General features: G+C 29.0%; 1 protein-coding gene across 2 annotated transcripts; it reads left to right on the forward strand.

Annotated features, from left to right (window-relative positions):
• Positions 1-525: 525 nt before the first annotated feature.
• Positions 526-101090, forward strand: LOC107161886 (neurotrimin-like). Of its 2 annotated transcripts, XM_089220218.1 has the most exons (10): positions 527-834; positions 31792-31898; positions 37968-38175; positions 57720-57878; positions 59014-59142; positions 75228-75521; positions 82942-83016; positions 84467-84547; positions 85556-85633; positions 100742-101090. In XM_089220218.1, exons 1-10 carry the CDS (start codon positions 729-731, stop codon positions 100828-100830), a joined length of 1326 nt encoding a protein of 441 aa, XP_089076344.1. In that variant the 5' UTR covers positions 527-728; the 3' UTR covers positions 100831-101090. The 2 variants fall into 2 exon arrangements, with proteins under 2 accessions (XP_089076345.1, XP_089076344.1); XM_089220219.1 differs by lacking the exon at positions 82942-83016 and having other exon boundaries at positions 526-834.
• The last annotated feature ends 43089 nt before the right edge of the window (positions 101091-144179 follow it).

Genomic DNA, 144179 nt, shown 5'->3' on the forward strand with positions numbered 1-144179 from the left:
ACAATTATTATAATTTATAATAATAATAATAATAATAAATAAACACATTAATAAGCGTTCAAAAAACGAGACCCGGTTACGAAATATCGTCGAAGACTATATGACACGGGGGTTTGAAACCAGTGGCGTTTAAATTCTCTCTTTTTTATGTTTGTTTACCTCGATTTTTGCATTTTTTTTTCACCCACCGACCACCGTGCACAGTGTCAATTTGTCTTTTCACCGCACGTCCATGACATTCACGCACACACACACACACACACATACGCACGCACACACACATACACACACACACATACACACACATACACACACACAAACAAACGGACGGCTCGTTGTCCACCGGCATCCGTCGCGGCCGCAAGACGTAAGCCACGCCCACACGACGTTTGCGCACCGCGTTTGTCGCCTGTAATTGGTTTAGCCGTCGGTTGGGCGACACGCACGGCCCGCGGCGGTTTCTTCCAAGGCAGTGCGGAGAGGGGTGTGGAAGGGGAATCGCCCGAGGACCGCCACGGCCGCGCGGCAGGACTGTTAGTCGCGTGCCGCCGGTGGGACACTGTAGTTGACGATACACGCTGTCCCGTGGCCGACCGCCAGCCGCCGAAGCAGACGACGACAATCGTCACTTATTTGCGCGAGTTCATGACACGCGCACGTTGTTTACCGTCTGCAGCAAACGTTACGGTTATCAAAAAAAATTTTGTCCCGCGGACTGTGATGAGACGATGAATTTTAGCAAGCCACGTGGACGCCGCGCGCCGCCGATGTGGTGTAAAGCGTTCGTGACTGTCGGATTGCTCTGCGAGTTGGCACTGTCGGCCTCGCCACCAGGTCAGTGCCCGCGATTTTCTCGTCAGCTCTTATGACAATACCTTATTATGTTTACACCCCGAATTTTGAATTATTATTATTATTAAGGTACCTAGGCCAATATCCAAATACAGTGACAGCACACGTGACTTAGTGACTTGTATCTTTATTTCACATGATATAGGTACGAAATATCATATAGGTACATAAAATTATATCGCGTATCTATATTTTAATACTCAGTACTATGTATTATTATTATTAGAATAGGCGCTTATGTTTTTAACAGGCAAGGTTACTTGAATTGCTAAAAATTGAGAAATAGCATCTATATATAGTTAAATTAATAAATAATAACATAGTCCACGGAATAAAATAATCACATCTATATAATATTTACGATTCCGAGGTAAACAATATATAAGAATAGGTACCGATATATACCTACTTACAATTATTATAGATTAATACAATATACATGTTAAATTATGTATCATTGAATATATGTAGGTAATTTAATATTTTTTGATATCCTACTTATGCATTGTAATTTACAATAAAAAATGTATACCCACACTTTGCCTATTATTATAATAAATTTGTTTTTTTTATTTTGCCATAATAGGCTGTTTTTAAAAAAATGATGTAAAAAAAAATCTATTTAAAAAAAAAAATCGTTCTATTTAATATATTAAGATTATAAGGTGTCTTTAACTTTTTTCTTCAATTTATTTAAAATAAAAAATAAAGCTAATGTATGCGACATAACACATAAAACATATTTTATTGTAATCGACGATAATTATCAGAGTGTACCATCATATCAATATTATAACATACCGTGTTGATAACAATCAAATTTTCAATCAATTTATTTAATGAATTTAATACAGAATATGTTATTTGAAGTTTTTTAACATTCGTTAAAAAATTACTCTTAATTTATAATTGAATATTATATTAATTTTTAATCCTAAACTATAGGAAATACTTAAAAAAAAAATTAAATCTAAGCAAGAAAATGTGACAATATTGAGTAGTTAAATAATAAAGGTAGTAATAACTATCTGACAATATTTAAAACGTTTATACACTTTGTTAAGATATGCAGCCTATACCTATACCTATACGAAAAACGCTGTAACTTAATTTGACTAGAATCGTAATTTCGTTTAAGCGTATTATTATATTATGGTTAAAAGTGTGTTATGAAATTTGGAGTACCCATTTAATATTTATGTTCAACTATTAAATTAATTATTTATAAAATCATATAAGTATTAAGTTAAAAAACCGTTAATATTTAGAGTTCATAAGTATAATTGTTTTTGTTTTCATTAAGAAAAATTCCTTCAATATTTGACCATTGTATGCAGTGAGTTATTAATAATAATATTAATTATCTTGTTAAGCAAATTCTATTTAAATTATAAATAATTATAGCTAAAAATGTGATTTAAGCCTTTTAAAACTATACAAGTCTTAAGGAAATGCAACTGTTTAAATAATTAAATATAGGATTTTATTATTATATGTATAACATCTGTAATATACATAATATGACTGTATTTAAATTTATTTAATTAATCAATTATAATTATAAAATATCTGAACAATTTTTATTTATATAATGATAATTGGTATGTTATTATTTGGTGAGAAAATAGTATGCGATGTCTTGAATAATGCGCTAATATTTTTTAAGCTAATTTTAGACAAGTGTTCTATTCATTATTTATACTTTTAAATATTCAGTGTATATTAAATATTCATTAAGTAATTTCCATTTACCCATTTTTATTTCTGAAAAATTCATACTAAAAAGGGTTGTAATTATTATGTTGTAGGTATCTAACCATACTAACCATACGTTGTCGATAGTTTTGATATAGCTCTAAGACTACCCTAAATATGACAACAAAATATTAATAATAAGTTTTTATTTTATGATTTTATTATCATGATTTATACGCACATCTATTTACATTCATTGTTATTATTTATATGTTAATATATATTTTGTTACTTTTGTCTAAAGTATCTTAAGATTCAATTTAATGTTTCATTTTAAATTTTGTATTAGTGTTTGCTTGCATGATTATTTATGCATAATAATAAATAATCAAGTTACAAATACTAAGTTTAACCCGGCAGTAATATGATTGAAATTCTTGGGCAGGACATTCATTGTTAATCGAGAGGCATATTGGTGAAAGGTAAACCTAAAAGATAAAAACTTAGTAAAAGTTTTAAAATATTCTTGACTCTAATATATATTCCAATATATATTATGATGTCAAATTTATTTTCATGTTTTCAAAAGTTGTTTTGTTAGATTTTTTTCTGAATTTTTAAATGTATGTACCTATTTTTGTAGATACATAACATTCTATACAATCTAACAAGCATTAACATTTTTTCTATGATATTTTCTTTTTAAAACTTAAAATTATGTTTGTTAAAATATTATTACATAGATTAGGGCCATCGCACAAAAGTTTAAAATGTATACCTAGATATACTTTATTTTTGACATAAATGGCCATGTCAATTATTTTTTAGTTAAAACAATTTATTTTTTTTTATTTTTATTTTTTTTATTAAACGAAATATACCCTCGGCGACATAGGCCATTAGTTAGATTCAACTTTAAAATACTTTAAATAATATTCCTTTATAATATATAATAATACTTATAATAGGTACTATTAATTGTTATTCACAGTTTTAATAATTATAAAAATGTAATTGAAAATGCATAGTTATATTTTAATTTGGAAAAAATATAAATATTTTTCCATAATATCACATTATATTATTAACTTTTTAAATATAATTACACTTGTAAAAAATATAAAACAAAAGTGAATGATAAAATATTACGTGTGACATAAATCAGTCTCAGGGTTTTTATAACACAAATATAATGTATAATACCTATATTAAATGTATATAATTCTAGTTGGGATACTACATCCTCTGCAAGGAAAATGGTAGGATTTTTAAAAAGGAATTAAGTCTGATTAGGCATGTCGAAACATCCCTTTAAGGATTAACGATAAGCAACACATGTTAAACATTGTTTTACCTCTTCTGGTCGAGTTTGTATATGGTTTTATTTAACGAATAAAAATATTTATATACATTATATAATATTATGATGACGATGGTATTCACGAGCGTTAGTCGGTTGGATAGTATATATAGCATGAATATTCATTCACCACCCGGTGTATAAATAACGTGCCCACTTTTGTGGTGGGTACTAGCTTTCCGGACGGAGCTCTTTTTAGAGGGGTTGATTTTTTTGTTTTGAATTTACAATTTTTTTTTACCTTTTCATCTTCAAACTGCTTTACCAACTATTTTGTAATTCAAGGGTGTAAACTTTATAGAAAACATGACTGATTTTTGTTTTACTTCTTCAAATTTAGTGCCATCAGATTTTTTTAAGGTTTTTAATTGAATGTATATAATATAGCTATTTAAATAATAATAATAATAATACGTTATTTATTATTTAATAAATTATTTTAAATTGTTGTTAACTGACTATAAATATTTCAATGTTATAGTTTAAAGACGTAGTTGTTGAGCGAATATTATTTCAAGACGTTAATGTACCTAAATTGCCTAATCGAACCGCCGTGTATACCTAGACTATTTTGTACTCTTAAAAAAACATTTATTGTTAAGAGAAAGAAAAGAAAAAGTAAAAAATTGTAATATTTAGACTCGAAATTCGAAGTCATACACATATAAATATAACTTTTGCCTACCTGCTCAGCCACTTTATAATAATACAATAATAACATGGATAGCCCAGGTCCGACGCATATATTCCCCTGTGGTCCAATTATTTATCTGTCAAATAATATGATTTCGCTTTTGTGATAATGTTGTTTAATGAAGTATGAAATAATGACGGATTATTTGGTATGTATAGTGTATACACACGAGATAATCGGCTTTAAGTGCAATACGCCAACGGCGTGTAATATAATGCCTTCCCAGCCAACCCGTTTCCTGCAGGATTAACTATGAAATTTACTAAATACGTCTGTTTTATCATGCACGATATGCGGTTACACCGAATATTAGAGGGTTAACAAGTAATGCGATGATTATAATTGTGCGTGAAATTATAAAAATAATAAATATAGTGAAAGATTTTTGTAAAATTAAGCTCAAACGGTGGATTTTTTTTAAATTTAAAAGTTGATGAACATAATATATTTATAAGTTGATTAATTTAGTAACATTGCCTATATAGTAACTCAAAATTATGTAATTCTATTATATAGCTAGAGTACATAATGTATATATGATTATTAATTAATAAATCGTTTGATTATGCTTCAATGATAAATTGAAATTATAATGTTTGTTATTGATATTAATTACAAATTATAATATATATTTAAAACTATTTAGTAAAGTAATTTATAAATTTACATTCAATATGATACCACACAATATAATTATGTAAGTTTTATTGTTTGGCCAATTAAAATTTGAAAATAATATGATCTATTTAGTTATTTGTGTCTTTATACTATGCATTTAACATGTTTTTATTAAAGAAAATCCAGAATTTAAATTATTTTAAGTATATAGTTTTGAATAATAATAATAATATTAATTTTGGTTTCCTAAAATATTAGGTCGAAATAAAACAAATTATGTATAAATGGTTTCGCTTTCTAAATCAATAAAGATTTTCAAAAAGTAAAATTTTACTTTTAAACTTTTGAAAGTTTTATTTTATTTCTTATACCTAGATACATGAAATAGGTATTAAATTATTATTACAAAAAAAAAAAAAATTGATCTAGTTACAAAATGTCTGAGTAAAATAAATTACAGCTACTTTTTCATTTTTGTTTTCACTTGGCGCCATATTATTGCGAGAATGTGGGATTTGTGTATTAAATCTGATTTTTAAATTATAAATATATGTAAATATATAAGTTAAGTGCAGTAAATTTATTTTTATATTTTTTAAACCTTTAGGGTACACAAGTCATAAAGTTAAATTCCCTCAAATGAAATAGATTTTTATTACAGAGGGGCTTTGTGGTTACTATAAAATATACACCAAAATGACACTGACAAGACATTTTCAAAATTGAGATGGCACATCGTCTCTGGTTTTATTTGTAATACAGTTATAAATTAAATATTGCAATGTTCTAATATAATGCATTGGTCAATATTTCGATATTATAGTTTTGTATTTTTATATCTATTAAAAACTACGTATGATACATACTTTTGTAAGTATAAGTATCAATACTGAATAATTGGAATATCTGAATAAATTATTTTATAACTTCCAAATTTGTGTTCAGATCGTATATAATAGTACTTACGAGTACAACGTGTTTATTATACTAATATATTAGAATATCAGTCAATAATTTTACATAGTCAACAGTAAATTTACTGCGTTCGACAATATTTTCTCCATTCCACTAGTTTAGGTAATATTTCTGGCTTTGGTCTAACTAATTTTAATACGAATTATCGGTTCGTCAGGCATTTCATTGTTAACGAGTTTAACAGTGGTGGCTAGTAACAATATGAACTTAGCCATCCTTCCCTAGGGATACGAATAGGCGTTAGTAGATATTCTGCATTTGGCCAGACGAAATTTACATTTCAAAGGCACATTCGTTCATCCTACGAGCCAATACTATTAATCAAAAATTGTAATATTCAGTGAAAGGGGTGGGGGGATCAAAAAGCTCTTTCAAACCTAGTCTCAAGGGATTTTTTTTATTTTGGTGATTTCAATTTTTTACTCTGAACTTTGTTTTATCCGATGGGTACTTATATGATAATTTTTACACGTCATATAGACATACATTTATTTTCTATTTTGTGCACAATATTGGAATACACTGGCAACAAATGCAGTTGTAAACAGAAAATTTATTTAATTTACACATATTTTAAAGTTAAATCTAATAATAAATCTAAATAAGTACATAATATTTTGATTAAAAATATCATTTAATAATTTCTATTCGGTTAATGGGCACAGATAAAGTTTTTTTTATCTTTTAATATTTTGAAGAAATATTAGCAAGTGTCAAAAATCTTTTTTTATTTAAAAAAAACTTTATATTGTGTTACATACTTTATATATAAGTTATTTGCATGTTCTTGGTGATTCTAAATTAATGCTTTGGTATTTTCTGTAGCAGAAATCTTTGTATTTTGGCTTAGTTTTATAAACCGAAACCTGAATCCGGCAGTCACCGATATTTGTTTCTATATGTTTATACTTCAATCATATCTATACTTTGGTGCTGTACAATATTTTGAATTAAGTATATACATGTTTATTTAACATTTATATGATTTTAATATTAATTAAGACAATTATTTAGTGTCATGATTTTAAAATTTATTTCTCAGGGAAAAAAATGTTGAAAACCCATTATTCATTCGTCATCAATCAAGACATTGCGTGCCCGTTAAACATCAAAACTATTCGTGTACTTAATGTGCCGTTCATATACCTATAGATATATATCGAAATCTACGTAACAACAGGTGGTTGGAAATTTTCGATCCAAAATGATTATTACTGTTGAATTGTGCTACTCGTGTTTTACTTCAAGACATTTGAATGAAATGTATTTTTAAACTCGTACAATATTCAGTTGCCATTTGTTGAGATCGCGTCATAAAGTAAATATTGAAAAAAATAATATACGCAAATATGTTATTCTGGCGAAAGGGTATATTTTCGATGTATTTACTTTACAAAGAGAATGCAAGTGCCGAAAGATTAAGCGCGTACGGTAGGTATAAAATGTTTGAAAAAATATGAAACATAATATATACATGTTTAAACTTCTTATTTTTTCCAAGTTTCAGCATAGTAAGTAAACAATGTGTTTTTCAAATTTGAATTTTCATAATGTAATATTTTTTCAAACGTTGTTTTTCCCCTTATTTCACATTCCACTGCAAATGCTAAATATTGTTTTACGGTCAAACAACAGAACGAAAAAAAAATAGAGGGTTTTATCGTTTTTTATTTTTGCTTTCTGGAGAATGTGAAGAGTATACAGCTGGATGAAGATCAAATAAAGATATAAAAGAAAAATAACATTTATCGTAAACATTCCATGAATTAGAAAAACCGTTATAAAAATAATTTAAATATTTCCAAAAATTTACTCTATGGCATGTACACATGGACATTTGTGGCATAAAAAAAAAAAAAAAAAATGTTTATAAATTAGGTACATTATCTAAAACTTACTTAAAATAAAAATTTTTTCAGATAAATACCACAATCGTAAAGATATTATTTTTTTAAATTTAATGTAGTTTTTAATACCACAACAATTCACCTCAAAGAAAAAAAACATAATAAGGAATTATTATAGTGGCTTACACCTAATACGTAAGTATCACGATGACTTAACATTTTTATAGAATTGTAGTATGCTGTATGCATATCTTATTTAATTATATCGGTTTAGTTTCTATTTCCCCATCAAAGGTTAAAAAGCTAAAGTTCTAATAATGGTTTTAGATATTGTAATATCTCAGACTCTAGATACAATATTTGTTTATTTGAATTCATATGATTAATATTTATTAATATTAATATATATGAATGTACTAATTTAGTGTAGGAACTTAACTATTGAAAATCGATCATAATTATATTAATTTTACTTCCTTATAATAATAATAATTCATAATTTATTTTACGCAATTTTATTTTTTTAGATAAGCTATTTTAACTAACTATATTTTTAAAGTATTTATTTAAAAAATAAATGTTCGTACTTTTTTATAACATGATTCAACTGATCGATCTGGTCGGATATTTATTTTATTTTACTTTTTTCTAACTTTTATTCGGTATAAAATAATATTAATTATGCATTGAAATATTATAACACCGAATAAAATATAAACTAGATGATATCTTCTACACAATTGTTTTATGAAACTTCCACTAGAAAAAGTGGTAATATAATTAAATGTATAGATAAAAATAAAAATATAAATTTGTAAAACAAAATATTTTTTGATTTGTCTAGATATTAATATAATATATTATGTTAAAAATGTTTGATTATGCTCTTTTAATGAATTATACGATATCTAAGTCAAATTGTTGTGTTGCACATATTTTATAATATATAATATCCTGGTAATTCAAATGTAGAACCCGACCTCCCTCTCCAATCGATAAAAATAAAAACCTGCCATTGCGAAATTGTGTTAAAATAAGTAGCCACCTACATCACATTAATTAAAATCAAATTGTGAATTGTTTAATTTTTAATATTTTTATATCGATAGTTATATTAGATACTATCAGATTGAATTAAGCACAAATTTCTAATTTCTAATTTCAAATACAACATCAGCGAACTATATTATAACAACAGCTTGATTTGGCTGTGTAAGTCTAAACGTCATTGGTATAATATTGCGTTCGAGTACCATACAGCATACATGATGAATGCCTTGCATAGCACTGTCTAAAAACGATCTATTTCCAAATGTCAAAAAAAAAAAATATATATATATTTATGAAAAAATAAAAATAATATCCTTCTTCGTGTTGTCACTACAGGTTGCAGTATTCTCGATATATATCGAGGTTTAAACGTGCAAAACCACGTCGTATTGTGCCGCGGTGGTGGTAAAGGTCGTTCTCATTAGGGGTGCACACGCACACGCACGCACGCACGCACACACACACACAACACACACACCGCACTCGCCGTATCTATACGTATATACGTGGACCGGAAATAACGCGGAGGAGAGTTGCCTAAAGGTGGTCGGCGGGTGAGGCATAACGGGTTCACGGGCAACAGATACATCATATTATTATTATACTCCCGGAGGGCGCGCGTGTGTGTGGGTGCATGTGTGGGTCCGTGTATGTGTGTGTAGGTTGTCCGGGATTGCGTTTTTCGCTTTGATGAATTGTACATTTGGGACGACTCAAGCGCGGGCACACATTCTACATTATATTATATCCCTCTACCGGTATTATAGGTACACGATGTGGGAACTCGTAGGTACTGCGGGACGATTGATATGCATAATACTATTTGACTCTCAATAATAACGTGCGGCTATGATATATATATATATATATATACCTATTATGTACGTACAATACAATAACAATGTTTGACCTCTAAAAAATGGTCGTAAATTTCGGTCAACGGGGTGTATTTGGTGTGATGTGTGCAGCGAGGGATAGACGGTAGAGTTGCTGTGCGTTGTTTTGAGGTACTCGCCGTATAGAGTCGGCCACAATTTCCGTTCTCTCCGAGAGTCAGGATACAGCCGCAAAAATAAATAAGCACACACATACACACACAACGCAACCCCGGACGTCTGGCGATGCGACACGATGCGTGGGTGGGAAGGAGTGTGTTGATGTATTGGCGCGACGCCGGGTCAACTGTTTTCCCTAACTGTATTACCGACCCTGGTTGTCGGCCGAAGTGCACCGTGAATTTCAATGATGGCAATTTTTCAGGGTGCACCTTAGAAAACGAACGAAAAGACCACAGAAATGCGACACGATCACTTTGTACCCATCCAAAAAAAGAAAATGATTGGTTTTTATCCTCGACGTTTAATATAATATAATAACAGTATAATTATAGTGCTATTTTACCCTTTTCGTGAGCATTTATTTTTATAACGGGGCGTAATATGTTGTTTTGGAAGTTACGGGTGGGTAAATCATTTTGAAAATTAAAACCAACGTGAAGAGATAACGACTTCTTAGTTACTTATTTTTATTTTTTTTTCATTAAAACTACTAAAATAATAATAATTATAATACTGAATTTATATAAGAATAATGATAAAAATTTCCATAACAAATACATATTATGATCCTTTAAATAATTTATTTTTTCTGTTTGTACATGACTTAAAATATAAGGTAAATCGATCTTCTGTGTACAAAATATTATGCAATACTATATATTTTCATTCAATTATAATCTTAAGTTATAGGAGTTTTATAATAGTGTATCATAAATTCTTCTTGAATTTCGTAGATAATTTGTTGTTCTGTAATTCTGTATAAGATACTATTACGTATTATGTTTCTTCTGCATGACTTGTGTGCCTACAAATTGATAGTATTTTTGTAAGAAATATTATTAATTATATTTAGAAATTCAAAAATATCTGAAATCATTTACTAGAGTTTTAAGTAGTTTACTGAATATATTTATTATATAGTATCTGAATAACTCGGTTTCACCCATGTTTAGATTTTTTGTGTTAAAACTGTATTTTTTATATCAGTTTTTCTATTACAAGTAGATATTGCTTTTAGATCATTACCATTATTAATGTTATGATTATTATAATCATTATTTATCAGATCACCTTGCTTTATTAAAATTAGTTGTTTCTGGTATACTTTTCTAAAAAAAATAATAAAGTACGACGTCAGATTTGACCACATCTGCCCAATGGCAACCATTTATAGACAAAAAAGTTTACAACTAGAATTTCAAAATCCTTGTTTGATAAACTCTTAGAATACGAATTTCGGAAAACTATTTCTTTTCCACATCATAAAATGAAACTGCTGACCACATTTCATATTCATAGCTTCAGCGGTTCCGGCTATAGGCAATGACGAATCAATCAGCCAAGACAAGTTCTTTTATACATAACTCACAAATTGCAATACAAGCATTTATAAATATGGAAGTGAGCTCTAAGATTTACCATAAAAACTAATAAACTTTATTATTTTCTTGATGATTTTTTCAAATAAATATAAATTTGAAGTTTTGTAGTTACACATTGTATTACGAATGTTGTAAAAATGTTAAATAAATGCGTATAAATATTTGTCATATAAAATAATAAAATATATAAGTTGAAAAAAATGTATTTAAAAATATTTCATATTTAACATATAAATTATTAACAGATTTACATGCCGCACAAGATTTTAGAAATGTACCAACATATTTAGCCATAATAATCTTATATCATAACCAACGTTATTCGCTAACATCACTGAAAAGGTCATTAAAATATTGTTTTCTTTTATATTTATAACTAGCTTTCGTTATTCGCGCAAAAAACATAATATCGAATTTTATCCATCATAATAAGTATTATATATTTCGTTCTCAGTATTGGGTTTGAGTAAATGGAAAAAGTTTAATGCAAGAATAATGATATATATATATACTTACCATTAAAATAATTCTCATCAGTATGATTAAAGCGTGTCCAAATGCTTCTTATCCCTGCCAAACCTGGTGGATTATCCACCACATCGAAGCAGCGGTGGTTGTTGCATCGGCATGCACGGCGTGCTCCCAAAAGATTGATGATCTCCGCCTCGCGTTGCTGCCAAAAATTATACCACTTTTCCATTCACTTCCGGTTGACGGACGTTTATTGAAGGATTTTTTTTCTTCGCACTTCCGGTGTATAATTTTGTTCTACTAAACATTTCTTGACACTGCCGTGACCGTTTTATTTATTCATTCGCTGAAAGTTGTTCGTTTGGAAAAATATGAAAGGCCCAAGAGGAGTATATATTTCAGACTCGTCCGGATGTCCGGCGTTGTGGCGGAATGCGTCGAAAACATTGCATTCTATACGCGCTTCTTCGGGACGCTAATGCTACATAATATTATCGTTTTAGGTGCACGAGGCAGGACGTCGTGGTTTTTAATCAAGACCTGTGCTGTTTTATTCCACATATTGCTATATGCCCTTACCACACGCGGATAGTGGAAACTTATACTGTATGTGCATGTCTGTCTGTACACGGCAAATATAAAAGTCTTCACGCAATAAACAACGTCTGCTCGCCGTGTAACAGTTTGCTAGACATATTATATTATATTATTATAGTAACCCGTTGTGCAGCTTCCGCATTGGAAAATAACAGCGGTGTGTTAAATCGTTCAAATTAGTTAGATTTTATATTAGGCGTAACGATTAACGACAGTAAAGTTGCAAAATTTACCAACTGTCATAAAAATTGTTTATTGTAACTATAGGTTAGAATGGCCAAAAAATACCAATTATATTTAAGTGGTACGTGATGTGTAGATTAAAATAATATATTCCTAATATTATGATATACCTACATAAAAACTTCTGAAATCAGCCACTAAAATAGTGTTAGTAATTTTTTGCATTTTAATTGAAAGACATAATGATATTATAATGATTTATATGATAAGTAGTATTATATACTCGAGGGGGGAGGATTATTGTGATAATATATTTTGAGTTTCTGACGTAAAATTACGAGAACATATTTTAGTTTTTTAAATTACTTAGTTTTTAATAATTTTTTTAGTTATTTACTATGTGTATAAGCTTCAGGAGTAAGCGTTTTTTCTTATAATATATTATAATATGTATATGTGGATTGGTTTATTAAGCTTCAATGAATTTACCTTTGAAAAAAGGTTATGAAGTATTATATTTCTTTATAAAATAAATGAGAAAACTAAACCGTATATTGTAATATACTGTGAAAGTATTACGCTAGGAAAAAATGTTTGGGAAAATTTTTGGAAGAAATTCGAATCGAGAACGAAAATAACCTGTGGAACCTAACGTACCCAAACCTGTGTGATTATGTTTTAGTGTTCATAATATTATTATTATGTTCACGTAAACCATATAGACGGTTTTAAATTAATATCATTTTAGTATCTTTCTTTATATCCTTTAAAGCCCTAGCAGCTTTTTGTATAATGCAGAACATGTATTTTACAACCGTTACGTAATTATCTTTTTTTTGAATTTCTAATTTGTGAACATAACAATATTATGTTGGGATTTATATAGTTTTTTTTTTTTTGTATATTTATAATTTCAATTAATTTTTGAAGTTTCCATGGTTTATTGGCGTGGAAGATATAGGTTTGAGCACCAATTAGAAATAACTCACAAGTGTACGCCATAACTAATAAGTAAATATAGATAAGTGGTAATAATAAAATAACGTAAGTTTGTTTATACGCTTGAATACACATACTCGTAATGCGTCTTTATACTTGAATTGATGGAAATATATAATTATTTTGTATACGGATCCATATTAATAATTCTGCCGTGTTTATGCCAAATAATAATTGGAAGATATTATTATATTAACAAAACATACTCAATGCACATATCTTCTCCATTGTCTATCAATACACGTAGTGTCGTAGGTATATAGTGATAAATGAACAGAAAATAATGTTGATAGAAGTAGCTTTGTGTTGAACTCGAAAAATTGTTTGGTCTCTTATTTTATTGTCTGGTTGTGTATTTTATCTTTATTGTTACCAACCGGGTTATACAAATTGTATATAGCACTTAGCATTATAATTTATCAAACATTCATAAATAAATGGCATTGAGACCATGACATTTTACAACTAAATTGTATTGTGCAGCCAGTTGTTAAAACAATTTGTTTAATAAACGATAATTGCAGGTAACACATTCACACAGATAATAATATAACTAAAAGACTCGACGTATAGCCAGAATAATTATTATAAAACATGTAAATTACTATTGATTTTATATTGCATTATTATGCTACTGACATTTCAAAAGCTTTAAAAAAATCATTTATGAACAAATCAATTGCGTTTTTAGTTAATACAATACAAACATACATTTAAAACACGTGAGTTTTGAGCAATATAAAATTGGCGAATAATTATGAAACTATATTATTTGTATCACGATGACAATGATAAATAAATCTTACAGCATTTCCATTAATTTCCTAGGTAATGAATAACGATATAATTATGCGAAAGAGAGCTTTAAAATATTTTGTATTACATAATCGTTTTAAAAGCCACTCAAAAACGTGCAAAGGTAATATTATTTTCGTTTTCTACGTTTTTTTGCACTTCGTTTTTCTTGGTATTATTATTTTATTTTTTTTTCCAAGGAGTTGTTGACACCATTAATTATGGTACACGACTAACACGGGGAAAGCTCGTCGTATGCCGTTTATGTTTTCGTCGAACAAATGACATCCTCCCCTCTTCCTGTTCTGACTCTTTTTTTTTGTCTCCCTTGTCATTGCACAATTACCCCACGTAGAGGGGTAAAACTATCCTTGTATTCATCCTCTCTTGTGTATTGTCGGCCTGAGATTTAAGCAGGATTTACCCGGTCCTGTGATTAACGAGATACCGTAGAAATTAGCGTTTCTGGCCGTCCAAGTAGAAAACGAACGCGTCTTTAAATTTTATAAGGAATGTTTATTTTTTTGTAATGTATATGGGAAGCAATGATTAATGTGGCACTAGTTCTTACGTGTTTTTTTTTTTGGACAAATTTATTTTAGAAGTTGACTGCTATAACACTATAATATCTATATATATACCATATTATAAACTCTTAACTCATTAAATTCTTTGTCTGCTTTTGATCGAGCTATACTTTAGTCATGACTCTTTGAAGAATAATCATCTATGAATTAGTGGTTTAACACGATGGTTATAGAAAAAATATTCACTGTCGCAAAAATTGATTAAATAACTTTGGTAGATTTTTATCAAGTTGGTATCTAAAGATTATTAGAAATTTAATGCACTATGCTGTATTGAACAGTTAGTTGTTAACATGACAAAATAAACAGGTATGACAGCAATATTTCATTCTGATGATTTTCTGCGCAAATATGGCGTACGTTATGCTCCACTTCTCATTGGTCGAGAATTGATCACAAGACTTATCAAATATGCATAATTCGTTTTGTGATAAAAGTGATATATTTTGAAAAATGAAAAGTGTCTTTCGAAATTAATCATTACTCTTCGAATTCTTATTTAATATTTTTACTAAAGACTTGTACCTAGTAATTTTATAAATTAGATTTCGCACTTATTTATAAAATGCCGATGAGTTCGTTCGAAGGGTTTTGTGAATTGTGAATGATAACAAACGTACTGATAAGGAGCAAAGCGTCAGCCATTTTGTGCGTAGCACAAAGTTGCTGTCATACCTGTTTATTTTGTCATGGTTGTTAATACTTAATGCCGATTGTTTAAGCCGTACGATTATCACTTATTTATATAATAATAAATAATAATATATACATTTCTCATACAAAATTAAATTACGTAATTTTCAAAAATGTATATTTCTTGTATCTTTTAAATACGTCTTATTGTGCTCATTTGCATTTTATTTACTTCATAAATATTATTAATACGGTGCCGGTCTCAAAGTTCTGTGATGTACAACGAGTCACGTATTTTGAAATCTGCTATTTTCTATAGTTATTATTCATCTCTACACGATGTGGACTATAATGATATTGTATTTTCGAAACTTTTTATGCGAACTAATGTCATTGCCTTTATAAACATAATATTAATATAAGCTATAGTATATATACGTCCCTCCTCTATAATACACCGAAGGGGATGTCACCGAGTCTCTCATCGTCTCGCACCGCTGCAATGTGTAATACTGTCAAATTTCGTGCCTCCCCTGCACGCCAGTACCAAAAATCGCTCGAGGGGTAAAGAAAGACATTTATAATAGAAAGCGATGGAAAGAGATGGTTGTTGGACAAAGGGAGGTGAAACAACGAGGGTTGGAAAGATATGGGACGAGCGCGTATACTACTACGACGGTGGTGTGTCGTCATCGCCACGTGCGTATATAACTCTCACACACACACACACCCAACAATTGCATCCATCGTGCAAAGTCCCGCGTACTACTTTAATTTGCATAATTGAAATCGCCTTCCTCTTTTTGCAGATACGCGATGTGTCGCATCCGCTGCAACAGTGACAACAGCGCGGCGCATATATATAGGGTCGATGCCTTAAAACTATACTATATTATTAAATACGAGCTCGAATCGTTAATAATATTATCCTCAAAGGGTTGACTGAGACCTCGATAGTGGTGCGTATATTATGCCTGACCGACCGACCATATCCTAACTTACGTCGATGACGACAACAACAACAACAACAACAACAACAACAACAACAACAACAGCAATAACATCATCGCAACATTAATGCACCGCCACGGCGACTGTGTGTGTATAATATATTATTATAATGATAATTATTGTTGTTATGTGCCGGTGTCAGGGAGATCTACCTCACCTTTAACGGGGGTGGCAGTGGGGGGAGGATGCATGTTAGGGGATTTCACATTTTCGTCGGTGTGTCAACAACGGAATTTATATGCGCTTCGGGGTGTGCAAACTTCCGGACTGGTGCTGCTGCTGCAGGAGCACAGTGTGTGTATACAGAGTACAACTGGTGTGTGTGCGTGTTGTGGCGTATTATACAATGTATTCGCATATTGTATATAATAATACGACTATACAGGCTCATTGTAATACTGAAGTTATACTGCTCAATATAATGTTACATTTGAGCTATCACCGCCGCGAAACCGATCGCGGCGGCGTGTACGTAGATCCCTTTGCTTATAATATTATATACTTCATACAAGTTAATATAAAATTATATATATATAATAAATGTGCACTATAGTCTTTATTAAATTTCTATACTTAACTTTGCAGAGAGACGGGCAACGACGAATTATCTTTATTATTTTCATCCCTCCAATTTCCGTTTGCAAACGCCGCCATTGTTTCGACAGTCTTAAAAAAAAAAAAAAAAAAACAACGAATAGTTAGTATGATCAGTATAATAATGACTATAGATTTATACACAAACGCACGCACAGTGCACACGTGGTCTCACCGTACATCGTTGTCGACTCACATCGTCGCCCACCCGTTAACCGTGAAGGATGCGCGTTTGAGGGAGCAGTTTTTTTTTCGACTGCGTTCTTGAAAATATTATGGTCACGTGTAATACCATACGTTCTAATCAGATTATAGTTTATCATATTACGATGACTACACAATATTAATTAAAAGTACTGATTATTGGAGTTCCGCAGTATACGCGATACGTATGCACCTAACATCCGTGTAAACGAAATACATTCACATTATATGTATATTATAATATAATAATAAATTAATTTAGTTTGGAAACGTATTGTCATCAAAATTCAAAATATTCATTACTATAAATGAGAATTGATTGGTTTATATATATATAATACATGTATGATATTAAGCCTCTTCTTGTTATATTTTTCTTTTATTCAATGTAAAAAAAAAAAACGAAAAAAGTTAAACAAGCTGTTACACAACTACATAATACATACATATACAGACAACAGATTCAAAGTATGTTGCATATGAAAGGGGAAAAACAGTGTCAGAGAAATGGATCGAACACAATTTATTTGTCGCTAAAATAATAAATTTATCTGATTTTTAACTATTCGATATTCGAAATGCTGTACAAAACTTTTTAATACTTCAAAATACTATATTTCATATTATTCTAATGAAAATAATTAAATAAAATTTATAAAAATTTCATATCTCTAGGAATGTTTAAATTAATTCAAATGTTTACAGCTTCATATTGTAGTTCAAAACTATTATTATAGAGACATTATATAGTTTTTGTAAAACTTAAAGCCGAACTCTTAGAACTTAAAAATTACGTCTTATAGTTAAATTTTAAATTTATACATATAAATATATACCTATGGAAATATTCTTACATAATTATCCTTTTGGAGTACTCGTCATATCTAGAAATACTAAGTACTTACATGAAAAAAAAAATTTACAATGTAAATACACCTATTTACGTCCTACATATTAGACTGGTATGTACAATATTATATTGGAAAATATGTACATTCATCAATGGTTGGCTATATACTCGGTGGTATCTGAGATTTAAATTAATAAAATATAAATAATTATGCATATTTTATTATATAAGTCGTTTTCTGTTATAGAATTTAAACAATTTCAATTGGATTCTTATAATGGTATCAAAGCTTGAATGTATAACCGAAGAGGGTAATTCTAAAACGTAATCCCTTTTTTAATAATGAATTCTTGTAAAATGTATATTTCCAACTATTTCAAATTATGAACTTCAAAATAACTATCTAATGATATAATGTCAACGGGGTATTTCTTACAGGATTTTAAAACTAAGAGATTTATGTATATATATAGATATGTGACAATAGTAATTATATATTATTATATTCATAATTTTGTACCTTGTATACACGATCGTCTAAAGCAATCGCAGACATTTATAAAATAACTATATAAATCAATAAAAATATTAGAAATAAAAATACCATAAACATTTTTCATATTACTTTTTTGAAAAATTTGTTTAGCAATTGGAATTTCGAAATTCTAATAAAAATAACAATACGCAATCAAATTATTACTTAACATAAATAATATAATATTATTCATTCTTTTATTAGTATTACCTACCTATGCCTACTCTTACGAATAAAATCGTAAAACTCGTATATTATATTAAATTAATACGGTATGTATCCATCTAATGTAAGGCATGTGTATAAAACCTACCTATAACCATACTACAATATAACTGCAGAATGAGTTTAGAATAAAGTGATTTTTTTTTTCGTTGTTTGAAATATTATATTAATTTTTTTTTCGTGCTTTCAATTTTGTCGCAAGGGGAAAACAAGTCGTTATCCGCGTTCGTATCGAGAACCGTACACGCCATTTATATGAATACGGTCCACTCGGATACATAAATGCATAGCAATACCACTGTTGTACACATTTACTATTACCCACCTCTATATAACGTATGCGGAATTATTTACTGACTGGATGAGTAATCGATTTTAATTTCCGGCGTTATATTGGATCTCCTAGGGCGATCGGCTGTACCATTATTTCGTGAAAACGGCGCAGACATATGAAATGAAATCATTTTTTTCTCCGTGTTCCCACCACATAATATATAAACAAAAAGAGTATGATATAGGTACTTTTGTCTTCTGTTTAAAATTATATTTTCACCGTGCTCAGATTTTAGTATACCTACCTATACGTGTACAATACATTAGTTACTATTATTATTACGACCTAGTCTCTATAGTGGTTATATCAATGACTCAAACCTAGATACCATCCTGCTTCCGATTACATGCATTTCATAAAACTAATAATACATAGTAACAGTAAGCTGTAATTAATAATCGAATATTGCGTAATTTCATATGATGACCCTACTTAAAACTTACTAATTTATTATATACCAGCTGATCTCCGTGCACTTCGTTGCTAGTTAAAAATACCGACTCTATATGATTCAAAATTATTGTTTAATTATTTGTTTATTCTCGGCTAGCCATGATCAAAATTTGCCGTGACAAACCCCTGTGGATCTTATCTTAATCTCCATAAAATATTTTTAACACTGTCATTTAACATACGGGACTAAAAGTATATTCAATCGTAATATTTTGCTGTATTTTTAGGTCATCGCCCCTTGTATATGTTAATAATTATGTTAAATTACTGCATTATTGTTGTGTGCTGTACTAAATAAGGAATTTTTATTCCATAAATTAATAAACAAATATTTTATCACATTTTTAGCTTTGTAAAGATGATACAATTTTTAAAACTGGTACATAAACAAATAATTAATTTCTAATTCACCCATACTAGATTGTAAAATAAATAGCAATAACTAGGACTGTTTGATTGTCATAAATTATAATCAATTGTCAAAAGTATTAAATAATCGAAATTTTCAATTAATCGAAGATTTTCATCAAGGAGTGCTCGATTGTTGAAATAGTCAAGGACCTATCGATTAATCGATTAATTTGATCGATTAATCTATTAAAACAATCGATTAATTTGATCGATTAATCTATTAAAACAATCGATTAATTTGATCGATTAATCTATTAAAACAATCGATTAACGGTTTAAGTATAGACAATATAGTATGGGCAGTATAGCTCAATTATATTTCCTGTCAGGTGCCCAGGAGGTTTAAGTTTTTAGGTTGTTGTTTTACTCACTTCAGAAAAATGCAATAATTTATGGTTTGATTAATATTTAATATACTAAGAACTAAGAAGTATAAAGGGTATTCTGTTTGATGATTAGAATGATGATGGTCGATGGATAACATTTTGAGTATTTTGACACTGTGTGTGCTGTACAAGGGTAGTGAAAACGGGTCACTTGACCAGGGCCTAAGGGTTAACAACCACATTGGTACCTATAGGCAGGGGCAGGCCGCATGCCCACAGGAATTTAAATTGGAAGCTAAGAATATGACGTAACTAAGGATCTGTACTCTGTAGTGACATAAATTTTAAGATCTAAAGTGGTGCCAAAAACTGAATTGGAATCTTGTATTCTTGTGTAGATAGGTTAACAATTTTGATGAAAGAGCTCTAATTTGTAGTTATTAGTGTTATTACTTATTACTAATGCTATTATTATAGGAAATTTATTTAAAATTTTAAAGATTAAAACTAAATAGTAAAACTCACAGCGCTCGTATTAAACGCGGCAGCGCAACGATCGTTTCGTTATTATAATCAATAAACATGGTAATATACCAATATGTTAAGAATATACGATGTATCGATTAATCGGTGTTGAATACTTTTAAAAATAATAATCGATTAATCAATTAATCGAAACAATCGAACAGCCCTAGCAATAACCATATACCTAATAAACAAAAATATATTTAATATTATTGCTGTTATTATATTTATTATTAATATAAAAAAATCTCAAATTTGCAATAAAAAAATTAAGGGAAACTTATCAAAATAAAATGTAGCCTATAGATTCAAAGTATTGTGTAGCTTTCTGCAGATGGTAAAAAATGTTTAAAATCACTTAAATAGTTCAAGAGATTAAACCGATCAAACGAACAATTTTTCTTCTTTATATTATATAACCCTATTAACCTATGAAGGGATTGAATTTTGAAAAATACTTTTTTAGGGGATTTTGCATTATAAAATTAACTTACTGACTAAATTTCATACTCATAGCTTCAGCGGTTCCGGTTAGGCAATGACGAATCACCCAGGACAATTCATTATATATATAATTATTATATATATATAATATATATTTCAAGAATATAATTATCAAAATGAAAAAACATATTGTACTATTATAGGAACTTTGTTTTAATAATAAGTTGCATAAAAAGTACTCTAGTGCATTATTTTATTTTAGATGTATTTTTGTCTGCAGAATTGACATTAATGTTATCAGATAATTAACATTTGAAAACTCAAACAAAATAATCGTACGAAACATAATATAATACGATAATATTATAAATAATGTATAACATCACCATAATAATATGATACAGCCGATACACGTTGTTAATAGTTCGTAAATTCATAAGCATTTCAATAATAAAATATGTTAAACAGATTTTTGCTGTTTTAATAAATTAGTAATCGTTAATCAAGATTACTATTTTTGTTTTTAATACTCAGTATATTTCTCTCTATGTTCAATCTTACGCAGTTCATTATTTAAGATCCTTTTTAAGATACTCATACTGGTTTGGCTGTAATGGAAAAAATAATGAAGAGGATTAGATTGCATCAAATGCGTGAATGGTATTAATTTTAAACTTACTGACTTACCTTTTAATATCCATAAAAAACCTCTAACGTTGAATATTTGACATTTGGTCTAATTTATAAAATAAACCTAACTTCAGAATACTTACAAACTAAGATTTTAATTTAATTTAATTTAGAAATTTATACTAAATTTATAGGTAGTTATTGCCATAGATAGTTGGAGATTATTTTGATTTTTTCTGTAGCATCTTGTAATGCAGAACCAGTTAGGACTTTTTTTTAAATCAATTATATTCGATCTTAGATTATAACAACGGATTTGTATATCCTGCGGAGAAAAATGGACGAGTGTGGATTCTTCAAGATTCATGAACTAGACATTTCAAGGTGTTAGTTATTATTATTTATTATGACCATACATCTATTATTTTAATCGTCTTTAGAATGGTTTGGTTTTTGCATGCGTGGCTGGGTCCGTTGTGCTAGTGGCAAACAGCGGCGAAAACCGCACCGTGTTAAATACGTTCGTTCTGACTTAAAGCGTCGGAAGGTTTGACGATATACATCATGAGGATGAGGTTACGATAAGAGACAACACTGTCTAGCTGCGTCGAAGTCGTTTATTATGTACAAAAAATAACTTTAAGCCTAGAAGCGCGCACAGAGGTTTGCCCAAGGGTATACGGTCGAGCGGGTCGACTATTTCGGATGTTGCTCGTTGAAAACGTGGACAAGGCGAATAAGTGCCCTGTCCAGCACTACGTCGAGAGACTCTGACCTGTGTTTGGGAGAGGCGCGCGTTCGGGCGAGAACGTCGTGAAGACCACCGAGGTCGATTACCAGGCCCGGCGTCGCCTATCCAGAAACGTGGTATCGAATGGTAACGGTATCAATGTATTGGTCGATCAGAGACGTGTGACTCGGCTGGTAGCAGTAAACATCGCAACGAATCGTTAACGTCGCGAGTGGGGACGCGATATCACAGAAGTCGAATACCTGCAACATAATTCAAAAAACGAATACAATATAAATCATAAAATAATAAACACGAATATAATATTTAAAAAGTGTGCGTTGCGCACGGAAATAAATTATAGGCGAGAGCCTGAGGTGACTAGCCCGTATCACCACAATCTCAACGTTCCACCAAATGATTATATAACCAGATGGTGCTCTTCCTATTCAAGCCATGTAAACAAAATCAAAACGTTTTTCAAATCAATTCACCATTTATGGAAAAAAATCTTTATGAGAAATTATTGATTATTAATTACGCATCACGGATACTTAACACTCGCGCCAAATTTCTAACCATCGTCATGTTATTTGATACAATAATTACACCAAAGGTGATGTACAATAAATTATTCCTCATATGTGGTTCTACTGTATCAATATAGTAAGTTTGAGATATCAATAAATGCAGAAGTGCAGCATCAGCTGATTTCTTGTGGTTTTATAATATAATCTATGGTCACACAAAAAAGAACTAGGTTATTTTGGACTAATGTTTTAGTTTTACCAATTGACTTGTCAATTTGATTGTTAACGGATTCAGAGATGAAAGTGATCTCTTCTGTTCTTCATCAGTTGGACGCTCAGACTAAAGTAGGTATCTTTTTTGTTGTTAATTTCAAGTGTTTTTATATTTTTGACATTTTGTTGAGACAGCGTATAACTACTTATAATTCGCATATTGGTGAATCTAAGTATAATATTTATACTATATATTATATACGAGTATATAATGTATTAAGTATGTATATTATGCGTAAAATACAAACAAAAAATATATATTTTTCAAATATAAATATTATATTACAATAAAATAATTTTCGATTAAATACACCGAAGTGTAATACAATATTATTTAATTAAATAAATTGACATAGGTACTTGACAAGTAAAATAAATATATAATCACGGAAAGGGTTATAAACTTATAAACGGAGGAACGTAATTCACAAATATTAAACAAAAATTAAATTTAATTAATGAAATTTACCTATGGAATATATCAGTACCGATAATATTATTGACGTTTGTTATAAATGTTATTTAATGTTATAAAGTCCACTTAAGCATTGAAGTGTTTGTATTGAATTACACGTTAATATAGATTATGTCATTTCAGGAATAGTCTTAGAATCATTGAACAGTTTTGTAGCTAGCCAATCTTTGACCAATTTCGAATAACTTACAAATACAACATTATTATTCTGAGAATAAAGAGTGGAAAAGACTTTTGATATTTTCTAGGAAATAAATATACTGCCTGCGATTACCAATCGGAACAGTTAAATAACTGCATGTTGGTAGCTTTAATATTATATTGAGTTCGAAAATTAGGATTATGAGAATTCATATTTATTTTATGTAGTTGGTAGGTAATGGTGCGGTGTTCAATAATAAAAATTCAATTACTTTGTGGTTTTTATTTAAGATTCTGATTGAAGAGATGATTTTATTGATTTTAAAATTATGGATATTTTTCGTTTCTCATGACACTTTTTCAAGTAAAAAAATGTTTGGGTTTTAAACTCTGACTACTCTAAGAATAGTTTCTGATTGAAAATTATAACTAATTGATACTTTGTGAGGGGTCAAAAGAAAATAATTCAATAAATAGTATATAATTTACTTAGTAACGTAGAATGGCCGATCGTCTTCGCTCAAAATCGTTTTTCATGTTCAATGATTAATCATCGAACATTTAAAATTAAAATTACAGTGATTTATTCAATGACAAGGTACATTCGATATTATCTACGGTATAGTGGTTATCTATTTTTCCCTTTTTTATTATTTATATTCGTTATTTCTATGTAAGTACTAATAATAATAATTATAAATGTTGTAGCTCTAATTATTCAACTTAATTCTATAGTTATATTAAACGACCGTATTTGTCTTTTGATTGTTTAAACGTTGGAACTGATTTATTTCGAACATTTTTTTGCAATGAAATAAATTGTAATTCGTCATATTTAAATTAGCATAATGTCTTAAAAATTATGATCATAATTTAAAAATAAATTTATTATGTTAAATACCTATGCTTTAAACAAAATGTTAATAAATAAGTTAATAGAAAAGATAATAATAAAAATAAAATTTATTTTATTAACTGAAGGTAACTACTAATTAGTTTAAATTAAATACTGATAGAATATATTATTAATGTAATGTATATAATATGTTATCATCTAAGATGATATTATGATGATTAAAGCTATTTTTAATATTTTTAATTAATATTTTTCTTATTTGTGCCTTTATTTAATTTTTTTTTTATGTCTATTTTTTCAAAAACCAGGAACGGGTGGGAACTGTTCATCACAATAGTACAATACTACCACCAAGTTCTAAAGTCAGGCCAGTAGAATATTATAGCCTCTAGAAAAACTTACTTGAAAGTCTCTGTGAGAGAAATTTGAAATTCATCAGTCATGTAATGTTCTTCAGCCATTATGTCGATACGTGTTATTAGTTACAACCGGATATCCGGTGACTGTTATTTTTCAATATATACTCCACTGTATATACACCACGACGAGAGATATTAAACAGCGGTTTTGCTCGTAATAACTACCGGGTTAATCATACCGGGGATTGTGCTCGGTGTTAATAATTGCCGGAGCGTCCGGAAGTCCTTTTTGGGTGCCCACAAAATCTCCCGCACGTACTGCTTCCACTCCATCTTTCTCTCTCACTCTCCCTCTTTATCTCACTCTGACCCTCACTCACTCACACTTACTATCAGTTCTCAACCCACCCTCCACCACTCACTCAGTCACTCCAGCCGATGATACCCAACCACCGCGGTACAACGTTGAATTCCGGCAGTGATAATATTAGTTTGCTCGGACAAAGTTTGAGGTGGATAAGGGTGCAGCGCTGGCCCGAACTCTCCTCCGGGGCGTCTTATTATTATAATAATATGTGCATAATGTATATATATATACATATAGAGTCAAGAGACAAACGTCTCGGCCAATATTAAATCGAACCTTGGGATAAACCGCGATTAAATCATGCACCCGACCGGCAATATTGTACCCGTTCGAAAACGCTATATTTTGCCGCCGATGGGTGGTGGTCGGCCGCCATATATTTATACACATATATTGTACAACAACCGGGCACGGTTATCGGTCAGATACACAAACACTCAATCCCCACACACATTATTATGCATACCGATAAATTGGATATGTGTGTTCGGCGTCTTTATAGTATACTTAAGGAACACCCGGTCTCGATCGTCACCGCGCTTGCAGGCAGCAGTTGCGCGAGAGTCCAGATTTTTTTGCGAAAAATACATGCCATAATATTTGTGTGTAATACTCGTATTATACGTAATAACTATTTTTCGATATTATGCTAAATAAAATATCTAATATAGTTTAATATACCAGACGTTCTTACTAGGGCTAAAAACAACGTAAATAATATTGTTATATGATATGTAAGTATTACATTATTCATTATATTTCGAGTAATTCATACCAAATTATCTGGTTTTTATTATTTATATTACAGTGTACCTACCTATCTATATAATATTATAATATATACCTATTACATATATATGTATATATGCAATAAAGCAAATATATTGTACTGTAGTACTATACCGCATGTACATATATAGTACTTATTATTTTTACATTTTTCTGGATAACGCACTCGTCTTACTAGCAAGCAGGGCCGGATTAAGATTTATAGTGCCCATAGGCTGTAAAAAATTTGGTGCCCCTATTTAAAAAAAATGTCTTTACACGATACTTGATTAAATAATAAAATATTATTTTAGGTTTATTAGCCACAATATGTACATGTATATAATATGTGAAAACAAGTAAAAACATAAAATTAAAATAAAATAAAATATATTTTAGATTTATAAAAATATAAAATAATCATATTATAAAAAATAACGAACCATTAATTTATACTTTTCTTTTTTTTATTATTGATTACATAGATAATAAATATTAATATTGTAATAATATTATCTATGATTGATTATTACTATTTCAAATTTCCGATATATTTAAATAAAAATTTAAAATAACATCAGGATAGTATGCGGTGCCCGTGCCCCTAAATCTGTGGTTGTGTAGGCTGAAGCCTACACTGCTTACGCCTTAATCCGGGCCTGCTAGCAAGACTAAAAAAAAAATCATAACAATCGTAGGTAACACAAATTATTTTTAAATTAATATTTTTTTCCTCGCAAATAAACGAGTTATAGAAATATTGATTTTAATATAATAGTAGTAAGATCGTATATTGAACACAATTGTTCCTGCAGGAACTTGGGATATAAAACCGAGCTATATTTAGTATATTATATTATATTATACGTATTTCTTAGGAAGAATAAGGAGTACCTATGCTTAAGAGACTATTATGTTACCTATTATGTTTAATACAAATAAAATAGTTTGTCTCACTCAATGGTGTAATCATAATAATCGTTGACAACTGAAACACAATATAACATATATAAGTATAATAAGTATATACGTATATGCCCGTATGTTGTATGTACGTATCTTTATGAGGCTTAATTTATAGCCGATATCAGAATGTAATCATCAACCGATAAGCGCAAAATGTGATCCTAGCTTCACTCTATCTTTTTAAAACGAAACGTACTACTACAACAAAAATATTTGCTAAAATATTGGAAAAAGATAGACATAACTTTAATCAAAAATAATGTGGAGGAAAATGGGAACCAACTTTTTTTTTGTGGAGGAAAACGGTATCTCGATTTTTGAGGAAAAGGAAACCGCCCTCCAATGAAAAAGGTTGGTCGAGGGTGATTCTTTCGTTGACATATAGTAGGCAATCTAGGACTATTATGTGTTTTATTTTGAAAGGTTTGTTGCATTGAATGTTTTATGTTGTATATGTAGGTAAGATTGTTATGTCCGATTCTTGTTCTTGTATTAATTATTTCAGAACGTCTAGAGGCATTGACTGAGTTACCATTTAGTAATTTTCTTTTTTATTGATTTTAATTTGTTAGAGGTTGGTATTCTTAGCCTGTATTATAATAATATTATATTATATTAAAAAATAATTAAATTCCTGGTTACGCTATTGATTATATTATATATATATAATAAGAGTACACACCATCGCCGCAACTAGACGTTTTATAAAGGGGGTTGGTTAAGCTCCTGGTTTTTTGTGAGTTAACGGAACCTAACTATTAAAATTGTAATAGGGGTGCTTAACGCCCAAATCAAATCCCCTCCCCCTAGTTGCACCTATAGTACATAAACACACATTAAATTTCGTCGGAAATGAAATGAAGACATACGAAAACCATACACGACGTTTGCACTGTTTGCAGGATCACTTGCGGTGTGACAAAATAACTCGTTGAGGTCGTTGGACACGTCGTATTTGCAGTATAAGTTCACGCGTTATTCTTTGGATTTCCGCAAGCGTCTCGCGGTACATCATCCTGTGTATGGGGAACAAATCACCTTTTATACATATAACAATGTGTGTATAATAATACTCGAACATAAAACAAATATAACAACGCGAACGTAAATCGATTAAGGCGCGCACGACTCTCCGCATTTTATACACATACAAGTACATACACATACACACACACGCACACATACACATCGGTATTATTATATACGACGTTATATTATACACTGTTGACGATTTATACGATTTAGGTCCGTATTTTTTGTTATTTATTCGTTATATTATTATTATTATTATTTGATGAATGCAATATTAAACCGCGAGAGGAATCAACAAGACGAAAAACGCACCGGGTGACGCTCTCGCTGTTGTGGTGCTCGGGTGGCGGAAGGGGAGGAAGAGACGTGGCTGAATAATACAACACAAATGTCGTTGTTTCGCGGCGTTTTTTCTCTCCGCGCGTTCTGCATAATGTGGCGGTGGCGTGTCTTCCTCGTTTCGCGCTCGTGCGAGATTGATGCATCTGTCGCACATGTGCTGCTGTTGCGTGACTGACACACGCGCCCGTACACGACATCACCCGCTCTGGCACTCGGTCGCCGCCACCTACGCGCGGTCGTTTTCTTTCGTCCGCGTTATTACTTATTATTAAAATAATATGTAAAGCATGTTTTATTTTTCCCTTCAGGTTTTTCACTTTGGTTTGTTGCCGTTTTCTGCTCGGGTCCTTCTTTACACGTCGACCCTCTCTTTCTGCCTCCGCGCCCGTCTCCCTTCCACCAGTTTAGGCGGAATCGTCTAATCGCTTTTTGATACAGGATTAGTGTCTACTTCGTCATCTCATTAGCGCGATAAATTCATTTAATATTCGTTCACAGAGCTTTCGTGTCTGATCACGTTGATGTCACCGTATAGTCATACGTTTCTCCGTTACCTATACTCTTCATGTACGCGATAGTGCGACACACCACCCATCGAATCGAGATTATCGTAATAATAATTGGTGTATAGGTACACTGTACGGTTATGAAGTGCAGTACCCAGATGTTTATAGACTATAATATATCGTTTATATATAACTATCCAGTACCTAGGTAGTTACTGTATTGCGGTGCCCAAATGAAAAAACGTATACCCATACCCAGGTATATTAATATATAGATTATGTAGACGTAACTATATTATTGGATTAAATTTGTGTGGAATTTCCATGATATAGCTACGTATTATAATATATTGTTATTACTTATTATATATAACTACGAAATATGCATATATTATGTTTTATTAAACGTAGCATAAATGCATTTCTATTTACCGTTTTCGGTCAAATTATATTCCTCTGTGATGCAAATAATGTGTGTAAAACTGTAATATCAGTGTAATACACCCCGAAACCATTATATATTGAAATGTATAACGTTGGATGCCTAAACTTTTTGTTATTTTTAAAAAATTGTAATTTTTTAATAATCGATATACATTTTGCCTGGGTAAAGTTTCATCAAAAATAATAATAAAAACCGCAGTTTTCGAAAGTAGTCCATAATTTTTTTCCAATTTCTGTAACAATGCATATTATAATAAGTACCTACTATTCAAATTATTTTTGTATTCTTAATTTTTAATTTTATATCCATATTATACATATGTTTAATGTTTATACTTTACAGCCAATTGGTATTATACATAATATGCCAAATAAGGTACCTACCGAATGTTTATTTAAAACTAGAAATTGCGAGTGTTATCCAAGGATACTTTTTTTCTTGATTGAAACTATGAAAACTAGCTGTTGTGTTGTGTAAAGTGAAACTTATAATAATATTTTTTGCTAAAGCAGGACTGAATACTGAAATACTAGTTGAAAGTTCCATATTATGCTTCAAACGCGTATGTGGTAAAAATGATTCTATCATACTACTAATAGTATGTTATTATTTTATTGAACATTATATAAATTACCATATAGGTAGCTCAAATATTATATTTAGTTATAGTTAAAGTTCAAATAATAGATTATTTAGTTGACGGTTAAAGTAAAATCATTATGAATTATATTTAAATATATTATGTAAAACTGTTTTTGACATTGATACGCGATTGTAAATGTATTTTTCTTTTAATATTGTAAATTTTTGTGCAACATATTTATACAATATTATAGGTAATTAAATATTTTGTTTAATGATTCAATTTGGATTCAAGTAATAGCTAGTTTGCCTGCTCCAAAATTGTGCTTGAAAATCTTTTAGGTTTTTATTTTAAGTTAAAATAAATAATTATTATTCTTTTCAGATTGAAGTATTTTTTTCATAACTTAATATTATTTTAAATTTGTTGTATTTTAACTCAATTTTCATAAAATTTTATTATTTTATTTTTTCTGTGTAGTATTTTAAAAAGAATTAATTTGTCTTTGTTATTATGTAGGTTAGGTTAGGTTATCATCAGGAATTCAAAGAACAGTGAAAATTATTTTTGGAAAAACTTTTCTTTACTTTAAGTTTATTTATTGTAAAGTATAAATAATTAGGACACATTTATTTCTAACACGTAATTCTATTGTATAATATACATAAGAAATATATATTCAGTTATTATTTTGTGAATAAGTTCATAATTTCGTCAAGTTTCACCGGTGTTAATTTAAGTAAAAATATATTTATTCGGATAGTAAAATACTAAACGTATGTTTATATTAAACTGATTAAAGTATGTTTTACATTTCATTACGTTTGAAATTTTATTTCATATTTCTACACATTATTTTTTCAGTAGTTAAATTAAAAAAATGATTATTATATCATTATGCCTCGTCTGAAATGTATACAAAACACCTTAGTACCTAAGTATTCAGATATTCTATTATGCTTGGGTATTTGCTAGACAAATTTTTTAAGAAACCCTCGCCCAATGTCAATAACCATTTTAATTTTATAACATTGGAAATACTTGTAATAAGTACGTAAAAATATTTTTTTGTTGTTTCAGTGATTGCGGAAGATCCGGAGTTTACGGAACCCATAACGAACGTGACAGTACCTGCAGGACGTAGTGTAAAGCTAGGATGCTCCGTCAGAAATCTGGGATCATACAAGGTTTTATATATATTTTTTTCCATCGGAAATCGAATACGTGCTTAATATTACAGATAGGTACATGTATATATATATTTATATGATTTTACCTCGCTCTCTGAAACCAAAATCCATTATTTTGATTGAAGCCGGCGAGGAAAAAACACTCTCTTCACACAGTGTCACATTATCTGGATTTGCCGAATCAACTATGAGTATATACCTATGTTATTTTTCGGATGGAAAGTAATATTATTTCAATCAAATTTGCCACGATGAAAATACGAATTTCGTCACAAAAATGAAATACGAACGAGTTACGACCATTTTTCGCTTCTGTAATATTATTAAACATTATTTATTTTTTATATTTTCATTTATGTAGGTAGGTGCCCACCTAAAAACGTGATTATTTGAAGTAGATTCTAATAAATGACGTGCAATCCATTAAATCCTCGATTCGTTTATTTTAAATAATATTATTGTTTATTATATAGTATCAGCTATCAACACCAACGCGTTTTTAGAATACTTTTACGCTTACCGCTTACGTTATTATATTTATATTATTTTATTTTACGGACCGATTATTTTAAAACATTAATAACATATCATATTTGTACAATTGTACGTAAACAGTTTTGTTGAAGTTTATACGTACAATTTAATCTCTGGCTAGTTTTATAGACGTTAGTTAGGTACTTAGCTAGTTCTTTATATTCCACACGATCGGTGAACTATGTTTAGATTTCTTATCGCACAATGAAAACAATAAATTACATTAGTCGTCGGTTCTTCCGCGGCTTTTTCAGTTGTTAGTATTATGGTAAGTTTAAATGTTTGTTTTAACATTAAGTTTAATTAGTTTTTGTATTTTCTCTCGACGCCCGTCTCGAACCAGAGAGGCCTTATTTATTAACATTGTAGACTGTTGTAGTTGTAGAGATGGGAAAAAATAACTATTTTCATTTTTTTATTGCAGTGAGTTTAACGTGAATTCATTATAATATACTTTGGTGACTTTAGTGATACCGACTAACTAGAAATCCTTAGTTTATTAATTTGGTACGTTATGAATGCAATAAAATATTATTGAAAATATTATATATTATATCAATTTAAGTTTTATTTCACACGAATATCGATGTAGCTTAAAATATTCGAATCCGAATGAATGAGAGTTTTGTTTTATTGATATTAACTTAACTTACATAGATCAAAGAAATGAGTATGCATAAAAAACAATTAATACAATATCTGTGCATAATTATAATTTGTAAAATTTCTAAATGAAATTTAGAATTTTTTCTGCGTTCCGGTTATATGTACGAGTATTTTATTATTTCTATCAAATTTTATATATTTTGATGTATCTATAATTTTATCTTATTGTTAAATTATTAAACTTCGCAGTTATAAATTATTTTTTTTACTATAGTCATCAAGTACGCTTGTTTAAATACAATGTTGATAGAAATTATGACGTATTTACATGTCCAAAAACATCGCATCGTATTTTGTAGAATTTCAATTCAACCTATCTGTGTTAGCTGGTTAGTGGTATAAAAGGTAAATGTTATTCACAATAAATTATATTAGTATAAAATCGTTTCTGATTGCGTTGTATGTTTAATGTTTATATTGTTTTAGCCTGCTGTATACAAACTAACTATGTTATAGACAATATTCCCCAGACAAAAAAGTACCTAAGAAAGTCAGAATGGTTATAAATTAGTTTTTTTTTTCTGAACAAGTTCTATTATTATTCGAGTGTCTATTCTACATTAAATTCATAAAAACAACTTCTTAAAATAATATTTCAAAACTATATTATCAAGTATCGTGTAGTATAATAGCATGTATACATTTTTTAATACTTTTTGGTTTTTGGAAATTTTTAGTATGTCCAACCTTTGTCCTATGTTGTATTATTATACTTCAACATCTAACCTTCTCGAGGCCTTTGATCCCTAACATAAACACACTCATATTTATGTATGTATGAAAATTTTTCTCAAGTGTCACGTTACGGATGTTTGCATTTGAAAAAACTAAAGTCGGTATTATGCACAGACATGGTGAACATTTGAGGCGTGTGCCAGAAAAAGGGCAATTGGAGCTGTATAAGGGTGAAAAAAATCCGTTCAAAAATGCCAGAGGTATTCATTCTGTTTTGCACAGCTGTATAATTCTCGTCTAGCATAACGCACGTGTGTCGAATTTAAAGTTTACGAATACACCCTTTTTTTTTATAGGTAATCTCTTTACCACACGACTCAAATAACTAAGCGAACTCATACTGTGGCCATCAATTTTGATTTGAAATTATTTTCATTTTCTTGTACATTGATAAAACCCACCTTATGTGATTTGTGTTCGTTATATTTAAAGGCAGGTTAGTCTATTTAGTTTTAAACGTGATGCAGTGTAGGTACTGAACATCAAAACGATCGTTGAACCCAAATATTACACGGTGTATATAGAATTTACGGGTATATTGCTATGATACTAAACAAAACTGAGAATGTATATTTTATTGAAAATATATATATTTAACTTTTATTTAACTATCTTCGATTAATGCTATCTATAGCTTGTATAGCTATACCAATGTTTGCTATTTCAAAGTTACTCGTTTTATGTAATGAAGGTTTTGTGTAAAAGTAGGTATATCATCATTCATCAGTCTGTTAATTTCAAATACTTCAATTATTTGATTAATTAGAAACAATATATGTTTGTTTAATGGTATAATTTTTAATTATATTATAAATAGAGTATATGAATTTTTTATTTTTTATTTATTAATTTAATTGTGTCAATATTCCAGGTATTTTTACAATGTTAGGTACTATAATATACGATTAATATGATAACAATATTAGGTTTACAACAATTCTTACAATGATTTTTTTAAATTTTGGTTAGCTTATAACTCTAGGTCAGAATCTGAGATTGACGTGCCTTCTTTAGGTTCTAGAAGGATATCCTGTGGTAGCCGAGTTTTAAGTCATAGATTGGTAGATCTTTTGCCGATTTTGAAGTGGAGTGCTCCGTCAACTTTGTGAAGTTTTTCACGGAAATCTTTAAATTGTTGTGTTAGCCTGCAGGTAGATATGTGTGGTAGGCCCGTATCATTGTGTAGTTGTTTGTATCTCATGAACCAAGGGGCTTTTAGTGCTATTCTTAAAAAATTATTTTGAAGTATTTGTAATTTTTTAATCTTTGTTTTTGAGTTAGCTGCCCAGCCAGGGCACGCGTAAGAATATGAATTAAAGTGCCCCAGTATGTACATGATGATACATGTAAACGGTTAAAATGTTAGTAAGTATAGGGTCATTTGCTTCCAGTTAAAAGTGCAATCTTAAGCCCATTTATAATATTACAAGTTTTATCAGAATATAATATATGATTTAATTTTTTGACGGTTAACCAAGGACTAAGGTTTTGTTGACAACATACTTTGTTTATCTAATTTATTTAACTATACTTTTCTTATGTTTGAATTTTTTAAGTTTTTTACTAGCGTTGGACAACTAACCGATTCAAAATCATAAAGGTTATGCAAAAGTTGCAATATTAAGGTAGAGAAGGGCACCACCTGAGAGTAATTGGCCAATTTCGCCGGTGTTGCCCCTCGTTTTTGATTATTATTTTTGGTAGCTGCAGGGCCGCGGGCGTTGAACATTAGTTTAACCAACCAATTTCTACCCTCTTTCACTTATTTTTATCTTAAGTACTACTCCTTTTACTCCATTGTAATAATGATAAGAGCCATAATAATAATAATAATAATTTATAGCAATAATAATTATAATGATGATAAAATAATAGTACTACAGACCAAATGTTTTTATCTTTATTTTTTCGGAATTGTAAAAGTTGAATCAACTTACTGAGTTTTACTTCTGGTCTGAGATGATTTATTAAAATACTATAGGGACTTAAAATAATAAAAAGTATCAGGAATACAATGGAAAAATACTAAATTTGACATCATGTGTACAATGTACAACAATCATGGTTTATATTTGTCAAAATATAAAATATTTCCGAAATAATTTTTGTATTTTGTATGGTATTATTTAGATTGATTTATTTTCGTCAATATGTGTCGTTAATTCGTTTCGTGAACATCTACTTGAGGGCTGCCTCAATAAATAATACATATGTGTCGGTAAAAAAAATCTTCCGTAAATCTCAATTCGTATATTTAAATCATATTTATTTAAATATTATATCGTTTGCCTTACAAAAATTACAATAATATGATTCGATACTTTAAAAATGAAAATAAGTGGACTATGCGGTGTAGTAAAGTAACTTTTTGATGAAAAATTTATGACTAATTCTTAATGTTCATAATATACAAATATATCAAAAAATGTATCCATTAAGTAGTACGTGTAAAAAAAATACAGATTGTTTTTAAAATTCATTTAACCAGATGATTGTTTTGAACTAATAGAGCTTATTCATATTGAAGTAAAAATTGATTAAATAAATATATACACTTTTTATAGCATTATATAGTTATAAAGTCACACATTTTCTTAGTAAAAAATAAAAATTGCTTTGAAAAAAAATACCAATTATTAACCATCTACTTTGTAGTAGGAGTCAAAATCCAAATATATACTACACTTTTTGATGTTAATAAAAAAAATAACAATAACTTATATGCCCTTTTTAATAAATGTATTAATTGTCTATATTTTATTTAAGCCAAATTAAATTTTGAAACATTTACGGTTTACTTATTTATTATATTCTAAATATATATTAAGTTAGTATAATAAGTATTGTAGACTATAGTTAGTTATTTTATTAAGTTTTGTATTAATATTAATATTCATTCTTCGTTATTTTTGAATACTTAACGTCGATATTTTTTTTAGTTTTTACTTTTGGAAAGTACTTTGTAGTAGAGTAAAATAGGTTAGAGAAGTTTTAGAGAAATTCTTGTTGTATGACAATCAGAAACAGTGATATGAGAAAGCACCATTTCGTTTTATCGAAACATGCATATCAATCTATAGGATCAACTATCAACTTAACAAAAAAAATGTTTCATGGCTATAGTTTTATCTAAATAAAATTACGAAAAATATGTGGGGACATCGATTTAATCTGCTTATGATGTATAAGGTCAGATTCTTCGATTGTTTTTTTTTTTATTTTCCAACATTTGATTTAAATAAATGTCTTGGTATACTTGCTAGTCTTGGTAGTATGTTCTAAGAAATTTTGTTTAGAAAAATAATATCTGATAATTATATCCTCGACATTTAATTTGATGTGGGTATTTATTTTCTTAATTTATAAAATATTTTCAATGTTTTCGTATAAAATACAGAAATATTACAAACATCCGAAAATTCAATTTTTTGAACTAAACACTATCCAATTAGAGACCAAGTAGGTAGCTTTTATGTATTAATGACAAAATTATATTATCTTTAATATAATTTTTACAAAATATAAATTTTTTAAGTGTTGATGGAAAAAATACGGATTTATTAATCTTGTAGAATATTACTGTTTAACCAAACCACAAAAGATGATTGGCACAAGTAATCGTGCTTCATCATAATATTATAGTTAGATATAATATTACGCCCTAATGATATGATATTATTATTTTTTTTTGAGCGACGCCTTTAAACTTTTGATTGTATACTTTCTGATGGACAATTATTTATCAGACAAATGTCATAACCTTATTAGATGAATGATATATCCTTTAAGGATAAAGAACAATTTTTTTTTGTATTAAAAGTGTCGCCGAAATGTTTTTGTCAAAAAAAACCTCTGCAATTACTAGCTGTAAAACGTCCACTTTTCAAAATCGGATTTCGATCAGTATCATACTGTCAATGTTACTTTTTCTTTTCTTAAAAGTAAAAAGATGCTGTATCATTCTTTTTTAAATGGCTGTTTACAAACGCTGCACTGAGACGGAAAATAATAATTACTTATGGTCGATGGCTTTGGAAGCGCATAATATACTATGCATAACACAACAACTATTTTAAACGTATCATAAAATATCGCTATAACTTATTTAAATTTAAATATTTTGATTTACAGGTAGCTTGGATGCACTTTGAACAGTCCGCCATATTGACTGTGAATAGCCACGTGATCACTAGAAATCCAAGAATTACCGTGTCTCACGATAAGCATCGTACGTGGTTTTTGCACATAAATAATGTACAGCAAGAAGATCGAGGCCGTTACATGTGTCAAATAAATACGATCACTGCTAAAACTCAAATAGGATATCTCAATGTTGTCGGTAAGTAATCGATAATGTAATAATTAATATTATTTTTATAATTTAATATTTAAAATATTTGAAATTAATATAAAATTGACTATGGCTACGATGTATAATTTTAAATCTTAAGTCTTAATACTGCTAATATTTAGTTACCTGTATTGTACTATGAAGATACTGGAACCAATATTTTTAGTATACTATTGCATTTTCATAAAATAATGTAGGTATGATGCTAATATTAATTATAACACGTATTTGTTACGCGGCCCATTCGCATAATAATAAAATATCAAGGAAAAAGTATTATTTATTAAGCTAGGTATTCAAATATTGGTAATCCTGTATAGTGCCGAATGAGAGCTGAATATTAAGCACTCAAATCCTAATTGATATATGAGTACACAGAAAACGAGTTTATGAGAGAAATAATTTTCCAAAGTTTGAAACATCATGGTCGTATATTATAATTGGATAAATATTGACTTGAGTTTTGTTGATTTGAAGGTCTTAATAACGAAGAAATATTAATATGAATATTAAATTCTTTGAGTACTAATGATATTTCATAAAATCTTCTTGTCTGATTCAAAATATATACTCGGATATACATACTATTGTTATACCTGCATAATATAATATAAATATATTATTTACTATAACATGTATTTTTTTTTAGCTCAAGACATTGTAAATACTCTTTATTTGTTTGTAACTATATGTATACATTATTTATGTAGATAGTAAATTTTGGTTCGATTGATGATGTCTCGATTATAACGTTGTGACTGACCAAATCATCAGATAAAATGCACCTACATAATATAAACATATGATTAGTCATGTTAACAGTTTAAATGACAAATGTAATTGAGACATCATCAATCGAACTGTTGACATGGCTAATCATATGTTTATATTATGTAGGTGCATTTTATCTGATGAATTGGTCAGTCACAAAGTTATATTAGTTGTAACTTATAATAATCCTACTAGCTATGAATTAAGTACCTACTGTGTGATTTATGATCGAGAATTCGAATATACTTTTATCATAATTATTGATTTGTGCTTACGAGTTTCATAATAGATATGGCACTAAAAAACATTAATTAATTAATACGATTAAATAATTGTAGCTTATAGGCTTATAAGAAACCATGGCTAGGTATATTTATTTTAATGTTACAAAAACACCCCTTAAAAATTTAATGTCACAGAAACAATAAAAAAAAATTAACTGTTCAAGATATAAATTATATTTTAATTAGGTTTATTTTTATTTGCGACTTTTACTTCACAATGATTCTATGGTGGTTAAACTGGTAGCTATGTATGAATCTTGGAAAGCATGTTATTTGCTATTAAAATCACGTCGTGGTCAAAATGGTTTGATTTCCAATTCCTTATATCCCTAGGTCAAACTTGACTCACGACAACGACGACCATGACAATATATTATAACAATACATATTTTACAATATAAATTATAATACGTCGTTATACATATGTAATTTATACTAAATGGTGCCTGGTATTCAGCATACGTAACACTTAAGTAGTTATACATTACTGTTGATTTTTTTTTATTCACTGTACACACGAAGACTGCAAATAAAAAATATAAAAAAATGTATACTTCATTTGTAAAATAATATACCAGTTGCATATGAATCATGATGATTATAGTAAAATCAAAAATATTTGGCACCCCTTATTGTCTGTACGATTGTAAGTAAGATTGCAATATCAATATATAATAACATGTAATACCTACGAAGTATTATTATATTATATAGCTATTATACAAATCGCCAACAGTCTGCCAGTGTATAAAACATGTGGTAGGTAAATTAATATTATTATCTATGCCGATTGTCAATGACGATGATGATGATGATAAAATAATAATAATGATTACTATTATTAATAAATAATGTCATCGTTGTTGGACGAAAACCCGGAACAAATGTACGACACCGTCACCGGGCTAGGGTAGTATAATTATGTGGGCTTCGTTCGTGACCGAAAATAAAAACCGTCGGTCACGTTGTCCCATAAATAACCCACCGCTCCTTCACGAGACCCCCTCTAATTGGCGTTGATATATATTGTTTTCGGCGCGGCGTAACGTATAATATTGTATGACGTAATATATATATAAAAGTCCCGTTTAAACTTGTAAATCCCCCGTGCGCCTATTAATTCATAATTCGCTTTCGGCCGCCACTACCGCGGGCGGAGTAGTAGCAGTCGGAACGGCGAAAGGATTGGAGCTGTGCGTGTGGGATGGGGGTGCGAAGATGACTGGCGACCGGTGCTGGTGGCGAAAAAGACTGCTGCTCCGGGAGGGGGGGGGGGTGCGACGGGATTCTATAACTTTGAATTGATTGCTTGTCACCATCCACGTGATATATCATATTTTGCAGCGTTGACAACCGTAGCATAGGTACCACCTGGGAACAGCCACCACCACGTCCTCTACTCGCAATCGTTTCCGGTCCGATCCATTGCTCATTTATATCTCTGTACGCACACGCATGTGGCCAATAAATATATATTATAATGTATATTATGACGTGCTCGTTTTCCACACAAATAAACGCACCGTCGTTGGTCTCTGCAGAGCCTCCAGAAATCGCGTTAGACCGCGAGTTTTTCTTTGAGTGTGCAGTCGTCAAGTGTGGTTACCGATTTATAACCTTACCTAACCGTGGTCGTGATTTGGTATGTAACGCATACAAAGTGTGTGATATTAATATAATATCTTCACAAAAATGACGTTTTTGAACGCGGATGTGCGAATAATAATATGTCACTCAGGCGTCACGACGATTGATTGGCAACTATGCGTCGTTTTTGACATTCATCCCGACCGCTATAATAATAATAATATGATTGGCCATTTATTGGATGTAGGTATAAGGATCCAGGAAGGTAACCACTATATATCGTCAAGCCACGCAATGGCCTCCGAGATTCGATGCGGCGATTTTTTTTCGTGATGTATTGTGCGGTGTACGATCGTTATTGTGGACATTCAAATTGTTATCGACGATCAGACTGATCAGAGCTGTGTGATATCATAATACGTTACAAAAAAAAACTAATAATACAATCAAAATAAATAAATAATACTATGCCGCGATGGTTAAATAGTTATATCCGTTTCTAGAATCAGCGAAATTCGCGCGGCAGTGTAGAGTAGAAGTAGAATACTGAATATTTAATAGGTTCACCGTTCACCGCACGTATATCTCCCAAATGGACATTTATTTTAATTACTAAAATGAAGTTTATATTTATTATAGTAATTTGATTTCCGTACCAGATAGTTAAATGTAATACATAGTACTTTTCAAACCATAATTATTGTATTGAATTGTAGGTAGTAGGTACCTTCTATTATAGTCAAATGCAATATTATATTTGCTTATATATGTAAATGTTATTGAAATATGTTATACCTATGTATATAATAAATATATTTTAAATAAAACCAATTTTACATGCATTATTTAACCGATTAACACATTGAAACCCTTAAAATATTTGAGTTACTATTTCTGGTGTAACTATTAAGCACTACCTAAATTTTTGAGTAACCTAACTTAATTATATAACTATAAATGAATTTTATGTTCAATCTTGTATTAAATTATCAAGATTGTTCTACAATCTTAAATAACATTTTTATAAGAATATTTTAATTCCCCATATTATATAACTTTCATTTAATTAAAATTTTTTAAAAACCATATAGAATTTAGACAGTATAGGAAATGATAATTTAAGTGATATACTGGAATGTCTCATGTTTTTACAAGTAATAATTTTTGAATTACAACAAAAACAATAAAATTCTTATTTATTGCACGTGAATATACAATTTAGTCAAAAATGAAATTTCAGTTGCTTTCAAAAAATATTTTAGGGGTTTATAATTCTTATAAGCAAACTTATATGGAATCTTGTTCCTATTATATTATATTATATTGTAAGTCCTAAAATAATTATAAAATATGAATATTGAAAATTGCACCTATTATTAACTACAGAATAATTTGTACATTTTCACGATTTCTTCTTTGCAAAGGAAAAATATATATTTCCTAGCATATAGACTTTTAATATATACGATTTTATGTCTGAAATGCATTATTTTTAAACTCATTTCATTTTAAAATTATATACCATTCTAAATTCTATAATAGATAGATATTTTAAAGTTCGAATCATAACTAGAAATCTCTAGATAACTGACACCTTTATTAATCTCAATTCTCAATAACGATTCGGGGACAACTAAACTAGATAAAATTATAACGACCTAGGTGTAAATAACTTTACACGAAAAAACAAAAATAAAAATAACACTCAAAACTACTCTTTGTAAAATATTATATTATATTATAGATTATTATCAATTGTACTTATGTTCACTGCCTGCTATGTATAATAATTTTTTTTTACTTTGCTTTCTGTTACGTGAAGCGATATAAAGGGTGTTTGTTATACTTTCAAACTGTATATCATGTATATATTATTTCATCAACATTTTCGAAGTACCTAGTTGGTATAACGGACGTGGTTAAAAAAAAATGTTTTCACCGGAAAACCTTAACGAAGTAAAATGTCCGTCAAATGGGTTAGGTGTGATTATATAACTACTAGACGGCACGGCAGCGCATGTTTGTGTCACAAATCATTGTGGACAAGTGAAATGTATCTCTAATTAAGGAAATCATAGTTAAATTTTAATGATTAATGTTTATTGTCAAACGTCAACTGTGTATTGAAGTATTGCCTACAACGTTTATATTTCAAGCTTGTATTTATTTAATTAAATCATATTAGTTTAATAATAAACAAATAATCGGTAACCCCTTGTTCTGAAAAATGTGAATGTATATTCCACAAAAAAAAAATTGATATTTCATCTATAAGTTGTTATTATTAATTTAATTTTTAAGATTATGACGTGTTATATCTTACCAATATTTTAATGTAATGTGCTTATTAATATCTGAATTATAGTTTAATCATGTATTGAACACAAATAAGTACCTACCTAGTAAAAAATCATCTTATGAATACGAATATAATATGTTAATGTTTTTAAATTTAAAAAAAAGTAATGCTAAAGGGTTATGAATTAAGCTCTTTTCGTATTAAACATTTATATTAATAGCGACAACCAATATTATAATCTAAGATAAAATGTTTCATTAAAAGAACAATAGCTCATTCATTGTTTCGTTTGATTTCTATAACTCATACTATCTAAATTGTTATTAAACTTTATTAATGTTTACAAAATTATTAAATAAAAATAACTGTTTTACTCAATAATGTATTGTAGATTATGAAATTATAATGAATATAACTACTGAGATGTGTGCCAAGGTAATACGTATATAATTCTTGAAAGTAATAAGTTGTACTTTTATAAAATTCTCATTTTTCACTCATATTTTGTTTTATATAATATTTTCTTAGTGACATAGACATTGTCAGATAGTACATCAACTTAAATAGTGAGAACTGAGAACTATTCATTATTCATAATTATACTCATAAAAATAATTTTTATTATTTGTTTTATTTTAATTATTATTTTATACGTTCTTTAGTAAATTATTTTAATTAAGTTTATAATATATATTAAATTTAGTTTAGATTAATATTCACGCCATAATGTTATTAAAATGAATAATGTTTTCAGTTTTGAACAACTAGAAAAACTATTATGATTAACTATGATAATAATATATTTACACAGTCATATTTTTCTAGTATGTATATTATAAAACATCACAGAAAAATTCCAAGACTTATTTTAATCAAAATACCTTATTCTATAGAAGTAATGTTAAGTAATACAACTAATATTAGTATTAGGTATAAATTTTTTTTTATAAAATTAACGTCAAACGGCTTTCTAATAACAGAGTAGTATATATTTAAAAATATTTTACATATAACAGATAAGTATCATTATTTTTACAAAAATAAACATAGGTATTTATTGTACCTAGTAAATAAAATAAATACATCATAAAAAATTATAAATAGTAAATACACTAAATTAATGAAAAATTTGTTTTTTTTTTTGAAACGTGCACCACTAATAATTATTAATAAGTAATAACCAAAATTGGTTGATAGTCAAATGTGGTAGTAGATCTCTGCTTACGTACAGTATATACGAACTATACTACTATACATTGATAATGTGTGTTGCCTTTGCACCATTATTACGCATATAATATTTATTTTTTTTCGTGTTTTTCTTTTAAACCATGAGAGTGACTTGCTGGTAGGTACCTACCTATAGGTATAACTTTATTTTTAAAATATAATTATTAACTACTTTTCCCTATTGGTATATGCGGTGGAGCTTTGTGTAACGAATATTATTGGGAAATATTTTTTAGACCCGCCGTGACATGGAACGGCTTTTAAAAGGAATGCGTGTTATGTGTTGTACGGTGTGTGTGTGTGTGTGTACGCGTATGATGGATACCAAAGGTCCTTTGATGCGATTCATAAATAAATTGGGTATCGTTATCCTGGTATCCGGCGTAAAGGTAAAAATACAAACCGACCAGGTCAGTGTATTATTACATTACGGATATATAAGGGGAGACAAAAGTCACATTTCTCGAGAGACTCTTAGATTTTCCGGCCAGTGTGTCGTGTATAAGTGCACTTGTACGTTTGGCTTCGTGGTCAGTGTAGATAATGGAATACGGTACCTAAGGTGAACGATAGTAACGGAATTCAAAGATATACATATTATAGGTATCTAAAATACGAGTGTATATATATATATTATTACGATCCGAAATGAACACATACGGCTACTACGCATATATTGAGCAAGAATCCAAATCAATTTTATTTTTTGCGCAGCTTTCAAATTTGATTTTATACAAATAACATGACGACGTCGAAAACATTACGACGACGACTGACGAACACATTTTGAGACTATATTTCCGAGTGTATTATTTTTTAACGTAAAATTACAATGAATTGTCTGTATGATAATAATATAATACAAAACAATCTAAAAATGATCTTTTTCGTATAATGTTCCTTAAATAATTTACTATCTATATAATTTTTATTATTTTTCTCATACGTTTAACTTGTATAAATTGTTTATTTTTTTTTTTGTCTCACCTTGTTAACAGTATGCAATTATATGCATAATACGACTCCCTAAATAGTTATATTCGACATAAATTCCAGTTTTATCGCCAAATCTAATTAATACTTGATTTTCTAAATATGTGCAAACTTAATGTATAATGCTTTTAATGTGCAATAATGAATATTACGCTGTAAGACCTATTTTATTAAAAATATAATATTTCTGCATAAAGAAGGTTTCCCCGTGCATTATATAATAAAAATGTAATTATAATATGAATAAAACCTCTGTTATTTTCCGTGGTGGCCAACGTTATTATAAATATATAACCTCACTGGTCTGCGTTTTCATAATGGGTTTCCATCTAATAATAATAATAATAATAATAATATCCAATATCCAATATATAACGATACATCAGTATAGCTATATCACTTATTACTTAATTTTGGATTTTTTTTTTGTAAGGCTTGACAAAATTCTATAACATTAATTAAAATTTTTTTGAGGCTGTAACATAATGTTACTTTAGAATTCAATAACATCATAAAATAAATAAATAACAGATATATTCATCTACTCATCAATATACCTATGTATTATGATACTAAGCATAGTATTACAAAATATTTCTATACAATATTACATTATAATCAATTCAAATAAAAATCTGAATAATAAAATAATTTTTTATTTAGCATTATTACGTGATGTGTAAAAAATGAATTGGCATTATAAACATAGAAATCTGAAAAGTTTTTCGAGTTCGATTAATTCGTCCCTTCGAGATGTGATTCGTAACTTAAAGTTTTATCTGATAAAAAAAAAGTAAGTAATAATAAAAATTAAAAGATGGAAAATAAAAGTTTTAAAAGTTTGTTATTTATTTCATAAAATCTTTGCACGTGTAAAAAAGTACAATTCTAGAAAAATGATTTTTTTGTCTAGATTGATAGAATTTTAATATTCAGGGCATTATGATAAATAAAATAAAATAAAAATTAAATAGTGTTACTATTCTGATAATAATCATTTAATTCATCGTTGTACTTTACAACAATAAAAGTTCACTAAATTGTTATGAATTTCCATTTACTTTTGCTGATTTGTTTACCTAAGTTCTAACCTATATACCACTGGGTATCTTTCCTAATCTCATTACTCATATTATTCTTACTTGTCACCCATCAAACCTACTTATTATACTAAGAAAATGTATAGATTGTAGATTACTTCAAATAAAAAAAAAAAGTTCTAGCCTGGGCATAATAGTTAAATAACAGATTAATAATAACACTGCAGATCTCGCAATAACAGTGGCGTTGTGTCTTATTTCAAATCAGATTGGCCATTATTCTGTTCTAATACAATAAATGGACTAGATAACAATCAGTGGCGCAATTAGTAAAAATTGGGGGGCTTTTTTTGGGGGCTTAATCCCCACACATTTTTTTTTTCATTAAAATAACTATAGGTACGTACTTTTAGGGATGGTATCTGTATTACTTCAATTCCAACTTAGTAATACATATGTATAACATAAGTAATAATGTACATCATACTTTAAAATTAACCATTTATTTATTTATTTAACCTACTTTATATAATTGTATACGTCTCTCGGTTTTTCAAAAATATTTAATATGTTTTCATCATTGATAGGTAAGTCCCTTTCTACATTCAAAATAATTAAATTGATGAACATATCTTGATTCATAGAAGTGCGTAACCATATTTTTATATGTTGCATAGTAGAAAATGATCTCTCACAGGTGGCTGTACTTACGGGAACAGTAACAGCTACTTGAAAAATTTGGAAATACTTTACCAACAAATAATGTCTAATTCTGTTGTATTTTCTTTAAACTAGAGTTCTTACCCAAAATGTTTTTGAAAACAGAATATTCCAGACATCAGTGACTGGTAAAAAAATTCCAAATAAATCCTTAATAAATATTAAACAATAATTTAGTGCTTGAACTTTTAAGTTCATCATTGTATCTATAGATAATTTGAATATACTATACAATAATAACATTCTTTTTCCAATGCTATTATTTTTTGAGGGGACTTTGAGCGATTTTTTTTAGGAGGGTTTAGCCCCCCACCTATTTGTGCCACTTAGAACAATAGTTAGTGAATAAAATAAACTCTTAGGTGGTAATATAATATAAAAATACTATATTTAATAGATAATAATAGTTTTAGAATTTATAAAATAAAATATGAAATCTTAATATTATTCATTTACTAGGTACAAATATTTGGTTAATAGCCATATCATGCGGCCAGTGTGTTTGATGGTTAAGTTTAAAAATGATTTTATGTGAATATTTTTTGATAACATTATTTAATTACATTAAAACAATAATCCTTATTGATATTTATAGCACTGTTCATAAACATATTATTTTAAGTCATTGAGCTTCATATATATCATTAATATAGTCATTTGTTAATAATTGTTGGTAATTTATAAGCGAGTTAATTTGTAAAGAGTAAGTTTGTTGATTTTAAATAACGAATTCGTTTTACATAGTTTAGCTTAAAACATTCAGTAAGCCAAATATTTTTTAACACGCCTGTAAGAGCTCACTTAAAAATAAAATACATTGTTATAGGAAGTTTTTAGAGCAGTTCCTATGCAATAAAGATAAATAATTTATGTGAGTTTTACACGTATAATAAGGAGTTTACAGTAAGGTAAATAAAGAATGTTTACTAAATGGATAATTTGGTTTGCATATATTATAGTTCATTTGTACATCACCAGTCGCGATATTATGCACTTTGAAGTTATTGCAATAAAGAAATGTAGTAATTGTTTCTAAGTAAATATTGTCTCGTTATATTATGGTTTGAGGAATATCGCATTGTACACATTTACATTTCCAAATCCTAATGTTAGTGTACGTAAATACGATTGTTCGTTACACAATATTCTATAGTGTTAAAATGTATATTCTTGCTTTGGGCCGTTGGATAATAATATGTATTTGTTAATTTAACCAATTTCGGTATTAATTACCATGTTTTAAATATTATAACAGTCACATAAACATAATGTATACTTACTTATTTTCTATAAAATAATATTTTATAGGTCCATAAAAACATTAAGTACAGGAACTCGAAAATTAATGTGCGGGTGGCTTTATGTCAGACAATGTTTGACCGCAGCACACATTACTACATTAGTGACTGTGGCCAACCACCGTGTCATACTAGCCCCTTAAATTGTTGTTAATACTGTATGTTATCACATGACATTGTCAATCGGAATGGCAATCAATAATTTATTGTAATATTTATTTTTCGTAAATTTGCTTACGTTTTAATATTTATAATAATAATTAATTAGTAATTAGTAATTACATACTTACCTAGTATGATACTGAATATGGACTAATAAAATGAGGTAGGTATAGAAACTGTCACCAAGAGTTATATTTTTGTCCTTATCGGCTTCTTACATCACCTGACTTTTTTTCGATTTTATTATTTACACGTATAAAACTTAGAAGTATTTTATCTTTATTTTTATAAAATCTGTTTTTCAACATAATATCATTATTTTTATCGTGATTACTGCCTATATTTTAATCATATTTTCTAATCTTATCATTATGTTTTTTTTTTTTTAAAACTATTGACGTGCTTATTAAAAGCGTAGTATTGAATACAAATGACACAATTAATATGCGTGACAAATTGCATATAGAATTTTAATGATTAGTATTTCACCGTTATTTTGATTATTTCGAATGATCTTCAGATGTTGGTATACCTTATGATGGTACCTTATGATGGAGTACTGCTCCATCTCATCCACTTCCTGTTTAATGTAGGACTTATAGATATACTCCATGATTTCTTACGCATCGGTTGGTCGGATGAATATTGAACAGAATTCTTTACAAACAGGGAAGTACATCGGATACGAACAACATTTCAATAAGTCTCGTCGTTCCGAATGGACCCTTCAGACTACAGATACTGACTGTTCGTTATCGTCTACACATTCATAATACTATGTACAACAAATAAAAATAAAGGACACTCAAACTGGAAAATGCGTCATTATCATTCAAAAGTTGAGTTTGGGGTGGGTACACTTGTCATGCTTCGATGATGTATCTATGACCATGCATGTTCACTCGGTTATTATATTATTTATGCCCAGAAGAAAACTTCAGATTGTAACCTTTGTTTTTTTTAAATGAAAACAAAATTGCTTGTATCATATCTTATTGATGAATATTATACGCACTTGAATTATACATAAAAAAATCAATGATGAATATTTATAACAAGTATAAAATACAATTTTCAACAAAAATATCAACCGACTTTCAATAATTATTAGATTCTGAACGAAGTGATGAATGTATTGATTTTACAATGATGTGTGTGTTTTTTTTTTGTGTCTGTGTACAGCATAACTAGTCGAAATAATGCTTCGATTTCAAACTTTGGGGGTGGTTTCCGATGTAAAATTGAAGATCCTTGGTGCATTATAGAGGTCAAAAGTAAACATTTTCCAACAGTTTTCAAAAAAATCGAGAAATATAAAAAAAAAATTACAGAAATACGGAAATTTTTACGCAAAACCAGTTTTCTACCAAATCGATATTTTTATATGGTTGTAATTCAAAAAGTAATCACTGTAAATACTTGAAATTTTCACCAAATGTTAAAGTTAGTGATATCTATATATAGTTTAATTTTCAAAAATTTTTGACTTTTTTTGAGTTATTTATAGACCACTGAAATTTTTGATTTTTTTTAGAATTTTTTTTTTTGAAGTATCGATTACGATAATTTTTACGAAATAGCGTAACGATAACGATTTATCTTCAAACGATTTTAAACATTTGTTATTATTCAAGTCATAGATACTTGATAAATGTTACCAGTCATTTAGATTGGCATTTTCTTTACATGATTTAATTTTCAAAATATTTTGACTTTTTTTGAAGTATTTATTTTGACAACATACGTAAAAATCACAAAAATTCGTAAATTATTTTATCCTAGAAATTCATAAAAAATATTCCTTTTATACCTAAGATTTGAAAATTTAATACAAGGCTCCTAAAATATTTTTACAATAGCATTTGAAAAATAAAAGAAATATATAGTCACAAATTTTATTTATAAGCATTTACAGTTCAAATTTTGACTAAATACATAAAAATTATGGCAATGTTCAAATTATCTTAGATCGAAATTCATAAAAGTTTTTCTTTTTAATTCTAAGATTTGAGAATTGAATACAAGGCTCATAATATAGTTTTGCAATAGCAGTTAAAAAATAAAAGAAATGTATAGCCACATTTTTTTTTTTACATGCATTCAAATTTTAATTTTGACAACATACGTAAAAATCACGAAAATTCGCAAATTATTATAAGCTAGAAATTCATAAAAAATTGTCCTTTTATACCTAAGATTTGAAAATTTAATACAAGGCTCCTAAAAACATATTTTTACAATAGCAGTTGAAAAATACAAGAAATGTATAGTCACATTTTTTTTTTTTTTACAATCATTTAAATTTTAATTTTGACAACACACGTAAAAATCACGAAAATTCGCAAATTATTATAAGCTAGAAATTCATAAAAAATTTTCTTTTTAAATCTAAGATTTGGAAATTTAATACAAGATTCCTTACAAATTTGTCAATCTTTATCACAAAAAAAATGTCCACCGGAAATTCAAATTAAATTTTTATTAGCATTTGAATTTCAAATATTGACAAAAATTCGTCAAAACCATGAATATTTGCAAATTATTTTGTAGTTCAAAATTCATAATATTGTTTGTATTTATATCTAAAGTTATAAAATTTAACACCAAGTTTTCCATAAGTCTTGCATCAAATAGCTATAGAGAAAATTTGAAGCGTCATTATAGGAAAAATGTTTTGAGCGTTTGAGTTTTAAATTTGTATGAAATCGCATAATGATAACGATTTATCCTCAAACCAGGTATTTGTATATCTATGATAATATAAGGTATTATGAATTATGATAACTACATGATAACTACACTAATTGATTAACCACATGCCTTATGCAAAATGCGTCTTAATTGAAAAATAAAATATTTGTTTCAAAATAGAATACATGACAATATTTAAATATAATAATATATCCTAGACTGACAAATCATCTTCGTTCAGAATTGTTTTTCGTATACAATGATACCTATCATTGCATTCAAATCTAACCTACCCTAGTCAGAGGTCCACCTCACCACCTAATGTACAGCAGAGCGATACCCACTTTCCTGCTATTTTTTTCATTTTCATTTTATAAAATAACAAGAAACATTTTAATATCGGTTTTCAATCACGGGTATTTTATCATACATTTAGCATATATGATATTTATTTTTAGTTTGGAGATATAGTATCAAATGAGGACTAATGGTATACTTTTGTAGACAGTTGACTTAATTTTATTAATATCATAAAATCGAATACAACTTACAACGAATCTAAAAAACAATTAAATTTATGATACCGTCCATTTTATAGGAATGTTACTTTGAATTATTTCATAATTATAGTTTTGAAATTTTGATTAAATAAGTACTATTAAGTATTAAATCTATAGTCAGTGATACCAAACTATTTTTTTAAGTAAGACAAGTAAAAAAAAGACAGTTCCTTTGCACTCTTTTGTAATTCAATTATTTTATTATTTTTTTATTTATTATTAATTAACTAGTATTTACGATAAAGTAGACAGTAATTTTATAACATTATTATTCGTAAATATATATAGGTATATATATAATTTAATTTTTTTCACTATTAAAATAGGTGTGGAAAAAACCTCTCTTTGATCATAGAAATCTTATAACTATTATTATTTATTCGTCTCCATTCTTTGTAGTATTTATAATTAGTAATTAGTATACGTAACTATATTTATCAAAAGATTATCTACCTTCGTCCTACTTAATATTTATGAAAAACTAGCGTTATACATACAACATATTATATTATGCTTATTTTAATTTGTCTTCTTAAATAGGTAAAGTTTAATCTTGTAAAAATTAAAAATAAGAAGAAAGTAATAATATAAAAGTCTGAAAATATATAATTTGATAAAAGTTTTAAATGTCATTGTGTAGTTATGCTAAGAGATACATTTCATATATGTTTATGTAATCCTTGGAATTTTCAAAAGACCACTGTCGTCAAAAGAAAAGGCCAAGGTAAAAGTAATATGATTTTTGATCATTACTACGCAGTTCATCTGTGTCAGAGACTATTATAGTGCTTTTCTCCTCCCCCTCTTTTACCTTTGCTGTCACGCACTCTTTCTCTCCCTCTATATATATATATCGCAAAGCTCTCCAGCAGATTTTGGTCGTGGGAAAACACATATAAATACAGCGATAGATATCAAAACACGGCAATATTGTGAAACGATTTTTGGTCTTTTTTCATTTTATTTCATACACATTTGTAGAGGAAAAGAGCAGCGTATAGGTCGGCGGTCGACGTGTAAAAGTCCAGAGGCCAGTAATAAAGAACGATAAAGGGGGAATAAAAAATAGATTAGTAAGTGAGGCACGTTTTGCATTAAGGCTGGCAGTGCACCCCGTGTAGCAGGGGTTACCGGGGTGGTATATACGTACACGCACGTGGAGAGAGGTAACCGCCGTCATCCCGTCGCCATCACCGCCGCAGGCCCCTAAGCTACTTCTCGCCATCTGGCATATGTGTGTATAGATATTAGTGTACGTGTGTGTGTGTGTGTATACGTCTTATCGGAATGCCGCGCACACGTCTCTCTATACGGTTTCTGACCTTAGGAAAGGGGAAAAAAAGAAAGAGAATATATATATATATATGTAATATATATTACACATCGCTAATCTTTATTGCTAACAGTGCTTACACTGTCGATATGTAATATTAATTATTTTCCTAACGACACATTTTGTCTCAATATCACCTCTCCGGTATATATACATGTATACATGTATTATTTACGAGTACCACCTGTCCGTGTACTGCTGCATTGCAGCGTAATATCATCACGCTCTCTTATTATTGTATAGAAAACTAACATAACCATGTCTCACTCGTAGTTAGCGTCTGTATTTAGTATATATTTATATATTTATGCACATAATATTATATATTATAAACACGTTATAGTGACGAAGATATTTACTCTAAAAGCGCCAAAAACAATAACACACTCGTGACAACATTTTAAAAGTCGCATAATATTATAATAAAATTAAAAACTAGTAAGTTATTGCGTAAAAAACTTGTGTATTTATAATTGTCATGATAATAAATAGGATATTTTTTATATTGGCAGTAGCCCTGTGTGCATTAATATGATTTTGATATCCCAGCGATTGTATTTATAAGTCTCAAATGTGACATCACATAACTACTACTATGTGATTTCCAATAGATGTTATGAAAAAAAGTGTTTAAATGTATGTTCTCTAAGATTTCACAAAGTGATTTCTATGCGATTTAAATTTGTAATAATAAATAGAAATAAGTATTCGATTACTATGTGAGTTTTTGTATGCGATTTCGTATAGATTTATCAATTAGCAATAATGCAATAGCCAAATGCGATAACACATAGACATCTCAATCTCGTCATTGTGTTAAATTATAGCATTATGTATCAAGATCCCATTTCATCTTGTTTAGTTAAATCATTTTATATTGACAATAATAATGATAATTTTTCTAAATCAATTGGCTTAGACTGTTTAAAAAGTAAATGTTTGTATATACCAACAGGTAGCAAATCTATTGCTATTACTTTACTTCATGAAGTATAATTTGTTTTTTTAATGCTAATAATTAATCATTTTTTTACCTTTAATAGTTAAGAATGTTAAGATAGTTGATAGTTAAGTTAAACTATTAATAAAGAATTTAATTTTTTCAAAAATTGAAATGAATACCAATTTGTTTTATTTATTGCTTGTATAGTCGTGTTTAAATCTACCTACATAATTTAATTTTAATAACCAAATAAAGAAATAAAGTAAAACTTTATATGACTGCATAACAAACTAACAAACAAAGTTGTTTGGTTAAGTAATAATTATTACTATTATTAAAGCAAGGAATTTCATGCACTAAAAATCATCAAATATGCATTTTTAGGTGGCCAAATAAAAATAAAAAATGATAACTCTTAATGTACAATACATTTTAAATATAATATAAATATGATCGTTGCTATACATTTTTTTGAACCGGTGACTTGCCACTTATATTACCAATTGGTAGCCTAAGCATTTTTATTATAATGATAAATACACACATTTTTTTTATGTAATAATTTTGTTTTTAATTTCATTATAAATTATGTGACTTTTTAAGTGTTATTACAAGTGTTTTTTTTTCACCAGCGCGTCGACAAAAAATTATTCCTCACATAATAACGCGTATCTATGTAGTGTGTGTGTGTGTGTTTATATATTAAATACTGACGCACTAATGACATAAGTGAGACTTTATTTGGAGTTTGGAGTAAATCAAATTAAAACATCGCTAATTTTTCGAATTAAATAATTTTTATGATACATTTCACAATAATTTTTTCATAAAGGACACAAGATGTGTGCGTTCATTAAATTGCTCCAAACGCGTTAACCAAAAAAAAAAAGGAAACCTTTTTAATTGAATAGCTAAAAGGCGTATTATGTATCATGTGTGACTTTGTTATTATCACATGTACACAGTTTTCCGCATAGTGGTAAACACTAATTCTGTATACGTTTTATTAAATTTGTACTAACTTCAAGATGTATATATACCCTCCGTAATATAGCATACCATTTTAGTAGTTATAGTAACAGTGAATATTATACATAATATACGATTAAGCATTATGTTCGTTTACATGTATTGTATAATATATACTTTATATGTGTAATATGTAATGTATATATGTATATATGTTTGTACGTAAGGGGTTTGTAGACTTGAAAACTACTAAACCAATTGGCACTTAATTGTGTACATTTAATCGTTGATACTTGGAGAGTATTAATAGCTTCGTATTCAAATATCTATAGGCTATAAGTAGGGTTGGCGTAATACTAAAAAAAATATATCACGATACATGCAGTGTATATCTAGATATATTGTAAATATAGAAAAGATACAAGATAGATGATATATTAGTGGTACTCCATATTTTATATTTTCAATTTATTGACATTTATTAACTATATTAACTATACCTAATGTTTCTAAAGTCTAAATCAATACTTATGGACTCACAATCATTAAATAATAAAATAAGTCAATGTACATTAAAAATGTATAGTTAAATACATCACGATTTATAAATTACATCATTCAAATCATTAACTTATAGCTCTTCATGAGTTATGGTTTTACTTTTGATTTTATGTGTAAATACATAATGATGGATTCATATTTTATGAGAACGAAATTCCAACGGTTCTTAATGATTTAAGTTTATGTTTTCAAATTATCTTACAAGTTATAACAATGTCGCATTTATTTTAAGTTTTGAGTGTCATCAAAATCGAAATCAATATTGCTTTTCATTACAAATGATTACAACAATAGCATATCATTGCATATTTTTTGGAAAAATACGAGTAAGATATACATATAATATTACTATAGAATGTATCATAATGTATAATACTTGATCCTTTATAAAATTATGTACCATGACACAATAGATGCAAGATAGAGTGTTTTTGATGTATGCCATTTATACAATATGTATCTTTGATAATCCCAAACCCTGGCTAAAGGTTTCCATTGTGATAGCTACCACACGAATTTCGTTTTACTAATAATTATATATTTATTTCATCATAGAACAGGCGGATCGTCTATCTCGGTGGAATTTCAACTGGGTATTATGCAATACTCACGCCGGTTTCCCCGTGAACTGAGATATACTAAACTAGCTATAAAATAGTAAAAGCTATAAATACAGATGTGATATTTTAATAGCATCTTATTTTATAAATGTTCATTTTTTTTTTACACTGTAATGTTGAAGTGATATTAAACAGCTAGTATTAATTTAAGTACACATTTTAGTTCATATAATTTTAAACACGCTATCAGTAGGTATACCAATATTACCTACCATTATTATTGTATATATTATAATATTTTATGTATCGTTCATAAAAATGTTTTTGGATTTGTTTGTAATTGTACATATATTATCGTAATTAAAAATAAATGAAATATACTGACTCTATAAACGTATTTTTTCAATCTACAAAGCCATAATTGATTTACAATATCATATTATTATGTACACAATAATGTCAATCAAAGTATTTGAACTTTTTTTGTTGTACAGCAAATTAAATATTCATAAATCAGGGTTAACCTAAGAACATAATATTAATATATTATACCGAACAATATAATTTGTATTTAATGTATGTCAATGAAATGTGCGTTATATAATTAGTTTTTAAATTATTTGGCATTTGTATGTTATATATCATACGATATATAAATATAGATATTATGTATATGGATTATGTATATTGTATATGTACATATATTATGTGTAACATATCGAGAAGAACCAGTAGTTCAAGTGGCTAGGGAATATTTGGTGGGTTGGCATGCCTCCACTTTTATGATACAAATTTTTCATCACTCTACTTATTTTTTCAAAAATAATCTATCGCAATTATCTACAAATATTATCGATGTCCATCGCTGTCCACTTATTTTGAGTCACTCTGATAAACCTTAGTGTTATGTAATATTGTTATGATGATTTAAAGTTATTACTTTTTAATTTAACTAAAATATTTTGAACACAATATTATAATGTCATGATAATTTCTATTATAATATAATATAATATATTAATATCTATAAATCTCTATTTTTTATAATGTTCCTGAATATGATGTTTACAGTTGTTTATTTTTGCATTTATTAGAGTTAAATCAATAATTAACTCACTCAAGCCCGAACTGATGTAAATAATTGTAATTTAATTTAACTTATTGTTTGTTATTTTATCTATTCTAGGTATACAATTTCTTAAATCTCTTGTTTTTATTGTAAATTATTATTTTACAAATTGTACAATGTTCTAGTTAAAAAAAAAAAAATCAATTATTCTAATTATTAATGTGAAATAAAGTAAAAAATATTCCCTATCATCTCCCTTCGTGCATGCGCCCATGTACCAATCAGCTTTCAGGGCTGTCAATAATGTTAATTGGGTAATTAGTATTGCTTATAGTGGCATTAGGTACTGTGATGGTATTTTTTTAGAAAAAAAGAAAATTAATTCATAAAATTATTATTACATGTATGCGGTTATTTATAATATTGTAATAATACTGTGTTATTATTTTTTTTTATCAACAGTACCACCATCGATTTCTGACTCCTTGAGTAGTTCAGATGCAATAGTTCGAGAAGGAGCAAATGTATCGTTGACGTGTCATGTGGATGGTTACCCGAAACCAGATATCAAATGGAAACGGGATGACGGAGCACAAATCAACATCAACAAGACCTTAAACGGTACGGATTTTTATAACTGGCGATGTACAGATATAAATATAATATAAATACCCATTATCTTAGAATTCAGAAATATTGAATTTGTATTCCCTCACATAATATATGAATATATCTATTATTACGTTTACCTGTACAACATAATATAATACAATGTTTGTACAAAACCACAGAATATCTGTACTTAAACGTGTTATTATTATATGTACCCGACAATGGATCTACTGATCACAGGGAGGATTATAGTCCCATCGGCGGTGGTCAAAAGTTTTCGGCGCACGTCTTCTTCCTCGCTCCTCGCTCCCTCCCCCCGCATATCGACACCCGCAAGCTCACAATACCTACGGAAACAAATGGAAATATTAAACGTTAACAACAATAATTATCGCTCTCCTGCAGTTTGTATTATATATATATATATCTACACGTATACTAATAATAATAATGTTTTTGCGGGGAGGGCTGCCGATCGGGGCACTACAAGGTGGAATTTGCAGTCTTATTCGTTTCCCGGGCCCCATTTAATTGGAACAACAATAATAACACGCGGATGAATCCGGGGGGGGGGGAGGGATGGTAGGACATTTTAATAGCGACAATCCTTATTGGTAGCAATGAATCATTGACAGTGTATATATACAGTACAGTTGGTCCTGCGTTGTACACAAAGGAATCCGAAAACTTTTCAAACACGCGAGGGCCGGCAAAAGTTCGCCTCACGCGTAAGCCCACCGCCACCAACACTATACCACTGATGTACCACCTATTATACCTATATCCATCCAAAGGCGTATTTATATACAACTTATAATACTCTCGCGCGTGTATAAGATTTGTTGTGACAACATTATCTATATATAATATAATATATATATATATATATAATATAAATATTATACACAGTTTATCTCCAAACCTGCACTCCTCTCTATACCCGCCAAATTCGCCCACGTTTTGCTAACTGCCTCGTCCGCGAAATAAGTTTTCGGTAGGTACGATAATTATTGTTATTGCTTATTTATTACACCACGTCCTGCTCGGATCCGTTTTTATGTTTGGTTATCGGTTGCTCGTCGTATATATTATGCATATATTATTTATGAAATTAATTTTACAATTTTACGTATTATTATTTAAGTGAGCGAATGGGAACAACCCACTTTGGAATTGCATCGGATCAGTCGGCTAGACATGGGCGCCTACCTGTGCATCGCTACAAATTCTGTGCCCCCGTCGGTTAGCAAACGGATAAAAGTCAGCGTGGATTGTGAGTAATATATTATAATATAATAAGAATAACTAATATATGTAAGTACTATTAATAATATATAATTATTATAATATTCGTGTGCAAACGCTATTGATCCATGTATTTTTATTTTTGTCGCCTTTAAAAAAAATTCTGTAACCAGGAAAGACACATTTTCAATATAATATATACAATATACTGACTACTATACAATATACAGAAAACGTGCCTACTTGTTTATAGTATTCGTGGAAGTCATAATATATTCTTTTTATTATTCTTTATCAACATCGGCAGCAATGGCCATTGATTAATTTTAGATTCTGAATGAAGTGATGAATGTATTGATTTTACAATGATGTGTGTATTTTTTTATTTTTTTTTTTTTGTGTCTGTGTACAGCATAACCAGTCGAAATAATGCTTCGATTTCAAACTTTGGGGGTGGTTTCCGATGTAAAAGTGAAGATCCTTGGTGCATTATAGAGGTCAAAAGTAAACATTTTCCAACAGTTTTCAAAAAAATCGAGAAAAACAAAAAAAAAATGACAGAAAAACGGGAATTTTTACGCAAAACCAGTTTTCGACCAAATCGATATTTTTATATGGTTGTAATTCAAAAACTAATCACTGTAAATATTTGAAATTTTCACCAAATGTTAAAGTAAGTGATATCTATATACAGTTTAATTTTCAAAAATTTTCGACTTTTTTTGAGTTATTTATAGACCACTGAAATTTTCGATTTTTTTTAAGTGTCGGTAAAAAAATGTTAGACGACCAAAAAAACATGAAAATTTAATACAAGGTTCCTTATGAGTTTTTCTTATTGTAGCTAAAAAAAAAATAAAAATCGTAAGTCACAATTTTTTTTAATAAGCGTTTATAGTTCAAAATTTTACGAAATCTGTCGAAAACGCGAAAATTTGCAAGTAATTTTGAAGTTGAAAAATCATAAAATTTTTTGCGTCTATAACTAAGGATTAAAAATACAACACTAAGTTTTCCATAAGTTTTACTTCAAGTAGCTATAGAGAAAACACGAAGCGTCATTATAGGAAAAATTTGAGGTGCGTTTGAATTTTAAATTTTTACGAAATAGCGTTACGATAACGATTTATCCTGAAACGATTTTAAATAATTGTTATTATTCAAAAAGTATAAGTCGTAGATACGTGGAAATTTTATCAGTTATTTAGATTGGCATTTTCTTTACATAATTTAATTTTAAAAATATTTTGACTTTTTTTGAGATATTTATAGACAACTGAAATTTTCAATTTTTCTGAAAATTTTTTTTGAAGGGTTGATAAAATTTTTTTGGCCCTATCAAAATATTTGAAAATTGAATACAAAGTTCCTCATAAGTTATTCTTATAGTAATTAAAAAATTATTAAAATACATAGGCACAATTTTTTTTTATTAGCATTTGAATTTCAAATATTGACTTAATACGTAAAAATTACGGCAATGTTCAAATTATCTTAGTCAGAAATTCATAAAAATTATTCTTTTTAGATCTAAGATTTGAAAATTTAATACAAGGCTCCTAACATATTTTTACGATAGCAGTTGAAAAATATAAGAATTATATATGAATAATTTTTTTTTAAAAGCATTCAAAGTCTGAATTTTGACAAAATACATAAAAATCATGAAAATTCGAAAAAAATTTTAAACTAGAAATTCATAAAGTATTTTCCTTTTATATCTAAGATTTGAAAATTTAATACAAGGCTCCTAACATATTTTTACAATATCAGTTGAAAAATAAAACAAATATATAGTCACAAATTTTTTTTATAAGATTTTACAGTTCAAAATTTGATTAAATACATAACAATTACGGTAATGCTCAAATTATCTTAGATAGAAATTCATAAAAGTTTTTCTTTTTAATTCTAAGATTTGAGAATTTAATACAAGGCTCATAATATATTTTTACAATAGCAGTTGAAAAATAAAAGAAATATATAGGCACAATTTTTTTTACATGCATTCAAATTTTAATTTTGACAACATACGTAAAAATCACGAAAATTCGCAAATTATTTTAAGCTAGAAATTTATACAAAATTTTCTTTTTAAATCGAAGATTTGAAAATTTTTAACAATTTATAATATATCCTAGACTGACAAATCATCTCAGTTCAGAATCGTTTTTCGTATACAATGATACCTATCATTGCATTCAAATCTAACCTACCCTAGTCAGAGGTCAGCCCCACCACCTAATTGTACAGCAGAGCGATATCCACTTACCTGCTTTTTTTTTATATTTGGTAGTATTATGGTATTATTTGCGTCGGGTCTGAGTACTGTGTCTAAGGTGTTTGGCTGCCGATTTTGTCAGTTTATTGGGGATATTCTGTTAATATTTGGTCGACTGCAAGTTCAGTTTCACAATAGTTACACGTTGGTTTCTATTCTTTTGCCATGAGGTATTCACGTGTAAAATGAATATGGCTCACGCGGAGTCTATTGAATATTACCCTTTCTTTTCTGTTTAGAAGAGGGTTAGGCTAGTCAAAGAGGCCATGACATGTTTTTATAATATTGTGAAGTATAAACATTTGTGAACTTCATTTTAAGAATATTATAAAATATTAAAATTATTATTGTGTTTGTATGAAAACTATAATATTTAATTACTATGTATACCTAAAGTTTCTTTATAGCATCATTATTTAGCCGTTAGCTTTCCAGTAGGTATATTGAAAAAAGTCCGTTGCTTAAGTTTTTCACGGTTGTAAACTTTCAACGACCGGTCGCGATAAAACATTTCACATCTTCACCATGATTGTGCGAATTCTTGCTGGAAACTTTTTTATAGGAAATGTTTTCGCTCGATTTCACTGGTTTCTGCGCCACGAGTCCAATCGTGATTTTTTTATTTGTTGCTTCATAGAAAATTCTTAGATATTATAATTATTTTTTTTTTAAATATCATCTAATACCTATATAATATGTCTATTAAATTATCTGGTATCAAAATTCAAAATCTTTTCTTCATTTACGTTGATATATTTTACTTGGATCTTTACGAATCAACTTTATTAATTTCGATTCTTTCCTTATATTATACATGTAGCTTTTAATCAACACATGTTGTGGTTGTACGAATTATTTGTATTGACATAATATTATTTATAAATAAAAAAAGGTAGATATATTAGATTTTACAAAAATAAAAATTTGTATGACCTGTTTAATATCAATCAAAAACCAGTAAGTAAATTTCAATACCTTTTAAGTACTATTTGTTTTGAATTTAATTGAGATTGACGTATAAATTAACAAGACAGTAAATCATAAATATAATATCCTCTGATCTTGTATTTATAATAAAACATCGTGAAAAAAATACGGAACTTGTACCTGAAGTAAATCAATTCACAAGACCACAAATGTAAATGACCAGTAGGCTTTGTAAAACTCGGGGGAGTGTGGATGACGAATCAATTGGTTTTTGTTCTTAATTTAGTATTTTAGAATTTTAAAGCATACATTAAGATAATATTTTCAAATTCTTGTTATTATTTATACTATTTTTGTATAATTAAAAACAAGGTCTTGTGACGAAACGAACTTCTATTTTTAAAATGAGAACCCCTCTTATTTACTGCAAATTTTTAGTGGATGATTTTCTTGAAAACTCTGATGTATACCTCTTTAAATGTGGTATCTATTATACTTTGCATATTTACAGGTTATTTGTATTGAAAGATGATTAGTTACTACTGACATTTTCAAATCAACTAAGCCCCCCCCTTCATTACCATGGACATATTATCCTTTAAAAAACAGAAATTATTGTATTATAGTCACAGAATCGACATAAGTGGTACAAAAAATCTCAAGTATTCAAAAAAAAAGGTCTTCAAATATATTCAAGAATTGAACATGCATAATTTAAGAACGAGAAATAGGGTTGGTAAAAAGATCACCTTATATAACGAAAACATGGCTTTTTTTCAACATACAGGACAAACAAATGACACGTTTTGGTGTGCACACTTTTTTTCCAAAATCAAATCTTTTTTTTTATCATGTAATATGAAATTTGTACAATTTAGACTCAATAAGCATATGCGAGAAAATTAACACAAAAAATAAAGCAAAAAAAAAAAACAGGCGAGAAAGACGTGATTAAAGAAGTCATCCATTAGTGATACTTAAGCAGTTTAGCATAATCAAATCTAATCGTGTTTCTGCACTGACGTTTTACAGAGCATTTAAAAGAACACTTGTTTCGTCCTAAACGCGATCGTTGCTGATAGGTATATCCACGTAAAATATTATAATATACGATACACGTATAATACCCTATATGTATAATACAGCGGGAGACACGCCGCGCGCACAATTAATTATCACCATTATAATATTATTACTATTAAATTATTACTGTTTACTATATAACCTATAATGCGTGCACGATGGTTGGTGGCGGGGGATGTTATATTAGTCTTATAATTTAGTGCGGCGGCCTCGTTACAACATCGCGGTGTTCTTTACACTGCGCAATTATTCTGCACGCACCCCTCTGCGTATAACGTTTACACACACATATAACCGCACCCCCGCGCGGGCCGGTGTTGTTTAAATTCGTGTTTTAGGCACATTTTTTCATACACTATTTTGAACAAAGTTTTAATCGGCCGTTAGGGAACAAAACGTTTTAAACGCTTTACACCACGCCCACGCCCGCGACGGGCGAAAACCACCGCTCTATTTATTAATAAAATTAACGATCACTCCTCGAGTCATGGTTGATATGATATTTTATAGCGATCTCGCCGTATAATATTGTTATATATAACAGGGGTGGCCGGTGACAAGAGAGTATCGCAAGCTACGCACATTAAGATGAAAAATAATATGAAGATCAGGAAAAGGAATAATACCTATTATTATTACATAAATTAGCAAAAATGGCAAACAAAAGCCTGTGCGGTATGATACGACTATAACGCTAGCCATGGTTTGGCCACTCCTATTATAATAGAATAGAGAGTTTAATGAGAAGACCTGATAAATTTAATAACTTTAGTTCTAATAAATATTTGTGAACACTAAATTTAGAAAAAAATTGATAAAATTGATTTGAGAAACTCAAAATAGCCAATTTGTAAATTTGTTTTTGGACAATGTTTGATTGAAACGAAATTTTAAGTCATATTGTAGTTTATTTTTTATAATTTTTTGAAATTTAATTACTTTTGTTAAGTAAAGTTTTTTTAAAAAATATTTCATCACAGCTTTTAAATAGGTATACTTACTACTCCGCGTTACGCCGTTACTAGTTACTTGTTACAGTTAAATATTTTTTTCAAAAGTTATTACTTTTTAAATTAACTATAGTCTTATCTTTTAAAAAATCGTTAAAAATAAATCACTTTTCTTTGATAGTCAATATTTTTACAGTTAAAATGTTCTAAAATTCAGTTTTACGAATTGGCCATTTTGAAATTTAAAAAAAAATTTAATCCGCTTATATTATTTTTTTTTTAAAATTATAAATAAATCTTTTAAACGTGGAGCGCTCGAGTATATAAATTATATATAGAAAAAAATATTAAAAATATTGATGAAAACAAAAGTCATTTAATTTATCCGGTCTTATTCCTGTTACATCCTGAATAACTACCTTTTTTTTTTTAAATTTTTTTTACAAATAAATGTATTTACAATCTGTAATATAATAACTACCTATATTTAGTTTGAAATGTTCCAATATATATACGGAATATTATTGCACGCGCAATTCATAAGCGATTATCATAATAATAGGTCTTCCAAATCACTGCAGAACAAACAAAAAAAACGACACAGGTACTGCTCAGTGCTCACAGTATAACGAACGATGACAACCTGTGCTAAAATATGCATGATTATATTATAATATACGCGCGGCGGATATATTTCACTGTGATGTTATATTATTATTTAAAATCTGTTTGGTACATAGGTAACGGCGCACCTGTTCAATAATGCCTCATCATCGCGATAAAATATTTATGACGTTATTCGATTACTTATATATGTTTTTTAACCGATTATCTGATGATGTTTGGTTAACGTGAAATAATAATTTGAGCGATGATAAAAAATGCCGTTTATTTATGAATTTCGCGTACACATATTGTACATAATATATACATCGCCACCAACATTTCCCTGCACCCCTTCGCCGCACTCTGCAACGTCACTTCGTCGACGACCACCGACCGTAGGGGGCGATTGACGTGCGTTCGTCCGTCGTGTAATTGTATTTTGTTCCATTAGCCTCAGTTCGTGGATTAGCCGCAAAATGTCCACCGCACATGAATAACTCTGTCAACCACCGTTTACATCGGATGTTAATTTTTGTAACAAATAATATAAACACTGCAAACACTGTTAAAAGGAACGCCATGTGCAAAAAAATATTGTAGAGAAAATTGGCCAAAGCCTCTTTTCCTGGCAGTCGACGGTATCCGACACGACTTTTCCAGAAACCTATTCGGTATTTTTTTTCCTTTACTCGTGTTATTTTTTTTATAAATAATTCAATATATGTATATATATATTACAATGTCATTTGATCATCAGTATTTCATTAAAATGTTAATGCACTTCCATTATTTATGAATTACGCGCGAAAGAACTTTCCAGAAATATAAAAATTACATTAAACATAATAACGCTATTTGTTTTTTAATTTATTTATTGTATTTTTTTTTTTTACATTAATTCATTCATAGAATGATGGTTGTTTATAATATCATCGTTTCTGCTACACCATTAATTGTATTATCGTACCTTTTTTTGTCCCTGTAGGTATATTAATAAAGTTTACTAGGAAATCCGACGAATAATGCGTCGTTTAATAATTTATAAAAAATTAACAAATTAAATAATGCATTAAAAATATATATATAAAATTACGAACGACTCTTCCACGCTTATTATTAATTTATTGTAGGTTATGTGCTAGTAATTAAAACATTAATTTAATGTATATATTATATTATAATTATGACATATTGAAATGTCATCCTCATTCATTGTAAACATTCAACAGGTTACAAAACGCTCTCTAGTCCATGTCATTGTTGATGTATTTACAGTATGACCATCACCGTCCATGCAGTGTCCACCGTATATACATAGGTAGGTATTAGGCACGTATGATTGTAATTGTACGCAAATAAAATACAAATTAATTTTAAAAACTAATACTTCACTTTGAGGTATTTTTCGAGAAATAATTTCAAAATTATTCGAATACGATGTCAATGGACGTCGCGTATCATATTACAATAATAATGGTATTAATAATAAAAAAAAGCCCCCTGTTATTACGCGCTCGACCCTTACTTTTATTTCCGTTTCGTCGCGAATTTTCGGGCGCAACGAGGAGGGCCGACAGCCATACAATTTATTATGTTAGGGTATATATATTAGTGTGGTTGTCGATCGTGACGGAATTTAGTCTTGGAGGATGTATAATACTTGCACAGGGAAACGGCAATGAGATCGTGCGGCGTCGGGAATACAATATAATATAATAATATATCAGTATTCGTCGAATGTCATCCACGCGCAAACGACCGACGACCGACAGACCGACCTCGTAGGTACCAGCAACGGTATAATGCGGTAAAATACGGTATGGTATATACCTATCTATGTATATATTATGGAGCTGTGCTGTCGCAAGGGGATGCTGCTGCCACTGATGCTTCGGCAGCGGGCGCGTGCGGAGCACCGCGAAAGACAATAGCGTCCATTAATAATCATTAAAAGGCGTTTGCGCTCGGTTCGCGTATAATATAATATTTATAATAGTAATCATAATAATAATGATAATAGTAATAATAATAATAATAATAATAATACACGAGCGCGCGTGAGTGTTATGACCTAATAATAATAATATTATATTATTATAAAAGACGCAACGTTATATGAATATCTTCGGGATCGTCAGGTATTACCGGTGCGGCGGCGGCGGCGTCACGTAAAACTGCGACCCGTCGACAACAAAGGGATAATTAATCATTGGTTAAATAGCTGGTCGTCAACCACGGGTCGACCCCATCCCAGAGATTGTACTTTTTTTTCCTTTTTTTATTATTATTATTTTTTGTATACGTACATATTATTATTATACACGACATATATATTATATATATTCGTATATACATTTTATACACCAAAACGGCCCTCCGATGATGCCATTTAGTCATTCCTCCCTCGGCCATTGTCCTTTTGTTGTGAAAAAATAATTATCACGGCCATTACAGTGCGCAATTGTTTTGATAACGAAAAAATGTAAAAATATTATGGAAATATTATAATATTAAATGCCACGAGTCGCGGTGGACGGAGACGTGACTTTATCGAACGTTCGGTGAACATTTTTTTTTCGGCGTTTAATATAATATACGAATATAAAACGAGTGTGAGGGGCCCGCTCATACGTCACACACTTACATGCGCTGTAGGACTTATATATTACAGCTTGGGAATGTTTGGATCGCCGTGTGATATTAAAGAAAATGTATATTATGAGAGTTATAAACATATGCCGCGTCTTAAAATATTGTCCTTTAAACGCTAAATTAAATTTTAACCATTTTAACCGCAGTGTGCTTGATGATTATCATAACCATATTAATGTAACTTTAATGTTTGAACGATTTAAACGCTAGGTACCAATTTTATGAAAATAGTTATGTAATAATATGAATTAAATGTATATAAAGTATATCTTGGGTTGTATTGAAAATCATTTTAATCATTTTAGAGTAGAAATATGTATTGCTAGATTAGTAGCCAAAATATACATATTTTTTAATAATAATATTAATAATTAGGACATAGTGTACTTATAGTTAATTACAGTAAAGAATATGTACATCTAAATATTATATTACTATTTACTACAGTCAACTGTTCGTGTAACTGCTTTTTCAAGTTTAGCAGATTGTGAACTGTAGCTAATGTATGTATTTTTATTATTAACATGATTTATTTTTTAATACAAACTGCGAAATCATAAATATAGGCACTGTGCCTACGTTTACCGTAATTATTATTTCATCCTTAAAAAGCGCAATGTGGTGAGTTGCGGCCCAATCGCTAATAATTGACGTACGAGTTGCAGTCCGGGTTTATGAAAGCTACGTACGAATTGTGATGACCATACAATAATGTATAATGTATATACTATATAATATATAGTATATAAACATCACAATATTACGTATTTTCTAGTATAAATTGTCCGTTGTCGTATTTATATTAATATTTGTCTTGAAAAAAATAAAAGTATTGGTATATAAATGTATAATGTATTATGATAATAATGTCAAAAAAAAATATAACTTAATAATATTGTTAAATATATTATACAAAAATATAACTTCCCATACGTATTGAATATTTCTTTTATCGTTATTCGTTTATTGCTATGTATATCCAAAACCACATCTACCAGGTACATAGGCAATAGGAATACATATATATATATAAGTTAGTTACATAGGTAATGATAATTACTCGGGCTGCAACTCACCTACCGTTAAAATATTGTCGGACCGCAACTCATCCACAACGCGGGTAAGTAAGCGGATGACGCTCTGAAGTACAGTAGGTTACAAGTGGGCTACTGTAATGGATGGTATTAAATTTGAATTCAATGATGTAATATTATTGTATACGAAAAACGATTCTGAGTGGAAACGGTTCATCAGTCTAGGATATGTTATACTATATTCATTATATTGTTATAATTTCAAAAAAAAAAAAAAAAAAACGTCGCCCGTAATTATTTTATATTATGAAATCGTGAAATCGTACTTTTTTCTCCTTTAACCGCTTTTATTTCGAGTACCGTTTCGAAAATCGAAAAATTACCTGTCTAAAATACCAGCCCAAGAACATTACCTTGCTACACTTGATACTGTTGAGCAATTTTAGAGGGATAAAAAGTGTTTACAGAATAAAAAAAAAATAAAAAAAAATATACATCATTGTAAAACCAATATATTCCTCGCTCCGCACAGGATCTAAAATAAAAATACAGAGGTTCCTAAACTTTTTATATTACGACACATTTTTGATAATTTTTGAATTTTGCTGACACGAATTATAGATAGTAGATACTAATGACCGTTATTTCTGTCATTTCATTGACGATCGTTGTCTTTGAGAGAACTTATAGCATGGCAGTGTTGTGATATCACATCACTCGTGATCCACGTGGATAATGATGAAACAATTAAATTAAATCATAAATAAATATAGTATCATACTATCATAAACTCGTGTTTATACACTTTCGTATAACCCAAAATTTAAACACACTTCACTATAATATTAAAAGGTAACACTTCATTTAATTTTTTGTCCATCAAAATCGCGAGGACTGCATATCAAGCGATCAGTAATCACCTCTGAAGGACCTACATTTTTCTAGTCCATTTCCTTATATATAATCGAATCGTGATAATTCGAAGTTGAAGGGAGATAAAAATTCGATTCGAGATATTAATTATATGTACTATTCGAGTTATCTAACTAATAAATAGGGGAAGAATTTTCTAGGGGAATAAAATAAATTCGAGTTGACAAGTTTTTCGAGTTATCGCGAATCGATTGTATAATATGTATCATCGCTTAACCTATTTTTTATTTTGCTTCATCTGCTGAAACTTACTAACTAAGACTAAATTCTAAATAATGGCAGAATTTTTTCAAGGTGGGTCGTAATATACATAAATTTATGATCATTTTTTTTAGTCATCGATTCATAATTTGAAAAAAATACTTTAAACTATTTCAGAGGAGTGTCTTTCCTCTCTGATAACCCCCCTCCTGCGTGTACGCCATTAATGTTAAATATTATTACTTATTAAATGCATGTTTACTTAACCTGCTAGTTAATAATTTTAATATTAATAATGTTTTTGTTGTGTTATGGATGATATTAAAACACGTAATATCTATTTTCTTTTTATATATGATTCCAGTATATTATTTTTATAGTTGTATAATACTAAATTATTTACATTATTTAAATAAACGTATATTTAAAAACTTTCCACGACTCACTTTTGCGTCACTACTCACAGCTTTGAAATATAAACTTTAGTATATACTTATTTACTTTTAAAAATGTATAATTTTATATTAGAATATTATATAACTGTCTTGTTATGTTAACATCACTATCCATTAACAATTATTAAAAATCATTAAAAGATTATTTGTAAATTTATCAAAATACTACTCTTAACAAGCAATAAATAAAAATAATATTTATCATCGTTTTGATCGGAATTATTTAATGCAAATCATAACACACGCCATCTACATTTTGCAGGGATATTTTCGATTATTAGTTTTTCAGTTATTATGGTAGCAGAGAGTAATAAAAATTGTTTGGACAGTTTACAAACTATAAACAAACTTGAACGTGGTTGTTTGTAATGTGATAACATGATGTATACGTCCATGAAACGTAACTTATAACAGCAAACTATAAGTTTATACATGATTAAACTTAATTACTTTGTGGAAACTTGGATCGGTCAAATCGATCAGTATCTAAAACGAAAAAGTCCATAATAATTATTCCGGTCGTGTACGTAGAATATATACATATAGCGTATCATCATACTTCATACGCCACGAATATAATAATTATTAATTTATAATATTATTACACTGCGTATACGGTGTACAATATAATATGAAATGTGCAACAACACCATATGTACTACTAATTTATGTATAGAGCGCTAAAGTTTAATAATTTTTGGACAGAGTTATGACGACAACGACTAATAACTTTTTAATGCAGCGAATATATGCGAGTTTAAAAATCATCAAAGGAGCTATTATAATGGATGACTCCACGGACGAGTATACATACAATATAATATTAGTGCGTATATGATACGCTCGAGCAATACTATTTATATTAAAAATGATACATTTTTATGTTTATTATCAGCGCGGTGAATTAAAATATATATGAAACAGCACTTTAGTCCTCGCGCATCGTATCATTATGTATACGTAATTATTAAATGTGGTTTTGTAAGTGATGGACAGGGGGGGGGGGGTGTAGGTATAAAAATAAAAACAGATGTTTTGACAGAGAGAGAGAGAGAGAGAGAGAGAGAGTGAGAGAGAGTTATAAACTATATTTTGATAATATATGTAAAGGCATCAGGATTATTATTATAATATAGCGGAAAGAAAAAACACGCCACCACGCGTCGTCACTCCGAAAGCTCGCGAAGAACAGATCAGCCGGATCCATTTACACGGATAGGTGATTTCGTTTCTGAATGGTTCGTTAACCATAATACGTTTTTAAAAACTTGTTTCTTATCTCCTAATTGGTCTGGTTGGCAATCGTCCGCGAAACGGATGTTTCCAAGAAACTAGTCAAAGTTTTCGCGCTTGAACGCCTGTTGCCAGGAAATTAGATTACATCAATAGTTTTACTTAACTGATATTATAGGTGTAATTCTCTTTATTATACACATACCCATTTATTATATTTTACAAAGGCATTAATAAATCGTTTGTGTGTCGTTTGAGTCCAAAACGCGAGTTTTGATTGCGTTTTTGACGAGTCGAACGTTTTTTTGATCTGCAATATAGGCGTGCCTCAGCATTTTTGGCAGGGTGAGCCAAATCAATTATGATTTTGATAATACTCAAAGAGATACTGTAAGATATTTTATCAATTCAATTTTTCAATGTATTTAATTAATTATTATCATCGAAATTTGTAATTTGTAATTTTATCATTAAAGTCTCATGATAGAAATTTATCTGGTACTAATATGTATAACAATAAGGGCATGGTTCACCTGCAGGCCCACCCCATGCACACGCCTATGTTTGTGATTTTAAAACGTTCTGCTCGATCTGATGATGTCGATTTATTTTCTCATAATAATATCTATAAAATATAATTATGTACGATAATCAATGCAAATTTCATCCAGCATCCCTCACCCCCTCCACACTAAAGTATACCGCTGTGGCAATGGCTTATATATGTAGATGATGTATACCTACCTATAATAAATTATAAAACCGTAGAATGTGTAAAACATATATAATGAAATTCTATCCACTGATATTATCGTCATTCTGTGAATTTGTGTTCAGACGTTTTTAAGATGCATAAAATATATATGAAGGTATGTATGTTTTCTTTTGTTTTAATATAATTTATCATCGACCTTTTGTATAAAGCTCTTTCGTCGAGAATATAATATTTTTGTTTTGTACATTATATTAGATATATATTCATCATAATATCAGAATGAATTTTTCTCTCTTTTCCTCCCTCCGTGTTTAAGCTTGTTTCTATATCCCGAACCAAATAAGAATAACTTAGTACCTAACTTACTTATCTTAATTTTAATCTATAATTGAACAGCAAACGCAATTAAAACTAATTCTATAAATATGTTCTTTGTTGTAAAGTATACAAACGTTAGATTTGTGATATAGTTTTCTTGTCGGTATACGGTAGTTATAATAGTTGTTAGTTATGCATTTGAGAATTATCCATCGTTCCTGTGCGTTGATTTTAAACTAATAAACATGAAATCGTATTGGAAGGTCCTAGCAAATAATTTCATATTTGAAGTTTGGAAAACATATATTAAAGTTTTTTCTTTTTTTGTTGTTAAATATTCCAGATAATCCCAAAAGAAGATTAAAAAATAATGGCGTCTTAACACTTGCTTATCTAAATATAAAATTGTAGTGATAACAAAAAAAAAAAACATGCATTTAGTATAATATAAATATATTATATAACTAACTACTCGAATAGGAGCCGAATTTACTTTCAACTTAATCTTTGTATCTAATTTTAGCCATAAATCGAGTTTCAATTTCAACTTTTACTTCAGCTTTCGTTTAACACACGTAACAGCTGATAGTCGATTTATAAATATATATATATAAAAAAAAAAACAGCTTTTTAGTTATGTGAGAATAAAGCCCTCACGGCCCACAGGTATTAAAAATGTTTACCTCCTGAAATAATAATGGATATCGGCCTATAACTTATCAAAATTTCGTTACATATCATGAATAAAATTAAGCATTTGTACTGGAAAATATATTTAACATTTAATATCTCATTTATTTTATGTCATTAATTAATAATTTTAGACTCATCATTAATAGCGCATTCTTATCGAAATTTTAACAATATTATGCATTGATTATATTATATTGGTTATTATTTATATACCTCGTCATAATGTATAGTTAATAAATTGTATTATAAAATTTTCGATTGACTATGATATACACAACACACACACACACACACACCTAATATATAGTGTAATAAATGGTAAATTGTATCATATTTTTGATTTGAATATATTACCTTTTAAAACTTTTTCATGCGGCAACATAATTCATATTATATGATGGTTAATCGTTTTTTATATAGTTTTTAAAACCATTCCTACTGTTGCACAATTATTCATTTTGCTTTTGAGATTTACAGGGCATGATACTCAATGAATACCAAACAGCTAGTTTTTATATAAGGCCAATTGATAAAATTATGCGAACATTCTACTGCAAGACGTTTACGTTATCGCGTTTCGCATACAATACACTTCAACTATATTATTTTGGTCTCAAATTAGTTTAGGATATTTAATATGCTATAATAATTTTAGTAAACTGCAGTATAACGGTTTACGATATCATATTTATGTGCGCAGCCTAGTTCTGTTAAATACATAATACGTAATAATATCATAATAGTTGACACACAAAGGATATGATGAAAAATGTAATTTATTAACTTCAAGTCCAAAACAAGAACATCATTTTTTTCTTCTTGTCAATATATTATATTCATATACATAATATATAACGATAACCATATTATAATCTTTTATGATGTCTACATTTAAGATTAAAATAAAAGTTATTAGGTACATACCTATAGTAAATCGTATTATTATAATAGTTATCAATGTTCATTGTTACATACTGTATAATATGATGCAATTCAGCGTGCATAATATTATAATATGGTACCCGAGTATAATATTTATTTCCTTGTATAACATAAACAATAATAAATGTGTACGATAAATTGTAATCGTGAATACATTGCTCTGCGAGAAAAATTAACCTAATTTGATTTTTATCACTTTTTTTAAGACGATGACATTCATGAATTAAATTTAACATTTTAATACTTTATTCTTTATTCGGTTCTATATTTAATAGGTATAAAAGATTAATAATTCATAACTACGATGTTGATGAGCAATGTCACCATAGCATTGTGTTTGTAACCCTACCCCCAATTTTTTGGTAAACGCACCCGACCGTTACCCAGCATTAACCTCATTGTTTTCCTTATATTTGACTGACGACCGTAACATACACATTTTGTCGATCGTTATCGTTTATTGGGTTTTTTTTTTTTTTGCGTAAAGTCAAAGTTATTGTCGTATCGTAATAAATTAACTTGTTTGTATTTTCAATAAATAATAAATTATAACTACTATATACTTTGTGCACTCGAATTCATAAAAAAAAAATAAACTCTTGCAAATAAATGAAACCATTTACCAGCAATGTTTTCGCGTCATCATTGTTTTTTATAATACTCTGTACATGATGTACGTAATGTTTGGCGGATTGATAAAATTTGATATTTGAACCCTTCTCTCTCAATCACGTGGCCCAAACACGTCCGGCCTTCGTCCTCGACTACTACGACCATAATATTTTACTATTATACCGTATATGGTTGCGGAAAACTTGACGTCGTTATTTATTGCTTAAACGTCATAATGATACCTATTTTATTATAAGTTGACTAAGTTTTAAAAACGATAACATATTATGTAATTCGTATCTACAGGCTACAATAATAACATTTTATGGTAATTTAAACTCGCAGCTAATGTATTGATTTTTTCCTACACAGTATTTATAAATATAATATGGTTTATGTCGTATAACAATATAATAGCTTATTATGTCGTCCTATACCAAATTATAACAATAATGTGATATTTCGTGTTCCATGACAGTCCCGCCGATGCTGTGGATACCGCATCAGCTGGTCGGCGTGCCGCTGGGCTACAACGTGACACTGGAGTGTTACACCGAGGCGCACCCGACGTCACTGCACTACTGGACCAGAGACAGCGGACAGATGTTACACGACAGTAACAAGTACAAGGCCGTGTCCATACAGGGCGTGCCGTCGTATAAGGTACAAATGAAGCTGACCATAGTGGACGTGTCGCACACCGACTACGGAGTGTACAAGTGCGTGGCGAAGAACTCACGTGGCGAGACCGACGGCACGATTCGGCTGTACAGTGAGTCGCCAAACTTGATCGCTTACACACGCACACCCGTCGCGTATTTTTATAGATGTTTAAATTTTGTGCGTTAATAGATTTGTCGATATCGAAACACCGTGGCATGTTCGTAGCTTATCTTTTGTAGTGTTGCGCGGTTTCGTTATATAATATACAGAATATTATAACCTCTGTATATATATATTTATCGTATTAAGGCGTTTGTAACTTGCAAGACGCGAATGTGCTACTGTAAAATGTATGTCATGTGGGAACGTACTGGAATGGATGGAAAAGTCTTTCCTACACACTCATTGCAGGTCTTATTAAAATATTGTCGGAATCTGCAGTTATGGCCTTATGGGACTAAAATTAAAAAGCAATATTACACTTTTAAATTCATGTTTTCTAGCACTATAGGTAGCACTATACGACCAACAAAACTATATAATGATTTCAGTTTAACGGGAAGTGAATGAAACTCCCCAAGTTGGGTGACGCAACAACGTTTATAAATAGGTAGCTTTGTTGGACGTTGTTTGATGAAGCATGTCGAAAAATGTTGGTCAATGTCGAAATTATTTATAGAAATAAAATTATAGTACTCAAACATGACTCTAAAACACGTCGTTTTGCAATACATATTAATTGCATTTGACTTATCGATAACTTTCAAAAATAGTTCAACAATTAATATAATTACATCCATTCCAATAAGAATACCACACTCGACAATACCTATATTATGTTTCCATTTCTTAACTAGTTTCAAATTTGAGTGTATTTTTTTACCATAAATGCTTATATTTCTATTAAATATGTATTGTAATAATAACCAATCAAAGTTATAATTAACACTATTATCTTAGGTCTCAAAATCCCTATGCATAAGAAAAAAAGAAATATAAAGGTTTGATTTAAAGGGAAAAGATTTAATTAAGTAATCATTATTAATACATTTTTATTCCGAAACATCTTTCGATTTTGGTATGTACGTCCCTACTCGCTATATTTTAAATATTATGTTATAACACTTATAACACATTATACACCTGCTTTTACTACCTCTGCAGCCCTGATATTTACCGCTTGCTGAAGCTTGGCTTATTTATTGCACCTATTTTTTGTTTTTAACCTATTTCAGTTTAAATCTATTACAAGGATAACAAACTCTAGACAAATATATACAGTCAAGTTTCAATAGCTAAAATTTAAAAGTAATAAAAGTAAAAATAAAAATAAATTTGCCTTATATATTTTTCGAGTTGTATACTTATTACCTGAAACCTGGAACTTATATACACTTCAAGGGGGTGGAAAAAATTCGATTCATCGATGTTTTAAGATTCGTCTGTATTTTTATACTTTGGAATAATATGACTAATATACGGAAAACTAAACTGATATAAAAATCACGGAATAGGTACCTACACATTAACAAATTTCACGTTAAACTGCATTCATAATTTGTAAAAAAAAACATTTTCAAATACTATAATGAACACATCAAGAGTGTCTGACCTTATGAAAAATATAAATAATTTAATATATGATATTGTATATTATACTCATACATTGTGGTACGTGTTGAAGTGTTTTCTTTCGATATAGGTAAAATATTCCATCGTCATAAACCATTAAGCAATGTACCTCTAATTATATAAAAATCGAGTTTTTTTGTGTTTATCGATAGGTATTTTATAATTCTCTATAAGATTTTCTATAGAAGTTTATGTAAATAGATAAGAAAAATAAGTGGTATGAAATAGGTAATATTCATCAAGGTCAGACATCAGAAGCAATAATAAGCGTTATGTTCAAAAACTGGAACAAAAAGCTGCTGTGTCGAATGATCTAGAGTTACTGCTTTTTTTAAAACATATAGTAGAATTCCAATGATATGATATCAGAAGACATTTAGAACCAACTTCCAATAAAAGTATACTAACCATTTTTTGTCTTCTGATTAAAATCAATATGTAGTAATGCCATTATTAAAACTAATAAAAAGTTAGTAAATTAATTTTGTACCGTGTGCCTTTGTGGCTCGTACCTATAAGGCTATAATAAACTAATAACATACCATGTTTTTAATGTTTAAAAAATTATCATGTCTATTCTACGCAATAGTTTAGTGTTGAAAACTGCTATGATTATTTCTTGTTTTTTGAGTTACTGCTTATTAGATTCTGAGCGGAGCGATGAATGTATTGATTTTACCATGATGTGTGTTTTTATTTTTTTTTCTGTCATCACGTTTTGGGGGCAGTAAATGTGCTTCGATTTTTGACTTCAGTACCTCGTTCGATCAGAAAGTGAATCTAGTTGGTATTTTCGGAGGTCAAAAGTAGGAAAAGTTTTCTAAATAATCGGGATAAACAAACTAAAAATTAAGGGGGAAAACGGGAAATTTTACGCACAATCAATTTTCGACAAAATAAATTTTGGTTTTTGATGTAACTTTAAAACAAATGACCATAGATACATGAAATTTTCACCAAATGTTTATATAAATATATTCTATACATCATGATATTTTCAAAAATGTTTGATTTAAGTTGAACTATTCATAGGCATATGCAATTTTCGATCATTGTTAGTTTTTTTTAATTAATATCGATAAAAATTTATTTTTTAGGTAGAAGATCTTGAAAATTTAATACAAGGTTATAAACATATTGTTAAAATAGCAGTTGAAAAATAAAATAAATTCATAGTCACAATTTTTTTTATAAGCATTCAAAGTTTGAATTTTGACAAAATACGTAAAAATCACAAAAATTAGCAAATTATTTTAAGCTAGAAATTTATGAAAAGTTTTCTTTTTAAATCTAAGATTTTGTCAATCTTTATCACAAAAAAAATGTCCACCAGAAATTTAAATTAAATTTTTATGATCAATTGAAATTTAAATTTTTACAACATTGGATTTTCACTTTTAGCGATTTCCTTATTATGGTGTAACTCTAAAACAAATGACCGCAGATACTTGAAATTTTGACTGAATATTTATATAGGCATTTTCTATATTTGATACAATTTTCAAAATATTTAGATTTGTTTTGAGCTGTTTACTGAAATTTTAATTTTTCAACTTTTTTAGTTTTTTTTATAAGTATTCAAAGTTTGAATTTTGACAACACATTATGTAAGATTTACGAAAAATTATAAATTATTTTACGCTAGAAATTCATAAAAAAAATTTCCTTTTATATCTAACATTTTAAAATCGAATACAAGGCCCCTTATATATTTTTACAATAGCAGTTGAAAACTAAATGAAATATATTGTCACAATTTTTTTTTAAAGCATTCAAATTTTGAATTTTGACAACATAAAAATTTTCTTTTTAAATCTAAGATTTGAAAATTTTTAATAATCTATAATAATATATTCTAGACAGATAAACCGTTTCCGTTCAGAATCGTTCTTAGTATACAATGATATAATATCATTGGATTCAAATTTAATTCCATCCATTACAGTAACCCACTTGTAACTTACTGTACAGCAGAAGGATATCCACTTTCCTGCTTTTTTATCTTTAGAATAATTATGACATTTACTAATTTAGAAAGAAACTGAAAAATTATTTTTATTTTTTTTTCATTCGCTTAAGAGCTCAGCGTGCCAATGTATGATATATTATTATACGAGTTATAATTACTATAGGATTCTCTGGATTTCGTCTTTGGTATTTGGTTTATTAACCATCATCTGTTTTACTCCTAAATCCTTTGTATTTATTTTTTTAAAATAAATTCCAAGATCATCACGAGGGGTTAGAATTACGGTTGTAATTTAAAAGATATAAAGTAAACATTTTTTATGGTAATTAACGTACCAATAGAATACTGAATTATTTTCTGAGAAATTTACGTCTTACATTGTGTGGATTGAAAGCAAAATCATTCCGATTAATTTTCTTTGTCTGAAACAACTGAAAATGATACACTTATGAAAATAATATTAAAGTATACATGGTAAGTGGATGTTTCAATAAATATCTAACGTTTTTGTTGTCATATTACATAATATTTTATTCTATCGTATTATATTTTAATTTAAAAAAAAAATGCTATCTTCTTCACATTTTAACGTGTGAAAACTGAATATTTTAATGATAATTACAAAACAGAAAAATGTCATATACCATACTTTTTACACTACCTATATAATATACATTAGTATAAGTTGTTTTCCAATTTACGAATATTCTCTTAAGTATGTTTCATTATAGTTTAAACCAAACACTTTATCATCGTATAATTATTTTTATATTATGAAAATACTTCGACACTACAGCTAGTAAAGGATTACATCCGAGTATACTTAATGTGAATGGGGTTGAGTGTTTGGATAGACGTCGAGTGTTTTTAGTTTGTAATTCACTACTCTCCGACCATTAATACTGTTTAATGTGTGAGCCGTAATTTATGATTATAGAAAAATATTTTATAAAAATGTATAATTTTTCTAGCGTAAATTCCATTCCAATTTGCATGACTAATTTATTTTTTCAATATTTTTGCTTGCGTTTAATTCACTTTGATTTTGAATATTGTACGAGTGTTATTTTTTACATATTACATAAACAACGTGATATCTGTGTTACTATACTTGTTGTTACTGTTATCTCTAATCTCTATGTATGCACTAAAAATCAATTAAATGTAACTTCTATTGAAAATCTGTTTGAATACAATTCATAATTAACATTTACTAAAATATATTTCTGCGAGAAGTCACTTTTGAACTGACTTATTTTAAATTACAATTTAATGAATTTGAATGACAGTTTTAAATACCGCCAAAGTAGGTAGGTATTCTCCCCCCCTAAAATGATATATTATGAAATTGTCGTATTTTCCACATACACACACACATATTATATATATTATGATATATCTGCTATGACATGAATCTTCAGTTGAATTATACAGTCGAGTCTGAACGGCATTAATTATTAATTATTCAATACTATTTGACCATAACTCCATGTATAGCTTCGGATATCGGTCTGCATGTAACGGAGACACTTTCCGTGTTTAATAATTAATTTCGATTTGTGACGTACACCGTGCAACATTCACTGTCACTCGTCGAATCAGTCTCACAGACCCATCTAAAAGGATAATAATAATAATATTATGTGTTATACGTGTACGAAAACCGCCACGATCCGAAGCTGCAGACCGAGACCGCACGCTGACCGCGATGACACACGCACACGTCTTCCGCGGCCATCGGAATTTGCGGTGGTACCATTATCAGCTATTTAAAGCTCTAGTCTAGGGAAGGTGCAGCGTGTGTGTAAATATGCACAATTCATTATATTAGTGTTATATGTATGTGTGTGTGTTTATGTCTCATAACCGCACCAGTCGTGTTCCTGGCGGTTTATTATACCCGCACCCCACAATATGGAGGGGTCAGTGGTGGTGGTGGGGGGGGGGAGAAGCAAAGGGTTTTAAATTAGCTTCGGAGAAAATGCGGCGCACATATTAACCAAGAGCGAACGTGGTGCTATCATCGTGTGTGCTTCGTACATTTGACGTGTTTTAAAACCACCGGTCTGGTCGATGGTGTAATATATGTATATAATATTACATTGCATTATATATAGGTGCATCTACCGTAACCGTGTGCGGTATACTGGGCGCCTGCGGTCTGCATTGTAATTAACATATGTTGCCCACGGGCGCGGTATATGCGGCTGACCACGGGTTGATATCCATCCGAAAACGGATGTTAAAATAATTAATTTCCACGACCACCAGTAATGAGCAATTTCACAAAAGGACTACTGCGGCAGTCCTCCGGGCTCTTTGGTCACCGCCACTGTCTCGTTGTAAGGCAGCCGCCGCCCGCCGGTAATAGTTTCGACAAGAAATCGTTTTGCGCTGGTAAACGAGCACGCCGCCGCACGATAACCATAAACGCTATATATTATTGTCCCATATATACCGCGAATCCGCCCTTCACGTTTAACCGTAAACTTTCCGACGTGGTGAGCGCGATGGAATGGGTGTGCCCGCGTTATGTGCGGGACCACCGCGGCCGTTTGAAAATAATTTTACTACCAGCTTTTGATAACGGTGGTCGGAGAAAATACATTGTAGTTGGTCTATTAACGTGGCCGAGAAGATTCGTACACAGCTGTTGAAGTATATCGAGATTCGGTAGAGAGATGAGTGATCGGATTTTTCGTGAAAGTCGTTCTCAAACTCACGATTATAGCTTTCGATATAAGACAGAAGGGCTAAAAAATATAAAATTAAAAAACATATACTCGTCTCAAATATTAATGCCTGTATGGAGTCAATATAATATTAAAAAATATATTTACCAATAATTATTGGCAACATTTTGAAAATCAATTTTTAGTGTTTTTTTTTTTTTGCATCCCATATAGTCCTAGGAGCGAGACAGGTGGCTTGTTAATATAATTATGTATTTTTCTAAAGTAAGAAATTATTATATATCGCAAATAAAAATATATGAGTGCAAGATTGACAAGAAATAATATATTGCAAAATATACATTATAATATCCGTGAAAAATAAAAAAATTATTTACTGCAGAATTTAGGATATTAGTTTCTCATGTTTTAAGATAACATAACTAAATTATTTTATTTTATAAGGATATCATTTTTAATATAAATTATGTTTCCAAATTATATTTTATTTTATCGGTATTTGCCAATCGTACAATAAATGAAATATTACAACCTTCATAACTTTCTGCTTAAAAAATATCAAAGACTAAAGAGTACATGGAGAACGCAGTTGAATGAAAAAATAAAACACGATTTAGATATTTTATATTTTATATTGAATATAATCATAATTATTTGTAAGCTCAAGTATATACTTTCAAAATCAAATATGTGTTTGGTAACGCTAGTTCAGTGTATTTAGAGAAATTAATAAATTGCATGCCTATTTCAATATTTTGCATGAAATATTATTACTGTATGAATTGTATTTTTTGTCAACCGAATTTTCCTCAATTCTATTATAGTGTATTATGAATAAAAATATAAGATATTATATTATTATTTTGTAACTTCGAAATGAAGATTTGGTTTTGCTCACCGCAAGGTAATGTAAATCGTAATGATGATGCGCAAGTATGTGCAACCAGCTTTTTCATTGTAAATTCCATTAAAAAATTATTGTGAAAAAAAAAATACTGTCATCCAAAAAATTGTTGGGATTTACTGCTGTGACTGCGCGTCATCTTTTACGCACGTAAACTATCACACAGGCCGATGCATGTTTCATTTAGAAATTATTATCGTAACATATCTTGTATAATAATTATTATTACATTATAAAATGTGCATGGAAATAATAATAAAACAAACATTAAACGTTTCTAGCACTGTTACTCTTGTCTAACACTATATATTCTTGTCTATCTGTTGCAAAGCTTCACACCCACCCACTCTGGCACCAGAACTTCAGAGCACGGAGAACCCCTCCCCTTCTGGCATCCCAGCTTTAGGTAAGACGGATAATATCGTTTTACCCGCTTTCATTATAATAATATATATTATGATATTAGATAACATAATAAAATAACATTAATTTATCATTATGTGTATTTTGTTCTAATATAAACTATAAAATATAAAACACACATATATATATGCATCTGTAAAATATTATTTAAAGCGCCAAATATTTACTAAAGAATTAATCAGGCATGTAAACGTTATAGCTAATCGCGATCAAATCGCATTGTTTGCGTAATAGAGGAAGGAAAGTAAAAAAAAATACAAATAAAAAAAAACAAGTTAATCAACAAATCCATGAAATGTTTTAATATTTTATTCTATTAAAAAAGTTTATATTCTAGATAAAATATAATTTAATTAAAGTAAAAAAAAAATAACTTTATAATACCTATACTATATCCTAATACGACAAACTCATAATTATTGTTTTTACTATTAAATAATTAAATTCCAGCACTGTAGTGATTTGGTTAAAAAATGTCTTCATTTTTCAATATGAGAAAATTATTATTATTAGTATAGAAGCTGCATATTTTATTCTAAACAATTTAAAAAATTTAAATTAAATCATTGAGACATTTTATATGCCAACCCTCTGTATTTTACTGATATCGTCGTTTATTTTTCATTCCAACTGATGAATACCTTTAAATAAAAAATCAATGTTTGATTTCAAATTAGACATAACACAATAATAATTTAAAGTTTAAAAATAAAATTACATCTTTTGTTTGCAAAAGTATGGGGTATAATAATTAAGTTAATTAAACATTGTTAAATATGCCCTTAATTAAAGTGAAAATTAGGAATTTTATCAAGTTGGAAATTATTACTAATATTTTTATCTTTAATGAATACCTGTTCAAAGTTATATTTATGTGTTGCTTACAATAAAACAAAAAAAAGATTGGATAAAATTTAGTCATCTAAAGTCATATCTTTAAAAATGTTCTGTGAATTTATTAATAATAAAGACGAAAGCTTACGAATTAGTTTAAAATTTTATTTTCATATATTTTTACTGAAAATCGTTTTATACGAAAATTTAGGGTACCACTTAGGTTACTCATAAATTAATAATCATCAGTGATAATAATATAATATGCAGGTATTGATTTGATTTATAATAAAAATAATTTTTCCAATAATTTAAATATACTGTATAATATTATGAAAATTATACGGAACAAAATTAAAAACAAAACAAAATGTATTCTGTTGTTCAACAGGTTTCAATCGAGGTAAAAGAAAAAAAAATAAGAAAGAGGGTTAGATAAAACTATAATACACTACACCCCTCGTCTATCAAATCATATGATAGTAGTTTTCGATGTCTTAGTCTTATTTTTTTTTTTCATCTTATGCTTTTTATTTTTACTGTTTTGTCTCAATAACGTTTTGATATCAATGTTGGTTGTGTGTTTTTGAATGTTTCAGGTCCACAATGGACGACCGATGGGAGTAACGATTTAGAAAACGGTACGTCGAACAACACGAACGGAAAAGGAGGGAAAAAAGGTAATAATAAATGAAATGACTCTGAGGTGTGTGTGTGAAAATATACATACACACACATACACATTTATTATAATATATGTAATATTTGAATAGAACATACTATTTATATTATATACGTGGGACGACGCTCGCGATGTATAGCTCCCATATTCTATCGGCCGCGGTGGTGGTCGCACAGTTATATATCGGCTCGGCGACGGTTCGCTCGCGGTACACACTTTCATGCTTACGTATATATATATATATTATATTATATATACATACGGCGATATTATATTATTAAAATATATACGAGCAATATATGTATATATGCGTGTGTGTGTTAAGGGACGTACGCCAACAGATGTTGCGTTCATTATAATAGCGGTGGGAGAGAAGAAGAACAACCCTTCGGGTAAACCTTCGACATTCGATTATGGAAACACAACCCCTCCAACAAACCTCCCCTAAATATACGTGTGTATACACATATATACCTTCTTCCCTCTCAGCACCGACGCCGACGCCGCCACCGCTGCCCGCTGCCCGCTGGTGTCCTTGGCCGTTGCGTCTTGCCCTCACCCTCGAGCGACCGATCGTGGAGTTTTCAGCCGCGTCTCTGTAAGCGGCTGCGGCGACGGCAGCTCTGGTTCGACTACATCGCGGGCCCACCGAACCACGTGCGTTTAAACGTTTTGCTTTTATTGACCGCGGTAATATAATAATAATAATAATATTATATGAAATCGCTCTTTTTAAATCGGTCGTGAAACTCGACTGATGCGAAGAATTTGAACACCACATAATAAATATTTACTTTATCATAAAATGGCGGTGGAAGGTATATAATATATTATTATTATATTATATATTATATTCAGTCACACTGGAGCCGTCGTGACGTTAACGAAATGACATAGTTTTCGCGTAACATATCACATTTATGTACCTATATACTTATAATATATAAAATATACAAACATGAATCATCTAAACGTCCCGATAATGTGTTTTATTTGTTTTCGGCAGACGATAATTCCATTTTGAACGAAATCACTCGGTCCGGGCAGACGTACAGCAAACCCAACAGGCCAGATATCATCAAGAGTAAGTCGTTTTTTTATACACGCCGCATAATATTATATTATTATGCACGCCGTATGTTGTTCAATTTGGTACAAAGCGAGGCGATCATAAGTAGGTTAGGTTATGCATGAAAACCCGTATATCATATGGATATTGATGACAGTAAATTCATGCCATAGCTGTATTTTCTATGACAGTGGTTGGGGCGTTTCGTTGGTCGAGGTTGGGTGGGAGAGATGCTTTCAACAATATTGTAATAATTGTTCTCCGAAATGTTGTCACTTTTAACGAGTATTATTATTTTAGGTATATTTAAATTTTTTCAGAACCAATAGTTTTCATCTATTTTAAATTAAATTTTTATAAAAATATTTTTAGGATATGTTTCGACTCGTTTCATCTCGGAAACAAAAACATTTTATTCCGTTAAAGCCTTCAAAGGTTTTCAATAAAAATTTTTAATTTTTACTTTGGTAGAAACTTTATATTATTATTAAATGTAATTTATAAGTATTCGTAATAAGCCATGATTATAAATAGTAATTATTTATTGATTATTAACAATGGTTCAAATATTTAAATTGAATTAGAAATCGTAATATATAAGTTAGCTTTCTGGCTTATGCTTAAATAAAAGCCATGGTAACACATGAAAACTAAGTTTCTTCTATATGTAAAATGTTATATTATATTATATTGTATACTTTCAAACGTTAATATAATCTATTTAAAAATTAAAAATTATAATAATAAGTAATAAAATATCATGTTATGTTTAATCATCCTATGACGATAATATGCAAAGTCCGCGTTGAAAGGATAATTGTCTTTTTGAGACAACACATCCCGAATTTCAGTGGATAATCGTATTATTTTCTACGTTTTCTCATCGTACCCAATTACGACAATGGTCATAATATGTATTAATATGCAAAGTCGAAATGTAATTAATGTTTTACGCCTTTTGTTCGTATACGTTGCAGTGATATGCATGATTTACTCTATGAGTTCACTAAATATCTTTCTAATGTGTTAAAATATATTATGTGAGTACATAAAGCCGCAGTTCCTTAAATATATTTCGTATTATATGACCATAATATAAAATATTAAATAGGTACCTACATTTAAAAAAAATTTGCTTTGTACCAACCAGTTATTAAAACTGTTAAATTATTCAAGTTTTAAATATGTTTAACGTTTAATTATAATAAATGTATATATAGTTGATAAATATTTTGTAAACAAAATTTAAAATACTTCAATTGTTGAATTCAAATGTATAAATATTCAATAAATCAAAAAAGGAGATAAAAAAATTATTAAATTAACTACCTGCAGATATTCATATTACTTAGATTGGTAATACGCGTACAGACCTTTATAAATTAAAATATAAAATAATTTATATTGTTTCATGTCATTTTTTACCCAAAATTGTTATGCATTATATATCACAAACCACTCGTATTGTTGTGAAGCAATGAATTTATAATAATATCATTTCTCCCCTCATGGGACAAGATAATAAAATAAAAATGTGAAATCGTAAAATCGTAAAATCGTAAAATAATATAATTAAGAATCATTTATTATAATTAATATCAAACGACAAAACACATTAATAAGGTAAATATAATTCATAAGTTTATGTCAGTATTTAATTAATGAACGATAACATAAAAAAAAAAAAAACCGTTAGTTAATCTGCTACATAGTAGATATTGAGTGTAAGCACCTACGTCTTCATTCAGTAGTTTACTGTTATGGATGTGAAAAATTTCATTATAATTATATTTTGATGATAAATTATTGCATTTTATAATTTTATATGAAACAGGGGTTTAAGTTGGTAGATGGCTCATTTCATTGGTACTGGTAATTTATTTTCTATTATTAAAAGGTACTACTATGGTATGTCTATGATAGGTTGAACTAAACTTTGAATTTGGATCTATTTAGAAATTTTAAAAGATAAAAATTGAAAATTCCAAAAACCTTCAAAATAATCTAGAAAAAAAATTAAGGATAACGAAGGTTTTTATGTAAAATCAGATTTCAACCAAGTTTTAAGTTTTTTTTATATGAAAACGAACAATTCAAGATACTTGAATTTTTCAAGAAACTTGTACATACAATTTTTTTTTTTGAACTATTTATATTTGACATTTTTTATTTTTAAATGTATCTTCTATAAATGCATATTAACAATATTCTTCAGTCAAAAAGTTTGAAAATTTCTTGTAGGTTTTTATTATTGCCAATTAAAAGTATTAAAGGTACCTACATAACTAAGACCTTAATTATTTCAAGTTAACATTTAAAAAAAAAAAGCCAAAATTACGAAAAATGTTCAAAATACATACATTGTTAAATTTGTATATAGCTATGAAAAATGTTTTATAAGATTTCTTATGTATATACTGAAATCAAATAATCTAAAAAATAAATAAACTAATATATAAACTTGATTTTTTTTTTTAAGAATATTTTTAAATTTTAGACGAAATTTGATAACTTTTAAACCAAGAATAATATAATAGTTTTTTTGTATTCAAGATAATTTTTGTCTAGGGATTTGCAACTACCATGTCCATTAACAATTAAATTATATTTTATGCTATTGTCTGTTTATAGATCATGCCATATTACTAAAAATAAGATATATTATCACAGTAGTTAATAACAATATACGCATAAATATTTATGATTTATTTGATAATAGTCAATAATCTGATAGATCGTCTCTGCTAAGAATCATTTTTCGTAAGCAATGACTTTTAACTGAAATTAAATTTAACACATTCACTGCAGTGACGTCAATAACGAATTATACTACTATACTGCAGAGTTGTTTCCAACTTACCCATTTTTTTTTATGTCATCGAATGTGCATAGGTACCACATAATATTATCTATAATCGATTTAGTTAATTATTATAAATAGTATAAATATACCATTCCTAGCACACTCTCCTCCACATCAGAAAAACATTAAAAAAAATACAATGTACAAAAGGATCACAAATTAAATTAACATCAGAAAAGATCCTAAAAGGAAACAATGTACAAAAAGATTACAAACTAAATTGTTATTAATAATTTCAAAATATTTCAAAAAATAATCATTTCTATAATACTCTAAAAATATTTGAAATTGAGTTTACATTATGAAGTTAGGAGGGGGGGACTTAAAAAGAATAAAAATTATAAATGTTTAGTGCTAAAATGAACTTTCTATCTAGATAATCAAGAAAAAATTCGAGCCATACTCTCAACTAATCTAAAAAATATTTTTTATAACAATTTTGCTATAGGTTTTTAAAAGTTATACAATTTTTAAAATACAAAATAGAGATTCTATTACTATTGAGTTGTCGAAAAATGTTAAGCTGTTGAACTAATGCCATAGATTTTGTGTTGAGCTGTTTAAAAGTGTTTGAGCTGTAAAATATATGTCATAGATTTTGCAGTTGAATTTAACATCTCCTAACTTAAGATTGCTGGAAAACTTGAAAGTTATAGTATAGTAAGCTTATAAGAATAGACGAGAGATTATAACATTAATTTATTTATTAGTTTATTTCTGAAAAAAATTATAAATTATTTATACAACGATATAAATATTTTATATAATAAAAATAAAAACAAAAATTGAGTTTGTTTTAATAATATATTATTATTATTATTATTATTATTATTATTATTATTATTATTATTATTATTATTATACCAGCTGAACCCGCGCACTTCGTATCTCGTTAAAAATCCTACCTCGTATATGTCTCAAACTGTATGTTAAATTCGTTACCTGTGATTATGCTAGCAATATATTTTTATACAAATAGATCGATAACGATTAAAATATACTAAGCAATAATCTTACCACGACGATATTCAATTTAGTTTATCATTATGTAATTTCATTCGTTTTATCGTGAAAAGTTTGACAATTTAAAAATTCAATTGAATGATATTTAGACGTATAACTTTTTAACTTAGCCTATCTTCCACCAGTAGATTTAATACATATTTTTACCAAATTGTGTTGCAATCGGTCCAGCCGTTTAGGAATTTATGTAATTCTGGCGATTTTACTTTTCCACCAGCACAGCACGTACCTGGTGTCTCATTCTTAATTTTGAATGCTCTACAATATATTATGCATTTTTTATCAATTTTTCCAATAACCTCGCTTGGATGAATATTGTAATTATAATTATACCAAATTTCGTCGCAATCGGTCCGCCGATTGGAATTTGAATGCGTAAAGGATAAACCCATACATCCATTTTTATAGATATAGTTTGAGTAATAAAAGAGGTAGGAATTTTAACGGGTTACGAAGTACATGGGTTCAGCTAGTCTTGAGTATATATATATATATAAATATAATGATATTATAATGATATGATAGTTCTAATAACGTTACATTATTAAAATCTGACCTGTTCATTGGTTGGTGAACTCTGTTTCTGTTATTTTTAAATGAAAAATAAAACTTAGTATATAATAAGTAAAATAAAAAGAAGGTATTATAATATTTAAAAGATTTAAAAATTCTCAGACGAATATTCCCCTCCGCGAACTGCTCAATAATATTACATAAAGAAAACTTGTTTAATGTAATTAAATAAATAAACAATTAAAATGGAAATTCTTAAAACACTTTTAAATAAAAACGGCAGGAATTTAAAATTTGTTAAGTTTTGTGATTTGGAAATTTGAAAAAAAAACCAAGCATCTTTTTTTAAATTTATCAAAACTAAATATGGTGAAAAATTGACTGTTATTTTAGATAATAAAATAAAATTAGTTCTACCCAATAGACTTGCTAAATTATCAAAAAAAAAATGTTCAAGATCTTAACTTAGAACCTGATTACTTTTTTATTTACAACGGAATAGAGAAATTATAATATGGTTACAAAAAGCGTTTGAAAAATTGTTGTAATTAATTTGAATGATATTAATTTAATTTTTATGATCATACCTAGGTATAATGTATAAAAATTATACGCAAAAATATATTTATAAAAAACATATTGTATACATTTATTAAGGGATGAGGAAAAAAGAAGGGAGACACTAACTATTCTACATGAGATGGAATAGTAAAATTTAAAATAATATTATTTGTTATATTATTAATTTGTTCAAGTATTTCATTCTATCGTTATTCAAGCTTGAAATGTCCATGAAATAAATTATATGTATCTATGGAATTTTAATACGTTTAAGCTTCTGTAAGGAAAACTGATGTAAAATGTTGTATACAATTTTTAACACTAATTTTTTAAATATATATTTTATGCATTTTAACATGCAAATAATTTACAAAATGTTGTTATTTTAATAACTTTGACAAAAACATATATCCCTTTAAATAATTTAAAATAAGTTTTAATATGTTTTAAATGTCATTGTGTGTGATATTAAAAATTTTTGTAGAGCCTAGGAATGAGAATACATATTCATATATCACTTACAAAAAATTTGTGACTTGATGCTTTTTCTATTTCTGTAATTTTCAACTCAAAAATATTAGAAAGCCACCTAAAAGTTAAAGATTAAAGCATTTTCTCGGCTCCAAAAAGTAATAACAGACAAAAAACGACTTCTATGTATACCCGATATTGATAATAATATATAACAGCCAATATATAAAAATGAATGGATTATAATAATTTATTATCATGAACATTTTTAATCACTAAATACCCCCAGCTTTGGTCTCAACTCTTAATACATCAAAAAATTATACATTTTAAGATATTCGATAGTATTTTTCAGCTAAAATGTTTCTCAGGGGTAATCTGTGGACAATTATTTGAGTAAGTTAGGGTTACTATTTTGCCAAGAGATTAATGATCCTTCCTCTTAAACGGTTTAGTCGGAAACCCACAGATAATAGTATTTTGATTTCTGTCAACTTTGCAAAGTACACTATAAATAGGTAACACACTTAATCTATCAATAACTCGGAACAATTATTATTTCTATGGTCGGTCAAATTATATTATACCAATACAAATGCCTTTTAAAATCAAATATTTAGGACTTCTAAAATGTGACTGTAATACTTTTTATTAGCATGAATCATTTATAATATTTTAATGATTTACATTAAAACAACATTGTATACTAGCTATATTTAAAGTTTAGTTCAAAAATTAGTTCAAATTCTGAGAATAGTTAAAAACTATTACTTCAATTTAAATTATTCTTACAGTTTATTTAATTAATTATATATTCGTAGCGAAGGAATGAATATATGAGTTTTCTATCCATGTTTATTTTTTTATTTTATTAAATATTCTTTTTTTGGAGGGGTTACAGATCTTGCAAATCTTAAACCGTTTCAATATTTAGGTCATCAGTTTATTAATGAGGTCAGTTTTAAGTTTTTTCTGTTATTCCTTCTTATACATTTTATTATATATTATAAACGAATTTATTTATTAGCTGTTTCTCAGCGTATTTACATTTTTTTCCCAGATTTTATTTTATAAATGAAAATATTTAGCTAACTCAATTTTTAATACATCTAAATGTCGAATAGGTAACAAAACGAAGAGTATTATTTAATTGTAGAATTTTAAGTGCAATTATCATGTGTTACAACTTAAAATTTTTAATTAATATTGTCAAAATATTTGGTGTTATTGATTGTTATTGACACAATTAAATAAATAAATTAAAAAAAAATTTTTTTGTGTTCAATATGATATATTAGTATTATATTATTATACGTATTTCAGATCCAAAATATAATATTAAAATAAAAAATAAATAGTTTTTAATACTAAAATTCAAATCTAAAGTTATTTTATATTAAAGAAAAATAGGAATTGGTAAGTACCTTCCTATATTTTGCTTTTATAAACGTTTCAAATGCAATAAAATGACCTTCCGAGAACTTAAAAATATTTGGATTACCTTTTTTAATATTGCATGTTTGACATATTTTAGTTTATAAAACTACAACGAATAAATATACATCTATATTAATTTTTTATATACAAATTAAGATTTATTCCCTTGAACAATAAAACGAATAATTAAATCAATTAATAAACCATAATCTTTGTTATTACTAATAGGTCATTATTATGCTTTTAAAAATATTTAATTTGAAATTTGTTTAATTTTTAAGCTGCTTCTGTTATATATCGTTTAATATCGTAGGAGAATGAATTATATGGTTACTAAAGTATACGACTAATACAAAATATTTAGTTCAGATTGTTTATCATTAGAAAGATTATAAGAAAGATTTTTTTTTTTTTTTAAAGCCGTTTTAAAAATCAAAGCTATATCTGTGAAAAACTGTAGTTTCTATTACTACAATATTTTATAACAAATTTGATTTTGTAGTACATTAAATTAATAATTGTAAAGACTTATTCAAATTTTTATAAATTATAAATATAAATAAAATACACCTTATATTACATTATATATTTTATGCGAACGTGATATCGTTTTTAATCGTTGAAATCTACATTAGGTGATGCATTTAAACATTTATAAAAACGATTTTTAAATTAAAAATAGGTATCTATATTTGTGTTTTATATATTAAATTAAATATTATTTAATAATATATTATCTTCTAAATATACAATTAAGTTATAATAATTTAGTAGATCTAAAAAAGTGAAATGAAGTCATCAACTAATTCATAATATTATATTATTATTATTATTTACCGGTCGTTTTAATTTAGGAAAGGAGAACAATATTTATCTTAGTTTTGTGTTTTTGAATAATGCAAAATATATAATTGTCGAAACAAAATAAAACTCGAGCGAAAAACAATTTTCATTAAACCTGTTGAATGTGTGCTGTCATCGCGACTCCAACTATTCAAAGTACAATCGTTGGTTTCTGTATACATATACATAAAGTATACAATTAATAGCCATCATAATTTTATTTTCAGAAGATATATTTTTTTTTTTTAACCAGAAACAGAGTATGAATTTGTTTTCATATCTTGTTTAAAACAACTCCGAAGTGCGACTACGCCTGGGAATAATAATAAGATGCCTAATTTGTAAAAGTTCCGTCGAAATCCACATGGCTAATAAAGCAGCTGTGGGTGTGTGAAAAGCTAGGAAAGCTAGGAAAACGAATTACATCCGCTGAGACACGTGCGCGAATTCGTATCAATTTCCCGGGAAGTCAACCGCGGACTTCCAGTTTCCGGTCGCGCGTATATCCGATATAATGGATCACGCACACGCCGCGATACGTGTAATATGTATATGATACATAACAAATTGTCGACATATTACGTTACACGCGTTAATCTGTGGCCAAAAGCTTACCCCACTTACCGTCACTCTCCATTCATCAGGTATAGATATAATATATTATGAATGCGTGCTGCAGCTCACGTGCATCGAGTTGGAAAAAAATCTGCGTAGGTGTACGCAATAAAAATATTGTTGATGCAATAAAAACGTATTTATCTCCCAATGTAAGACCCCCTACAAATACCATCCCCTCCACACTAAAAAAAAAAAAAAATTAAATCGTTTTAATATTATAGCGTTACCATAATATACAAAGCGAAAAACTACTCACGTATAGTAGATTCACTCATTTTGTCCTAACGATTGATGGTTATCAATATTTTACGAGTCCATTAAATATGCGTTCAGATAACCTAAAAAGTCCAATGACATATAAACCAGAAGTGAACTCAAAATCAATTAATACAATAATTTAAAATTTTGATTGCGTTTACCAAAGAGTATTAGTTTTATTATTAGTAGTTCATCAGTTTTAAAAAGGAACTGTAATATTATTACCGCAGTAATGTCAGTTTATTCCCTATTATTGTCGAGATTTAAAAATGTAGATATTTTTAATTAATGAGCGTATAATATACAACATATCATTATTAATAGTCCAAAAAAGTTGAATGAAATTTAATGATACACTGACACACTGAAATATCGGGACAAAATATTAATATGATGACGAGACCGCTTAAACTTGAATGTTTGCTTATTTACAATGGATCATAATTCTACATCTGTCCAGTAGTATTTGATATAACATAACATAAAATAACTCACCCCTCCTCCGCGCTCTTATACTATGTAACCCCGCTGTAATGGTTTCAAGTCCCAGCTCAGAGACGTTTTCAATTATTATTTTAACCCGACATCACTACCTATATTGGGTGGAATTGGAGTACCTAAATCATATCGACTGCGAGGCTTTTTGTATAACTTATTTTTACAGAATTTGGCATCGTCTAGTCTAACCTAACCAGCGTACTAAAGCGAACTTAGAAGTCGAGTACACGATCACATAATACCTACGCGAACCCGATCAGCAAAGAACGCGCGTCGAAATAACATTTTTTGTTGGGATCAGTAATTTGTCATGTTTGTGGTGGGGTGGGGAGGGGATTGGTGAGGATGAATTAATATTCATTATATATTTTACCCATTACCCCAGCCAAAAAAAAAATTGTATTTATCATAAGCATTTCGTTTCAGTGCAATAAATGTATTATGTAGTATGTAAGCACAATATGACACAAAAATAACAAATAATTGAAGAATATTAATATTACAAATACTTTAATGCTTGTATTATAATGCTTTGTATAGCTAATATAAGGGGACTAGGTTTTTTTCTTTTACTTTAATTATAGACTGTATTAAATATATTGTACAACAATATGTATAGTTAAAACACTATATAAATGTAATTAACAAGTCTTTTTTTCTAAAAAAAAAAAAAGGTCACGGGAGTAGATACGACACCCAAATCCCCCAATCCCTGTAATTATGCCACTGGTCGGGATTTGAAGGGTTTGACGGCAAGTTCACGCCGACTGATTTGAAAGGCGCGAGACAACTGCTGTAGGGGACTTACACAGTATTGCAAATCTTCTCTATAACGAATCAATCACGACACACACACACACACACACACACACTGATACTAATCTCGAAGAGGAAACCCTGGCAACAATGTCGTGCGACGACGACAGGTTTCGCCGGAGAATAATAATATGCTACGATAATATGCTAATCCAATATTATGACGATAATGCCGATGCATATGCCTCCGGCAGGTATTATAATATTTACGCATTATACGCATTGTAATTTGCAATAATATAACAATCATCTAAACTGCACAATTGCGGCGGATAACATAACGAACTGGCCCAGCTTGCGAAGACGTCATATTATTAGCCTTATTATTATATTGTAGTAGCGATGTGGGTATAATATAATATGCGTGGTACTTATTATTACATTATAATATTTCAAGTGCATATTTTAAATGGGGAAAAAACCCTCAGAGTTCTGACTAGATCATGTCTGATTAGATGTAAATATTACCTATATGGCTATATAAATATGTGGGGGCTTTAACTAGTTAAAAAGTTAAAGTTAAGTTAAAAAAGTTATTATTTTTATTTTTTAAATTAACTATTTTCAATCGACTTATGAACTTAACTATCTAGTTTAATTGACAGTTGAAACAACTAAGTTTTTTTCGGTCGATTTAAAAATAATCCATCAAGTTAAAACATTTTGAAATTTTTTGCTTACTCGTATATACGTAAATATTAATATAAAAATAATTCAGTACTATAATAACACAAACATTTATTTTTTATTTTTATTTTTGATAAAATAGTTTTGTAAATTTATATATTTTATCGGATTAGATAACAATAAAGTCACTATATTTATGTGATTTACATACTAACTTCAAAATACAAATTGACTTTTTTTTTAAATGAATCAATAAGTTAATATTTTTTTCCATATAAACTCGTCGAATTAAATTTATAATTTGTCAACTGTTAACTTTTAACTCAACGATCAGGACGTGTCCTCTTAACTTAACATCATAACTCGATTTAACTATTTTCATTAATTTGCCCACCTTTGGCTGTTCACATATACGAGCATATATATATATATATATATATTCGTATATAGGAGCATCGCATCAAACAACATTCGTTGAAAACCGGATCACGCGACGTGACAACTGCACAGCTGACTCGAGTTTATTGACACGATAAGTGCAAAACAAACACCGTTGTGTTTCAAGCTGCATAAATAATAAACATTAAACCGTTGATTTTTATGTAGTTTATCGGTGTACAATGTACATAATGCACTCGAATCAGCAAAGCTGCATAAGTATAATATTTAGTATAATAAACGCTACCTATAGATAGATAGGTACCTATAAAATATATATGTGAACAATGAACGCCTATACCGACATATTTACGTTACGTTTCTCCGCGTGCATTTCATTCATCTATTTCCACGTTAATTTATTAATCATAAACTGACTCGCAAACCTATTATTCTACATCAATGAGGTGAATGTGATGTTTGTAGTATACATATTATTATATTATTATAATATAGGCGCATATAAGTATATACACCGCGTATTTCATGTGCATATATAGAATATAAATTGTTATTATGCAAGCCCCGCGTATCCCATGTGATGGCCGCAGAATAATGTTCACTATATACTCAATAAAATAGATAACAAAAACGTTTTGCATTTTCCTTTCTATGTATATTTATATTATACTATATGTTATACATATACATACCTACTGTATATACTCAATAGTATTATAGTGGACTCGATGTGAATACCGTTTTAATGATAAATAAATATTTATCGCATATATTATTATAATAATATGATTATATTATTATATTATAGTAATATTATGTTCGTTCGTACACGGTGGCGTCCAGGGATTAATCAAAAATTATATATATATATATTTATTTATGTATGCGCACCACATGTACATAATAATTTATAATTCCAATCAAAACATTAAGCTTAATCCATAATAACAAAAGCTATATACGAAAGACCTTATAACCACTATATGGTGTTCCATCTAACTTTCCACTCCGATTTTCCAATCCCCAGTATCAAACAAACAGCCGTCTATTCCTATACTACCCGTTGACTTTATTCAAATCCAATACAATCCCTCTTTATTGTAATATCCACTGAAAGTCTTCCAGAAACTTCTAGAAACGTCTTAAGACACAAATACAAATACAAACATTTAATATTTATCGTCGCATTCATACAATAAATGAGATATTTACAACGATTAACCAAGTAAACAGCGTGTACCTTTATTTGAAATTCATAAAATGATTTATTTTCATAAGATAAACGAATTTTACTTTCAAACATTCGTCTAAATACATGGTAATAATTTTAAGTCGTAATAAACACGCACACTTACGCGTTCTCGATAATATCAAATTTATGATGTACAATCTTTCGCATACATATTATAGCCGTACAATTATTTCGCAGCACATTTTAAACAATCGTATCATTTATTTTATATATTTTAAAATCGTGGATAATAAACCCAAGGTAGTTTAAATATAACTTATAATGACAAGTTTATAATACATATATCATTTTTTTTATAGATCAGTCTGTATAAATCTATCAATTTTTTTAATTTTAATATAATAACGTTTAACGAGTTTACCTAACTGAATGTAGATATTATGGGATAATTTTAAAATTTATTGAAATCTATAACGGTAAATAATAATAATATGTATTATATTAAATTTTATTTAGATTTCAAATAGTAATTTAAAAACTAGGGAACTCACTCTGCTATAAACTTGTAAGTTTTGAGTCTATCTGGCAAATGTTCACCGTGTAAAGGCCACTGTAATAATTCATTTTTAACTCAATCGTCATATATGCGTATATTAAGTTTGTAATTAGCTTACAAAAAAATAAAGTTACTGTGGTTCTTTATCTATTTCAATAGATGCCTTAAAGTGTTTACAGAATAAAAAAGAAAAATAAATAAACATAATTGTAAAACCAATACATTCCTCGCTCCGCTCAGAATCTAAAATTTCCACGAATAACATGTGTTGAGTAATGTTTATAATAATTTTGTCAATTGATGACGAGTATACATTTTTTTATGATACCATAATATAATCGTTATTCTATTGAATACTACAAAAAATGTTAAATTAATTTTCATTAATTTTTATCTTTATTTTTAATCAAGAAAATTGAAAGTTTTGGAAACAAATCACAGTCAATTTAAATGCAACTTTAATAATACAAACAAAATAAAAATAATACTTCATTGCTTTACCTGTCAAAAGGGGTTACGATCAAATCTAATTTATGTATCTTTTCGTACCTATATTATATAATACTATACTTATACATCATTTGCGCTGCACATCTATCAAATCGATCAATAAAAATAAGACCATTTATTGTCAGTCGGAAAGGAAAAAAATAGTAATAATAATAATAATATTGTTTCCAAGTAATATAATCTTTGAGGGGACACACATGGACACATTGATATATACGCCAAACTGACCCAGAACTTTGTAATTCGAGGAGTTTATAAACCCTCTAAATCCGTCCGACATTTTCGTATAATAGACAGTCTCTTGACGAGATTTATACAGTGAAACACTTCATAAAAAGTTGAACTCCTCAAAAGAGTTTGCCACGACGTGTTACGTTGACTTTTATTCGTTTATCATTATTCTGACAAACCGGCTCGAGAAAATAATCACATTTCAACCGTTAGAGTACCTACGACTTGTTGATTACTGTCGATACTTATATCGCCCTGCGATTGGCTCTGTGAGTTTATCGATACAAAATGCCACACATTACACACATGTGATACCAATGTAATATTTATTCATACACGTATTATCATTTATTTTTAAAGCTTACAAAATTATTGGTTGTGATTGATATCATATACAATAATATAAGAGTTACAGTTTGCTAGTTTTTTGACATAATAATATTATATTTAATACGTCGTATATCATTACATTAAAACAATGTATGAATGAAATTATCCACTGATGAAATCAAGTGGTACAATTTTTAGATGATGAAATTTTCAGAATTAAAATAATAATGTTGTTTCTGCTGTTGTCCTGGTCAAGACTAAATAATATTCCTTGCTGACTTGCTGTAATAATAAGTCGTCTGTGGTTTTATTTTTTGTAATTTGTTCGGATGTCCGTGTAAAAATTAAAATTATATTAGGATAAGGATGTGTAGGAAAAATGCTACGATAGTTCTTAGACGCAGCACTTATCTCATTTGATTCACACAAGAACCAAATCGTGTGGCAATCAAATCTACCTAAGTAAGATATTTTGTGTATATTAATCATTACCTTTCAACGTCTAAGGTCTGAGCTATATAATATAACGGTCGGTGACGGAAGTATAAATAATTGAAGTGTCATTATTATTATAATTATTATTATTACACTGTGGTGCCTACTGAATATAATCTATATCGTAATCATTGTCTCCAAACAAACGCTTATACTATTTACCGTTCAAAATTTATCAATTTTAAATACTTCACTATTCCATTAAAAGACCAAACGACATAATTAATATTATGATTATATTTTGAAATGATCGTGTTTGATCATAACACTGCAGTTTGCTATACACACGTAATAAAATATTATTATGTCATTGTCATTATACGCATGTTTTTTGATCTCGTTATTTAAATAATATTGTCATTAAAAAAAAAAAAAAAAAAAAAATGCGGTATATGATGAGTACAAAATATAATTATTTCTCTGTTATTTTTACATAACATAAATAAACACTACGGTCCTATATGACGTTATTTTTATATGCATAGATTATATTATGCGGTAATAGTAATGTATTTTACGTTATGTTTTATACAAATTATATTATACAAAACACATCACACAAATACGTTTGTTCCTTGTCGACGATAATAAAATAACAATAATATGATCTGTAGCATCGAATAATAATACGATATATTATATACATTCCAAAATCTCGATGCGTTCGTAATTTATTATTATTATTTGTTTGCCTTATATATTTGGCCGCAAGGAATATGACAGATTTTGTAATCGTCGCGGAATAAATCGATATTGCGTGTCATGTCTTTGTGCTCTGTAAATTGTATAATATATATATATTATATAAGAATTGAGAATATAATAATACAGAAGGAAACGTGATCAGAGTACTAATTCGTTTTTGCGATATTTTTTTTCCAGATTCGACACCAAGACTGATTCCGACCGTCACCGTGCTGGTCTTGATGGCCGTTGTCCAACTGTTGTCCGTGCGACGGCGAATGATGTAAAATATGGTTTTCACACATTTTTGAAAAACCAAAATTATTAACGTAAAAAAAAATAACAGAATAAAATAATCCAAACAAATATTATTATTAATAAGCTCAACTTCCTCGTCCACTTCTTCCTCATCACGTATTATTATTGTTATTATAATTATAACATGTAATATACACCCTCCAGGCGGACAGCCCCTCCCACCCGTTTCGAACTGTTTACCCATTGCTATACGCATCCAATCCGATGGAACAAACAAGAAGACTAACTACCCTTTCACCATCGTTCCCTGAAATAAACTTTGCCTCACGAGGATTGATGCCACTCATCACGATCTGCAGTCTGAAGCATAGCCCTCGGACACCCATTATAGAAGACGAATGCAGTCATCCGTCGTGGAATCATGGATCATGTATTTTTACATAATTATTACTATTATTACATATTTATTATTATTATGATCACCACATTATGATTATTATGGTGGTATATAAACCTTGTGTAGGTACGTATGTCCATCCGGTAAGATAAGGTCGTTTGAGCTGACACAGTTGTCACTTATGTATTATATATATATATATATATTATATACAGATATTGTAATAAAGCGTCTCGCACACAAAGACTAATGTTGAAATAATATATGTGGAGAAAAAGAACAAAGATAGGCAACAAGAGCGGGGATGAGAGAGATATGCAGAAAGGGTGAGAAAGTATGTGAGAAATGATGAAATTAAGATAATATATCTGAAATAGATGTATGTACGTTAGTTCATTTAGATGATTTTTGTTGTTTTGTATATACGCGTTTAATTTAACGAGAGGACACGCTGAGTAAACAATAAAAAAAAATTAACATTTTAAATGAATCTGATATGTTATAATAATATGATTATATTTATCCTTAAAAACGTCGAGGGTTATAATTTATATTGTTCGTTTTTCTTTATGTATTCTACGTAGCATAAAAGTATTTTAAATGTACCTCGATACAATTTTCCCAATATAATTATCTTTATCATAATTATTATTGTTCCCATTTTTAATTGTTTTTAGTCTTTTCCTTGTTTTGTTAAGTTTTTTATATGTTATTGTAAAATGTAAAATGTATTATTAATATTATTATTATTATTATTATTAAAATATGTGTTGATTATTTTGTATTTCGTTTTTCCTTCATAGTTTGTTTAGCAGTATTTGTAACACGAATATTAATAATGATGATATTTGTTACGTTTAAGGTTTCAGATATTTTGCTTAAATAATAAAACGTTTTGGGGGTGTATATAATACATTTAAAATAATCATAAAATGTTCACAGGTAAAAAATGTTTACTAATAGATTCGAAATAATTCTAATTTCTGACTGAAACTCATAACTATAGTAAATAACTATTAATGTCCATTCAATTGCTAAATTGTTTAGTTCAACATCTCAAATCAAAAAAACATACGAAGGAATAACATTCAAAATAAATATAGTTATTCTAAACTACCTTTTGTTGTTTTGTTATTGAAATGTATAAGTTTATAGGTCAAACTGAGAGAAACTCCTATGTTTAGTTTTGTTGTTTTTGTTGGACAAGTTTATTTGCTGTTTTTGAAATGAAATTAGTTAACATTGATAATGCAATGTTTTGGTTACATAAATAAATATTTTTTCAAATTCAATAGAGACATATACGGGATGATCCATTAACGTGAAACTGTTAAACATCAACATTATTGAAAAAAAAATGTTTCTCGATATTTCTTATCGTTATAATTGTTTTTAAGTCTATTATTCTGTAGGGCAACAACATTTTTATTATGTATTCCTACGTAGAATTTGATCTCTAAAAATCAAATTTATAGTATATAATAGTTATATGTATTATAAGTATTTACAGTTTCCACTGGTGGAGTAGTTGTTCAACATTTTTCGGGGACAAAACAAAACAACTAAGTTTCTTTTCAAAAATGCAATAGTCATGTGTACTCTGAAAAACATTCTGTTTTGGAATAAGGAATTAAAAATGTATGGTGTCATTAAAGAAAAAGTTAAAACTTGGAAATTATAATTTTTTTAAAGTGTTTACTTATCGAGATAATAAAATACTTTTAGTATAAAAATATTTTCAAAAAATTTAATAGTTTTTGAAACAATTAAGAGTATAGGTACTAGGTTAAATGGATCGCCCAACGTATACTAATCATACATTATGCAAAGTTTCTAAATAATTATTATCATACATTTCAAATATAATACAACTTTATTTCGTAAATACAAATATAAATATAATATTACTGTCGTGAAAATAATATCAAATGCATCGGACATTTAATAATATTATGTTTTATATATAGTTAATTGAAATATCACTCGGACTAAGTCACTCGAAGAATATAATACAATATAGCTAGAATGCGTTTTTGAAAATCAATAACGCACGAAAGACATTGTTTGATTATATTGAAAGCTTTTATGTACATATTTATCGTACAAGTCTGACCCCGTATGTCAGTAAAATAATAAAATCCTAAAAGAACAATTTTTATTTTTATGCAACGTTTGTCGCGGACGGACAGGTAAACCCTTTTAGATAAAATTTTACACGAATAAAATTGTTCTTTAAAACGTATGCAATGTGTTCACATACTTCTCTGCAGTTATTTATGATTCAGTGGTTTGGAATTTAGATGCCATCTCGGAGCGTCTTTATTTGATAATAATATGTAACAGCACATTATATACTTTGTCGGTTTATCTCGGACGTATAGGAAGCAATAACAGCCATCGTCCATCTGAACACATAATATAATTTGGTTTTGTGTTTAATAAGAAAAAAAATATTATTATTATCTATTTATAACTGTTGGACATATGGAGTGATAGTAAAGTAAAACCTCTTTAATATAAAGGATAACCTACTGTAAGATGGAAATCTCTTTACAGTGCTAAAAATAACAACAAAACCATATATGGACAATAATTCGCGTATTTTATTCTCCATGTAGCGGAAAAACTATGCGAAACAGTTAGGATAGGTTAACTATATTTAAGTAATATTACTGCTCGCTGTGTGTAATATATTTTCTTCTGACATCTTTGTAAAAAAAAACTTTATCACCAGTGTAGTATTGGCCATTGATAAGTTTAAAATAAAATCTGAAATTGAAATATCAGCGAATAAATAATATGTCTGTATTTTTCTGAGCGTTAAGTTTATAATTAGATTTTGTTTGATTAAAAACCACAACCGTGGTGTGGTGCAGAATTTCAAAATACACTGATCGATATTCTATGATTCAAATGAATTATTATTACATTTTTAATTGTAATCAAAGGTTTTAGTTTTATCCTACAGATAAAAAATTATAAAGTCAATATAATATTGTTTTAATAATTTAATGTGTACAATACACAAACAATTATTAAATTTAGAGAAGTCTAAGTTATATTTGACATAATAATATGACGAATCTGTTCAGAAAAAGTTCATAAAAATAATGTAAAAATGGAGTTCATACATAATATTTATTTTATGTATACTGATATTGCGATAATAAATAATAAATTGTATGTTTGTAAAAAAGCTAATTTTACAAAAAAAACCATTCATTCATTTTTTACATTATAGATGTAGTGTAGAGTGAAACAAATATTTTATTTAGATTGTATTTTTATTTTTAAAACAAAAATAATGCTTTGAAAAGTCAAAAAATCTCAAAAACATTCTCTCATTATATATTATATGTTATAAAATAGTTTGGATGTTTATGTTATCTTATGTGCCTGAGTTCTGATGAATTCGCTGATGAAAAATTCTGATGAATTGGGTATAATTTATACCCAAAAAGTTCAAACTCAAATCATTTCTCCAATGAATGTATACATTAACGGTATCTAACTTAAATTTGGTAAATTATTAATAATGTTTTTCTTGTTTTATCTTGACCATAAAGTAGTTATGTCTCGAAATGTACATGTCTAGTTTCATCAATTTTCAATAATTAATAATTATATTTTATACGAAAATCATATAATATTATATAGTCTTAAATTTGCTGTTTATCATATATGAGTTTAAAAATATCAATCTAATACCGACGTGACGTAAATTGTTGAATAAAAAAACGAAAAATGTTTTTTAGTATTATATTAAATATTAATGCACTTTAACTCGTCTTGATAATGCATTTGTATGTTTCAGTCTGCAGCGATTTATGATTTATGAAAAAATATTCTTATTAAAAATTATCCACGTAAAACTATTTTGGGTAATCCTTAAAAAAAAACACTATTAATGACTTGACAATATTTGTACTATTATTCTTCTCCCACGCTATCCGGTTAAAAAAATATTAATATCTGGAAAAACCTCGTGATGGTGGGATGGGGTGGCAGTGGTTGAAGTCTTCGCGCAGCCTTACGGTATATACCTACTACTCGGTATAGCTTTACGAAATAATTAAATATTACCTTTATCGGTTCTCGCATTTCGTCGTCGTCACGTCCGCACCGACAACGACACAACTTGTCCGACATCGCAACCGACAATCCCCAGAGCAGCTGCTGACGTCGTTAACGACCAATGATTTGCGTGTTTTCACATCGGTCTTTTCCTAGTGCGCAGCGTTTTCCGGAAGAACACAATAAAAAATAATATAATATAACATTGCGCCGATTTTCAAGAGAACGTTGCGGATGTAATAACTTTTATTATAATAATATTGTATAAGTTTTAAACGATTTTCGGCGGACTTGTTATGGGCTTCTTTTGTCACGTTTCGATTTTCTCGTTCCGCAGTTTTCACGAAATCACTTCAAACGTGTACGCGCTGTATGCACGACACAATAGCAATATTATAGGTGTGTACAAATATTATACAATCTCGACATTGTATTCATTCGTCGTCATTGTCGCGCGGGTCATACTTACGCTAAATATTTTTTTTTTTATGCGCACCCTCTGGCCGAATCGAGCTAATATGAGTTATTATTGTCGACGCTTTCGTCGGGTCTCATTATTGTATTGATAAAATAGCGTGAAATTATTATATCCGAGTACGTTTGACGACGTCGCCGTCTATGATATTTAATATTCACAATAATAATAATATGGTACAATTCTACCAACTGTGCCAATCCTAACTATATAACTGACTATAGCTATATAGTTCCTTTTTATATACATTTTTCATTTAATGATCCTTAATATGACCTGTTTTTATCGTTTTGCTTAAAAACTTGCCTTATAGGAAATACTGAATGAGAAAAACCTAGTACAGAGCGCATCCTATACTTATGAATTGTCAAAATTCTATGGTCTGAATCATAATACAATACAATTTTGTATATGGCCAATTTTTATGAGAGCTTTCGTTATTTTTCCTATGTTTGTTTTTAGGAGGTAACTAAATTTATAAAATTTAAACTCGTTGTGAAATGTGTTGTAGACCATATAGTTATCCTCTTTTAACAAAACAAGAAAATTAATCAAATCATACCACCTGTGAGAGTTTTTCTAGTAAACCGTGTTTTTGTGAAGAAAATTACCATTTTGATTTTTGGTCGGCGGTGCCGTTGACATGAAATGTGCACATAGAATATTACACTCACACTAATCATCATTGATGACTAAAAATGACACAAATGCCATGGTAACTAAACTGCATATTGCCTAAAATTTGTCCCTAATTAAAGACACGCGAGCAGATCCCTTAATAATTAATATTATAAATATTACAATATTGACTATCGTTATTGGTGGATCGCGTTGAGATCGATCCGGCTTAGTTTGCACGGCGATAAACGTATACCGCAGTTACCGTTGTTCATATTTTCATCGTTGAACATATTTTATAATTTGATTCACTATAATAGTGTGATTTGTCTTTGGGTTTTCGCCACAAAATTTCGTATTTTCTCATTTCTTCTATGCCAGCTTCCTACTTTTTGTTCACGTTATTTCTATATTACGCTATATAATAATAATGATAACGGTAAAAAAAAAACCTTAAGGTCAGCCTGCAGGCGTGTGGTCGACGGTGGTTGTTAAATCGCGGGAACTCTCCGTGGCCGGTGGCTACACGTGGAACCTTGTGCGGGGTGGGTTTCCGTGGGGGTGGCGTATATATTATATAATATATATATATATAGGTAGTTGTATACTCCCAGCGATGAGACACACAGCGAATTCACTGCCTCGAACACGTGCGCTCGTATTTTATTGTACGCGGGTACATAACACGAGCAAATGAATGCCCGTTAACGTTTTTGTTACGTTTGAAATTGAGTGACGTTCTGCAGGTGAATTTGTCGGGCCCACGGCGCTTTTCCCTCGTCTGCACGCGCGCGCACACTCTCTCTCTCTATCTTACACACACTCACACACACTTGCGCAATTGTTCGCGTGTGTATACATTACACGAACACCGGACCACTACAGTGTGCAGTTACTACACGTTTAATGTATTTGTGTGGGTTTTTACGCGTACAGGGCGTTTTATTCGCCGGTTTCTGCAGCTTGCCACGATGAACCACTACTACCACGCTGTATAGTGTATACTGTGCGTGTAACACGCGTATCTGTTTAGGTATACTACAACAAAGATGACTACTGCAGCCACTGCTACTGGATCTACCACTACCCCCCCCCCCCTATAGGTGTATGCTGCCACAGAGCAATAAAGTGACGAGCTTATAATGCACACAAACTACAAAGACAGTTTCGAAGTGACGGTGGTATGGCGTGCGGTAAACAGAGAATATAATATGTATTCTTAATGAAAAACACGACCGTAGGTACAATAATTATACGAATTGGTTTTCTGTGGTGCTCCCGCCCGCCGCTGCCGACCAACCTTCTTCTCACGATGCCCCGAGCGGTGTGACGATAGAGAGGTGTGGGGTGGAGGGGGGGATAGGAGCGTTTCGATTTTCGTTGAGACGAGCACTGCTGCTGCTGCTGCTGCTGCTCAGCCCGGACCAAAGGGGCCACGACGACCCGATTGCGAATTAAGAAAGGTCGTGGCCATTAATAATTCGTCACGAGAAATTAATTTTTAGTGTCAAATATTGACTCGTAATCCGACGTAATGATAATGGCGAGCGTGTTATACACTCGTCCCGCTGGTAGTACGGCAATATAGTAATATACTTACGTTGGTGCGCCGCGCGTTCAACAATATTATATACTATATTATATAAACGAGAGCAGCGTGTCGTAGTTTACAGGGTATATATACGGCATGTATGTATATAACGTATATATATAGTATGTATACAAGTATATAACAGTGGATACGATGGCGGACGAGGGGTGGTGTGAGCGCGCGTACAGACAATGGGTTCGGTTTACATCCCGCCAAAATGAATTATTCAACTTTGGACGACTTCGAGCGGGGGCGGACGGCCGTCCGTGTCGCGGTGGAACACTTAAAACGCCGGAAGCGGGATAATAATTTAAACAGTTCGCGTTTTCAGACCACCTCCAAGGTATACAAGAACAATAATAATAATAATAAACCGAATTCAATGGAACGGCGGCGGTGTTTAGTGAAAACTATAATATATTATGTACTAATACAGTAATACATGTATTTATAAATAATATGTATGTTTGTTATTATTAAAATAAAACATTTTATAAACGCTCACCCGGGGCTGAGTGCGTAGGCGATTTCTCGGCAATACACACCCCTAAAACGGTCTACCATGAAGGTCAGATCACGAATCACCAACAACACTGTATATCTACTAATTATAATATTATATTGAAACAATTACTATGGCGCTGCATATACGAACATTATATTAGGTTGCAGGGTGGTTAGAATAATTTAATAATCCTTCGAATGGTCTTATACTTTTGGGAGAACTTTTGAAATTTCTAGGAGGCAACCCCCCCCCCCACTCTCCCATTTTACGATAACTCCTTATACGCATATAATACTATAACAATATAATTTTCAACCGATATTCGCCAATAAACATAAGACAAGACTCTTCACTTCTAGCGAACAAAAACAAGTTACGGTTCGAGACTCGACGACTTTTGATTTTTTGAAATTAAATCAATTACACAGTATACAATTTATATATATACAATACCTATTGAATAGAGAGACTATACATGCGACTATGCGAGTATTGTTATTGTTTTTGTTGTTGTTATCGGTATTTTTTTTTTATATTAAAAACACACGAATTTTGTGATTTTTGAAATCGTTTAAATTTTATGTTATAATAACTATGTAGGCATCAAATTGTTTTTTTTTTGTTATTCAACAGAATCTGATTTTCACAACGGATTAAAACCGAGTATATTAATATGTAAATGTTCTAAATAGTGACTTAAATGTTCGACTTTTATTTATTTAGCGTATAATAATATACGTATGTTAAATACACGCCGAATGCGTATTGATATATTTTGTGATTAAACAGTATGAACAAAATTAATTAATTACTCACTTCATAAATAATAAATAAATAATCATACGCGAGATTCGTGAGAATGGACGCAATCGAAATAAAAATGGCCAAGTATAGTCAAATGGTTAATCATGATATAATAATGTACAATATTTATAAATATTTTACATACATAAATTAAGACGACGCACCACAGACATCTGTTGTCTCAGTCTTTCCGTTTATACCTTCGAGTTCACACATTAATATTATGCATAATTTCCTAATAACTTGAATTGGATGAAAATATTACATATTAAATGGGTATCTAATGTAACTAACAGTAAGTATTAAATTTTAATTTTTTTATTATAAAGCAGAATACTATTAAGAGGACGCTACACGGACAGAGGATTTGTTATCTCCGTCTTACAAGTGCTTAGTTTACGCTCAGTAAATCACATTTGGCTTCGTTGTTTTCAACATTTGAATGAATTGTCCTAAAAATAAAACCTTATTTGAAACTTGATGGGGTAAGAACCCGGGCTCGGATTTTATAGCATTTGATAATTATTATAGGGCATAGAGGAGCTACAAATTTGTTTTATGCATCATCAGAGACTCCAAATATGAAATTGTATTATGCTATTTTTTGCATATTTGAAGTATTTTAGGTTTTTAGTGCTAGTTTTTGGTGATTCGCATAGTTTAACGTTTCATTTTGTAATTTTATGAATCTATTTTATATTATGTGGCATTAAAAACATAATTAGTCATTTATTTTGATTCATTATATTTGAATCTATAGGAAAAATAGTAAATACCTACATTTTTATTTATTTTAAAGTCTTCTGGTGAACTGTAAATAATTATGATACCCTATCGTACTTTACTTTTTAGCCCAAAATATTTGGTCGTACATTTGTACGATTTTTTTTTTTAATTGTGAACAAAATCAATTTTTATTTTTGCTTTTTTCCAGGTCTTTAGAGCATATATAGTGCTTATTTTTAGATTTTTAAGATAATATTAAAGTGCATATTTATAAAAATATTTATCTATAAAACTCGATTCTTGGTAAGAACATTATCTGCAGTGCTCGTGTGTGTATTTTTTACGATAGCCCAATTTTTTAGCAAGCTTAGCGTAAATTAAAAATGCTCATAACTCACTAATTATTGTAAAAATAACTCAAATAATTATTTTCTTACTATCAAGTTTCATGATAAATCGATTCACTCAGATTTTCAAACCAAAAACGCTAAATGAGATTTGTTGAGCATAAATTTGATATATAATGTGCTTGTACAGTGGTAACAACAAATGTTTGTGTAGCGTCCTTTCATTAACATTGTTCGAGTGTTCTGTAGAATCATAAAAAAAAACTTTAATATTTATCGTTAATTATGTTACCCATTAAATTTGTAATGTTGTGGTCTGATTAATGTTATTAAGAAATCATACATATTAATATATGAAATTGAAGTCTCCGTAAAAAAGTTGAATAAGATCTCAAAATGATTTCTTTAGAGGTTTGTGATTTTTTTAAATCTCGGTTTCGTTTATACCCTCATAATGAAATATTTATAATCCAATTTATTCAAAGAATAGTATATTATATGTTTGTATATTCTTGAATATGATTATAACGTGGATTTCAAATAAAAACGCGTGTTTTAAGTTTTTAACATTTTCATAAATTATTGGGATATGTAAATTAATAACGACTTACATCATGAATACTCAGAATACTGGTTGAATAATAATCATTATGGTTCCATTTAATTAAATGAGTTATTATATATCATTATGTATTATCGCGAATCAAAAACTAATCTAAAAAGTGGTAAATTGTATTTTGTAGCCAAATAAACAACTTTGAACTTTGTGCAAACTTTCATTTCCGTCCGGATATATAAAAAGCCGAAATGTGGATTTCAAAAAAGTCTATTGTAACTTACATGAGATTTGATTAAATTTTTTTGAAAACAATTTTACCATAAAATATAATAAATTCATGTATATAATATATACATAATATATATATAATAAATATTGGTGTAACATTTATGTCGAAAATATTTACGAAAAACTGTACAACATGAATATACAGGGTGTCCCGTGAGGATTTACCCATTGCAATATCTGCTAAAATAATGGAGATATCGAAATTCTGGATTTGTAGTAAGACTCACAGGGATAAGAACTACAATACTTTTATATTTTGATGTTTTGGTAAAAAAGTAAAAAAAAAATGTTTATTTAATTATTTTAAACAAATTGACTATAGTCATTTTGAAGAAATTATTTTTCTTAAAATATTGACACTTTCAGTGTGCCTATTTTTAATCACATTTCATTTATTAAAAAACAGAAAAAATATTAAAAATCAGGAAATTAATGAAAACAAAATTTTGAAACGTCTATATTTTCAGGAAAAAATTTAAATTTTTTACTAAAACTTAAAGTAAAAAGTGGGTAAGTCGTGGATATCGCTTTGCTGTACTGCAGTAGGTTACAAGTGGGTTACTGTAATGCATGAAATTAAAGTTGAATCCAATGACATTATATCCTTGTATACGAAATACGATTCTGAGCGGAGACGGTCTATCTGTCTAGAATATATAAATTTTCAAGCTTTTTTACCCAAAAAATAAATTTTTATCGATATTTATAGAAAAAAAAAGTAGAAAAATTAAAATGTCAATTAACAACTCAAAATATTTTGAAAATCTTATCAAATATAGAAAATGCCTACATAAACATTCAGTGCAAGTATCTACGGTCATTTGTATTAGAGTTACGCCAAAATAAGAAAATCATTAAATGAAAAATCTAGTGAAAATCCAATTATATGTTGTAAAAATTTAAATTTCAAACGCTCATAAAATTTTTTCTAACTTAAAATGATTTGCGAATTTTTGTGATTTTTACGTATTTTGTCAAAATTCAAACTTTCAATGGTTATAACAAAAAATTGTGACTATGAATTTCTTTTGTTTTTAAACTGCTATTGTAACAATATTATGAGCCTTGTATGTATGTTGAAGTTTTTCTACCCAACAAATAAATTTTTTCAATATTAATTTTAAATAAACTAATAATGATCGAAAATTGCATATGCCTATAAATAGTTCAACTTATGTCGAAATTTTTTGAAAATTGCACGGTAGATAGAGTATACTTTTAAATAAACATTCGGTGAAAATGTCATGAATCTATGATCATTTGTTTTAATGTTACATAGAAAACCAAAACGATTTTGTCGAAAACTGATTGTGCGTACAAATTATAAAAGCTGTCAAATCATCCAAAATTATTGCATTGCACCATTAAAGCATTATAATTCATGTTTTCAAAATTAATTAAACGGCGATTATATTACACGAATCTCTTTACGACCACTGAAATGATATGAGCAAATTTTAAATAATATAATAATTTTAAATTTTTGGCACTGATGTTATCAGTAAAACACTTACTTTAAGCTAAGCTTCTTTAAATTATGGGGAAATGATTAAAAATAACTAAAAGTTTCAAAAAATGACTTATAACGTAAAAAAAGTCAGATACGCGAAGAAACGTAAAATAAAAACTAGTTGCATAGATTTAGGTGCTATTGAACACAACAGCTAAGAAAGCATTATACATAGCAATAGAACTCTTAGCTTTTTTTGTTTTGATGCAAAACGAAGGAACATGTTTTAAAAAGTGAACTTAAAATAGCATGCACGTATCTACAGGCTACAGCCTACCAAATCTTTGTATTTATAGTTTTTCAATCATAAAAGGTATATTTAATTAAAAAATATATTATTAACCTCTTAGCTATCCTTTAAAATAATATCTAGTTTATTTTGTTGTTTCAGAACAAATAATATTGGCTTGATTTAAAATCACGAGAATTTTTTTATTACGAAAACACAATTTAGGCTCATTACTAAAATACGACCCGACACTATATAGAGTCTATATTATAGACTAACCTAAATTAAGGTTTTTATAGTTAATAAAATATAGATATAGTGTGAAACTCTTATTTGTTATTTCTTGAAAAGTTCTTCCGGACCTAATAACTAGGTACCTATACCTATTCATTGATCTGGGTGGGCGTGTTTCCTTCTCCATCCACTTATATACATATTATGAAAATTCACTTATTCACGTCATTATATGAAAAGATTTAATCTTTGATAATTACATTCAATGCGCATCGATTATGGGAGTCCTAATAAGTCACAGTATATCATATTGTAACTTACCAACTGACACAAGAATCATTATAATACTAAAAACTCCTTCAGTTTCTGTTGTTGGCACAATATGTCAAGCTGCATAATGATTATACCGGGACTCTTTGTTAGAGAATCCACTCTGTGGTTTCTCAATTTTTTAATTATTCATTATACTGTTTATAATGATAATAAATTAAACATTTGGGCCAAATTGGATAAAACATGAGTAACCATATACTACATTTTTATGGTTGAGTAATATTATATTTGTATGATTTTAACAGACGTACTTATACGAAAAGAAATAGGTACCAGGGAAATGGTTCCTCCGGAAACTTTTATTTTTTTGCTAACATTTTACATTTGGTAGGGCAGGTATGAAGCTTACAGATTTTTCTAAAAACATAAAATCGCCCATCCCCAACCAATTCCTAATTACGCCACTTATAGGTACCTATTATATTATTATATAAATTAACTCGATGTTTAAATTATAAATCGTTGATGGTAAATCTAAGCAGTGAATTTGTACGTTAATATCACCATTCACGAGTTTCCCTACCAAAACGTTTAAGTTATGGAGCCGCTATAGTTGTGGGTAATATGCCTTAATATGATAACATAGTACAGTATTCAGGTAGGTATAATAACTGGAATTCTCTCGTAAATAATTTGACAAAGACTATACGTATTCCGACAAGTATAAATATTATGTTTATTACGTGAGTTTGTAAATTTTCTTTCTTTAATAAAACTGTAGGAAAATGTACATGCAGGGTACAATGTAACATTATCATGTCGTAACAGTGCGTTAACCAACATAATATAATGTCATGGGACGGACACACAATCGTTTTTAGATGGCTTAAAATGCGACGCGAAAAAAAATATATTACAAAAAATACTTTAATATAATGGAGTCGCGTATATTATACATATTTTTACAGACATAACTATTCTGTTCGGGTCGCGCTCAAAGTGACAAATGTGCATACGTAACAAAAGTCAAGATACGCACAGTAGTCGGTGTCATGACTGGGTCATGTATATATTATTTATATTATACATACCGCTGCAGGCGAGCAGATAAGAGCGGTGCGGGGCGGACCGTGGTATTTGTGTTTTGTGATGGTAGTGGTAGAACATGTCAATTGCCATAATAATAATATTATAGCCGAGATACGGCCGCGCGTTTTGGGGGCGTGAAGCTTATACCACGTACTACATGATATACATCACACGTTCGCACGCACACAAACACACAGGCACACGCATACACGCACGCAATGGTGTTAAGTCTTGGGTGGTTTTCACGGTCATTGTGTCGGCACAATAAACATATTGTATCAAGATAGTTACACGATGATAGTAGGTATAACCTATTATTATTATTTCATACCACAGACGGAGCTATGATAGGTAAGAACGACAAATGTTAAGAGACGTGAACGCTGCAGGTAATCGCATTCGTTTTGGATAGTTCTACTCGTACATGATAATTTACTATCAATTACAGACATACGATTAAAAAATCCTCTGTAAATTATATGAAATATAGTTGTCTTTATTGTCAATACAAGAGCTATTTCAGATAGAGATTTAATAATATCAAAAAACCAGAGTTTAACTGCAGTTATTGTATTTATCCTACTAGACCATCTTGTCGGATTTAATTTTTTCAAAGTGACTTCAGATTCGCTTGTACATTTCGATAACAGATCCCAGCGTTTAATACTGTTTCCAAAAAAGTTATATAGCTCTTGTAAAGTTATAAAAAAATGCTGTATTTCCATACAACCGCGAACAGCATCGTTTATTACTAAATTTAAATTATGACTGGCACAATGTACATACTCAGCGTTTGGTTGAATATCCTTAATATGCTTTTGTACGCTATTATACCTACCACTCATTACACTTGCCCCATCATAACCTTGGCCTACACACTTTTTTAAATCAAGATTTTTATGGGAAAATAATGTCATCACCTGTTTAACTAAATCTGTAGTCATGATATTACTATCATCAGATGAGTCAACATTTTCCATTTCGGTACTAACAGTACTTATATCACATTTAGTTTTAGTTAAAAATTTACCCATTTTCGGCAACTTTTGTTTCATTTCTTCTCTTTGTTGTCTCTGTTTTCGCTTAAAGGCACCACTGGTTTTCTTTTTTATATTCATAATACACTTCTTTATGACAACGTTAAAAGCTATCGAATTAAATACAATTTTAGTGTACGCACTGCGCTACGAACACGATAACGTTACGCTGATGACTGAATAGTGAATATTATGCTACGTAAACATAATTAGATAATAATATTTTCAATAATATTTCACTCGACAATATATTATAGGTAATAGGTATAATTAAATTGACAACAGACTATTTTAGGATTATTTACGCGGCAATTCCTATGTACGTCCCAATCGTCTTTAATATTAATTACAAACCTTGGTGGCCGTTGTGCGATAAGATAACGATTACTCCGTAGTCGAACACCGATCATTGCATATTGTGTGTATTTATAGGTATACAATGTTCATAATGTTCATATTAAATTTCTAATATTAAATTATCATATTAAAAATATCCAACCTTTTTTTCAATTTTATTTCAATTATTTTACGGATGTATTTTTAAAACTTACCAAGAGCTCTGAGGGCCCCAGGGCACTGCCCTGCTTTGCCCGATGATAGCTACGCCACTGTTTATTGAAATTCTGTAGTCAGTGTAAATCATAATGTATAACAATACTATAATAAGCATAAAAAACGCCTGCTGCAGGTTAAATCCGTATAATACCCATATTTATTCAATTCCTAACACGATATTAATTCATCAACGAGAATTCTCATAAGCACTTTTTTGAAGATTGCATATAGTTTATACTATATAACTATATTTTATTTAAAAAAAAATTGTTTCCCTATTATTTTGAAATTTTGGGTTCCTGTATGAATAATTTAAGGGGAACCTATATACTCGTATTAAACGTCCAAGCATTATTATACATATGTACACATACAATTGCATCATATATAAATAAAAAATGAACTTAAAAAATTCGAAAGTATGAAAATTTTATAAAAATAGCCAACAATATCAAGAAATTTATGTCATTTCCGATAATCAATGGAATGGATGCTAATTTGAACGATTTTCTACTAAACAAATAGATAGCAATATTTCACGATTTTTAGTTGAAAATCGGATTCTCTATTTTTTCAGATTATTTTTAAAACTAGATACTTGGATAAAAGTTTTTGCCTTTTCAACCGCACTTACCAACGAAATCCAGAATCCACACTAAAAAGTTCAAGATCGGGGTAGTTTTCGGCGGTAAAAAGTATACACATACAAAAAAATAATAATAATAAAACACAGACACACCATTTTATAACTAATATGCAAAATAGTATTTTTTTTTTTTAGTTTAAAGTTTTAACTATGAAAATTATTCAAGGAAGAGAATAAACTAATCAAATAATATGCTCGTGCATTACAGAATACTCGCATATATATAGAGTGTCCCATGAGGATTTACCCATTTTGATATCTAACGAAATAATGGAGATATCAAAATTCTGGTTTTGTGATAAGCCTCACAGGGATAAGAACTACAATTATTTCATTTTTAGATTCTGAACTGAGCGAGGAATGTATTGATTTTACAATAATGAGTGTTTTTTTTTTGTGTCTATCATCACGTTTTGGGGTAGTAAAAGTGCTTCGATTTTTGACTTCAATACCTCGTTCGATCAGGAATTGAATTTAGTTGGTAGTTTGGGCAGTCAAAAGTTTCTCAATATTCTCAATATTTTTCTAAATAATCGGCATAAACAAACTAAAAATTAAGGGGAAAACGGGAAATTTTACGCACAATCAGTTTTCGACAAAATCGATTTTGGTTTTCGATGTAACATTAAAACAAATGACCGTAGATTCGTGAAATTTTCACCGAATGTTTAACCGTACAATTTTCAAAAAATGTCGACTGAATTTGAACTATTTATAGGCATATGCAATTTTCGATCATTATTAGTTTATTTTAAATTAACATCGATAAAGATGTATTTGTTGGGCAGAAAAGCTTGAAAATTTAATATAAGGCTCCTAACATATAACAATAGCAGTTGAAAAATAAAATAAATTTTTTTTATAAGCATTCAAAGTTTGAATTTTGACAAAATGCGTAAAAATAAGGAAAATTCGCAAATTATTTTAAGCTATAAATTCATATTTTCTTTTTAAATCTAACATTTGAAAATTTAATTCAAGATTTCTTATAAGTTTGTCTACCTTTATCAAAAAAAAATCCACAAAAAAGTAAAATATTTTAATAAGTTATAATAATCTATAACATATCCTATAGACAGATAACCCGTTTCTGCTCAGAATCTTTTTTCGTATACAATGATATACTATCATTGGATTCAAATTTAATTCCATCCATTATAGTAACTCACTTGTAACCTACAGTACAGTGTACAGCAGAGTGATATCCACTTTCCCGTTTTTTTTTTATTGTTTTAAGATCACAACTTCCAAATGCTAGTCTATAATAATTAATTCAATATTCGTTACATAATATAACTTAAGTGACTTTCACATACAGCGGATTATTCGAGCGTGAACAATTCTTAGTCAATTTTTTATATTCTTGATCAATACACACTAAACTTCATTTGCGCGATCAAATAATTTCATGATCAAAAATTTAAAAACATATCAACTACTTAATACCTCATATATTTTGTTGTTCTTGAGCTTTTCAGTATAGTTCATAATTGTTTATGCTATAAATACACTAATTTCAAAATTCAATTTTAATTTATAGATTTAAAACAGTCTTTGAACCTTGCTCAAACAACTCGTCTTGCATATTATTTAAAAGTTATAAAACAGAAAAAGCATACGAAAAGGTGTGTTTGAGTTCATCTTCTGAATATTTAAATATAATGTGAAGAGGCTGCACATTGCTGGCACCTCTGTCTCAGAGTTTAGGAATTGCAAATGAACCATTCGTTTGTACTTTTTTTTAAGATTATTTCCATCTTCCCGACGTATGTGCTTTCGACAGTTCCAAGTTAATGATGTTTTCAGTCTCAGTACAACACACACATTTTAAATTAATATTTTGTAAGTGGATAATAATAATATGAATATTCTCAGGTTGAATTTGTTTTATTTCTAATCTTATTAAATGAATATTTTTGTATTTCAAAAATACAATATAAAAGATATTAAATTTTTAAAGTTAAGTATAAATTATAAATCGAAGTATCTTATACCTGTAAACATTATAAAATTTAAATATTTTTAATTCGCAAAATATATGTATGTATCCAATTGATGATAATGATAACGATGATAAATATAAATAATAAAATAAAACCAATTTTCCGTCTGAAACCTATTAACTTAAGAAACAATCAAATAAATTCACCAAGCGTAAATCACCCCATATATTCTTCAATCACGATGAAGGTGTTCAAAATCTGATTTTTGGAATTTTTAAGACTGTATTTTCAAATTCTTGAGACTTTTGTATTACTTATTATTGAGGAGTGTCTCGTAAAGGTACAGAATTTTTATATACTCGTATATATATTTTTATTATTATTATTATTATTATTACCATTATTAGGGGAACCCCCGGCCATTGGCCATTGGTTATGGAATGGTACGGTAGAGGTTATTTTTGTGTATTTGTTTGTAGGATTAAAGTTGCTAGGTTGTAACACGTATTTGTGTACGTGTAGCAAGGATATGTTGTTGTAAATCTCGGGTGGTCACCCATCCGGGAGTTAGCATCTGCGGTCGGTACGTACACTCAGCGCGTTTTCGCAGATTGAGCTTGCAACAGCACCTCACCAAACCACACTTTTTATATTATAATTCTATGTTACGATTTATAATTTATATTTGAAAATATGAGAATTTATAAATGCATGAATTCAAAATAAAAAAACTTAGGTGTGGTGGCAGTCAGTTATATAACCGACTAACAATAATAATACGTAAACCGCATAATCTAAAATGTGAATTATAATTATTTATAATATGTTTCTAATGTATATAAAAAAAAAGATACAAATACCTAATATTTTTCATTTTTTTTAGGTGAACTCCCTAGTATTAATAAATGTGTAAATTGTTTAGTTCATGGAATTCATAATGAAAAAAATATAATCACGTATTACTGATACTCTTAAAAATGTAATTTTTAAGTACATTTTTAAGAGTTATAAAATTTTTACTATAAGTTCATATAATTTTAAATGAATCGCCAATCTTCATTTTATTAAATTTATATAATATGTTTAAAACAAATAAATAAAAAACAATCAAAATTAATACAAAATAACAAAATATATAAATGTATAAAAGAAGATAAAATAAAATATAAATATATAATTTATGAACAATTATAATAAAATATATTATTTTATACCTACATTTTGCCATATTATTTAAAAACTGGTCTATTGTTTTTCTTCTACACTTACACTTATTGCACTTTTTTTATACTTACACAAACCGTTTACCATTTTTCGTTTACCAAATTTGGCCACCAGAAAAATGGTTTAGGACCACCCTGTCCAAGTGTATCGCTTAAACAGTTATAGCCTAGGCGAGTGTCTCCAAAGTGAGTCAAAGGTTTTTACAACACTTTAATAAAAGCGGTTTCTGGTGTTTATATCTATGTCATATCTATAAGATAATATGCGTTAAGGTTTACGATGTTCGTACTCAACGAAAATGTGTGTTCCAATATATTTTAAGTCGCATACTTATATAATCGTTACTTAAATGATGAAAAATTGCACATGTTGGTCAAATATGAATATTTAAACATTTCCCCTGAACTTTTGACCAATCAATTTCCCTGAAAACGGCAATATTGACTTAGTGTCTTGTACACAAGTCTGCATACAGCTAGGCAATAGTCGTAACAGGTGGAATAATCCTACTCTAATAAATGATCGGCATGCGGCTATCAGTCATCAAAAACCACGTTAGAAAATGTTAAAATGTTTATTCGTAAATCTATATTCGAAAATATTAAACTATTATATATGTGACCGTTACATCCTCATTTGAAATGAAACTGTCTGTTTTATGGTAATTGCGTTTTTTGCTTTTTTTTTTATATTAAACTTCGGACGTGCTCGCCACCCGATAAACGTATATTACGCTGAGAAATGACACTTGCGTTATTATGATTTATTTAGTCTTCCGACCATTCGACGACTAAAATAAGGCAATACAATACAATAAGTATATCGTATCACTCAAAAACAGCAACAAATAATTTAAGACACAAGCCACAAGGATTATTTTGTATAATGTATGTGACCGATAATACATCACATCATTTATATAACCATACGTTAATATGAAAGTGTTCAATATTAAGTTTACAGAGTGTAACAAGATCTAAAAAATGATTGTCCATGTAACAGGGGTATATTAATATGGGAATTTGTAATTTGCACCAAAATAAGGGTATGTAACAATTTGCATCATCCTCGGGTAGTCGAAGATAGAATTTGTAATTTGCACCAAAATGATTATTTATTTGTTCGATTATTGAATATTTGATTATTCCTCGATATCTTCGTTGACGTCAAGACTAGATGAACACGAATGACAATAATTTTTTTGTATTCATAATAATGCAACTTTATATATAATTTTTAATTGGCTAACTTTTTTATATCCATAATTATACAATTTTATATAGATTTACAACAAAATGTGTATAAGCTCGTCTATATTATAAATAAAAACTAACCTAAATTTATATTAAGATATAGAAGCTAGTAAGTTGGTACTATCGAGATATTATCGAAAAAATAGTCGATTTTAATTTTGTTGCAAATTACAATTCCTATTTCTTACTAACTGAGAATGGTGCAAATTACATATCCATATTTTGATGCAAAATACAAACGCAATTAAAAAAAAAAAAAATGTTGCAAATTACACATGTTGTATGTATTTTATATCAATTTTTGGTGAAAATTGACTAGAGCCATTCATATACCGTGTGTTCATCAATTTAGGGAACACTGAATTTCTCGGCCGGATTATGTTGGAATAAATCGAATTTTTTTTACAAGTTAATGGTATATGAACAAACATTTGCAGATACATTTCAAAATTTTAACCCTCACGGTCAGCGCATGCGCAATGCACATTATTTTTTTTTAAATAGCAAACGGTATTTTTGATACAAAATTCGGATAGACTGAATTTATTAAGTAATTTTGACCAAGTAACCATTGCTCTAAATCCAAAATTGACTGAATGAGAACCATTCAAATTTTAATAAATAATACATTTTTACAATTCATTATAAAATGCAAAAAACCATTTAGTAATTTATTATTGGTTACTTTTTGAACATTTTCACGTATACAGTTGTAATCAATTTTAATTAAATCATTTTATATCCATAAGGCAGCGCCCCAAGTGGGATTTGTCGGCGATCTTAGCGTTTTATTATATAAGAAGATATTATGTTAATCTTATTTATAACACGTATAAAAAAAAAGTATGTACAAATATTCAAAAATTAATCAATAATAAATAATTATAAATGGTTTTATGCATTTTACGCATTTTAAAACTTTATATATATATTTAGATAGAAGCATATAATATTATAATATAAATATAAAAATATTATAAAATGTAAAATTATATATTTTTATTTAAAATATATTATTAAAACCGAATAATGAGACGAATATTATGAAATAAAACGAGATGATGAATGTTGGACATCATACTACAATATTGTATTCTTAACGAGTGTTCAACGTAAGGCGGCGTATTGTATAGGCAAAATGGGTACATTGATGTGTAGAATGTTTTTTTATTAGTATTCTGCAATAATTATTATATTATTATAATATAATTATTATCGTTTCGGATCCCGTATAATATTTTGTTTGATAAACAAAATAAAATAGATCGCAATCCTTGTAATTGAATAAAATATTATAAACCATTTTGCTGCCGAACACATTAATTAATGTAAACAAATGCCGTTCAATTATATTGATTAGTGTGAATAGCGACCAAAAATAAATAGTCACGTAATAAATGAAAAAAAGCGGGTAAATCGTGGATGTCGCACTGCTGTACAGTAGGTTACTGTAATGGATGGGATTAAATTTGAATGCAATGATGGGTATCATTGTATACGAAAAACGATTCTGAACGGAGATGATTTGTCAGTCTAGGATATATTGTATTTAAATATTGTCATATATTCTATTTTGAAACAAATATTTTATTTTTCAATTAAGACGCATTTTGCATAAGGCATGGTTAATCAATTAGTGTAGTTATCATAATTCATAATACCTTATATTATCATAGATATACGAATACCTGGTTTGAGAATAAATCGTTATCATTACGCGATTTCATAAAAATTTAAAACTCAAACGCTCAAAACATTTTTCCTATAATGACGCTTCAAATTTTCTCTATAGCTATTTAAAGCAAAACTTATGGAAAACTTGGTGTTAAATTTTATAACCTTAGATATAAATACAAACAATATTATGAATTTTTAACTACAAAATAATTTGCAAATATTCATGGTTTTTACGAATTTTTGTCAATATTTGAAATTCAAATGCTAATAAAAATTTAATTTGAATTTTCGGTGGACATTTTTTTTGTGATAAAGATTGACAAATTTGTAAGGAACCTTGTATTAAATTTTCAAATCTTAGATTTAAAAAGAAAATTTTCTATGAATTTCTAGCTTATAATAATTTGCGAATTTTCGTGATTTTCACGTATGTTGTCAAAATTTAAATTTAAATGCATGTAAAAAAAAAAAATGTGGCTATATATTTCTTTTATTTTTCAACTGCTATTGTAAAAATGTTTTAGGAACCTTGTATTAAATTTTCAAATCTTAGAATTAAAAAGAAAAACTTTTATGAATTTCGATCTAAGATAATTTGAAAATTGACGTAATTTTTACGTATTAAGTCAATATTTGAACTTCAAATACTAATAAAAAAAAATCATGCCTATGTATTTTTATAATTTTTTAATCACTATAAGAATAACTTATGAGGAACTTTCTATTAAATTTTAAAGTATTTTGATAGGGCCATAATCGACACTTCAAAAAAAAATTTTCAGAAAAATTGAAAATTTCAGTTGTCTATAAATACCTCAAAAAAAGTCAAAATATTTTGAAAATTAAATCATGTAAAGAAAATGCCAATCTAAATAACTGATAAAATTTTCAAGTATCTACAGCTTATACTTTTTGAATAATAACAAATATTTAAAATCGTTTCAGGATAAATCGTTATCGTTACGCTATTTCGTAAAAATTTAAAATTCAAACGCACTTAACATTTTTCCTATAATGATGCTTCGAGTTTTCTCTATAGCTACTTGAAGTAAAACTTATGGAAAACTTAGTGTTGTATTTTTAATCCTTAGTTATAAACGAAAAAAATTGAATGATTTTTCAACTTCAAAATTACTTGCAAATTTTCGCGTTTTGACAGATTTCGTAAAATTTTGAACTGTAAACGCTTATTAAAAAAAATTGTGACTTACGATTTTTAATTTTTTTTAGCTACAATAAGAACAACTCATAAGGAACCGTGTATTAAATTTTCAAGTTTTTTTGGTCGTCCATCATTTTTTTACCGACACTTCAAAAAAAATTCTCAAAAAAATTGAAAATTTCAGTGGTCTATAAATAACTCAAAAAAGTCAAAAAAATCGATTTGGTCGAAAACTGATTTTGCGTAAAAATTCCCGTTTTTCTGTAATTTTTTTTTTGTTTTTCTCGATTTTTTTGAAAACTGTTGGAAAATGTTTACTTTTGACCTCTATAATGTACCAAGGATCTTCAATTTTACATCGGAAACCACCCCCAAAGTTTGAAATCGAAGCATTATTTTGACTAGTTATGCTGTACACAGACACAAAAAAAAAACACACACAATCATTGTAAAATCAATACATTCATCACTTCGTTCAGAATCTAAAATAAGAACGCGAACGTGAAATTATAATATTATTTCAAGTTTTCCATCGATACTCTAATACAGTATTATGACGACGTGTTTCGCGCCGTAATTAAAATCATCACACTCAATTCGCGGACTCGTCGTTACAATAATACTATTATAATGTATGCACCTTATACTCACAATACCACATTGTCTATACCTATATATGATAATAGGTATATTATTTTAATGTATTTTGTCATATATCGTAATACGTTTATATCTATATATACTTTACGTAATGCGATCGGTATAAAACGTCCAATTATTATATAATGCATTATAATATCACACGATAACATATATTATACATATGTACATACGTACGTAACAATATCACACACACCCACCGTTTGAATTGTTTATGGGTTGATGGAAAGTGCAGAGTGGAACAAACGCAAATTGTCTGCCGCATGTTCGCGCATTCCCGCCGCGGATAATGATTTACAAACGACGTACGGGTTACCCCGTGCCCGATAACAGTACTTCAGGATCACGTCACACTGACAACCGATTAAATTGACCCACCCCAGCGCCCGTCACTGCAGTTAAACCTTAACTTCTCCACAGCTTTCCTTCCGTGACTTTTCCAAAACGAATCGGCCATAATCCGTCTTTCGATGATTTCACCCACCCCTCCGTCGAGATGCTTGTGACGCGTCATAATTTATACATTATTATATTGCTTTACGGTGTACACAACGTGATCCGTTTTCGAATTGGTCGACTCGAGTGCGAATAGACCGCACGATGGCATCTCTCCCCCCCCCCCGTCATTATTATAATATTGAACGCGAAATTGCTTGAAAAAACCACAAAAAAATTAACGCTTTTTTTACTATAAATCTCTCTCTCTCTCTCTCTCTATCTCTCTCGAATTATTATTATAATATAATATTTTATTATGAGACCGGACGTGTGCCCATATACTTACATGAAAATATTATATGACGTTTCATGTCATCCAAGATGGGCTTGTGTACGACACGGTTTGCAGTATATGATATGGCAGCGTGTAAATCCAAGTTATCGGAAGTAAAATTATGTGTTTCTGATGATCGTCCCAGTGGATAACGAAGAGGTTTCCTCTAAATAATAATTTCCTACTCTATCCTCGAAGTTTTCGGTACAGTGGATGTGGCACGAACGAACGATTCGAAAATCATTCATTTTCTTATTGTGTTTTGGCTTTTATATTACGCGGTCAGTAGAAAATTTTCAATTTCGAATTTCTATGATATCCATTCGACGAGAGAGACCTTCTGATTATTTTATCCACATAACAATGCGTTTCAAATAATAATACACGTCGAAAATATAGTACAGCACCACAACTGTTTGATTTCAGACGTACTATTATACTACATATATACAGATACACTTCTTGTTTATAGTTTCGAATATATATATATTTATAAATATTACCACTGTATAGCCACTAACACTTCAAAAGATATTCATCATTATCCATATTAAAATCTTCGTTTTTTAAAACTGACGTTGAACATTATTCTTATTCATAATACACTATAAGTTTAATAATTTTGGTTCATATTTTAAGTTTTATTCGACTATAATTTCGGAAAATTCTGTAGTAAAAATATCCAGGAATTATGAACATTCTCATTGAATGAAAATTATTTTCATCGCAACAGGAAATTCTGAAATTCATAAATACTCATACTTAAAAATCTTAGCGAGTATTCGAAAACAAAACATTTAAGGTCTACCTACATACAAATTTAAAAAATCAGAATTTAAATAAATTCATAATTAACAGCAATGACACAATAATCATTATTAAGAAAATCCATCTTGTACATCACTATATATTATTATATAATACGTAGGTAATACTCCACGAATCATCTCTGACGAGGATTTTTATGTGCTTCGGTCAAATATGAATTTTTATTAAATCTCGTTTTTATTTCGTGTTAATATTACATGTCGTGTTTTATTTACTTATTTTTTATCCCGGATATTTTAACCGGAAAGTTGTTCCGCTATTAATTCAGTGTTGTATATTATAATGAGCTTAAAAGATTATTGTGGTAGGCGCTCGTGCTTTCTCGATGCAAAAAGGAAACATTACAAAAGACAGTGTCATACATATAACCACCCACACACACCCACCCGCCCACACACATATATAAATATATAAATAAATATACACAATCACTCGTTTATTATTATTATTATTGTATGTACGCGCTTGTGCATTAACGGTCTGTTCGAGGGAATCGTATTAGCACGTGTAAAATGCGCGGCTGCCGGTTCTAAACTAAATCTCCGTAATCTCATCAAATCGAATGCTGTAGAAGTTTATTTGTACAGAGTTCATGCAAGTATAATTTTAAGAGGTATTTTACGAGTGTGTGTGCACGCGTTATAATACAACAAGAGAAGTGGATAAAATTGCATTTCTTTCGAACATCAACATAATATTATATTATTAGGTAGGTACTTTATTATTCGAGCCCAAAAATATGTATATAATAATATTTATAAAATATATTTTATGTAATATATGAGACACAAATATAGGTCACTCTCACATATGTTTATCATCTCAACGGAAATAAAGAACTAGCGCCAAAATGCGATACATGTAATGAAGTTTAAAAATAAAACATACGTACTATATAATCATCGACTGCTCGAAATACACCGAAGCTCGCAAGATCATCAATAATCCTCTCTCGCACGTATTCGCCAATCGCTCAATGAAGGGAACCGTCAGAATCAGGACATTTTTTCACGATTTAAACCTAAGCCCTAAACTGTAAATAATATATCAATATTCGTATTCAAATATAATAAAGTTAATTAACACAGTTTTTTTTTTTAATATTAATATTATTTATGTTGGCTAATATAATTAATAATAATTTCGCTAATTAAATAAAAAATTTTAATGTTTTTTATGATGGGTGGGGTGGGTGGTGGGTCTAACAATATAACTGTGCCTCATAATTTAATAAAGTTCGCCACGCCACTGATCTAAACCATATCATATTCGACTATAAAATTACGTATTAGTGTTTAAAAAAAAGCGTTCAAAATTATAAAATATAATATAATTTAGTGGATAAATTTGGGTGAAATCTTTGGACATGCACCGATATATTTATTTAATTTACAAATTCGGTGTTTACTAAAAATTATATTATTATGATACACTGGGCTGCAATAATTATACTTATATTATACACTGGTTCAAAAGCTAGCGAGTGTCTGTGTACCCGTGGCACGTGGTTTATGACTGGCAACAGATAATATGATGATAACAACTTTTTCGCGCTCTTATATATACTTTGTCATCCACCACGACCGCCCACCCAACCATTACCGTGGTCGTACACGACTCCACGACCTCGCCGCGGCCACGTCCCCCAAGCGCGACTAAACAAAAGTTGCCAAAGTTATAAATCACCGGAGAAATACTCTCTCTCACCAACACACAAAAGGTATATAATAATAATAATAAATGCTGGGTGAGAAACACTTCTCGGCGTGCTGCAACAGTAACACTTTACGATGGCGCGCGTGAACACACACACACACGAGTTTAAATTGTTTCGCACATTAATTATTGGGACGATTCTAATATTATTATTATTATGAAGAACTTCCTCTTAAACAATTGCATTTCGTGGGTCTACGGTTGCCCTCCCCCCCCCCACCCTCTTCCCCCGCCGTCCTGCACAGAGGGGAATCGATGTCGAGAATAAAACATTTGAATCCGCGAATATGCCAAGCTAATACCGCGTGCGAACAATACAAAACTATTATCGTGGTATTTATGTACAATAATAATAATAATATTAGCAATAATAATAGGAGATTAATGCTCAAAACCGAAAGTTTTCTTACAAATGTATATAATGTGTACAATAATATGGCGGAATGACACGTGTATAATAGATACCTACGAGAATAAAACCTGCAAACGTAACAACTTCTTGCGAGCCATGGGTACCTGTGGTGAAACGTCATATAGTATATTACAATATAATATATTATACATATTTTTTATTGATCTTAATATAAAACATCGGCTTCTGTGGCCATTAGTTTACAAATTTACAGTAATTTAAAATTAGTTAACAATTACAATATTATATCTACATTGTGGAATTAAGGGCTTAAATTAGGTTGTATAGCTGAATTTCTTTTGTAAACTGTAGGATGTTGGAGATTGATTGGGTGTCAGGTCCTAACGCAGGTCGGTAATTATTGAACTGCGCCGAAAAGACAATATATTTATCGATTCCGGGTTCCCGGGCCAATCATACTTTTGAGAAAAATACAATTTTGACTTAAGCGTTAAATATATAATAACATCTTAATATAGTACTTTACATAATTTTTAAGGAGAATATATAGGAAGAGAAGATGGGAGTATATGATTGACAACTGTAATTAATAAAAGTAATATATAGTACTTTATGTAACATTTAACAAATCGGTCAGCGGTTATCGCCATAGCTGTTTCAGCCAAAAGTTATAATATTCTGTTTTACCAAAAAAAATTACAAATTAAAACTAAATATTTTAGATATCTGTTGAGAACCCCTTGTACGTTATTATTACTATACCTTAAATGGATTATCCATGAATAATTGAAGGGTTATTATGCACGGTCAGTCTGAGTCTGCCAACCTGTCTGCAATAGAAATCGCGGTCTGCGACAGCGTAAATTTAGAAAAAAAATTCTTTTGGTGGAAAACGAAAACACCCTAAATATTGTACCATATCTTATAAGCAGTCGTAACTATTTTAACACGTCTGTATCGGAAATGGATCTTTTCGATGATGTGCATAACTAATACTATATTCATGTTCAGCTTTATCTCAACTACTGCGAATTCCATCGTTACTAGTGTTACTACTTATATTGCATTCAAATTTACTTATTGTACATTTATAAATTGAAAAGTTTAACAATGCACATTTAAAAAAAAATCGTAACTGAAAGTGTTATATCATATAATAATAATAGTAAAAATAATAATAATAAAATGACAATGTTACGCCGTATAAATCGGAACCGTTTATATAGTGCAGTTCTGAAAAAAATTCATCCACACATATAACACATTGTATATATAATATGAAACTCAAGCAGACTGTGGCATTTTGATTTTGTTAGAGTCAGTTTTTGTAACATTTTTGTACAACAACTAAAACTACATAAAATATTGCCTGACTCAGACGAGTGTATTTTAAAATAGTATACACAATATATTATTACTATCTATTACTGTGTATTTTGTGTGCGGCCAATGATTTAAACGAAACAATTGTTTTTGCAGTGTGTTCGGTGTTGAGTTATGTCCCATAAAAGTTTGATGCGAACGTTTACGAGGGAATTGACTGAAACGTCGTCTACGTCGACAGCGTTGATGTGTATGTATTAATTGCGTTAAAGTTTCCATAAACCTAGCAAATGTACCACAAAGCTCAGTTAAGCTATTAAACGTTGAAACGCGATAAATCCATTTGGAATGATACCAACGAAACTTAATAGATGATAAGATGTTTATGTCGATAATTATTATCAATTAGTGTTTAAAGTTTAGATATTTAAACTCAGTTTTAAAACTATTGTAACACACTTAACATTTTGTATCGCACAGATATAGAACGATGAATATTTATTCGTCTGGTTTAGTGCTTAGATAATATATTACACACAAATGTTTGGTTATTTTGATTTATCAATTTATAGGTGTCTACCTACTATAATAGACAAAAATATCAATTGAAGACCAACAACAATATTTTAACGAGTAATAACTTTAAAACATTCAATATTAATTGCATTTTATCGTGTACTTCATTACTGCATCATTGCACCGTAGATCATGCATATTATATCACGAAACTATGTTAATCCTTAACGAATATAGACAATATTTTAACCCGGAAAACGCGCGGAATAAATGATACAATGATAAAATATTGTTTAATAATCTGGATGATGATTTATTTATAAGCGTTGGAAGTCCTACATTATAGCATCCATTCACATAAAAAATAAAACTGTAAAGCCCTCCCCTCCCAAAAAAAAAAAAAACAAACAAACAACTGGATACCGAACCGAATGAAAACAATAAACTTGTTTTTAATGATCGTAAAAAAAAAATATTTCTACAGAGTATACTTAGGTGGATTGTGTGTTTCTTTTCTATTGTTTGCGAACCCTAACACTCACACGACAATAACACAAATTAAACTTTATAATATCTATATTCAAACAACGTAATTATATATCAAGTAAGTGCTATATGCATACTACATTTTTTTTTTTTTTAATAATCTCTAATTAAATTTTCTTATTGAAATCTTAACAATAAGACGCCTTTCAGTCGATCGATATTCTATTTACTTATTAATTGGATCCTATGTTCAATATTAATAATAATACCCGTGCAATAATATACAGTATAATACCTATTATATTACATTATATGGCATATTATTACAGGATTTAGACATTTTTCTAGGCTTGTCAAACATTATCGTATCACCTAAAAGTCTTTCGCACGATTACGCAGTGACAAGCCAACAAGATTTACTGCAGTTATTAATGTATTTTTAAATTTGTATTACTATTGTTATTATTTTATTTTGTTATTATAATTATTTTTTTTTTTTTTTACATCATTTATAATGACATCCAACTCATTTCTTTCGGCGTAGTTTTATGATAAATGAGTGAAACAAAAGCGCGCTATGGCTGGTGGTGGAGAAATTCTCTTCGGCAATAATTATAATCTTTGGCGTGTATAAATCATTTGGAAAACGAACTTTCCGTTTAAATTGCTTACCCGTTTCGCCTTCTGCTGTTGTGCCGCGCGTCGTCGTCGGGCCAAGTAATTGCTTCACAAGTGTGTACCAGCACAACGGACGGATTTAATATTAAAACATTTAAATATTCCCTACCCTATCCTCCAGCCACAAGCACCACTGCTTTTAACCGTCTGCTCAATTTTCTTCTGTAACCCGTTTGTGGTTAAAAGCGTATAAATCTTTAGAGATACCACGTGTAGAGTAGAAAGGAAAAAAAACCGAAAAATCACAACCTTACCCAAACGAACAGCAACGTAATAACAACAAATTGATATAATTATTATAATTCAATATTATTGGAACGTTGTCGATGGACATTGCATTGTATACACAGAAAGGATGGGACGCTTATTGAATGCTGGCAAATCAATATGTCATCATAAAAAGCAATCGAAATGTACTACGGTCTACCGTATATAACCTATATAAAAGTATAATACCAATAGTTGCTGCTTTCGTCGAACATAATTAATAGACAGACATTACATCGTAAACTGGCTTGATAAAATTCTATCATTATAAAATATAAATATTAACATGATATTCACAATAGGTTTTAAAAAAACACTCCCCTTCGTGTTTATGGTATTTATTTTGAAAAAAACACAACTAGATATAAAAAAAAAAATAGCACACATGCATGCCGGCTAAACCAACACCTTCAATTTTAAACGAAAATGTCTTGTGTACGTGAAAAGAAGATTCTGAGAAAAACTCTATCAATCCAAAACTGGTCAGGATTTATTGAATATTATTGCGATTGTCTATCGTAAATATTTTCTTCACAGTTATTTTTTCTCGATTTGTGAATAATTTTAAACTACTGTTGAATTTGAATACGAATTCATCTGAATGTCATTTTGTTACGATTCCATTACAATATTATTATATCAGTTAATCGTGTATTTACAATGATGTGCTACGTGAAATGAAAAAAGCAATATATATTTAAAGTATAACCTTCAGAAACTAAAAAAAAAATATAGAGACAAAATATTACGCAATATAAATTTTGAGGATTATTTGACGAGTTTAAAATCTAAATTTATTTTAAATATAATGTTACACATCCAATTGACGACGAAAAAAACCACCTCCCAGTAGCATGCTACTCCACTACTATACTTGATATTTTTCTTCTGAAAAACACATAATATAATGAATCATAAATATATATATTTTTTTTAATGAGTAACCATAACAACAAAATAACCGTATGGAATTTGACCTTGCAAGTTAGAAAAAATATTTCTATCCATACCAAGAGAAATATTTATGTTAAAATCCACCCATACGGAAGATAATTAGGTAATAAATTATTACTAATAATCAAATATTTTAATTTTAACGTGACTAATGCTGATGAGTATTGAAATATTTACACAAACAAATATGGCAAAAAATAAATTACTTACTCTTTACACTAATATTTTTTCAACATGTAATTTGCAATTTGCAATGTTTCCAATATATTTTTTGATGTGTCAAATTATCTGTATTTTACTGATTTTCTATAACAAGGAATAATGGATTAAAATCGAACACTTTTATTTTAATTTTATACTTAAATTTATATTTTGTTGACCACATTAATGTATTTAATATTGTTCAGTGTTCACAATGTTGTAAATACGACAATTCATAATTTAATTTACTAATTCACCGTGCACCGCAATTATAAATTTCTCAGCATAGTGTAAACTCAAACAACTTTGTTCCTTTGTAACATAGTAAATTAATATTAAATCATATCATGGAATAGTTGTTATACTTTATACTTATATCAGCATAATGTAGCTACTAGCTACAGTAATTTTAATTATGATACATTTAAGACTAACACTGAGATTTAACACAAAAATTATTTAATGGGATACGTGCAACATAAATTGTAATTCGATTTAAGTAAAATATATTTTTTATCCATTTCACAATGGATCTAAATCGGATGCAAATCATACTTTAGCTTACATAATTAGGTAAGAATAGGAATTTATTGGTCAACACGACTATCGATGATTTTACCTTTATCACAATTCTTCAAGGTTTGATAACGAAAAAATGAATCCAATACCATCAAATTTAAAAATCGATCTAAAACCCCAAATCAAGATATATAAATTGTATAAAACTATTCTCAAAACTGAAATCGAAACCATAAACAATTAAAATGGTTTTTGTAATTTCAGTGTCATGATTATTTAAATATTTTTGGTAGGTGTAATTAACTATAATATATCGTAATAGTAGTTTTGTGAAAATCATGTGAAGGGGAGTAAGTACAAATTTGATTTGTATTCGAATAAGATTTAGTTTAGTCAATAAAAATTTTACCTTTAACTTTAAGAACAAACATTGACTTGTCTAATTCTGAATTCTCATTAGCCTTACACATTTTCTTTGAAAACGAATAACTACAAAACACAGATAGAGTATTAAATAGCATAACATACAAAAATTAATAGTTTGAACATACAATGACATTAAATATAAATATAAGATATGAATGTACAGAGTATAAGATAGTTAATATTTAAAAGACAGGTAATGAACAGATAGTAAGAAAAGAGGTATACCTATAACATGATAACCACGATTTGATATATTTAAATTGTTGATAATTGAAACTTATTTGAAGTTATGTGAGGAGGTAGAGGAGGGGTTTTATGATATTAGAAATTTTGGAGATGAAGGAGGATAATAAAGTTTCGATACTTGAAGGAAGCTTAAAATAGTTTTGATTAGAGGAGGTGGCTTGAGCATAAGAATGCTGTTTGGTAGCAAAAGAGGTATATATTGATTTATTTATATTATATCGTGTTTTGAATAGATATTTTTATATTTAACCGAAATAATACAAACAAAACGAATAAACTGGAGTATGAAACTCATAATAATGATTGATTTTGAAATTAAATAAATTATTCAAATTTACTGAAGTATTAAATATAAAATTAGTTTTAAGTTACACTTCGTTTTTTATTACTTTGAACTGTGAAGTACCTATAATATGTTCTATGCATTAGGTTCAATGTTTATCACACAATAGTATTAATGATACAAATACCAAAAATGATAAAACTTTTATAAGGTGTATGAATATTGTATTTGTGTTGATTGGAATAAGCTTATACATTTTTATTCTTTATTATAAATTGTCACAATTTAAATTCTAATAATTTTTTTTGAAATTCTTTGTGTTTATACTACTTTATTACACGCGGTGTCAGACTGTGAGACTTATTGAATTCAATTGAAGAAAACACCTTAGCCTGATCAAAATAATCTGTTAATGTTCATTTTAGTCAGAGTCCCAGTGAAGATCAATTTTTATAATATTATATGTCAAAATATTTTGTGCCATCTATTTATAGGCGTCTTAATTTTTAGTACGCTCTACGGCTCGATTGACAGAAACTCGAATTCAAAAAATCAATGTGGTTATTATTATTGGTGTTTTACGTCGATATTGTTGTACATTATAAATAACAGTATACAACTGTTATAGGACGAGAGTACAAATATATGAGTGTAAAGTTTTATTGTTTCGTTTCGTGCCTAAAGTACGAAAAATATTTAAGAGCATTGAAAAAAATTATCTTTACTGTACATGATATTGTGCGTTTGTGTGAGAGAATTTATGCGTGTGTTCGTGGAATAGGAGAGCGATGAAAACCGAGGGTCAGAGAAGGGGAACTTACCGTATAAAATCTCGGCGGCAAAAGGGCAATTCCGGCTAATGGAGAATTACTCCGTTTGCCAACTTTGCTATTTCCGGTAGTCATCGTCGTCGTCGCGTACGCACAGTGGCGGCGTGGCGGGAAAAACCACAACCGTTTCTGCGACGACGCCTGTACAGTAGTTCTCTCCCGTTGTTTATCGTCTCGCCGCCACGCACACCCCGCCTTCGCCCACCCACGTCCAACGCGTTGGTTTTTGACACTCGCACAGACGCCCGAAACGAGACGGTGGCGTCGACAGTGGCAGCGGTGAAACCTAAACGCTCGAACGCTATTTACCACATCACGTCTGACGTGACATTAAAAGTCGGGGAGGGGACTGAAAATTTGGTCGTTCTCCCAACGTTTTGGAAACGGGGGGTAGCTTTCTTATACATTTCCCAATGACTATTCCTCACGCGTCCGTTATCGAGAAAGTCCTGCAGGTCTCGTCACGGATTTCGTTTTTGAGGCGAGACACATCATGCACTACAGACATGACGTCCCTCGTGTCGAGATTTTATAGGCTTTTGAGAAGCTCAACTCAAATAGTGTTGTCATCGAGGTCTTCACGAGTGATACGATATATTTATCGGATACTTTCACGATTATATAATTGACTCGGATACCTGCGGAATGTGGATAACGTGTCCGATCGTGGGCACCTCAAGAGAGCGGCTTCTTTTTCACACGATTGAAAACATATTTTAATCCAGACATTTAGTCTTGTTTGAAATTAGAATCTGAAATAAACGTTTCCGGAATTGGAAAACCAAAACAATTATTTTTTCGAAATTATTTTCGAATGGAAACCTCACGGGAACATTGCACAATAAATAATGAAATATTTACAAAACTATATAAAATTGTGTACGAATTAAATTCAGACCCCCAACCCTGTCCTCTCAGGAATCAATAAATATTATTTAATACATTACTTTCTGACATTTTACATATTTTTAGAATCTACGCCATACATATTATTATTATTATTATTATTTTTTATTTTTTTTAATAATTGTTTGAGGCATCAACTGCATGATTATTAGCCGGCGTTACATACTTAATTTACAACATATTATTATTATATCATAATAATATAAACATCACCTATATGCACCTAAATATTATACATGTACCTATATTGTCTATACATTGCGCCGTCATAGACTTATGTAATTAAAGCAAGATTTGTCATTGACAACGAATGATCCCATTGACACGTCGATACATCTCTAAATTGTATAACACATTATTGAAATCGATCGTAAGAAACTAATATTTAATACCAACTGTATTTAAAATATTTAAAATATTAATAGATTATCAATAACATTTTGTTTTCAAATATCAATCAACTGAGAATCGTGGCATGCCAATGATACGTGTGAAGTAATATTGAAATATAAATCAGCGCATTTAACACGATTCACATATAATTTACATTTTATTGTATGTTAGATCATAATATAACTATTCGCATAAATTAACTTGAAGTTGTACTTATTGAATGAACGCGTTCAATCGCATGAAAATTCAGCATAATTATTCAATGGAGATAACAACATTTGTGGCATCTCCGATTATCTGAATAATATATTGTTTTAGTCTCAGTAACAATGATGACCTGTCGGGATTTTTGTGGTATCGTAGTTTATTGTATGTGCATATTTCAATGTTTGTATATTAAAAACTGTGAATAAATTTAGACAAGTAATGATAATAATAATAATAATAACTGCACGATAGCAGTATAATAAAATTATTGCGAACAATGGGAAAAAACTCAAGATGTGATTATACGGAATTTTGGAGGGTTGAAAAGAAAATATGAATATAAAAGTACCTAATAATAATTATTATTATTCAACACAATATAAGAATAATAATGAGAAATAAATATGTATATTGTTGGCCACATTTGTTTTTCTGTTTTTCCACTCAGTTGTATTACATTTGAATAAACAAATCTATGTAAACATACATTTTTTTAGAATATATTGTAATACTTTCTAAATACCTATATATATAATTTTATCAACAATTCAGTTTGGTATCATGAATACAATTTCAATCACGAAATAATGTTAATTACTGTAAAAACTGATTTTGCCGCTTACATTAATATATTGTGTCGTTTCTGTATTATAGACATATCAATCCATGAATGAAACAAAAAGTTCACCGAACTTCGGGAAAACCTGTTCAATTGTAAAATTATCGAATTATTTTACCTAACAGTTAGCTATTTTTAAATAAACAATCAAGTATCAATAAATTTTCGATTGAGATTTATGCAATAAATTACTTATAACTAGTACGATTAACAATCACAGTAAACGATACCATAATATATCTCAGACCATCGACACATAAATTATAGTTATTTAAACTTTAAATCAAATCATATTCGAATTCGTCTGAGGATTTAGTACACTGTTTTGTTGTATTATGATGTACTTGATTATATCACGTTGTATTGTATCATGTTGCAGGCTATATTTGAAACAAAGGTTATTATGGTTAATATTATTATTATTTTTATTTATTTTTTGTTATTTGATAACCCGATCAAAATATTTCAATAACACGAAACAATAAGCCCAACAACAGAATCCACCTGTATAAATATAAAATAGTATATAATACCATTTTCATTCTAATCCACACTTCATTTTTAATTTAATAGAACTCAATAATTAGGTCTCTGACTTAAATTCCTCCAAAATATATAGAAAATGCCTTTAAAAAATTGAATTTAGGAGATTTACGATTAGCAAAAATTTTAAGAAATCTCCTGAAATTGTGGATGTTTCACAACGTGGATGTTTTCAGAAATCAAGATAAATTTGTAAATTTTTTTTTATTTTAAAACAATATTATCTTATGTTGTTTTAGGACAAGTAGTAGTAGTACAGTGGCGTAGCCAGGATTTTTTTTTCGGGGGGGGGGGCTGATCAATTTTTTACACAGCGGTGGTTTAGTAATATACAATAAATTATTTATTTAAAAAAAAAACAATAAAAATAGTAATCAATTTTCTTTTCAATGTTATATAGCAATATAATGCATTAAATACCTACTAGCACGGCCGAAGCTATAGAAAACTAACAAAATAAAGATGACAACTTAAAATTAGTAAATTTTATTTAAGACTTTTTGATCAAATATCATAGACTATTAAAATAATTTTTAAATTTTCTTAACTTTTCGGGGGGGGCTGCAGCCCCCTCAGCCCCCCCCCCCTGGCTACGCCACTGTAGTAGTATAATATATATAAGTGTATTTATAAATTTCCCCTTTAAGAATGCACTCCAACTTCAAAAACCATAAAAAAAATTTTCATACTGTGCACTTGAAATACATTTGTATCTTGGAAAGCATAACACATTTCAGAATCAAAGGACGATCGCATATAAATCCTAGCCTTAATGTAAAAAATATATTAAAATACAATAATGTATTATACTATAAATGTATGATTTATAATATCGTTATATATTATAACGAGCAATTTAAAATATAAATTTGTATTATGTTAAATCACACCTATATGCTACATTAATAAACTGGTTAAATACCACTCGGTCAATTAATACACTCTAACGAATCACTCTTCATTAAGTATGAAATAATATATATCTACCACGGACGTACGAGATGAACGTCAATTTGTGCTCACATTACATTATGTAAGAGCGATGTGTTTTTAATTTGTTTTAACTTTTATGAAATAAAAAACCCCCAGAACACTATTAATAAAATTGTCAGAAAAAAAATAAAATTCAAAATGTATTATTCTTTACTTTTATGCGTCAGATCGAATTAATTCATATGGAAAAGGTCAAAACTTTTATAACGACATTATTATGTAACCGTAAATTTCTCCAATTTTAATAAAATGGAAACGTACGACGCGTAATAGGTACGAATATAAAATTTTTTTTATTCAAACCGCGTAATCCATTTTAATTATGTACATATTATATTTTGAAAGCATAAAAATATTTTTAGGAAAAATTGGATGATAAAATAATAAACAAAAATATAATATTTAGTAGTTATCTATGTGTTATTTTGTATTATATATTTTTTAAAGAATATTTTTATACAAAATGTCAAAGCTGAAAACGTTATATTTTATTTTTTTTTTTTTTAATATAACATACCTACACAATTATATTCATTAAGCATATTACTGTTCAGTGTTTACGTATATTAGAAATATATCTTACCTATCTTGCACTAAAATAATTTTAGCAAATTTAAAATGCATAATGCGTAAAGCTATGACACATAGTATTATGGTTACATCTAAAATAATTAAAAAATTAAGATTTGAAAAAAAATGTATTGGCAAAGTTCCAAAAGATTATTTAAAACGGCAGAATTTATTTTTTGAGTTAAAAAAATAAAAACTTAATAATGTACAAAGACAATAAATATTTTAATGTTAAACTGATTTTCAGATTTTTAGAGTAAACTATGCGTGATGATACGTAACCATAATATTATGTTTATGTTAAATATTGTCTAATAACTAATAAATATGAATAAATATTTCAAATAATATGTAATATATTTTACATAGCTGTTGTCTTCACTTTGATTTATTCTTTTACATGCAATCATATTAATATTTATAAAATCAATCTAATAGAATTGTTTCGAGTTAAATAATAACTAATATTAATTTCCTACAGTGGTCAGTACAAATAATATAGGTATTTATAAAATCGTATTAAAAATAAATACTATTACAAGTCAGACGTTAGTTATATGAAACATATATATTATATAAGATAGTAATACGAGTAATAACTTCCATAATGTCAGTAATTTTTAAATATATATACATACATCTTTTTTTGACTTATGAATAAAATATCGTCTTATTACGGAATCTCTAAGAGTGTATACATAATAATAAGATATATGTTTTGTATTCTGTTCATTAAGTAAAAAAAATTCTTTGCCCAACTCCAGAAAATATGTATTCCACTCTCGACAAACGAAACGTGGGAGAAACATATAATAATATATACAATTAAATAAGCACAGACACACACACACACACACTATATTATACTTACCTCGGTTGTATACATTCATTGTGGTACGGAGTGTGCAGTGCATATCACATTTAAATCTACCGGAGTTCGTAATAATTATTATCGTTACGACCGTTATACAGTGTAGGTGAATGCGAAGGATGTAGAGGAATGGAAAATAATAAAAATAAAAAATTATAATAATTATAAAATAAAAACAACAAGAGCTGAATATATTCGCAACGGCCGAGGTAATGATGATGACAACGACAATGACGATACTATGGGTGGTGAGGGAGGTGCGTGAAAGTCACGGGCTATGTGTGGAGCACAATGTCGGAAAGTCCATTGTAAAGGGCGTTGGTGGTGATGGAGAAGGAAGAGGTAAAGTAGGAGGAGGATTTTCAAACGATCGCGAGAGCAGAAAACTTGTAACGCGTTGATTTAAAAGCGCCACCGTTGTAGTCGTCGTCGTTTAACGGCCTGATAATGACCCGAGTCTTTCCCTCTCTTTTGTTTTTGGTTAGTTAACTTTCTGATTATGCACAGTGCCGTGCGTCGTCACCACTTTCACCATAATATATGTATAAATGTGTATGTTTATTGTGTAGTATATGTATACTATATCATATTGTACTTAAATGCCACTGCGGCCGTCGTCGTCTTCGTCGTCGCCGTCGTCGCCGGACCGATTAAATAACCGTACGCCAACATCGTAAACCGCACTACCCCGGTTACCAGCGCCACCACCACACACATTCGGTTTTGGTATATTGTTCGAGTATGTTATGCGCACTGTACCTACAATTATTATTACCTATGTGCGGTATAATTGTAGTACGAGGGATGATACACGTTAAACGCTTTTGTGTTGTGTGTGTGTGTGTGTGTGTGTGTGTGTGTGTGTGTGTGTGTGTGTGTGTGTGTGTGTGTGTGTGTGTGTGTGTGTGTGTGTGTGTGTGTGTGTGTGTGTGTGTGTGTGTGTGTGTGTGTGTGTGTGTGTGTGTGTGTGTGTGTGTGTGTGTGTGTGTGTGTGTGTGTGTGTGTGTGTGTGTGTGTGTGTGTGTGTGTGTGTGTGTGTGTGTGTGTGTGTGTGTGTGTGTGTGTGTGTGTGTGTGTGTGTGTGTGTGTGTGTGTGTGTGTGTGTGTGTGTGTGTGTGTGTGTGTGTGTGTGTGTGTGTGTGTGTGTGTGTGTGTGTGTGTGTGTGTGTGTGTGTGTGTGTGTGTGTGTGTGTGTGTGTGTGTGTGTGTGTGTGTGTGTGTGTGTGTGTGTGTGTGTGTGTGTGTGTGTGTGTGTGTGTGTGTGTGTGTGTGTGTGTGTGTGTGTGTGTGTGTGTGTGTGTGTGTGTGTGTGTGTGTGTGTGTGTGTGTGTGTGTGTGTGTGTGTGTGTGTGTGTGTGTGTGTGTGTGTGTGTGTGTGTGTGTGTGTGTGTGTGTGTGTGTGTGTGTGTGTGTGTGTGTAGCATTAACGAGTTTAAATGAAAATGTTAAAAAATAAGGTCAAAAGCAATTTTTTCGCTATCTATACTGTATTATAATATACAGCAGATTAAAGTACATAATATTATATTGAAGATATTTGTACGAAGTAATAATTAAGCTGGTCTTAATGATACTCAGTGGCATACGCAGCATTTTTCAATGTGGGGAGGGGAAAGCTTGAAAATAAAAAATCACTCAATTGTCTCAAGATAATGTTTAAACATAAATTAGATACTTTCTTGGTCATATAGTGGTTATTTAAAGACAATGGTTGTAACAATTAGGTACACACACGATTTAAGATACTATATTAAATCATGAGTAAGTATAAAAACAAATAATAAAAAATAATAAAAAATAATAATATGGTCAATGAGGGGAGATGCAGCCTGTTAACCCCTCTCTGCGTACGCAACTTTCTATACTAAGGGGAAAGATTAGTGGATAGATCCGATAAATTACCCATATTTTTGCTTTTGGCACACACTACAATTAATTTAAATATATTATTAGTTTAAAATTAAAATTCTATTTGAAATCCCTGAGCTGCGAGTCACTATATATGATATTTCAGAAAGCCGCGTAAACGAGACGAGTATTTACTTCAATGGGATAGTATTATAGTAATAGGGAGTTATTCGGAATAACTATAATTTTACTTGCATGTATTATTATACAAAATAAATCTTTTATTTCTCTGATTCGCGATAAATTAAAAATATTGAATATCGGTATCTTTTGTGAATGGCTGTTGAACATTTTTGCAATCTTTATTTGTGTAATAAAATGGAAATAGAAATGCATATTAAAATTTAAAACGTACCATTCTGAAGGATGGCAAATAAAAATGTTTAATAATAGCATGAACCATTACATTTTCGATCTCTTTTAATTTCCAAATATAATGAAGAAAAATTCACCGCACTAAAACTTTTGGAAATAATTTTTTTAAGTGATTTGAAATCAATGTTTCTAAACATAGAAATAATTTTGAGAATTTATATTTCAACACCTGCCACTAACTGTATTGTGGAAAGATAATTTTCTTCTTTAAAGTGGATAAAAACTTATTTATGTTTTTATTTATGAGTCCATCATGTTTCGGACTATAACATGCTACATTTCGTTAGTAATTAAATTTTTTTTTTCGATTTGTGTTTCTATGACGATAAACAACGTGTTACGAAAATTGTCTTAGCAAAACTCAGTAAAAAAAAAGTTGTACCCGGCTAAAAAAAAATTATTATTTAAATTTAAAAAAATGTATTTGGTGAACGGAAATTATTTCGTTTCTTTTTTTAGTTTTATAATAATATGTCGGAGATACATACAATGTCGATAACACGTACAAAACTAGTAAATATCGAAAGTTACATTAAATTTCAAACGAAACGTAAAATAATTATTTTATTTTAAAAATAAAATTGATACTACAAAAGATATAAAATATATTAATATTATGTTGTTAATATAATATTAATAATTTACAAAATTTCTGTATGGCTGTTCGGAAAATGATATAATTCACATTACATGAAATACACTTTTTTACTACTCCTAGAGTAATTCGTAAAAAAAATATATATTCTGTCAAATCCATTTATTGAACAGTATAAAACATAAATATATTATGAATCTTTTGAACATAAATATATATACGTATTAGCTAAGTTCGCTGAAATTATACAGTTTATTTAATTTTATAATAATAATATGTGGAAGGTTCATATACAACGTCGACAGTAGATTGCATGTTAAACACGAGTTAACATCGAAAGTTATATGTTATCACAACCGATCGTATATAATAACAATATTATTACTATTAAGAATAAAAATGATACGCTGAAAATAGCAAATATAAAATTTTGTCGCTACTATGTAAATATTTTGTAAAAAAAAAAATCTTGCTTGCTCTGGTTGTACTTGGGTAGTTACAGATTGTAAATATTCTATTTTAATGTAAAATATATATATATATAATAGCAGTAAATATTGATATAAAAGTTAATATAATTATTAATATTGTTGTTACTATTATACTATATAATATTTAATAATTTATATACTTCCTGTACGGATGTTTAAGAAATTATAACATTTTACCAATATGGAATACAATTTTTCACAGCTCTACGAGTTACGTGTAGGTATTCTTTGATTTCTTCATATAATTATATTGTGTACGTCAAAAGCAAATTTGTTAATAATTGACACGTGTCGACTGTAGGAAAATCAAATTAATAATAACATGTGGCCATCGCCGTTTTATGAATACGTATGCGAACAAATAATTAAGCACGTTTATTCAAAACGTTCAAATACCTACCTAAATATAATATTATAGTATACATTTATTGAGAGTCGTTCGCAAATAAAAGTCGTATATGTATAACTTTTTTCAAGACCATAATCGGTATAGATATCAAAAAAAAAAAAGATAACTATAAAAATGTACAACTATAAATACAACTGATGTAAATATTATAATTTATAATTATAGGCTTATTGTTACTGTCACGTATGCTGCCGATCACTTCCT

This window comes from Diuraphis noxia, unplaced genomic scaffold (assembly GCF_037042655.1).
Source record: "Diuraphis noxia isolate RWA-SAM2 unplaced genomic scaffold, SU_Dnox_SAM2 contig0002, whole genome shotgun sequence".
Taxonomy (NCBI): Eukaryota; Metazoa; Arthropoda; class Insecta; order Hemiptera; family Aphididae; genus Diuraphis; species Diuraphis noxia.

What these genes read in the sequence shown, in the direction of transcription:
- LOC107161886 (XM_089220218.1), top strand. Translation starts at nt 729, where the DNA reads ATGAATTTTAGCAAGCCACGTGGACGCCGCGCGCCGCCGATGTGGTGT. An exon ending in ACTGTCGGCCTCGCCACCAG is followed by an intron (nt 835 to 31,791) that starts GTCAGTGCCCGC and finishes TTGTTGTTTCAG; the next exon opens with TGATTGCGGAAGATCCGGAG. An exon ending in GATAAAAGTCAGCGTGGATT is followed by an intron (nt 59,143 to 75,227) that starts GTGAGTAATATA and finishes GTTCCATGACAG; the next exon opens with TCCCGCCGATGCTGTGGATA.